General features: G+C 45.5%; 1 protein-coding gene across 11 annotated transcripts; it reads right to left on the bottom strand.

Annotated features, from left to right (window-relative positions):
* Positions 1-18185: 18185 nt before the first annotated feature.
* Positions 18186-87555, bottom strand: ST8SIA3 (ST8 alpha-N-acetyl-neuraminide alpha-2,8-sialyltransferase 3). 11 transcript variants are annotated; one of them, XM_053301423.1, is made up of 7 exons: positions 87474-87529; positions 74781-74873; positions 46477-46557; positions 45185-45365; positions 40957-41079; positions 23188-23745; positions 18186-20295 (listed from the first exon to the last, which is right to left on the bottom strand). In XM_053301423.1, the coding sequence occupies exons 4-7, from the start codon at positions 45361-45363 to the stop codon at positions 20013-20015; spliced, it is 1143 nt and encodes a 380-aa protein (XP_053157398.1). In that variant the 5' UTR covers positions 45364-45365; positions 46477-46557; positions 74781-74873; positions 87474-87529; the 3' UTR covers positions 18186-20012. The 11 variants fall into 11 exon arrangements, with proteins under 11 accessions (XP_053157398.1, XP_053157394.1, XP_053157397.1 ...); XM_053301419.1 differs by having other exon boundaries at positions 46481-46557; positions 87474-87528; XM_053301422.1 differs by lacking the exon at positions 74781-74873 and having other exon boundaries at positions 46481-46557; positions 87474-87545.
* Positions 87556-139439: the final 51884 nt, after the last annotated feature.

The raw sequence follows: 139439 nt of genomic DNA, 5'->3' as shown, positions 1-139439 counted from the left end.
AGGCCCAAGATTTAACTATCCCAGGAATGTTATAATAGGTATTTGTTCATCTTAGTTTTAATTTTTTAAAATCCAACTATATAATTCCAAGAATTTTCAAGGTGACTTGCAACCAAGAAACAACACAAAATAAAACCACAATTGAAAAGGACTCTCAAATCAAACTCAAAGCAATAAAAGCAATATCTAAGAAGTGAATGCAACGATAAAAGAACTAAACATAATGGCTGTTTCATAAGACTATTAACTAAAAGCCTGATATTTTATGGTTTTAAAAAGTCTTTGTTTGGCTCCTAATGGTGATCAGGCTAGATGCTGAGTGATCCTTCCTGGGCAAATTGTTCTAAAGCTGGGGTGCCATGACAGAAAAGGCCCTCCCCTCTCCAGCTGCTCCCCTCCTAATTCTTGATAGGGGAGGGACCAGAAAAGGAATTCTGATAACGATCTTAACAAACTGAGCATGTTCATGTGGTACCCATGAAATGGGTGTGGGGCTCACTCCTTCTGTTGATGCCAGAAGCTGGCAAGGTTAAGCAGCTGTTTGGGGCCCAGGGATGTTTAAAAGGCTTACTAAGTGGATCACTGGGCCAGCACAAAGCTTGGGGTTCTCAAGCTTGACCCCCCAGGAGTTGTTGACTATAGCTCCCAACATCCCCAGCCACAATGATTGAAGGGGAGGATCAGAGGTGTATCTAGGGAAAATAGCGCCTAGGGCAAGCACTGAAATTGTGCCCCCTGTCCAAACATCTGACACCCATCTTTCAGATAACTTTACCATAATATCAACTGAAAAATACAAGTCAAGCTCGTTAATCTTTTAATATTTCAAAAACTATTTAGCAGTGGACGTAGCCAGACCAAAAAATGCTAGAAAACTACAAATTTCAGTATGCTGGGGCTCATGAAATACCCCAATACTATGTGGAGGTGTACTTGGAAAATTAAACAGAAGTGCCTGTCTAATTCTCTACTATGCATTGTAGCATCACTATTATATAAGTTTTAAAAATAAACTGAGAATTTTACTTTTCCCAGATACTCTGAAAATAATTAAAAGATATGCAGAGTAAACTGTGTCACTGCTCAGAATATATTCTAGTATTTCAGAAAGACAGTTAAAATGAGAGAAAGAGAGCAAGAAACTCCAGGGCCTTCATACTAAGGATTTCACACTGATTCAAAGACAAACTTATCATTTAGCTCAGTATTCACAAGCCCTGATTCTCTGTACATAGTGCCAAACTGAATATGTGTACAGTGACTTATATTATATTATATTTGTTTTAAACATTTTTTACCTGTAGCCCCTTTGGGGGGCTTCCTAGAGACCATTGGGAGGGGGTCTGCAAAGTTCCCCCTCCCCCTGCCAGCCTCTTAATTCACTGCCACAGCCCATCCCGAGCTGATTTTCGGGCCTGTTCAGGCCTGCAAAGATCGGTGTGGTGGCCATTTTGGAGGCCGCCATGCATGCTCAAATGGCCTCTGTGAAGCCTGGCATGGCCTAGGGCCTCACAGAAGCCATTTGAGCATGTGTGGTGGCCATTTTGTTTTTGGCAACCATTTTTAATATTTTTTTTAAATTTTGAAAAGTGGTGCCCCTATTCAAGTGGCACCCAGGGCACGTGCCCTGCCTGCCCCACCCTAGATACGCCCCTGGGGAGGAGAGCTGGTTTTATGGCAGCAAGCATGAGTTGTCTCCTTTGCTAAGCGGAGTCCACCTTTGTTTGCATTTGGATGGGTGACTACCTGTGAGTGCTGTAAGATATCCCCCTTAGGGGATGGGCCATAGTTCAATGGTAGAGTATCTGCTTGCATGCAGAAGGTCCCGGGTTCAATCTCTGGCATCTCCAGGTAGGGATGGGAGAGACTCCTGCCTGCAACCTTGGAGAGCTGCTGCCAGTCAGTGTAGACAATACTAAGTTAGAGGGACCAATGACCTGATTCAGTATAAAGCAGCTTGCTAGGTTCTTGTCTGGAGACTCAAGTTAGAGAACCCCTGCCGTAATCTACCATCTCAGTACCTCTGAGATGCGAAGGGAGGATCGATGAAGAAAATAACATGCCACTGGGGCCAAGATCCGCTCCTTACGAGGAGATGGCTAGTGCAGGGAGAGGCCATAGCTACCTGGCAGAATAAATAAGGGAGCCTTCACCAATATGAGCCCCGCTGCCTACTGAGATCATCTAGGGAAGTCCATCAGCAGCCACTACCAGCTCCTCTGGTGACAACTCAGGGACAGGCCTTCTCCATTGCCACCCTGGGGCTTTGGAATGCCCTCCCTGCTGAAACAAGAGCCTCCCCATCTCTGACAGTTTTTAAAAGGGCTGTTAGGACACATTTACACATTTACATCAAGCTTTTAATTAGACTTGTAGAATCTATTGTTGCTTCACATTACATTTCATAGAGGAGAGGTCTGTCCATGGCTACTAGTCGGAGGGCTATCGGCCACCTCCAGCCTCAGAGGCAAGATGCCTCTGAATACCAGTTTCAGGGGAGCAACAGCATGAGAGAGGGCATGCCCTCAACTCCTGCCTGTGGCTTCCAGCAGAATCTGGTGGGCCACTGTGTGAAACAGGATGCTGGACTAGATCAGCCTTGGGCCTGATCCAGCAGGGCTGTTCTTATGTTTTTATTGTTCTCATGTTTTAATGTGTTTACTTTGTTTTTAATCGGTGTTGTTTTTTTGCAAACTGCCCAGAGATATGAGTTGTGGGTAGCATACTAATATGCCAAGTAAGTAAGTAAGTAAGTAAGTAAGTAAGTAAGTAAGTAAGTAGTGTACGGAAACCTGTATACACTTGTGTGCACTTAAACTTGTGTACAAGTTTTAAGCCCCATCCCCTCCCATTAAAAGGACCTTGGTTGGGTAGGGGGCAAAGAGAGAGTCTTGCCTGAGACCTCAGAGAGCTGCTGCCAGCCAGAGTTGAAAATGTTTGATAAGAAGGTCCACTGGACCACTCAGTCTAAGGTAGCATCTTATGATCATATGCAGATATTTTGCCTGGGCAGGGGAGTCTCTGAAAATCTGGAGCCCTCTCTGCTTGTCTTCTTGCTTTTCCTGCCCTAGCAGCTTATGAGTTGCCTACACTCGTGCAAGGCCGTTGCCCTAGCTAGTTGTGCTAATTCTGGAGCTTACGTTCCAGGGCAGTGTTGTGCTAGTGCAAATGTGTTTGTGCATGTGCAACAAGTTGTGGGACCCATGGCATACCTTATACGTAACGTTTGCACAGGAGTACAGAAATGTGATTTCCTTGTGATTCCTTCTTGCACTAGAACAACGTTTTTGTTGTTGCACAAGGGCAGTGTTAGGTCGTCAGTCTGTGACGTGTGGGTGTGCCAGTGTGAGCATCCTTCAGTGAGCAAACAAGGATTGGGCTGATTCTGTTTGCTTTCCAAACGGTGGCTTTCCATGAAGATTGCAGGGACAGCAAAGCAGTGTGGCAGGCAGCTGAGCACAATGGCCATTGAAGGGAGAGGAATGGGCAAGCATTAGTGGGTATTTCCAAGGGTAACAGAATCAGACATGTTAGCACATTGCCAATGACTGAAGCCATATGCAGATTTTCAAGCTGATATTATATATAACCACTGTCAAGATAACATCTCCTGGTATCAGGCCATATTTTTACAGAACCCTTAGCTATTATAGATAGTGCCTGAAATGGTAATGGAATCACATAAAAATTCCAGTAAAAGATTCCGGTATTATTATTATTATTTTTACATTTATATCCCACTCTTCCTACAAGGAGCCCAGAGGAAGTACTACATACTTGAGTTTCTCTTCCACAACAACCCTGTGAAGTAGGTTAGGCTGAGAGAGAAGTGACTGGCCCAGAGTCACCCAGCTAGTTTCATGGCTGAATGGGGATTTGAACTCGGGTCTCCCTGGTCCTAGTCCAGCACTCTAACCACTACACCACGCTGGCTCTGGTTAGCTGGTAATGGTACATTACGCTGGTAATGGAATCAGCACATGCAAAATAGGTTGGCAATGGAATGCAAGTTTTTCAAGGAGCTCAGGGAGAAGAGAGAAGGCTGGCCTCCTCACCCCACACTCCTTGCAAAGCTTGCAAAAAGCTCAAGGAAAGAAGAGGAGGCTGCTGGCAACCTTCCCTGGACAGCATCCTGACCAGTAGTGGCTCAAGAGTTTTGAGCACCTGAGGCAGGGTGCCACATGCTGCCCTCTTGCATGCACCTTCTTCACCCTCTTTCCCTTTAAAAAATAAATCCAGGGGCAGGAGAGCATCCTGCTGGTAGCCCAGTAACCTTGCTTCATGGAAGGGCTGCCCTGATCCTGACTTGTAGTTCCATGAAGAGAAGATGTTCTGCTCACACAAGTGGCAATTTTCACTGACTCCCATTTCCTTCTACAGCCCCCTGAAAATATGTCCCCGAGGGCAGAGGAGGCCTCAATAGCAGACTGGGTGGGTAGGTGGGCTCCAAGGGGCAGAACTGGAGAGACGGGATTGGTGAGAATCTGTCCTCTCCCCTTGCGTGAGTGGAACATCTTCCACTCTAGTGAGCGGAACTACTAGTGAGGATAGTGTGCAATGTACTGTGATGGAGTGGGTGTGGCTCATGAAGGGATCCTTAGTATACTAACAGAGACAAGAAAAAAACATAGGAGCATAGGAAGCTGCCTAATATTGGGTCAAATCATTGGTCCATCTAGCTCAGTATTGTCTACACTGACTGGCAGTGGCTCTTCAAGTGCTCACATGTAGTCACCCATCCAAATGAAAACCAGGATGATCCCTGCTCAGCAAAGGGGACAATTCAAGCTCGCAGCCACATGGCCAGCTCTCCTCAGATGTTGCATGCAGCGCCTTAATTCCATCACTGAAATGTTGGGGGATATGCATTAAAGGCCTGCTCAAGCATATTAAAATAAAAGTCAATGTGGAGATGAGAGGAATGCCTGTGTTGTGTGCCCTGCCAGATGAGGACAGTCAGTCTAGCTATGCTGGAGCAAGCTGTGGTGTTTTTGGTTAATCCATTCCTTGATCCAGGCCAGCTTTTGAATGGGGCTTTAGGTACTTTTAGTCCAGTCCGGGAGTAGAGGCGGGGCTAACAAACAGCCAGCAGCAAGAGCACTGAAGCCAAGGTAAAGTGTGCCATCAAGTCAGTATTGACTCCTGGCAACCACAGAGCCCTGTGGTTTTTCTTTGGTAAAATATCGGAGGGGTTTACCATTGCCATCTCCCGCGCAGTATGAGATGATACCTTTCAGCATCTTCTTATATCACTGCTGCCCGATATAGGTGTTTCCTGTAGTCTGGGAAACGTACTAGCAGGGATTCAAACTGGCAACCTCTTGCTCCCTAGGCAAGTTACTTTCCCACTGCGCCATTAGGTGGCTTCAGTCTGCACTTGCCTCTCTGTAAATAATACCTATTTCATCAAAGCATGAATATTCTTGATACTACTCCACTGCCTTGTCCTTGTGTGTCACAACTCTTTCCTCTGGATTCTGCATAAGCAAATTTAGAACACCCAGTATTAGCAGCTAATAGATCTTAAAAGGATGGAAAGAAGGAAAGCAAAGAAAAGACAGATTTCCAGTGCACAATAAAACATTTTATTTAAAAACAATGCATTCAATATCGTGTTTTGGCACATGGGTCAATGTGGCAGGCACATCCACACCCAACAAGAACATTGTTGAAAGATTCAAAAGGAATCATTGCAATTCCCACCACCCCACCTCTACAAACGTCAATCACAACAAGAAGTATGTGGAATTCCTCTAGAAGAAAACAAAAAGAAAGTTCTTAAAAAAACAAACAAACCCAAATCCTGGGCCACGATCCAGCCAAAGTTAAGCCTTCTTTAGCCCACTTGGCATCAGTGGGAGAGATGTGAGCGAGCTCTTAATGCCCCCATTGGAATCAATGAGACTTCACGGTGCTGGCTTTGGCCAGATTGTGCTCCTGGTTTGGTATTAACAAGTCAGACAAAATATTTACACATACATTACATTGTACAGGTCACAGTTCAACGTCAGAGCAGTGACCGCGTCTCATTCGTCTTTTACACATAATGTTTTGGAGCCAAACTGAGTTCTGAAGAAGCCAGAGGCACATTCTGCAAAGATCTTTTCAACCGAAGGCTCCACTGAAATGAATGGGAGCTGTGTATTAAAGCAACTCTGATTCCTCTCCATGGAGCCTGATGATGGATTGGTCCACCAGAGCAAAATTCCCACGGATGTCTCTGGTATAGCCCCTCGTTCCTCATGCCACATGTTTCGAAACGTTGTGCAGCTTTCTAAGCCGTTCACCTGAGATTATATCCGGACTCTTTTAAATGCACATTTGCTACTTGAAAAATAAATACTTTCTAATATGGCTATTTAAGAATGAATGTTTGGTTGATGACAATGGCAGATTGAGTTATTTAGAGTTAAAAAAAAAAAATTCACGATGGCAGATCTTTTTGAAAATAATGGTTTCTGGTGTGAAGACAATGCCACAAGGCTTGGGACAGCGAGATCCTTACTTCACATTTATTTACAGGATTGTGTTCTCCGTTGGCATACTCTATTTGTGGTTCACGTTCTCAGCTTTTTGGTATTTTTAAGGGGGTGGGGGAAGAAGAAGCAATGCAAGTATCAGACTTGCACAACTCGACCCACCAGCCATAGATTGTGGGTTGATGGGTACAGGTCAGCTGCCTTGGTTGTGTAGTCCCAGGCAGGCAGTTTGAATATACACACACACACACACACACACACACACACACACACACACACGAAGCTGTCTTATACTGAGTCAGAGCATTGGTCCATCTACAGTAGTTCATTGATGTCTACACTGACTGGCAGCAGCTCCCCAGATTTCAGACAGGGTGTCAAGGATTGAACATGGGAGCTTTTGCATACAAAGCAGATAGGAACATAGGAAGCTGCCACATACTGAGTCAGACCACAGGACCATCTTGCTCAGCATTGTCTACACAGATTGGCAGCAACTTCTCCAAGGTTGCAGGCAGGAGTCTCTCTCAGTCGTATCTTGGAGATGCCAAGGAGGGAACTTTGAACCTTCTGCTCTTTCCAGAGCGGCTCCATCCCCTGGGGGGAATATCTTACAGTGCTCACATGTGGTCTCCCATTCAAATGCAACCAGGGTGGACCCTGCTTAGCTAAGGGGACAAGTCATGCTTGCTACCAAAAGACCATCTCAACTCTCCACTGAGGAGAGGAGATGATGCCCTACCACTGAGCTCTGGGCATGCCCAGAAGGTGTACCGAGCTTCAAGTGACTCGCCATATATGCTTGGAGGGCTCTTCTTGGCCTGCAGGCTTACAAGTCATACAGATCAGCATTAAATGGATAAATGATAAGGGATTTTAAAATTGATTTTTTAAAAGTTAAAAATTTTTTTTGGGGGGCGTGTTGTGATGTGTTTTATGTATTTTGATTTGATGTTTTTAAGTTGTTTGTGAGCCTTCCAGAGAACAATTTGTTATGGGATAGCTAACAACTAAAGTTTATTATTTTTATTATTATTAATACAAAGTTACACAAATTTATGCAATGGAATTCATTGAGATGCATCCTAGGAAATTCAAATAGATAATTATGCATACCTCTCTGACCTTCCCCACATTTTGTGTTCGATATGTGGTTGATCGATCAACCAGCCAATCAGTAAACCAAAATAAATGGATTTGAGTTGTCTCCATTGAGGCCAACGGTACTAAAAAAGAATGTGCTGCATCCAAATTTTGAAATAATGTATGTGCTGCACCCTGAAGACCAGTTCAGCACTCAGACCCACACATGCAGTTTTGACTGTGTGATTGCTGTTTCTGCACTGGCATATTTATCAGTGTCTAATGAAATCAAGAGTATAGTGCATGATAGCATAGATGAGCATAGCTTCTGTACAGCATCTGGCTATTCTGTGAGTTTGCACATGCATCTCTTAGTAATGCTTTTTTAGTCAGCTGGGGAAGAGTGAAGGCAAGTCACAGATATGGAAAATGGAATATGCATGCACTTTGACCAGGCATGAGCTTCCTTCTACCACAGACCCTTAAAATTTCTTATTTGACTTCAGTGAACGCAGACAGGTCTTTACGCATGATGGTGCGAAGAACAGCAAAGGTCAGGTTCTCATGGGAACATAGGAAGCTGCCTTAGACTGAGTTAGACCATTGGCCCATCTTGCTCAGTACTGTCTACACTGGCTGGCAGTGGCTCTCTGAGATTTCAAGCAAGAGTCTTTCCCAGCCCTACCTGGAGATAGCAAGGATTGAACCTGGGACCTTGTGCATGCAAAGCAGATGCTCAACCACTGAGCTATGGCCCCGTCCTCATAGATGCATAGCTAGACATTCAAGTCTCAAGAGCCATGTAAACTAAGATGTGCACATGGAATTCTTATGGTGGGATCTCCATTAATTTCAGTGGAGGTTGTTGAGCTGCATGTATGGATTCCTTCCTTCCACTGAAATGAATCAGGAAGCCATGCTTGGGAGGAGGGTTCTGTGCACACAGAAATAACCTGTCCTAGAGATCTGTGTTAAACTTGGTGCAAGAGTTCCAGAGATTCCAGAATCACTGGATAAATTACTCTGATATGACAGTCTATGGAAACTCTGTACTCCATTACTTAGGCCGAATTCAGATGTAACACGAAACCAGAGTTAAAAGGGGCAGAGGTTGGAACCCCATTACATCCAAATTAGTGCAACTGCAGTTTTGAGTTGAAAGTGACCTGCGGTTTGCTTCGCCAAACTTCAATCCGAACTTTTGGTTTGCACAAAGGTTCACTGCTGAGACCTCTGGTTTAGACACCAAAGTGTTACATCTGATTCCAGATGCCACCATAACCACAGTTTTGTGCCAATTTTTAAATTGCAATCATAGAGACTGTGGCACAAACCCACCCAGGAATGCGGCCACTCCATGGCTGCAGCGCTTCTTGTTGGCCACTTCTCTGAGCAGCAGCCCTGGCTCTCCTGTCACTTATCCATCTATGGAGTTGCCAGGCAACAGGGATGTCACCACATCCCATCCCAAGCTTGTCAACCTGTTGAGTGGCACAGTCACACAGGGGCATTCCCTCTTCCCACTCTGGAAGGAGGAGGGAAAGAGGATGGGATTACAGGACGGGCACTACATGCTTTGCTCTGTGCTTTGTGATGTATGTTCACAAGCACAAACACTGCAGGTGGAGACATAAGCAGGGCACCCCATCACAGTGCTGGGATGGGAACAAATGGCCGGGGCGGGGATGCCTGGGGTCAGATTTAATAGGCAGTCCCAACCAGGAATTCTCGAGTAGCCAAGTTCTATTTCTTTTTCACATAAAGGTTGGGGAAGCAGGACCAAGCCCCTTCCCCTCGGGGTTTGCACTCCCTAGACTTACTCATGAGCAGGTTAAGTAGTGTTCCAGTCACAAGAGTGATTCGCCATGTGATGATGATGGATGCCGACTCAGGGCAGACCGTGCTCGCACAAGAGAGTGCCAGGTCATGGGGACACTCCCTCACAACTCATGAGAAGAACCATCAGAGGGGAGAGGGAGATAATTGCAGAGCAAGATCTTTAATAATGTGTGATGACAAAACAACCCCTTCTCCCATGGAATTCTCTTTCATGAGTGTGTCAGGTCATTGGGGCTCTATATTGAGCCAGGTTGCTGTATGGAGGAAAGCCACAAGTCAGGTACCCCAGTGACTGCTCTCCCTATCTTGGTGACTGCCACCAAGTAGCTGTCAAAGCCAGCCCCCTGCCAGCCTGTCTGCCCATGTGGGCATATGTACCCTTGATTGTGCCCTGAAACAATGGCCCCCACTCTCCCAGCGTCCCTGGAGATTGGGGCTCCCCTCTCCCATGCTTCCGCTCACCAACAGATCTGCAAATGGTGCAACGCCAGACAGAACCCGGGAATTTTAAATGGGTTTAAAGATCTGTCCATGCACCCAGTGTCCACCCCCCCCGCCCCGCATACACGCATGTGGCCAGGCTGTGACACATGGAGTGTTTAAATCTCCTTTGGGTGCGTGCAAGGCGTGCAAGAAAAGGGTTGGGGTTTTTTTTACCATGGAGAGTTGGGATTTCTTTAAGTGGGACCCTTGTTGTTCGGTTAGTTCAACTCATGAGCATTCAGTCAGATGGGAGACCTGGGGGATACAACTGCTGCCACATGGTCCTCCTCAGTAGACTGGCCATCTCATGAGAGGCATAGCCCACCGGCAGCAAGCTGCCAGCAGAGCAGGAGTGTAATTTGGTCTGCATGGACTGCTTTGATGGGGTGATCCCTCGCAACAGCATCCTAGGTCATGGTGGGACAGACCCCCCCAGGATCTTTTGCCTTCCCTCATATATATATATCCCCTCCTAGGAAGTCTTCATTTCCCCTTCCCTATCCTGAGTAACATGGAAATAGTGCCCCCCCCCAATATCCACACACCCACCACAAAATTGTGCTTGTGTGGGACTATCTAGGTGCAGGGCTCTTTGGAGGGCAGTGGTGCCATTGCTCCCTGAAGAAGCATGGCATTTAAAGGGATTTAAATGTCCACCACACCAAGGGTGGGTGGATGGCTCTGAAAAGGCATGCCCCCTTCAAGATTGTGGCCAGTTGCGGCTGCTCCACTGACATGCTGACACTTTGCCCACAGTCTGGCCATGAAGCTTGATGAGATTGGCATCGGCAGTCGAGCAGCAGTGAGGGGCTCCCCTCCCCTGGAACCGGAGGTTGGCAAACCATGGTTGGAAGACGGTCTGTGGTATGAGTTAAAGTGTCAGATTGAAACCACTGGTTTGCCAACCTCTGGTTTCGTGTTGCGTCTGATCTTGGCCTTAATGCTGTCTCTGTTGTTACATTAGAACACCTTCTTCTCTCTTGGACCTATTAGTCAAGCACCATGCTGTTCTAGAATCTACGCTACTCAAATTTGTGCCATTCTAGAATCCATGTTACTCAGCTGCTTGTGTCATTCTAGAACCTGGAACTCTATGTTGCATGAGTGTTCAGTGTCTGTCTAAGATATATGATGCTCAAGGATTTAGGGTATTGCTAAGCAGCCTTTATTGAGCTCTACGTGGAACTGCTTTTGAATAATAAATCAATAGTCTAATGACATCCAGCTCTTTTCATCTTGACTTTTCAACAGGTTTAGGTGAGGTGGTGGAGGCACCAAAGCATTAACTAGGATCAGTAGTGAACTGGAAGATGGCCAATGAACTGAAGTTAACCTGATGGAGTTTTTGTTGGCAGATGGTTCATCTGACCAGGGTGGTGAAGTTCAGCTGGTTTTGGATAGGGTCACATGCCCTTTGAAGGAACAGTTCTTTAGCTTGGTGGTGGTGCTAGATCCAGCATTCCTACCAGAGACTCAGTGGTTTCTGTGTTTTGCAGTGCCCTCCATGAGATTAGGATGCTGTGCCAGCTATGACTTCTCCTGGACAAAGAGAGCCCACCACTGTTATCTATGCAGCAATTAACCTCTGCGTCAGACCACTGCAAGACCATGTATGAAGACTCCTTAGAAACTTCAGCTGGTACAAAATGTTGCAGCTTGGTTACTATCTGGGATCAGTTATACAGAACATATCTTGTCAGTTCTTACACAGTGGCTACTGTTGTAGTTCTGGGCACAATGCAAAGTGCTGGTGCTTACTTATGAATCCCTAAATGGACTTTGTTGCAGGATTGGCCCTAGAGTTTTTGGCACTCTAGGGAAAGTTTGGTGCCCTAGTAGCTGAGAAGTATGAAGCCCCGACTTTAACTTTAGCCATGCAGGCGGCTCATTTGCCGGGTTAATGACCAGCCCATACAGATGATCAGCGAATGACTAGCCCGTGCTGGTTTGGGGAAACAGTGGGAGAGAGTTCCCAGTCTATTATGGAGGCAGCACACACACCTCCCAAGAATTGTTGCCTTAGGCAACTGCCTAGGCCTGTATAGTGGACGGGCCAGCCCTGAAACTCTGGGTCTCTAAAGCACCACAGGAACCTGCCCAGACTCTGTGCTCATTGGTGAAGGCCCTTCTCTGGATCCCGCCCCATCTGAAATTAAGTGGGCATTGACTGGGGGAGGGCCTTTTTGGATGTGGAATGCCCTTCCAAGGTGGTTTGCCTGATACCAACAGTGAACCGCCAGAGTGCACTCTGCACAACAAACAATGCAGACAAACAAATGCAACAAACAAACTAAGTCATTTTAGCACCAGGCAAAGAAGCTTCTATTGGCCAAAGCATTTTAGCACATAGTGCACGCTGGTCTTAGTTAACAATTACATCGCGCCCACCACCACTTGCTGATTTTTTTTCTGCCTCATTTTTTGGTCTATGTCTATTTTAATTGTGATTTTACATAAGTCTGTATTATAATTTTTATTTTTGTTGTATGCTTCCCGGACAATTTTACTAAGGGGCAGCCTATAAATTCTTTGAATAAAGAAAAATAAAATAAATAAAGAACACAGTGCAAGTGATTTCAGTGATCTCATCAGGAAACGGAGGACAAGTTGCTTTATGTTCACTTCTGTCTAACAAATGATCAGGCTGGCTTTGCTTTGAGGAACAACTTCTACACTGAAAGAGAGAGAGTATTGATACTTTCTTTAAAAAAGTAATTTACTTTGGATGATATCGGTCTATTGATTTTGAAGTAGGACTCCCTGATGAAATCTATGGGTCTAAAATATTCAATGAGGTTATGAAATATCAATGGCAAATTCTACGTGAAAATCAATTGCTATGATATGACCTTTTGTCAATACTTTTCTGAATTCTCATTTCTAAGGTTTGAATTATTTGTCTTGCACTCTTGGATCTCTCTCTCCTTTTACAGAGCCATAAACTGTAATCGTCACACTACCTTCCTAGCTGGATTTGTACTCAAGTCAGTGAGATTACTCAGAGTAAGGGTCTGAGAATGGGAGGCCAATGTTAATCAGCCTGGCAACTGGCCACAAATGCTAGTTGTACAATACAGAGGCTGCAGTCACACAATCACAGTAATCCTGGTTAAAGAATTAATCAGAAACACTGAGCCCTGCAGAGCTGATTGTGAGAACCCAGAACTTCTGGGCAATCCTGATCAAACTGCTGTGGTTAACCTGTATTTAACTGGTTATCTGTCCTAGTTAAAAGTGAGTTAATCACAGTGGTTAAACGAGGATTGCCTGGAAATTCCAGGTGAATGCAGCCATAGAGCTAAATACATCATAAATGGCAATGCAATTTCTTATCATCATTAATTCGGAACCTGATACACACACACATACACACACACCCCACATTGGCCTCTAAGTAACACAAACCCAATGTTTACTGTGTTCGTATTGAGCGATGTATTAAAAGCCAGAGGTTCATGTTGCCAAATCTGTCGATAAAACCCTTCTCTTTGCCACTGATAAGGATGACAATTATAATTCAAACAGAATAGAACAGAATCGCCGAAGCCTTAACCTGGGCTTAAAAAATGCCTGGATTGCTACCTGTACCTTTACTTGAATGTGGTCAAAAACGTCTTAAAAATGCAGCTGTTAATATGATGAGAAAGACCTGATTTAGGAGACTATCACCACCAAAGTCCCAGCTTCAAAAACTGTAGTCAGTGGCTGACATTTTGACAAATAAAGTGGTTGTGTAATGGGCAAGGTTTGCACCAAAACGATCACATAGTTGCATTAGAAAACAGGGATTTGTACGATTGTGCTATATTGCAGAAAGGTTCTCCACGAAAACAAATAAGGTGTGCTGCAATTGTGCACGGTTGTGCAAGTGTGAGCAAGCTTGCAGTAGCACTCAAGTAGCCTGGAGAGTCCGTGTTCCCTGCAACAGGAATGCCCAGATATTATTGACTACAACTCTCATCTTCTCCAGCCTTTGACTGGGGATGATGGGAACATAGAAAGCTGCTTTCTACTGAGTCAGACCATTGGTTCATCTACCTCAGTATTGTCTACTCAGACTGGCCGCGGCTTCTCCAATGTTACAGGCAGGAGTTTCTCCCAGTCCTATCTGAAGATGTCAGGGAGGGAACTTGGAACTTTCCTCAGGTATAAATGGACAGTTCTCTAAATAGAGGGAAGTAAGAACTGGGGTTCCCCAGGGATCTTGACTGGGACCAGTGCTTTTTAATTCATTCATAAATGATCTAGAAGTCATTTCTAAGCAGCGAGGTGGCCAAATTTGCAGATGACACTAAACTATTTAGGGTGTGAAATCCAGAACAGATTGCGAGGAGCTCCAAAAGGATCTCTCCAAAATGGGGGAGTGGGCAACAAAATGGCAGATGGGGTTCAATGTCAGCAAGTGTAAAGTGATGTATATGGGGGTAGCCCCCCCCTCACATATATAGGTGGCCCTTGTTATCCATGGTTCCAGCGATTGTGGTTTTGCATATCCGCGATTGGGCAATATATACCCAATCTTGTTATCCATGGTTTTCGGCAGCACAGTTCTGCCCTTATATGGTCGTGCTCTTGCTGCATGTGCTCATGAGCTTTGAGCAGAGTTTGGAGGAGGACGGTGGAGTTTTTTGGCCTTCATGTTTAGAGCTTTTTGTGCTTCCAAAAGCCATTTTGGTAGCACTTGGCAGCCTTGGGTGGGCTTAGGAAGCCCTTGGGAGCCTTTTCTGAGCCATTCCTGTGAAGCTTCTTGGAGCCATTTTCTGGAGCCTCTTGCAGCATTGTGCTGCCCTCCTAAGATGCTAGTTATCACTTTTATAAACTTAATTTTAATTTTGATGAAATCTTATTTTTAAATTAAAAATTCAAATTCAATTTTTTAAAATTTTGATACAGTACTGTATTTAATCTAAATTGCACATAAAATCTCAATTTAAATTAAAAATTGATTTTAACTATCCATTGAAAATAAATTCTCCTCTCACTCCTTGATTCTCACACACTTCTCTGTGTGTGTTTACTTGAATTGGATTTAATGTTGTGCTGCATCTTTGGCCAGCTTACCAACCAAACAGGCCAGGGGCTTGTGCTGCTAAGTGCTGAACTTCAATAGTGGGATGAGGAAACATCATGATTACAAATGACTGGAGGAGCTGGAGAGTGGGAGAGTTCAGGTAGCCAAGGTACAATGCTGTGCTCCATCCTCCCCCCCTCCTTTACCCTGCCTTTGTGGTGATCTTTTGATCATTTTCATGGGCTCCAGTACCTAACCTTCAAATTTCGATTAACTTATGGTTTCATTATTCATGGTTCCATTATCTACGTTTCTGGGCCAGAACGGAACCCCTGCAAATAATGAGGGACACCTTTATGCTGGTGGGGTCTGAGCAGTCGGTGACTGACCAGGAGAGAAATCTTGGGGTCATGGTGGACAGCTCATTGAATGTGTCGACACAATGTGTGGCAGCTGTGAAAAAGGCCAAATCCATGCTTGGAATCATTAGGAAGCAGATTAAAAACAAAACTGCCAATATCATAACGCCCTTATACAAATCTATGGTGTGGCCACCGTTAGAGTACTATGTGCAGTTCTGGTCACCATATTTGAAGGCATTGTAGAACTGGAAAAGGTGCCAAAGAGGGCAACCAAGATGATCAGGGGCCTAGAGCACCTTCCTTATGAGGTAAGGCTACCACAACTGGGGCTTTTTAGTTTAGAAAAAAGACGACTGCGGGGAGACATGATAGAGGTCTATAAAATCCTGCATGGTGTGGAGAAAGTGGATAGATTTTCTTCCCTCTCATATAACACCAGAACAGGGCTGCTTAACGTTGGCCCTCCTGCAGATGTTGGCCTACAGTTCCGATAATCCCTGGCTATTGGCCACGGTGGCTGGGTGATTATGGGAATTGTAGTTCAAAAACAGCTGGGGAGGCCTAAGTTGAGCAGGCCTGCACTAGAAGCAGGGGTCATCCCATGAAACTGATTGCCAAGAAATTTAGGACTGACGAAAGGAAGTACTTTTTCATACAGTGCATAACTAATCTATTCTATGGAATTCTTTGCCACAAGATGTGGTGACAGCCACCAGCCTGGATGGCTTTGAGGGCTTGGATAAATTCATGGAGGACAAATCTATCAATGGCTGCTAGTCTGGTGGCTATAGGCCACCTCCAGCCTCAGAGGCAGGCGTGGCTTGTAAACTGTCCTCCGGGGGGGGCGGGGCAGTGGGCAGCTTCTTTAAGGTAAACTGAGCCGGTGCTCCATGCCGCCCAGCAGCCCCCGCGGCGGGGAATCGCCTCCGCCACTCACCTGGCCCCTGGCGGGGGCTCGCCTCCATGGGAGCCAGGTGAGTGGCGGAGGTGACTCCCCGCCACAGGGGCTGCTGGGTGGCACAGAGCACTGGCTCAGTTTACCTTAAAGAAGCCATCCGCCGCCCTCCCGGAGGCACGTTCACAAGCCGTGCCTGCTCAGAGGCGAGATGCCTCTAAATGCCAGTTGCAGGGGAGCAACAGCAGGAGAGAGGGCATGCCCTCAGCTCTCATCTGTGGGCTTCCCAGCGGCATCTGGTGGGCCACTGTGTGAAACAGGATGCTGGACTAGATAGGCCTTGGGCCTGATCCAGCCGGGCTGTTCTTAGATGCTTTTCCCAGAGTGGCCCCATCCCCTAAGAGGAATATCTTTCGGTGCTCACATATAGTCTCCCATTCAAATGCATGCCTGCTTAGCAAAGGGGACAATGCATGCTTGTTACCACAAGATCAGCTCTCCTCCCAACATATGGGAATCCCTGTTACAGGAACCTTGAACTTAATCTCCAGTCCAAGCACAGGTAGCCAGAGCAACAGCTTTGTGCTAGTGCTATGTCCTTCCACAATCTTCATTAGACAAAATGTCAGCCAGCAGCCACATTTCATCTGCCACATTCATTACTTCTATCTGCACCTACCAAAGCAAAGATATATGTAGTATATTATCTAACTCTTTTACTAACTGTACTTTCACTATTAGTCTCCAATACAGCATGTAGTGGGCAAATGGTAATTAATGTGAATGAGATCACCAGTAAGAAAACACATTAAGAGTTGGATGTTCCATGGAATGGGATGGTGGCAAAATGGAACTGAGAAACTTACAAGACATAATGGTGGGTTAGAGAAAAGCATTAGGAATGGGATATGTCTACCCAGCCAACACTGATGAAGCTTTTGGATAATACGTCCATAATATAAAATCCTGAAATAAAAATAATAATATTGAAATGCAGGATGAATAGCTTTGATCCTCAATGTGCTACAGTGCTCCAAGACCATTAATGTCAATGGGAGGTATTTCAGTAGAGGGCCTTCAGACAGGGCTTCTCAAACTTGTGTTCCCAGATGTTGATGGACTACAACTCCCAGTGGCCTTTGGCCATTATGGTTGGGGATGATGGGAGCTGTAGTCCAACAACATCTGAGGACCTAAGTTTGAGAATCTCTGTCTTAAGGAATAAATCCTTTTAAGTAGTATGGCAGAACTTGTGGCAAACTCTCTCTTTTTTAACTCTTCCAAACCCCGCCCCCAAAGAAAACACAAAAAACAAACAGAAAAACACAACCCTGGATTAAACTGGGTAGTAAGTTGAATAGTTTCTGAAGCAGAAGTTTCTGAAAGTGGAAGTATGTTAGAATAAACAAAATTAAGGGTTTAACTCCAACGAACACAGCAATTTACAATGGGCGGGTTCTTATGATCAATCAAATGTTAGTTTATTGGGAATTTGAGATTCTTGCAGCATTCACAGTCCCATGGAGCATGTTGTGAGAATGCAGACATTTCCAGGAATCTCAGACTAACCAATTTGAAACTAAAATAGTCAGGCTAACTTCAGATCTAAGATTTCGGCTTCATGTTGGTTTGGTGCAGTGCCAACCTGAGATTCTCTAAAAAGCCTGAGATTTCCTGACACACTCTGTGGGAGTATCTGTGATGGGAATAGAGATGTGACGGCCTGTAAGAAAACTGGGGGGTAGGGGGTGGTATCTGGTTTTATTTTTGGGTGTTTTTTTCCAGGCCTCCACATCTCTAGGTGGGAATCAGATTCCCAGGAAACTAACATTTGATTGATTGTGAGAACTAGCCCACTGAGGATGAAATTTAGAAGTGAAATGGTTTTCCCGAAAAAAATATATGTAAAAGCTATTCCCAGTCTTGATTTGAAAACACAATTATTTCTCAAGTTATACCATAGCAAACATTTGTGTGATGTTTGATAGGGAGAGACGGAGCCCTCAGGGCTGTTTTGTCACACAACAGACGTCTTGAAAAACCGTAACACTTTATTGCTTCTCTTCATATAAGAACTTCAACTAAACTGGAACAATTACTGTAAGTAAGCTAAGTTACTCTCCTCTTCATATATGAGCTTCAAGTGGCATACATGGAATTCCCAGACAGTCACCAACTGACCACATCTAGATCTTTTAGCTTCATAAGTCTGTATCATGTGCTATGCCCTAGGACTGTTTTACCATGATACTCATTTCAAAACCATGGAGAAGTGATGGACTTCTTCAGTTTAGGAGACTAGATTGTCCCTGGCCTGGATAAGGATTTTACTCTCCCCTAGCTATGATATCATTGCTGGCCCTAGGAATTTGGCTGGGGAAAGTATTGTCCCTCTAAATTAAAGGGATTATCAAATGTTAAAATAAACGAGGTGCCACTCCTAATCTTGCAGATTCCCTGTGCAAAACAAGAAGTTCAGGGGTTCCCAAGATTGGGTCCCCAGATATTGCTGGACTACAACCTTTGGCAATTGTGGTTGGGGATGATGGGAGTTGTAGTCCAACAACATCAGTGGAACTAAGCTTGGGAACTAGACAACCCAGAAGCCTCTGCATCATCCCAAAGGCCTGTAGGGCATCCTCTCATTTTCCACAGGGTACTTGCCAAGTTGGGAAGAGTGCTGTCTCTAACTTAGTAGGTGTGAGCTCCCATTTAGCACTGGGAGTGTCACAGGTCGAACTGGAGGTTCACGGTGGGTTTGAATGATTGCCAGGAAGTCTGGTTCACAGAAACCTCTGGTTCCTGAGGCGTGCATGCTCTCGGTGGGTGAGTTGTCCGAATCAGGTTCCTGAGCTTTCTGCCCAACATTCGTCCAACATTCTCCACCCAACTTCAAAGGTAGGTTGCAAATGGCAGGAGAATGGTGGATAATGTTGCATGAATGTTGGGCAGAAGGCTTGGGGACTGCACTTTGGTAGGTTTGGGTGATATGCCGACCAGGAGCACGTGCTCCCTGGGAACTAGATCATCCCAACACGCCCTCAGTCCGCTTAGCACCACGCTGTGTGCAAGGTTGTTCCAGGAGTGATGTCAGTCAGGCGTTGAATGGAAAGGGGAGAAGAGGGAAACCACAAACAATTGGGGCAAGAGCTAGATGCATCCCATGGGCATCCTATGGGCCATAATTTGATCGTCCCTGCCATAGCCCTATGCATGCCTGGAAAACAGTCTTTCACTCTCCATTTTGAAAAGAGCTGAATCTCAACTTCTGGACATTGAGAATAATCCAACAGCCACCTACACTGACAAATTCCCAATAAAGGGGTCACATTGGTGTAAGTGTAAGATATTCAGCCAGAATATCAGGAAGATTTCTCAAACTGACCATGGAATGACACAAATGTATCCATCACTGATAATGGGAGTGCAAGTTAGCAGAGAGAAGAAGCTAATCTTAATAAGCAAATGCAAAAATTTGAAAATTTGACATGTTGAGACATATTGCACAATGTGAAAAAATATGCATATGAAAATACTTTAAACTGAGAACATTCTTGGCAGCCTACAAATACCAATGCAAAACTTTCTGCCATAAACAGCTCTGAGTTTCCTACTGTATGAACAGAAGAAACTGTTCATTATGAAATCCGCTGAAGCCACCCTGCTATCTCTTAAAAAATGGTGATAAAAGGGTGATTTCATAGCATCTCTGAATCAAGGAAAATATTTTCACAAATGCTTTATCCCCTCCCCCCCCTTAGAATTCTCTTTTGAAGAATGCTGAATTTGTTTTTGGGCACTTTTTTTTCTTTTTCTTTACAAAAAAACACAATCATATGGCACTTCAAGTGTTTAAATCCTTAGGCACAGTGGGACAAAGCCAGTTTCGTCAGACCTTCGCCATGCATTCGATAGAGTTGCTGGAATTCGGCAGGGAGCTGATGGGACTCTTGCCACTTGGTAGTAAACTTGGATCCTTTTTTATCAAAGTAATGGTATGGAAGGTCTTCTCGGGTGTTTGGATTAAATGCAAATGGCCAGAATCCATACAGGTGTATTTCATCACAAATTGCTGATGCAATTGTATACATGAGAATACCTGTGCTGAGTCGCTTGGGGGCCAGGTGCTTGTTTTTCCAATACCTGCAAAATAATAAGATAGCATGAAGTGGGAAAAAGATTACATATGAATGGAAATGTTATGGAAATGCATAGAATTACAATGACTATATGGATGGGTTCATATGTAGCGCCCTACCGGAGGTTCAGTGGAGTGGCCGGCATCCTGGAAATGCCCATTCACCTTAATTCTGGTCTCAGGAAGGATATATCAAGATTAGGCACGGTGAGCAAACCCACCAATCCCAGCATATTTTGCCCTACTTGTGGTACGGAACCTGGCATCTATCCCTGATTTCAGATCTTAGTTACGAATGTTGGGTTCCGTACTAGATGTAGGGCAAAATATGCCAAGATGGGTTGGTTTGCATGATATGCTCAATTTTGACATATCCTTTCTGAGACTGGAAGGAAAAGACATGCCCAATCTCAACATGACCTTCGTGAGACCAGAAGTAGGACTCATGCACATTCCTGGGGCTCTGGCCACTCCACTGAACCTCAGATTGGGTGCTATGTGTGAACCCAGTCTGTGTCCCTTGAAGATCCTGCTCTGCATGACCACATCATCTGAAGTTTATCTGGTGGCTGCACGGAGCAGGGCCTTTTCAGTGATGGTCCCAACCTCTTAGAATCCCTCCCCAGACATGTATGATTTGCTCCTTCCCTTGCAATTTTTGAGCTGGTTGGTCATATACTATTCTGGTGAGCATTTGTCTTAGCACGATATCTGGATCTGGTACAAGCTGGAAATTGGGTTGCTGTTATATATACATGGTTGATGTTCTTAGTTTATTTTTATATTTCCAAGGAATAATTTTTCTTGAAAATATAAAAATAAATTTGTATTTTGAAGGAAAATCAAGATACAGTGGCTGATATGCAGACCAAGGAAGCCCCAGAACGTCTCACAAAGCATTGCTGCTGTTGTACTTCAGACTAGCGCAGCTCTGTTGTTCACATATGGGGGGAAGGGTTTTTGCTGATCTCCTCAGGCCCTGGAAGCACTCCCTGCGACCCAGAAGTACATCCTTGATTGCTGTGCAACCTTCCAGAACCTACTTCCAGATCTCAAGGAGCTTTTCCTGGGAGAGGGAAAATGGATGGAAATGAGCCCCAAATTAGCACACTGCATTGATCTGGAACACCGCAGCAGTGCCTCTGCAGCACCAGCACTTTGTTGGAAGCGCTCATGCTTCCTTAGTCTCCATATTGGTCAGTATATCCTCGTTCCCTGTTGGACACTGCTGATAGTTCCTCCCTGGAGATAAACGCTTCCAGCCAGATTAAGAAGGCTAGTTCAGAGGATGTTCACCTGGATAGAAGGACCACCCAAGCCAGGGTACGAGAGATGGATTCATGGTTGCGCCTGATTCATGATTGTATGAACTCAAAAAGCAAGGTAGAAGGAAGGGAGAGTGATTGTGTAGGATCTGGATTTTTCCTCCACCCTTGGTAAAATGATGGGGAGATAATCTGGGCAGGGCACACATGCAGTGGCATAGTCAGGATGCCGGCAGCCCCTGTCCAGCCTGCTGCCGCCCACCCCTGCCACCCCAGCCATGCTCCCTGCATCTGACATCAGGTGCCCCTGTGTCTGACATCAGATGCATGGAGCATGGCCACATTAGCAAATGGGGCCGCGCCCCTTTTGGAACGAAAATTCGGCCAGCATCGTGTAGGCAGCGTGGCCGGGATGTCTTCTTCTTGCTTGCAAAAGCAGGGAGTGGTGTTCCTGGCCAGGTTGGGAGCTCAGCGCTGGCTGAAACTTCTCAAAAATGGAGTCACATGGCAGGGAGAAACCTTCCCAGCCATGCTGCAAATGCGGTGCTGGGTGAATTTTACTTCCAAATAGGGTGCGTGACCCCATTTGCTAATTTGGCCACGCCCCCTGTGCCTGACATCAGGTGCAGGGCTGTGGCTGCGGTACAAGGCGTGGCCCCTGGGGCATGGTGATTAAGGTTCTTTGAACCCATTTGCTCAATGGCCGCTATGCCCCTGCACACCTGTATGACTCAGCTCCCAGTCCCACACAATCACTCTCCTCTTCTCCTCCCTTCCTTTTTGATTTCACATGACCACAGATCAGGAGTGCACCCAGCTCTCCTACCCTATCTGGGCACTGCTCCTACCCAGAGGTGGATTGTGGGAACTAGCAAAATGAAAGAGAGGATCAATGTCAGCTGAGACGGTTCCAACAATACAAGAGCTGCTGATGAAAAAAGATTTATTCCAATGCATTTCGATAATCTCTTTTCTGAGGAATATTTTCACTTGACTGCCTGAGAGAGATGTATGTTCTTGCCAGAGCTTGGGTCTTACTTTTAACAAGCTGCCTTCTGGCAGTGGCAGAGATTCAAAATGCCATCTTTCCTTTCTTGGTGCAACTCTCTAATGCACCAGGGAAGGAAGAAACATTATGACGTTGCATCCCTTTTCTGGTGTATTACATGATTGGAAATGGCCATGGCCTATGGTCATGACATTGCTTTCTTTCATGGTGCATTATAGGGTGGCACCAGGAAAAGAAAGGCAGCATGTTGAAACTCCAGCACTGTTGGAGGGCAGCTGATTTCTTCAAAGGTAAGCCCTCGATCCCCTCCTCCTGATGTATCGAGCTGATAATAACTACTATCAGCGCAATGTGATCCTGACCATCCTTTGCATCATTAGCATGATGTGAGAATGGCCATTATTGGGATTGGACAGATAAATTCCTGGGGCCCTGAGGAAGAGGGGTCCACTAGTTGGGCAACAGCTTGCTCTTTGCTCACCCCCTCCCACCCTTTGAATAAGAATGCAGGGAATTGGGAGGTGGGGCAGGGTCCCGTTTTGTCTTTTTTCCCTGGGGCCCACTCCGACTGTGCTATGCCCCTGATCATCACCAAGTGAGTGAAATGGAAGAACAAGATGCACCTGTTGACATGTTGCATTATATTTCCTGGCCAAGCCAGCTGGACTTTTAACTGTCCTCGATGCTCAAGAAAGAAGTCAACCAATGTTCTTGTAACGGTTGCAGAAGTATGGAAGAAAAAGGCGGGGATCCACAGAATGACTCCGTCAAGCTTTTTTAAGCTTAGAAAAAAGTTATTGCGGTCTTGAATGGTCAAGAGATTGTTGTAGTACTTCTCCAGAATACTGGGATTGAAAGTGGTAAGGTTGGTTTTTCTTCCTACGTCTTTCTGGAAAGCCTCAGTTGGAGCAAAATTGCAACGGAAAACAAAATCATATTTATCTATTTCTTGCCCGCACTGGCTTCCCACGAGAATCCCACTATTTCCGACGACGGCACAGATGTTGTAGTGTTTATTCTGGATAGGAGAGACATCTGGAAGCAGTGACCGCAAACTATTGCTAATGGAGAAAACATACTTATGGCTGGAATAATCATAATGCATCAGCTGTCCGATCCGAACCATATTCTTGGTTAAAGAAAAATTTTTGATCACATCAACATGCTGGAGAATGTCTCGCCTAAAAACAAAGTAAAAATATTTCATTAACACCACGGCTGTTGCATTGTTGGCTATCGTTTGAGAAAATTCTGAACCAGAATTTATTTATTATTTATAATTATTAAAACATTTTTATACTGCCCAAAACTTACGTCTCTGGGTGGTTTACAAGATCCAGATCCAGTCAATTTAGATACTCCCCTTAAGGGATAGGGCCATGGCTGAGGGGTAGAGCATCTGGCTAGCATGCAGAAGGTGCCAGGTTCAAACCCTAGCATCTCCAGGGAGGGCTGGGCAAGGGCCCTGTCTGAAATTCTAGAGAGTTACTGCCAGTCAGTGTAGATCAGGGTTTCTCAACGTGTGGGTCCCCAGATGTTATTGGACTTCAACTCCTATAATCCCCAGCCCCAGTGGCCTTTGGCTGGGAATTATGGGAGTTGAAGTCCAATTACATCTGGGGACCCAACGTTGAGAATCCCTGGTGTAGATAATACTGAGCTAGTTGGATCAAGGATCTAAGGTAGCTTCCTATGTTCCTGTCGTAGAATCCCCTCCATCTCCTCTGGGACTTTTACAAGTAGCAGTGATGCTCTGCCTGCCAGGGCCAAACCCAAACGCCAGAGGCCAAGTACTCACCTGGCTGCTTGGGGTCACTTCCTTGGGAGGAAGGGGAGGCCAGTTTAGGCACCTGTTTGGATCAGGATCAGCTTGAACTCCTGGCTCCTATAGAACATGTCCATTTGCAGACAGCCTTATTGGTCCAACGGCTCCTTCTTTGAGCTCTTGCCTTCAGCTGCTGCCTTACTGGGCCCAGGTATGGACAACAGCAGATCCAGTCATGGTACTCCTGTTGTCTTATCTACTTGTACCCTTATTCCTACTACATGACATGCTTGATCAGCCAAGTACATTAGCCTAAGATGTACATTATATCCTTAACATTTCGAATATGATTGAACTTATAAAGCTATTAAACATACTAAAGAAGTAAACTATTGATTTTACATTACTTATTGGTCTTCCAACTACCACCTAAAATATCATATCATATCTAATATCCAGATATAGCTGAAACATCTCATGTCATCATGGAAGGAGATTCAATACTGGATTATTGATTAATCTGCTGTATCCTAAGAAGCCATCAGTGTACTAATGTAAGACACACTAGTAATAGTATCAGTGCCGTAGCTTGATGTGGAACCTAAGCATTAGTCACACATTCATTATACACATGTAATATCCCTATAGTGCAGTATAGTGTACACAGCATATATTTGAATTATACAGTGTACACACTGAACTGTATGGATGGACGGTTATTTACGCATTATGTTCAATGCACACAGGAACATAGGAAGCCACCTTATACCAAGTCAGACCATTGGTCCATCCAGCTCTTTGTCTACACTTAGGGATGTGCAAACAGATTTGACATTGAACCGAACCATCCCCTGCGCAGGCACAGTGGCCTCCAAAATGGCCACCACACCAGAGAGGGAAGGCCCGAATGGGGAGGCCGGCGGGGGGAGGGGGAACCTCCGCGGACCCCTCATGCTTGCAACAACTCCCTCGAAGGGGGTAAGTAAATTTTTTATTTTTATTTATAAAACATTGTTTGCGAATCCTCCGGACTGAACCAGGGGGTGGGGGTTCGAGGAAGTGCTGGACCGAACTGGCCCGGTCTGGTTCGGGTCCAGTCTCAAACTGAACCAGATCAGCTGGTTCTGTGCACACCCCTATCTACACTGACTAGTAGCAGCTTCTCAAGGTTTTAGGCAGGAGTATTTCCCAGCCTTACCTGGTGATGCTGCCAGGGATATGACCTGGGACCTTCTGCATGCAAAGCAGATGCTCTACCACTGAGCTGTGGCCTAATCTCCTAAGGGGAATATCTATAGCAGACAGCGCTCAAATGTAGCCACCCATCCAAATGTAAACCAAGGCCAACCCTGCTTAGCAAAGGGGACAAGTCATGCTTGCTACCACAAGACCGGCTTCATCCCATAACGTATGTATGGCACAATCTGTGTCTTACATTTGTGAGCTGCAGTCCGCAGATTAACTTTTAAAATGAATGCATGTACAGCGATTCATGCGAAAACATGTAAGTGTGTACAGACACCTGTATGCACATAAAATGTAAGACTCTTCTGCGTGCAAAGCAGCTGCTTTATCACTGAACTATGCCCCCTTTCCTAAATGTAGCACAGCCACACAGCATATCCCCCAGAAGGTCCAACTTCTCTGTTGGAACCTTATGGTAAAGCTCATAAAGCAAAAACGTGATGTAGTCACGTGTCCGCTTGTCGGCCTGTCTTGTAAGGTCCAAAGTTTCTCCAGATGATGAAGAACTGAGCTCAAGGGATGCTGTCAGACAGACGTGCCTTTTGAGTGAGTGGGACGTGAAAGAGAGGGAAGGAAGGAACAAGACAGAACCATTGTCTGACTTAGAGTAGGCAGCCACATAAGCACAGTAGCTCTTGTATCAACATTATCCAGTATGGTGGATTAAACTGTGAATTCCATGCTGCGCTTGGTTTCTATTGTGAAAACTACCCGCTTCAAAGTCAGAGCTGAGATACTGGTATGCATGGGAGAAACCAGTTCCTCAGCTAACAAAAAGCCAAGCCGAGAAAACAAAGTGGTGTTATAGACGGACTTGACTTGAACTGATAGAGAAGACTGCAGTGTTTCACTAGTGCTCCCGACAAAGAGTCTTTCCTCAAAATGGTCTGGGCATTCCAGAACATAGGTCTAGTGCATCTTAATGGTTGCTGCTTTCGCATCTGTGCCTCCCCTTCTTCTTTCCTCAGGCGTTTCTTTTACTGCACAGGAGGTGACAAATGTCCAAGCCTTTGGTCAGGATCAGAATAGGTTCGTCTGGCTGCCATCCAGACTAACAAAGCAGTGGTGCAAACATGTTCCACTAGTGCAGGACTGTTGTGCTAGCAAGTTGTGCTAAGTCAGGCACTTGCAATCCAGACTAGTGTTGTGCTAGCATGAACGTCTGTGGGCTTGTGCAGCAAGGCTCACAACCTATGGCGCACCTCCTGCTGGAAACAGCTTCTTCCATCCACTTACATTGCGGGGACAGGAAGCTGCCTTTTACCAAGTCAGACCACTGGTCTACCTAGCTCAGTATTCTCTACACAGACTGGCAGCAGCTTCTCCAAGGTTGCAGGCAGGAGTCTCTCTCAGCCCTGTCTTGGAGATGCTGCCAGGGAGGGAAGTTGGAACCTAGATGCTCTTCCCAGAGTGGCTCCATCCCCGAAGGGGAATGTCTTACAGTGCTCACACTTGTAGCCTCCCATTCACATGTAAACCATGATGGACCTTGCTTAGCAAAGGGGACAATTCATCCTTGCTACCATAAGACCAGCTTTCCTCCTGTAAAACCAGCCCTCCTCCTGTGATCATTTGCACAAGAGCACATCTTTGGGATTGTACACAGCTCAGTGGTTTTTAAAATCGCAGTTGCACAACTTTGTTCACTGTGGAAGCGCTTTGTTAGCTTGGATGTTGGCCTCTCTCTGTATACCTTGCAAGATGGTGCTACAGAGACCAGGCTTGTTCACATGACCATTGGCAGGAAAGGGAAGAACCCAGCTTGGTAGGTGAGCCAGGCACACTCCCAATTTTAGGCTGTGGGCTTAAGAACATAAGAACAGCCCTGCTGGATCAGGCCCAAGGCCCATCTAGTCCAGCATCCTGTTTTGCACAGTGGCCCACCAGATGCTTGCACAGGCTTGCAAACGTTAAGGTAGAAGGTGGGTGGGAATGATCATGTGCAAGGTGGTGTCTGGGTAGGACAGCTTTTCCTCCTACCTCAGTAAAATGCTGGGGACGGAAGCTGGGCAGGGTATGCGTGTCCTCCCCAGCTGCCACCTCACATGGATCATTCTCCCCACCTGCTACCTTAAGGTTTTCAAGCACATGAATAAAAAATCAGGAGTGCCCCTGCTGGCTGCTTCTCTACCCTGCCAGTGGTCATGTGAACAAGCCCACCCTCTTTCATTGGCTCTTCAAATATAATTGTCACTAGAACTCTAAAACTTCTTCTTTCAATGTTAAGAAATGTATTTTCACTTCTCAAAGAAAGATTGCATTTTTTTAATTTTTTTTTGCTGAGTAATAATGAAACTGATGCAATCCAGGTTCTGGTCCCTGATGCTTATTGGACAAACTTTGTTAGATTTTAAACAGGATGGATTTTGTTTAGGATTGCGACTTGACTGTAAAGTGAATCATAGGGACTTTTCAAGTCAATTAAACTGGAAAGGTATTATATATTTTACAACGCAGAGGATTGGAAAGAGCTTTGCAAACAAATGCTGGTGCCTTGTAGGACCGATGCAGAACTAGCCAGTGGATCTTAAATGACATTAACGATAATGTGTTTGGAGTTTTGAAGCAAGTGCTTCCAGTATCCTCATTTGGCATCTCGGAGCGACATTCATCTGTCTCTCCTTTGCAGACACATAACTTCTTAATATCCTATTTGGGGAAGCATAAGGTCGATTACAAATGTTAAGAATGCTTAAAGGTTCTCCTCTAAAGTGAATAAGGCCAGTAAAAAGAACATTACAGTTTCCATTTGCTCATCATCTAGAGAAAGCGAAACAACCTGGTCTATTTCATGACTTGTTACATTTGTATGCTCTGCTCTCCTTCCAAAGAGCTCAGGTTTGCTGCTTCAGATGTCATGAGGAGCCTCAGTTAGAGCTGGGCTCTGTGTGGCATCCCTGAGCCTTGGGAATGTGTCCCCCCTGCTCCTATCCCCACACAAGCATCTACTTCCTGTCTAGGTTAAAATAAACAGAGATTGGTTGTGTTGTTTGAACCCTCCATTCCAAACCATCCAATCTAACATCCCTGCTTCAAATGACTCGAGATCTGTACCCAAGCTTTGAAGTGATCTTAGATTATGTGGAGCAAGAAGATTAGAATAAACTGAGATTGGGGTGTGTGTGTTTTCAGATGACATGACTAATATCTGCTTATTGTAACCTAGATAGGAAGCAGATGCTCGTGTGGGGATAGAAGGGGGAGCATGGGTTCCAGAGGCTCAGGGATATTGTTTGGAGGCCAGATCTAATCAAGGTTCCATGTGACATCTGCCCCAGCCTATTATGTGTGATAAAACAGCATTCGTCATAGCACTCACTGCCACTCCTTTGTAATGCTTAGGATTCTTTAACTCACGTTTTGATGTCAATATGTTACAAATTGCGCCACCTCTGCCAGTAATAGTGGGAGAGGGAAAACTCACAAAATGGTGATATAACAACATGGGTAAGTAATGCAAGTCATTATGGAGAAGACAGGACAAAACTAAACAGAGAGGTCCTATTTTTGGTGGCATCTCCATTTTGCACATTTCAGCCTCAAAGCACCTTTACTTGATAAGGTCATTCACACAATCAAAAACTGTGTTCTACCCGGGTTTGGGAGCTGTGTGTGCTCCCAGTTTTCCGTTGTGTGGAAGCAAGGTAAGAGGACAACCTGGGTAGAAGTGATTGCGTGGAAGCAAGATAGGAGGAAAAGCTACTCAGGTTTCCCTCCTACCTTGCTTTCACCCAATTGAAAACTGGGAGCACACACAGATCCCAAACCCAGGTAGAACGCAGTTTTTGATTGTGTGAATGACCTTATTATCTACTTGTATATCCTGCACTTCTTCCTAGGAGCTCAGAGCGGCATTCATGGGACACCCTCCTTTTGACCTCACAACGATACTATGAGGTAGTTAGGCTCAAAGAGAGTGATCAGCATTCATGGAGCTTTATGGCTAAGTGGAGATTTGAACCCAGGTCTTCCTGCTCCTAGTCCAGCAGTCTAACCACTATGCTGTACTGGCTCAACAGTGTACCATATCTAGAAAAGTATAGTTCCTAGAAGGCAGGATAGATTAAAATGGATGTCTTTAAAAATAAAAAAATCATATTTTTAACTAACCAGTTAAAAACAGTTAAAATTATTAAAACAATTAAAACAACCCAACACCAAACACTTGACTCAAAAGAGATGCCTTTAAGGCCCTCTTAAAAAGTGGCAGAGAGGTCAAACCACACATCTGTGCGTGGAGTGCATTCCAAAGCTCAGGGGCAGCAACTGAGAAGGTCTCACCCTGAGTCATTGCCAGACAAGCCGGCGGCAAATGCAGGCAGACTTCCCCAGATGATCTTAATGAGCAGTGGTTTTCATGCAGAAGGAGGTGCTTTCTTAATGCAAAAGTTCTACTTTGATTTCTTAGTTTATATGTTGAGTGTTTGAAGAAGAACATTTGTCTTTGAAACACTTAGGAAAATTTGGAAAGCAGCTTGGGTTTGCTTGTTTTTTTTAAAAAGGAAACGATGAAAAATGATATAATACAAAACAAGATATATAAAGACTTACTGACTTACATAATAGACCTATTCAAGAGAAAACTGTACGTGGAGGAACATCTCTGAGCAATATTGTATTTCAATGGCAAATAAATAAAACTAAATTTTCAATAAATCTGGTTGCTTGTAGTCTTTCTTTGGCTCTTTTGCAACTGAAGTTACCAGAGCTACTGGCTGATGTCCTAACATTGCACATGCAGTCAGAAGAAGCTTGTGCACAGTGGATGTGCTTCTGCTTTTGGTGCACAGCTGCCCACACATGGGTATGGGGGTGTCTATGTGTGCTGACCTCCCATTTCCCTGGAAGTGCTTTGTGTAAGATACAGTTTATTTTTACATTTTATATCCCGCTCTTCTTCCAAGGAGCCCACAGTGGTGTATACATACTTAGATTTCTCCTTACAAGAGCCCTGTGAAGTAGGTTAGGCTGAGAGAGAAGTGACTGGCCCAGAGTCACCCAGCTAGTTTCATGGCTGAATGGGGATTTGAACTTGGGTCTCCCCGGTCTTAGTCCAGCACTCTAGCCACTACACCACACTGGCTCTCTGTTAGGTCTCTGAGGGCTGCATGACCCTCAGGGACAAATTTGTGAGTTACACAGAACATTTCTGGGGAAACTAGAGATCGGCAAAAATGCACACACATGTGTGAACACCTATGCACCAGAACCAGAAGCGCATCCACTGTACACAAGCTTCTTTTGGCTGCATGTGCAGTGTTGGGAAATAATAGCATAAATGATCTAGAAGTTGGGGTGACCAGCCAAGTGGCCAAATTTGCAGATGACACTAAACTATTTAGAGTAGTGAAATCCACAATGGATTGTGAGGAACTCCAAAAAGATCTTTCCAAACTGGGGGAGTGGGCGACAGAATGGCAAATGCAGTTCAATGTAAGCAAGTGTAAAGTGATGAACATGGGAGCAAAAAGCACCAACTTCACATATACGCTGATGGGATCTGAGCTGGCAGTGACTGACCAGGAGAGAGATCTTGGGGTCATGGTGGACAGCTCATTGAAAGTGTCGTTTCAGTGTGCGGCAGCTGTGAAAAAGGCTAATTCTATGCTAGGAATCATTAGGAAGGGGACTGAAAATAAAAATGCTAATATTATAATGCCCTTATAAAAATCTATGGTGTGGCCACATCTGGAGTACTGCGTGCAGCTTTGGTCACTGTATCTTAAGAAGGATATTGTAGAACTGGAAAAGGTGCAGAAGAGGGCAACCAAGATGATCAAGGGGCTGAAGCACCTTCCTTATGAGGCTAGGCTACAGCATCCGGGGCTCTTTACCTTGGAAAAGAGGCAACAAAGGGGAGACATGATCGAGGTGTATAAAATTATCCATGGAGTGGAGAGGGTGGGAAGAGAGAAATTTTTCTCCCTCTCTCACAACACATGGGGTGAACCAGTGGTCACCCCATGAAACTGAAGGTTGGGAAATTTAGGACCAACAAGACGAAGTACTTTTTCACACATGGCATAATTAATCTATGGAATTCCTTGCCATGCGATGTGGTGATGGCCACCAGCTTGGATGGCTTTAAAAGGGGCTTAGACAGATTCAAAGTGGACTGGTCTATCAATGGCTGCTAGTCTGGTGGCTGTGGGTCACCTCCATCCTCAGAGGCACGATGCCTCTCAGTACCAGTAGCAGGGGAGCAACAGCAGGAGAGAGGGCATGCACATACCTCTTGCCTGTGGGCTCCCCAGAGGCATCTGGTGGGCCACTGTGTGAATCAGGATGCTGGAATAGATGGGCCTTGTGCCTGATCCATCAGGGCTGTTTCTTATGTTCTGTATGTTCTTAATGGCCATCAATTGTACAACTGCTTTTGAACAATTCTTGCATATAGCATAACAGTGCTCTTTGCAAATGCTCCATTGCAATGCGCACGTAATGCTGTCTAGTATGTCAGCCACTAAGATCTAGATTGATTAGGGTCTGCTACTGAGAGCCTCATGCCCAAGTATAATCCAGAGCCTTACGAGAAAACAGTTATAGAAATACAGCTGCGACAGTCATCCAGTGTTACGACTAAACCGATGTCAAATTGATATGTTGGTGTGGCCTGACATGGCTCCTCTATATCTTGCCCGAGGCTGCATGGTTGCTCAAACATTGTTCCAGAAATGGCTGCAATCAGTATTCCCTGTAACAGGGATCCCTAGATCTTGTTGACTACAACTCCCATAATCCCCAGCTGCATTGTCTTTTGGCCATTAGGGGATTATGCGAATTGTAGTCAGCAACATCTGGGAATCCCTGTTATAGAGAAGACTGGCTGCAGTTTCCATTTCAGTGGATTATGTGGTCACCTTCCATTCTAGGGATGCCTGTCCATTCAGAGGTGTGTTGCTAGCATGGCATGTGACTAGGCAGTCTGGCCTAATCACACAGGTGGGAGTTGCAAATTTGACTGGGAGGGGTGTGGCGATCATGGAAGAGTGGCAACCAACTGCTCCCAGGAACGTATACACAGGGCTAAATGACTTGGGACCTGGCTGCTTGAATGACTGCCGTCTCCCACAAAAGCCTCTTCTGGATTCCCCTGCTAGCAATGTTTTGTGGGATTATTTTCCTGAGTTTATAAATGCACCCAAAGTGGCAGAGAAATTTTCAAGGACATATGCTGATTTGTGCAAGTGCTATTTTTAAATGCAAAGCAGCCTTGGAGGCAGTGAGTAGACCGAAGAAGAGCAGTGGCAGGGAAAGGTGTGCTTCACCCTTTCCATTGCTGCCATTTATCTGCTATCTATCTTTTCCCCATGGGCAGAAAAGCAGTTTGGGTGGGGTGGCAGACCAATGCCACGAAGGGAAAGGGTTGAAAAGTCCCTCCCCTGTCCACTCTTCCTGGTCTTGGTTGCTGTCTCCAAGAACGCTTTTCAATTTAAACAAAAACAAAACAAACCCACAACCCTACAACTTTTGGAGGAAAGAATCGACTATAGGCTCATTCACACGGCCATTTGGGGTGGATTGGAGGGCAGGCAAGTTCCCACCCCATCAGCAGCAAACCAGCAGGACCTCTATTTCGGTCTACAAACCCAGGAAACATAAACTCAAGGCGGCTGCTGGGTCTGTTACCAAACTCAGCAGCGGCGAGCCCTGCCTCTCTATGGAAGGTCCTCCAGGGGCACCTCTGCCTTCCCAGTATGCTTTGTGCTGCCAGCAGACTGGGAAAACCTCATGACGTCAACAGCTGCCCTCCCATTGTCTATGAAGCAGCAGGCGGCGGATGCAGCCCTACCAAAGCTGCTCCAGCTTCAGGATCATAAAGTGTGCTTGGCATCCATTGATGGCCGCCACTCTAGCCACAGCTCTCTATGACTGCCGTGCACGGGAGGGTGGGCAGGGTGCTATTCAACGAATAGAAGAGGCATGTGAGTTCTCACAAGCAGAGAATCAAGATAGGAGGGCTCTCCTCCACCCTCAGTTAAAAGCTGGGCAAAAATTGGGTAGCCTTGCTGGAAGCAACCTGAGCTGGAGGGATTTGTGTGGGTTCTGGCAATCATGCAAATGTGAGCAGCTTACCTCCAACCTGATTTATTGATTGTGTGAACCAGCCTTAAGTGTACTTTGGGGCTCTTCTGCACCTGGAAGAAGGGCTCAAAAAAATTCAGGGGCGTAGCAAGACTGCTGGGGGCCAGGGGACAAAATCTTGTAAGGGGTCCCCCTATGGTGTGCGCGAAGTGCATGCTCCAGCACCCCACCTCTGCATCAGACACAAGGGGCGGGGACAACCAACATCTCCCCGCCCCTGCTCCTACCTCCTGTTGGTTGCCGCCACTGCAGCTCCTGCCCTGCTGCCACTTCTTATCTTGGCCCCCGTGGCAGTGGAGGTGGGCGCTGTGGCTGTCAGGCCTCTCCAGCTGAACTGCGTGCCTGAGCAGTTCGACTATGGATGTCACATGCCCAGGCATACAACATCCATGGTGTTGTATGCTATAACATCCAGCCACAGTGCCCCCCACCACCCACGGGGTGGTGGTGGCCTGCCCCGCTTGGCTCACCCCCCACCCCCAGAGGCCAAGACAAGAATTGGTGGTGGGGCGGGGGGGGGGCAGGGCAGGGGTGGCGGGGCTGGGTGGGTGGTCTGCTTTGGGGCCCCTTGGGGGCCCAGTGACATTTGTCCCTGCTTGCCCAATGGATGCTGCACTCATGCTCAAAATATGTGTGCACTGGCTGGGAATATTTCAAATATTTTACAAGCAGATAAGCATGCAGGGCTAATGATAACTGGTAATATATCTGAAGTACCCTGAGCACTCAAATGTGCTATTCACATGCAAAATGTTATTTACATTATTGAATAAACTTAGTACTTGAGTTCCAAAAGCTGATTTTTTTGGAGAGTAAAAACACTGATCTGGTCATGGAAATATGAGCCTCTACAAGCTTCTCCAAAGCCAAAACCTCCGTCCCTCCACCCCGCCCAAATTTTTCACTCAGAATCTAGATTTTAATACCCTTCTGTTTTTAGAGATATCTGAGGATGTTGACCAGAACCTCCACATGCAGATTTGAATTCTAGATTATACTACTCATCCATCTGAGTGCACAGTTTCTACCTATGTGGGCACCACAAGTTTAGAAATCAAGACTCAGAGCATGAAATAAGAACTATTTGTCACACCACATCTTACCATACTAACTCACACATGTGTACATTATACCTTTGGATCAACTTAGGGGGATTTTGCTCAAAACCAAATCTGCAAGTGTGCATAACAAATGGACCACAGTCTCCAATGTTAGAGTTCCCCAGTGGAGCAACAGATTCAGAGACAAGGCATTTGAAACAAAGAAATAAGGTTTATTGATAAAACAGAGGCACAAAAGTAATGGTGGTATTTGGCCACCTTGATACTGTCACCGTTGTGCCGGAAATAAAGGCAGTTCTCAGGGACTAGATAAGGAGGGATGGGGAGTAAGGGAGTGAAGGCTGTAATAACCTAGTGGCTGATGGTGGGTGTTGGTACATGGACAGAGAAAGGGGCAGAAGTGGGGGAAGGAGAAGAAAGAGAGAGAGAGGGAGGGAGGGAGGGAGAGAATTAAGAGCCATCTAATACTAATATTCCCACTGGGGGAATATTTGGGACCTCTCACAAAGTTTTTGCCAAAATGGAGGGCCAGTGAGGTGTCAAAGCGGCACCAAGGTCTGTGGCACTATCTGTGCTCACAGCTAACGATAGGGAGTACAGGGGTCCCCAGGCAATCAGGCACAGGGGTTAGCCCACGGCAAGCCCACAGAGAGGATGGCTCTGCCTCAGAGGCTCTCGGATTTCTCTGAGGAGTCTAGAGCAGGGATTCTCAACGTTGGGTCCCCAGATGTTATTGGCCTTCAACTCCCATAATTCCCAGCCAAAGGCCACTGGGGCAGGGGATTATGAGAGTTGAAGTCCAATAACATCTGGAGACCCAATGTTGGGAAACCCTGGTCTAGAGAGGCAGGCAGGCACAAGGAAGGTTCCATAGTAAGCCTAAGCAGAGAATAACTCAAAGGCTCTGGGTTTCAAGACCTGCCCAGTGCAGGTCTTCCTAGCACAGTCCTATGCAAAGAATGCTCAAGGATGATGATTTCAGCCAAGCCATTCTGGATGCCATAGTTCAGTGTGTCAACTTGGGGCTCAGCAGCCCAGTGATTCTCCTCAGGGGGGAAAGGGGCTGAGTACACAGTGGATCCTCAGCGGAATAGGCTCTGGTGCAGTAGCCAGCAGCTATTGCCACAAGACTCCCACGACAATTCCCCCTCCCACTGCATGCCTTTGCTTCCGAAGCAGAAATGCACCCACTGCACATGCGCTTCTTCTGGTGCTTTGGTCACATGTGTGCTGCTTAGTCAGGAAGTCAGCCTGTGATTTTGAGCAGAAGAGCAGAGCAGGAGAAGAGCATGCTGAATCCTTTCCCAATTGGCTTTCTGCTCAAAATCACCTTCAGAACTAAGCTGTTTCCCCCGCATATGGTTCTAATCATGCTTTTTGCATGGGCATAACTCGACTACATGCTGAAGCTGGTTTTAATAGCTATCCCCTCTGCCTGGAATCTAAGGAGGTGTAGTTCTGAGCAGGGGCTAAAGGGTCTCTAACACAGAACTCTAAGCACTTTCAGTAAACTACAATTTCCAGGATTTCTTAGGGGAAACTATGACAGTTAACCTGGTATAAAATTTATTATCAATATTTATTTATTTAAAATATTTATACCCCGCCCCTCCAGTACACTACTGCTCGGGGTGGCTCACAACATTAATAAAATAGATACAATGTAAAATAAAAGATTAGTAAAGTTAAAGAAATGAAAAGAGCAGGCTTAAAATAAATTTTAAAACTGTAAATGTTTTAAAAGTTGCAAATTAAAAGTTATTAATAAAAAGCTAAAAACTGGGAACTATAAAAGCTAAAGAGCCTACCAGATATAAGCAGCAGATAAAACATTAGCCTCTGTTAGAAATGTGTTTTTAATTGTTTTTTAAAAACACTGGGGGAGGGAGCATGGCAAAGCTCTTTGAGAAGGGCGTTCCAAAGCCGAGGGGCCACAATAGAAAAGGCCCTGTCTCTAGTTCCCGCCAACTGGATTTCTGTTACTGGCGGGGGCATCAGTGCACAAGGGCCCTGGCAGGTTCATATGGGTGAATGCAGTCCAACAGTTACCCCAGCTTCAAGCCATGCAGAGCTTTAAAAGTCAAGACCAGCACCTTGAATCTAGCCCAGAAGCAGTCTGGTAACCAATGAAGCTGCTGCAGGACTTGTCCCCATGAGCATCCTTGCAGCAGCGTTCTGGACCAGCTAATGATAGGAATGCCTAACCCCTGCTAATTGAGCAAAGAGACACCTTTTCAAGTGGTGATTATCTTATATTTAGCAGGGGGAGAGCAACTGGCCCTATCCAGCCCTAGCAAAACATCCCTCCAGTGGCTGTTGCTGGTATTTGCCTTATGTTTCTTTTTAGATTTTGAGCCCTTTGGGGACAGGAGAACATCTTATTTATGTATTATTTATTTTTCTGTGTAAACCACTGTGTGAACTTTGGTTGAAGAGCAGTAAATAACTATCCATAGTAGTTGTAGTAGTAGTTCAAGGGCAGCCCCATGTAGAATGCATTGCAGTAGTCCAATACAGTAGTCCAATGCAACAGACATACAAGTAGATCTTTTCTTTACTACCTCATCCACAGTATGAGGTACTCCCATTTGAACCAGCTAGAGCCCTTTTATGAGCTTCAGAAGCCCAGCTCTTGGGCCTGCCTCTAGCCGCATTCATTTGGTGGATTCCAAAGGCAGGGCCTCCTCCATGGTAGCACCACAACCTCTGAAATGCCTTTCCCAAAAAGATACAAAAGACTCCCTCCTGATCATTCTTAAGCAAGTGGTTTCTGATTTGCAAGGCTTTCATCAAAACAGCTTGACTGCTGTGTTATAAGTTGGACTGCGGTTGTTGGATCTAAATGCTTTTAATTCATTTGCTGTTAATTGTTCTACCGCGAAATGATTGCTTGCTAGCTAGCTAAATAAATAAATAAGAAAGACTCTCCAAACAAATAGGATTGTTGAAAAGACGATATATTTGATGTGCTCTATCAGGAGTTCCCAACCTGTGTTCCTCCAGATGTTGATGAACTACAGTTCCCATCATCCCCAGCCACAAGAAATTGTGGCTATGGATGCTGGGAGTTGTAATTCAGCAACATCAGAAGGACTACCGGTTGGGAACCCCTTTGCTATATCAATATTAAACCTTATAATTCTGATTGATGTATGTTTTCCTCTCTACTAGACATTAAGTATAATGGATAAAACAAAGTTCCAGTTTACTCAGTCAACATCTCTAACAGCTACTTCGTAGGAGTTTTGTTACATGACAGTTCTCAGACTTGGATTTGCCAGCATAAGGGTGTACAGGAAATTGTAGAAAGACTCCATGGAAACAACTGAACATCATGACCCTCTGAAGACTAGACGATATAGCAAATTGAAACAGAATGGACCTTTGCCTGGGGCACTTCTACAGTTTAATTGCTTGTTTATGCTTATTGCAGTGATATTTCATATTGTGCCTTGTGTGTGTCTGCCTTACAAAGGAACCAAGACAACAAAATGGAACCCAGACAGGTGACATACCTAAGCCAAATGCTGTTGTGTTTTTCCGTTCCAGTGCTAAAAGCCATGGAATCCATACTCTAGCCTCTTTTCTGTGCAGGCCCAAATAAAGTATAACCAAATCAACAGCCGAGATACTGACTTTGATCTTGTAGCACTATTATGTGTTACTTGACTCGGGACCTCATTTCCAAAAACGAAATGCCTTGCATTTGAAAACATACTAGACACTGGAGTAGCTAATTCCTTTTAAAGATATGCAATTTGTAATTACACCATGGGTTCAATGAGAGCCATAGGGACTTAGGAAGCTGCCTTATACTGAGCCATACCATTGGTCCATGTAGCTCAGTACTGACCTACTGAGTACTGAGCCATACCATTGGTCCATGTAGCTCAGTACTCAGTGCTAACCTCTCCTAGGTTTCAGGCAGGAGTTTCATCCCAGACGTACCTGGAAATGCTAGGGATTGACATTTAGACTTTCTGCATGCAAGCAGATGCTCTACCACTGAGCTACGGTCCCATCCCCTAAGGCAGGGATTCTCAATCGGTGGTAGTTCAGATGTTCCTGAACTACAACTCCCATCACCTCCTGATACAGTTTATTGTTGCTGGGGATGATGGGAGTTGTAGTTCAGCAACATCTGGAGTTCCACCGGCTGAGAAACCCTGCCCTAAGGGGAACATCTTAAAGCACTGACATGTAGCCACCCATCCAAATGCAAACCAAGGTACATCCTATTTAGCAAAAGGGACAATTCATGCTCACTTCCACAAGACCAGCTCTCTTCCCCAGAGAGAGAAACATAATGCTGAATCTCTCTTTCCCACAGCTCAGATATCAGTAGCAGGCCACAATATGGTGGCACCTTCCCACTCTAGAGTGAATTAAGAGTGGTTAAGAGATGTGTGCACTCAGCTTAATCATGATTAAACCTAGCTGGGTTCCTCATTAAGCAGAGTTTGTTACCAACTCTAAATGTTGGGAGGGGACAATTTGCTTGAGGAAAGAGAGGGGCTGTGTGGGAGTGAGCATACAATCTCATGGCTGACTCTCAATCTGTGGCTATGCCAATGCCAGCTTTATGCCTGTGCTAGGCCACGATCTAGTATGGTTATAGTTCTTAACAGTGGCTCCACATGCTCTGCAGCACTAGAACGGTGGGAGGTACATACTTGCAAGAGGCTGCATTGGAGCTCAGCCAGAGCATTGCCAAGCAGCTGAATGGGCGTGGAGGGGGAGCAATATTTGCTGATCTCCCCTCCCTCCAAAAGAGCTACTTGGCTGTCAGGAATATTTATTTATTTAGAATATGTATACTATGCCTCACCAGCACACTACTGCTCAGGGCAACTAAGCAAGTCATTGAAACTAATACACTATACAAACAATACAAACTAATAAAATAAAAGCTAACTTCTATTTTATGTCCTTAAGGATCACTCAGCCCTCAGGGACATATTCCTGGCATCCAAATAGCACATTTAGAGGGAAGAGAGACCAGCATTGTTCCTCTTCCCCTCCATGCATATTCAGCTGCTGGGCAATGCTCTGGCTGAACTCTAAAGCAGGCTTTTGTGAGGACACAGCTTCTCTTCCATCCTTCTAACGATGTGGAACATGTAAGCCACTGCAGCACGGTTGTATCACCTCAGTCCATAACTTGGACAAAATAGGCATCTATCAGATAAGTGTCTAATGACACTTAGAGCTTTGGTATAACTTAACCCAGTCCTTTTGTTTCCACTTCTCTCCATCCAAATTTGTTGAGAACAAAGCAATATAAACAGAAAGTAAAAACAGCTTTAGCAGTTATTTATTTTCCATACAGATCTTGGGATCGAGAGTTCTGTACTCTTGGCAGGAAGAGAATGGCTGGCTATGCATTACATCAGCCAGTTAAATTCTGGCTATGCACTACAACCACCATGTGAGAGCAGTTCTATAATGCCAGATCAACAGGAGGTTCTGAAGGCTCCTCCACTAAGAGGCCGAGAAAGTTGGAGGTGATAGAAACCCCACACAAGGGAAGGAGAAGCCTCTGACCACCTTTCTCAGTTCTTTATTATCTTCTCGTATCTTCCTCCTTAGTGGCTAATTTTCCCTGCTCCTCCCCTTGCCAGTTCCTGGGAAATATTAGCCCCAAAGAGAGAGATAAGGCGAGCTAGAGAGAAAAAGATAGCCAGAGGCTTTTCATTCCCTGTGTGTGGGATTTCTATCACCTTCAAATTTCTCTGCCTCTTGGTGGGGGGCCTTCAGCATTCTTAGCAAGCAGTGGTCTCGCATGTTAAGTCTAACATGTAGCTAGGCTCCTTTTGCCTAAGGGACTAGAAGCAGGCAGAATTAAGGCTGCTAGGAAGTCACTGAGGTGGAAAGGAGTGGAGTGAACTTCACTTACTGATTGAAAACTAGCCCAGTCTTTTGGATGTGGGTCCATTGTAAAATACACATTCTCTCAAAATAGTCATGCCTATGGATTTTGCCCTGGTACAATTTGCTTTCCCCTGGTTTTGAGTGGCTTGGGGAGCAATTAAAATATTTGGAAGAATTTGGAACTTCTGAATTAAAACACAGAATTCATCTGAAAGCTTTGATAAATTATTCATAGTTCAATTTTACAGTTCAATTTAAAATACATGATCTGTTGCCAAATAATTAGTCAAAGGCCTAATAACTGCTGCAGTCACTGCATTTAAAAAACGATAGCTTCAGTTTGCTTGTCTGAGTTTCTCACTCACCGTTGCTGCAGGAATGCTGTCCTGTTGAATGTCCACTTGGGAGTTTTATCCTGCAACTCTTGATTCAAGGAGTTTGTATTGCGGACAAATGATGGGTCAAGGAACTTCAGTGCAAATTGGGACCTAAAAAGGATCACATAGCCACACCATCAACAAATGCCTCCCAGAATTTAAGGGCCAATTCTAAAATAGAATAGGGACCTATTCTATTTTTAGCTTAGAATGACGTAGTCATATTCATCTTTATCATCAGACAAAAAAGTGTTGTGGTATGTTACACCTGGAATATTGAAATATCAACATGCTTACCTAGATGGATCTATCAACAGTTTAAATTCTAGATAAGTAGTTTTGTTAGAAACAGTATATATGTTATCTTTGACATGCTATTCTTCTACTGTATATGCATGGAGAACACTCAATTGTACTATTGCTCCACTTGCAAACCAAAGTAGTACAGCCCAGTCAAAGCTTTATCATTGGATTCTTCTCACGGTATAATCTGGTTCTTAATTTGTTGTAGCAACAAGTGCTGTGGTATGTCTCAGACTAAACAGAAGCCTCAGGCCATACTTATAGCCAGTTGTAACCACCTCCTTCTGGCCTTCTCCTTGTTCCTTCATTACTGTGCTTTGTACTCTTCAATGTCTTCATGGCTTCCTCTGTTATTCTTACACTCATCCTTCTTGCTTTCTCTTTTTCCTGTCATTCCTATGAAGGGCTCCCTTCACCAGTCTATCTTTTGTAGGAAAGTCAGCTAATTTTATCCCACAGCCTTTTCCTTTCCTAGGACCAAAGCTGCTTCTTCTCCTTCCATGAATGATCCCTCCCTAAATGCATGCCACTTTTTTTTAAGTTTCCTTCTCCACCTACCCTTTATTCTCATTTCTTATTCAACTGCCTACTCTTTTCCCATTCTTGAATACAAACTCTAAGCACACTTCCCTCCCCTCTGCGGCTACATGGTTGTTTTAACGTGCATACACTGGATTATTTTATTCATGTTGGACTGTTTTTAATCTTATGTTGATAGCCACCTTGGGACCTTTTTGACAAAAGGTGGGATAAACATTGAATGATATAATCTCTGTCAGCCTCTGTGACATTGGCACGACCCAACCAAATGGTGGCAGAGGTTTCATTGCCAACACAAGCTTCTTCAGCGCAGAGAGCCAGCGTGGTGTAGTGGCTAGAGTGCTGGACTAGGAACAGGGAGACCTGAGTTCAAATCCCCATTCAGCCATGATACTTGCTGGGTGACTCTGGGGCAGTCACTTCTCTCTCAGCCTAACCTACTTCACAGGGTTGTTGTGAGGAGAAACCAAAGTACGTAGTACACCGCTCTGGGCTCCTTGGAGGAAGAGCGGGATATAAAATGTTAAAAAATATATATATTTCCCTATACAGGTGGGTTTATTGTTATTCAGAAGAGTCTAGAAGGAGGCTTGTCTATAAAACTCATCTCACAAGAAACCAGTTAGTTTCTAAGGGTGCCAAAGGATTCTGTGATAATGGAATCAACTTCTAACTACATTTAGATACTACATAGAGAATGAACTTTTATAAGCAACATCCTACTCTGTCTATTAATCGTATTTTTATCCAACCATGGCAACATACGTAGTTCCCCTCCATTTTATTCTCACAGCAACCCTATGAGGTAGGTTGGTCTGATACAAAGTAACTGGCTCAAGGTCACCCCATGAACTTCACAGCAGAGTGTTTATTATGTACTATAGATAATGGAACTGAGAAGATGGTGGGTTTTCCAATATATATCATGCCTTTCTTTCTTAAATCAAGGTGAATGACAATAGCAACAACAAAAAACAAAAAGATCTCAGTTTGAAAATTAACTCATTAAACAAATAATCAGTTTCAACTCTCTCTTGCATCTTTAAAATGAAGTCCAGTTTCACTCAAATAAACCAAATTTTATTAAAAACATTTTAACATGATCTCTAAACACAGGGTTGGACTCTGGGAAGCTGACCAGTGGAGGGATTCACAAGCAAGGTGCCATAATATCTGATAGTTGCATTTATCTACCTCTATTTAGGAGGAAAAGGTATCCATCATCTTCCCAGTTTGTTTCATTCATCCTGTGGAGTTGGCTGTGGTATATGTACACTCATGCAACAATAAATCAAGTAGACTGCTTCACGTGGAAGCCCTTCCAAGTAGAAAAAAGCATGAAACCCTTGTGCAGATCAGAATGACTGCACATGTTCATACTCTGCTGGATGTGCACATTTTCAAACACCTGATGTTATGATTTGCAAGCAATTTCACACAAAAAGCATTTCCATCTAGGAAGAAGTATGAAACCCATGTGTAGATCATAACATGTGATGGTCTCAACTGTATTTTGGTGCATGCACATACATGTACAATTAGCATATGTGATGAGCTACATGCCAGTTTAGCACATTTACCTGCATGATAGGGATTCCTGATATAAGAAAAGTGTAACACATAAGGTGTCCCTTAGTCTCTTTGTTGCTGAAACACTTTTAATTTTTGTGTGTGTGTGGAATGATTGGGAACCAGTCCACATATTTGTTTAGCAGCTGGATGCCACCTGAAACACCCTCTGTATGGTGTGGTCTCTGTGATGATGCCATATCATGTTACACGACTCATCATATTTTTGTGGCAAGTCTCCATGCCAACCACCACCAGGAATATGTGGAAATGCTCCATGTGAGGAGGAAGAATGATGCACAGCATATCTGAGGTGCTTTTACAAATAATGAGGATGATGTTGAAGAATCATGTTATGGCTTGCAGATTAACTCTCCACACAGTATGCTGAGAATGCATGGCACCATTCACTTTTTGAAATGTTAGGCTCTATTCTGTTGCAGTTTAGGAATCTTAAAACGAGGGCCTTTGGCACTCTTGTCAGTCATAAACGACCCTCTGTAAGTACACCAGGTTCAAATTGCAGAGACACAGAGGAAGCGATAAGAATATATAACATCAGCACCACGGACAGCGACCGAACAGGCGATGTAAAATCAGCACCATGGACAGCAAAGCTCAGCCGCCCCTGGGAGCGATCTGGCCTCTCCTTCCAGCTCCAATACGTCCTGCACTAAGCCTCCAATGTAGGAAGGAGAGGGGGCGTGGGTGGTGGAGGTTTCCAGCAACATTCACCCACAGTGCGCATGTGTATAGGCGAGGAAGAGGGGCATCTTTTGCTGAAGAGCCAATTCAGGCCTTTATTGTTTCCCTGGAGGCCCTGGGCTATTTCCCCCACCCTGCCTCGGGGATTCACTAAAGGAAGAGGAATTGGAGGAGGAAGAGGAGAAGCATGAACCATGCTCATGGCTTTGGCCTCCCGCCTGGCTGGGACATCCCGCCCCCCCCCTCCTCCCATCACAATTGCGGGGCAGAGCTCTGGGCGGACATCAGCTTCCTCCCTGATTCCCCCGCGTTAAGTTGGGAAACTTGCATTGGCGAGGAGAACTCGGCCATTCCACAGCAGGATGGGAACCGCCGCCGCCGCCGCCACCACACAAAAAGCAGCCTCTGCTCTCATCCTCATCAGAGACACGGTGCAGCACAACCGGGCAGGGAATGGGAAGGATGAGGATGATCAGGGTGTGTGTGGGGGGGGGGGGCGGGGGAGCAAGAAGGGTGGTGTAGGTTGGAAGGACCGGGCAGGGGTGGGGGTTGTCAGAAATCCTCCTCAGGTTGTTTTTTTCCTGTGCTCCTGAGGTCATTGGGCATACTGGGAGCATCAATTTCCGAAAGCTTGGCCAGACGCGCCCAAGAGTCTTCCCCCATCTCCAGCCAAGGAAACAGGACGCCTGCGCCATGAGCTCGCCCATGGAATAGACATGAACCGAGCAAATAGACACCATCACCAGCTACAGCGCGCGCACACACACAGAGAGAATATATATGGAATATAGCAAACTGCCATCGTCACCATCATCAGCTAGCTCTCTCTCTCTCTCTCTATGGATGGCAGCGTGATCTGATCGATTTCCACACAAACCATTTTAAAGGGGAGGGGGCTGTGGAGCAAACGCCAGGAGTGGCAAGGGGGGGGGAGGTGTCCCGGAGCGTGGATTCAATAATAATAATATTCACCTTTTTCCCTCTGCTCCCTCCTCCGGAGGATGCATATCCTTTATCCAGCTGACCACCCCTCCCTCTCTCCCTCCCTGAAAGCGGGCAAAAAAGAGAGAAATAAATTTTAAAAACCACGAGCACTCACCTAAATCCAGTGTGGAACATGTACATTCTGGGCACCCCCGTGTTGGCGTATTTGGGAGTGGAGAAGATATTGTCTTTTTTCAGGGACACGTAGCTGATGAAGGACAAAATCAGCAGAGCAACGCTGAGCATCACCAGCCCCAGAACACTCACCATCCGGACCATCTTGCAGTTTCTCATGCCTGGGGGAAGGGGGGGGGGAGAGAGAGAAAGAGAGAGAGAGAGAGAGAGAGAAATCCCAGGGCGGTAAGAGCTACATTGGAGTTAACACACCCAGAAAGCAGGGATGTAGCTCTGTGTGCGTATGTGCTTGTGCTTGTGTGTGTGTGTGGCGGTGTGGCTAAGGAGGGGGAGGGAAAAACCTCAAAGGATTAATTCAAAGCACCAAAAAAAAAAAAAAAAGGGAAAAAAAGAAAAAAAAGAAAAAAAAGAGGCTAAGCACTGGGACAATGAAGAATTAAAACCAAACCAAACAAAAAATGGAGGCATGAGCTGCAATGTTGAAATGGCAGCTGGTGAGAGTGGGTAAGAAAAGGTGGATCCTGCCAGAAATTACTGGAGGCTGCCAGATCCTGCATGGTCTCCTCTGTGTAGGGACCCCTCCCCCCATCCAGTCCTACTGCTTTGTACAGGTGCCCTATTCAAAACCACCCAGGGGACCACAAAAACCTGGCTCTGCCTGCCACTGGGGCTAGTGAGGCAGAGGTGACAATTGCAGGCTGGTCCATGAGCAATAAATAAATAACTTCTCAGGCACCCCAAAAATCCCCAAACATGTGAAAATAATTACTAGCACTTTACACTCTAAACTGATCAGTATCCCAAAGAAAGAAGGAACCTTTTAGTTTCACTATAAGGAACCTTGATCATTTTATATGTGTATTTCAGGAACGGGCCATAGCTTAGTGGCTGAGCACACACTTCACATGCCAAATTCCAATTCCTGCCATCTCTAAGAAGGGCTGGGTGAGAACCCCAGTCTGAAACCCAGAAGAGCTGCTGTCAGTCAGTGAAGACAATTCTGAGAATGGACCAGTGGTCTGACTCAGTCTAAAGCAATTGTGTGTGTTCATATAGACGTTGGGAAATTGTGCATTGTTGGTTTTGTAACTAAATTTAAAAGACAACCACTAAGATGTTTTTTATATTCTCCAACACACACACGTACAGGCAAATCCCACTTTATCTTGCATCATTTTTCTGATTTATATTTTTAGGAGAATAATCTGCTTTGCTGCTGCAGAGCCGGCTTGTGGAGCAAACACACACACACACACACACACACACACTTACTTACTTATGTTCAGGCAGTGCTTCTTGCAACAGGTAACCCAGTCAAGCCTCCTGCATGCCTTTGCCCAGCGAGGGGCCTCCCTGGAGACAGATGTACTTTTGTCAACATTTTTTGAACATCTGAAACACTTTTATAGTGCAAGACCAGGGAGGAGGAGAGCTGGTCTTGTGGTAGCCAGCATTCATTTTCCCAATTTGCTAAACAGGGTCTGTCCTGGTTGCATTTGAATGCAAGACTACCTGTGAACATATTCCCCTTAGGAGATGGGGCCGGTCTGGGAAGAGCACCTGCATGTTTGCATGCAAGTTCCCTCTCTGGCATCTACAGATAGGCCTGAGAGAGACTCCTGCCTGTGACCTTGGAGAAGCCGCTGCCAGTCAGTGTAGACCAGGCCTGCTCAACCTAGGCCCCCCCAGCTGTTTCTGAACTACAACTCCCATAATCCCTAGCCACAGTGGCCAATAGCCAGGGATTATGGGACTTGTAGGCCAACATCTGCAGGAGGGCCGAAGTTCAGCAGCCCTGGTGTAGACAACACTGAGCTAGTCCAGATGGACCAATGGTCTGACTCAGTAGAAGGCAGCTTCCTATCCTCCTATAACCACCCAGTCACATTCAAGGTTAATTTCTTGCATTAATCAAAGGTCAACAAAACACTTTCCAGTAAAAAGTAATGACGATACGAAATAAAAAAATGTCAATAGAATACCAATGCCATTTCATCAAGTGGCCTCTAGGATATGGAAGAGGGAGTCCACCAACTGCTGTCTACTCCAACAGGCAGTTCTCTGAGATCTCAGATAGGGAGGGTGGGAAAGACCCCTGCCTTAAAATGCTCCCTTTTCAGTTGGAGATGCCGAGATTTGAACCTGAGACTGTCTCCCAGCAAAGATTGCTTCTGCTGCTGAGCAATTATTATTATTATTATTATTATTATTATTATTATTATTATTAGCATTTATATCCCGCTCTTCCTCCAAGGAGCCCAGAGCGGTGTACTACATACTTAGGTTTCTCATCATAACAATCCTGTGAAGTAGGTTAGGCTGAGAGAGAAGTGACTGGACCAGAGTCACCCAGCTAGTATCATGGCTGAATGGGGATTTGAACTCAGGTCTCCCCGGTCCTAGTCCAATGGGCCCTTGCCATGCTTCTTTTCTTGAAAGAGCTTCCCTGCAGACTAAAGCAGTGAGTGATCCCAGAGAGGTCCCCCAACTGTAGCCAACCATTGCTTGCCACTTCGGAGAGGAGGGTGAGATGCAACTCTTAGATTGCCATCAACTAAGAGGCCATGGGGGTGCCCTCTTCTTCACTCTTGCATCACCCCCCTGAATAGCTCCACACATCTGGAATAGGGCTTGGGTTTCCAAAGCACAAGGCCTTTCTCCCCAAACCAGCTTGAATTCTGGAGATGTCCATGCCTTCTATGGCTAAACTATGCATATCACTTACATTAAGCTCCATGCACTTTTTAAAAAAGGGAATGATCCCAGAAACATTAAAACCCCCGGACATCCCCTTGCTCACAGGGGTATGGGCTGTGTTGTGGTTTTAAATGACAAGCAAACTTAGCAGAGGGCTAAGTTCATTTACAGCCCAACTGCCAGGCATGGGGAGACTGACAGCTTGTTGAAGTCCTAGACGAAAATGAGGAGGGCTTTGGAAATATCCCCCTTGACCTCTGGTGTTAGAGGCACGTTCCCCCAAATTATTGTTGCTACAGTCCTATGCATGCTTATTATCCAGATGAAGTAGCACAGGGCGGGGGGAGAAAATCCTCGAGAATCCCCGATGCCCCTTCCCTGATGCAGGAAAAGCACGCTGAACTTCAGTGTCGAAATGGCCACTGGTGAGAGTGGTGAGAGCTGGTGGGAGAAATCCCAAGGGGTTCTGCCTGCTTGACAAGATCAATGGAGGGGGCTCTGATCTGTGTGCTGATGGTGAGAGAGACCCAGCTGTCAAGCATGTGGGACAGGACCTTCTCAGTAATTGCCCCCAGGCTTTGGAATGCTCTCCTGGCGGGCATCTGTTCCTCAGCCGCAATCACAGCTTTTAGAAAACAAGAAAGAACATGGATCTCCACCCAGGCTTTTAAGAGAGTGCTGCTGCTTTGTGTTTTCTGTGTTACTGTTTACTATAGGTTTTTAAACTTTTACATTGAGAGATAATATTTTTATATTTAATATTGTTTACTTTTAATTTGTAATTTAATTGTGCATTGTTTTTATTATATTGCAAACTACTTTGGGTTTATTTTAATCAAGAGCGGTATATAAATGGAACAACAAAACAATAAGAAAAGGTGGACCCGATGAGAAATTATTGGAGGCTGCCAGATCCTGTCTGGTCTCCTTTCTGTAGGAGCCCTCCCCACCGCCAATCCCACCACTTTGTACAGGTGTCCTATTCAAAAACTCCCAGGGGGTCACAGAAGCCTAACCCTGCCTGCATCTGCAGCTGCCCTGGCCATCCTCAGGGGCTCCCTGGTGCCTGGTGGGCTTACATTTGTGGGTGGAAGGAGGGGTCCAGGTTCTCACTGCAGCCAGTTTACAGGTCAGAGCAACAGAGCCCTGCTAACTGGGTAAAGAGGCACCTTTTACCATGGTGATTCTCTTTATTTAGAAGGGGGAGAGTAACTGGCCCTATCCACCCCCAGCACAGTACTTCCAGTGACTGTTGTTGGTGTCTGTCTTATGTTTCTTTTAGATTGTGAGCCCTTTGGGGACAGGGAGCCATCTTATTTATTTATTATTTCTCTATGTAAACCGCCCTGAGCCATTTTTGGAAGGGCGGTATAGAAATCAAATTATTATTATTATTATTATTAGCCTTATACTGAGTCAGATCAATGGTCCAATTAGCTCAGTATTGCCTGCACTGACAGGCAGTAGCTCTCCTAGGTTTCAGGCAGGGGTCTTTTCCAGCCCTACCTGGAGATGACGCCAGGGATTGAACTTGGGACTGTAGGCATGCAAAACAAATGCTCTCCCACTGAACTGCAATACTCAAACCCTGTCCTGGGACACAGTTTGAAGGCACCTTTTGGAACACTGTGCCAAAGCTAAGCAGGGGTGAGTCTGGGCAGTGCCTGAATGGCAGACTCCTGCAAACCCCATTCAAAGCTGTTTTCAGTTCCATGGAAGAAAGCCAGACAGTCAACATAACAAGAATCACACCGGACTCTGTGGAGTTATTGCTCTCAAGGGGTGAGGCCTACACCTTGAGGAGACAAGCATTGCTGCTTCGGGACCTTCTGTCCTCCGTCTTGTCCAGTTTTATGTGTGCTTTGATTCAGGGGCGTAGCAAGGTTGGAGTGGGCTGGGAGGCGAGATTTTAAAATGGGCCCCTCACTGCCTTCCTCTCCTACCATTAAAAATAAATAAATAAATGTCATCATTGCAAAGTGTACCCCTCTTGCCACTGAACACAACACTCACAATAAACACTGTAATACTAATAGGCATAATCATTGTTAAGTGTACAATGCCCTTTCCCCCTTCTCCCATAAACAATCACTCCTACTAGTTTTAACTGGGAAATCTGCCTAACTCATGCAGACCAAAGTAATTGTATAAGCGTTGATCAGGGAACCAGTATAGCTGGTCTGACAGACACAAATTCTTGCTGGATCATCATCTATCACAATAATGGGAAACCAGCGGCCATTAAGTATGTGTTGAAAATTGGGAGTGGAGAAAAGCTCCCCCTTTTAAAACCAGTATCAACCACCCCTGTCTCCTGACCTATTGGCTCTGTTCTGCAGGGGCACATAAGTCATGTAGGCTACTTCCTCCGCCTTGCCAAAAATGCCATGCAGAGTTGCAAGTCTGCTATTTAAGTTAATCTGACCCTAGGGAGATGGGCATTGTGGCATCATACTTTGTCTCCTGGACACCACTGTCACCTCAGTCTTCATTTCCTTGATATCAACCAGGAAGCCAGACACCCAGGCATCTTGTCCAGCAACAGAAAAGGACTCACAAAGTCCTTTTGTTAGGGAAATTGCGACAACCCAACAAAGGACTAACCCAACCCAGAAGGTGTGTTCTTTGGTGTGGGAACCCAGTGCCCATTGGGTTCATCCTACGGGCCAGGATGAAGGAGGCTTCTGGGGATGTCATCGAGGGGCGGCTGGTGTCAGGGGGGCCGTCAGGAGAAGGCGGGGAAACCGTTTGAGCAGGCAGCGGGGGATGGGAAGGGAAGCTCTGAGACTTGGCCAGCAGCAGGGTGTGTTGGACCCCCACCGACGGGGGACCTGCTGATAAAGAAAGCAGCCATGCCACACGATCGCAAGGTGGGGCGGGGGGATATCATCCGGGGCCTGCGCCCAGACTTTGATCTTTCTGGTTTCTCTTCCTTGCATTCAAATCTACAATTTCTTGGCTAGCAGCCTCTCCTCCTCCCCCCTCGCCCCAGCACTCCCTCCCAGCCTCGGCGGGGGCCTCTCTTCACCCAAGAGCAGCGTTGGTGCTCACCTGACAGTATTTATCAGAAGGCAAAGCAGGAAATGGGGGAGGGGGGAGGGGTGATAGAGAGAACAGCTGTTAGCAGCACCCAGCCATAGAAAAGCGCGGCCAGGAAGAAGTTGCCGGCGCCACAATAAAAGAAGTCAGGACCTGAATCAAGATCCTCACCCGTCTTCCCCAGAGCCTGGCCCCTTCCGCCACTCGTGCACAGCCGGCGGCTTTATTATAAGCATTTTCCCCCACCCAGTGACTCGTCTTTAAAAAACAACAACACAGATGTGTGTAAAAATCATGGAATCACGATAGCAAAGAGCTTATTGTTTTCTCAATAACGCCGAGAAGGGACACACGATTTAATTTACCAATTTACCCTGAGAGTCAGATGGGCACGGGATCTTGGCCAGAGAGAGGGCAGCTACAGATCCCGAGACAAAGCGGGAGAAGAAGGTCAGTGGCGCACCACGTTCCCTCAGGAACCTCTTGCAGCCCAAGGATACTAGCCCTACTCAGAGTTGTCGGGATTACCTGAGGGCTCCATGTCTCTCCTCACAAACACAGAGCTGCAGCCACTGCCTTCCCTAAGGCGTGTCAGTAACCAGCACAGCAAGGCGGGAACAGCAGCCAAACTGGGCGTTCACAGGCTGCCGCTGCGATCTCTTGCTCACCTGCCGGCATGTTCCAGGAACTTCCAGCTGATCATGCATGTGTGGTGCTGACGCATGTGTCCACCCGCCAGCCAATGAGAGCTGGACGGTGCCAGGACGGGGAAGGAGGAGCCGAGGCAAAGGGTGGAGATGGGGAAAGGAGGGAGGGAGGGACTGGAGGCACACACAGAGAGAAGGAATACGGCAAGGGAACGGATTCGGAATACCAAAGGAACTGGGCACTGGGGAGTCATGTCACATGACTTGCCACTGGGGGACCCCTTGAGGCAGCGGGCCGGGAGACAACTGTCTCCCCTTGCCCAATAGAACTTATGCCCCTGCTTTGATTTTTGTGGTGCGTGTTCTAAAGCAGGCTGGTTTATTTGTGTGGGAAGAGTTTTTAGATACAAATCAAAATAGTCCCTATCAATCAATCAAGAAACGTTATTGCTATAAGCAGTGACCATAGCCAAGGAGTTATGAACCAAGAAGATAAAGATAGCCAAAAGCCAAGCCGAAACTCAAAGAGTGGACCTACGCTTTTGACTCTTAAGCTGGTTTAAGTTGAACTGTAGAAATGATAAGATTCCAGAGGAGTAGCCCGCTAGTTTATTGCAGCCAAAACAACATAGTGGTTGCGGCACCGGAAACTTCCTTTCCGTTTTCCTTTTAAGTGAGCAAAGAGACACCATTTAATGTGGCAATTCTCTTATATTTAGAAGGGGAGAGTAGGGACATTGTGGATCCCTGACAATGTCCTTCCAGTCAGGGATCCACAAATCCAGGCTTAGCTCATTAGCCAGCCATTATTTATTCATTTTTATTTAATTAACATTTTTATACCACCCAAAACTTACCTCTCTTGGTAGTTTACAAACAAGTAAAATAAATGACAACAGAAAAGGTTAAAACATTAGTTAAAACAAAATAAATAACAGGAAAAGTTAAAACACTACAATTAATTTTTAAAAATAATATTTTAAAACAATGTTAAAACTATCAAAACAATATTTAATTAAAAGCCTGGGTGAACAGCTGGGTCTTTAAAGACTTTTTTTTTAGCTGTGAGAGATGGGGAGGATCTTATTTCAGTAGGGAGCGCATTCCAATGCTTCAGGGCAGCAGTAGAGAAGGCCCGTCCCTGAGTAGCCGGAGGCAACTGCAGACGGACCTCTCCTGATGACCCAGAGACCAACATGGCTGCCATATTCTGGACCCACTGTAGTTTCTGGACTACATACAAGGACAGTACCACATAGAGTGCATTACAGTAATCCAGTCTGGAGGTTACCAGCAGATGTACCACTGTTCTGAAATTGTTTATTGCAATTTGTGGTCACCACCAATCCCCTCTCTCCCCTCAGAGCCTTTTCTGTCACAGAGGCAGAGGGCTTAGGAGAGAAGCGGCTCTTCTGTCTTTTGCCCTGGGATATGGAGATGGTAAGAAACAGTGAGAGCCAATGCTCCCTATAACAGGGATTCCCAGATGTTGTTGACTACAACTCCCATAATCTCCAGCTTGTGATCATGGGAGTTGTAGTCAACAGCATCTGCGAATCCATGTTACAGGTGACATTGGTGGGAGCCCTCATCTACTGCTCAGAAAGGATTCCTGCTCTTTCTCAAAAATGGCAGTGGAAACAAGACTTCTTGTGAGGAAACTGTGTGGTGCTGGGTATCCTGCTCACCGGAGGGCTGGGTGCACTCACTACTGGCAAGCGGATTTGTAGATACCTGTCTCCAGTGGTTGTTGCCTTGTGTTTCTTTTTAGGTGGCGGCAGGGAACTTATTAATTTCTTTCATTCATTCATTCATTCATTCATGCATGCATTCATCCATACATCCATTATGTTTCTATGTAAACAGCCAGCCAGTTGGAGCGAGGGTGTATGTGTTGCCCACCAACCACGGGAACTTCCCTGCAGCAGAAGCAAGACAGTTGACTGCTGAACAGAGGGGACTTCTAGATCAGTCTTGGATGCAAATCCTGACATGAGCCAACCAACTGGACACACAGACAATAGAAATAATAGTTGTAAAAGGCAGGCATAGGGATGCCAGAATGGGAGGAAGGCTGCGTTATGTACTGGAAATGACGTATTGGGGCTGTTGGCCTATTATTCTCCTTTATCAGGGGGTGGCCCATGGGGCACAGGCCCCCCATGAATGGTTCAGAGCCCCAAATCTGATCAGCCTCCCTCCCTCCTCCAGGACCTCTTCCAGAAAAAAAGTGCAGCAGTGGAGTCACATGCATAGAGCATGGGAGAGAGCTCCTAGCCGCACTTAGCTTTTGGCTGCTTCCACCTTCACAGGTTATAATATTAAAGACTAAAGTTTGTTTCTAATCCAGATTTTCTTACTGGGTGACATATCGAAACATAGAGACATAGGAAGCTGTCTTATACCAAGTCTGACCCTTGGTCCATCTAGCTCCAAATTGTCTACAGTAGATCACACACAACGCAGCACTCCATGGGGTTTTGCACACTGCAGGCACTGCTGTGCCTTCCAAGTGCAAATGGCACTACAGCACACATGCACAGATGTCAAAATTGTGCAAGGGAGTCGCACAATTGCACAGCCATTGGAAACAATGGCCATGCAATCGGGCAACTCCCATTCACGATATCAGCATTGGTGCAAGTGAATTTCAGTGCAACTTGCATTTGGAAGACACAGTGGTGCCCACGGTGTGCAATTTGCCCGTGGAACACGGTGCAGAATGTGAGCCACTGACTGGCAGCAGCTCTCCAAGGTTACAGGCAGGGGTCCCTTCCAACCCTTCCTGCAGATGCTGCCAGGGATTGAACCTGGGACTTTCTGCATGCCAAGCAGATGCTCTGTCACTGAGCTGCCCCATTCCCAAAAGTATGAATGCTTGCTGAATGGAAAAGAGCTTGGACTTAAACATAAGCCTGCCTTGGTGGTGGTGGTGGTGGTGGTGAAAAAGTTAGTTAGAACCAAAGTTGTGGGCTGTTATGTGGACTCTTACATGTAATATCACTATTTTATTATCCCTATGTATTGTTTATAGGTATTGATGTGTGTGATTGATTGTTATGGCCTTTGACTAAGACAATAAAGTTTTTCAGTGGTTTGACTTATGGGGGCTACTTGGATTTTTATATGAAAACTGCTTTCCCTGTGAGTAGAAGCAACAAAGAGTCTGGTTTACAACCACCACAATTTCCCCCCCAGTGAGCTCTATAAGGGATTCTCCCCACCTCACATCACCCTTTAATATGTACAGTTGTTGGAGTTCAAGTGAAAGTTATGAATGAATCAGATGTGGTTTATCACAACTCAAGGAGAAAACATGAGAAGACTTGACATAGTATTTGTGGTTCAGCCAAAGTGGTTTTAATTGATCTGGGCCCATGTCTCTTGTACACCACGACCCACACCTGCCTGGACTTTTCTCCCTCAAATAAAGACCCAATGAGAGAATGGCAGATAAAACACGGATGGTGCATGTTTTGTCCTATGTTCAAATTATATGGCAAGGAAGAAGACTGTGGACCAAGCCAAGGTATTAGCAAAACTGTCCATTTCACTGCAATCATATTACTCTCACACTTCCTTTCATGACAAACTGTAAACCAGCTTCCCAGACAAGATTTACTGTAAGTGGCTTCTGATGTTATCTGAATTGCTTTGTTGTAGAGCCACCAAGAGCAGGACAGCACCACAATGTTCAAAGACGCTGTGACTGTCTGAACATTGGAGGACAATCTTTTCAAGGACATACAACAGCAGACACAATTCGTTCTAGTCCTGGAGAGTAGGGATGGCTGGCTGCTGGCACAGGGAGTGGATTACGCCCTGGAGCCAATCTTATCTGACCTAAGCAGCCCTTCCCATTTTAAAGTGCAATAAAACATTTTACCCACGGTTTCACTAATATGAAAAAGAAAAACCATGCATTTATTTATTAATTTAGAATCTGCTTTCCAGTCTAATTTTTTTTCAAAGCAGAGAAAACCTGAGCAGAATACCTTTCAGATAGTAACATCCTTCTAAGTGGAACTGATGGAGTCTACTTTCTGCTTGTTTTAACATGGTGACTCTTACCTAGGACCGCCTCCCTTGTGCTATGGGTGTGTATCTGTCAGCACATGAGTTACAAAAGGGTGTTGCCTACATTTTGAGTGGCTGCCATCTTGAGTATACTTGGTGGATCAGCAACAAATTCTGCTTTCAAGGTCCCACAGGAGCTTTTCCCATGTTCTGTGAATTTGGTTTGTAAAGGTAAAATTGTGCCGTCAGGTCGGTGTTGATCCCTGGAGACCACAGAGCCATGTGGTTGTCTTTGATAGAAAACAGGAGGGGTTTCCCATCGCCATCTCCTGTGCAGTATGAAATGATGCCTTTCAGCATTTTCCTATATCACTGCTGCCGATACAGGTGTTTCCCATAGTCTGGTTATAAAGATAAAGTGTGCTGTCGAGTCGATGTTGACTCCTGGCGACCATACCAGTGGGGATTCGAATAGGCAATCTCTGGTTTGCTAGTCAAGTCATTTCTCCGCTGCACCATTAGGTGGCATAGACTGGTTGTAAGGTAAAGTGTGCTGTCAAGTCGATTTTGACTCCTGGTGCCCAGAGCCCTGTGGTTTTCTTTGGTAGAATATAGGAGGGGTTTACCATTGCCTCCTCCCATTCAGTTTGAGGTGATGCCTTTCAGCATCTTCCTATATCACTGCTGCTCAATATTGTACCAGTGGGGATTCAAACCGGCAAGCTTCTGCTTGTTAGTCAGGTATTTTCCCACTGCATGTAAATGCAAAAGTTCTTAGAGGGAGACACATGGGCATACAAACGGATATGGTGGTCTCATAAGCCTTCCCTCTAGAGCAGGGTTTCTCAACGTGTGGGTCCCCAGATGTTATTGGACTTCAATTCCCATAATCCCCAGCCCCAGTGGCCTTTGGTTGGGAATTATGGGAGTTGAAGTCCAATTACATCTGGGGACCCACACGTTGAGAAACCCTGCTCTAGAGAGTAGGCTAAAAAGCAGAAATATCCCACATTTTACGGCTACATATCTATTTTTGTAGGTGACTTGTAAAAGTATATATGTGCATGTCATGCTACGCCTGAACACCTGGGCTCCATAACTGGGGAGACTTTATTGCCTAATGGCACCACTGTATTCTAGAGCCTGACCACTTGTATGAAGGTCAGTTTGTATACTGAAATACATACTTCCACTTACTAGAACACTGTTCAGGGAATTCAGAAGCTGGCCATCCCTAATTTGCTCTAAACCAGGACTGTACAAATTTGGTCCTCCAGCTGTTGTTGGACTACAGCTCTCATCATCCCTAGCCACAGTGGCCAGTAGTCAGAGATGATGGGAGTTGTAGCTCAACGTCTGCAGGAGGGCTGAAGTTGTGCAGCCTGTGTCTAAACCAGGGGTTCCCAACCTGTGGTACTCCAGATGTTGCTGAACTATAACTCCCACCATACTCAGCTACAATTTATTCTGGCTGGGGATGATGGGAGTTGTAATTCAGCAATACCTGGAGGACCACAGGTTGAGAACCCCTGGTCTAAACCAAGGTTTGGCAAATTTTCTTTGGATCTAGAAGCCAGCCCAAACATTTAGGAGCCAGAGTCTGATAAAATTACTAGATGTAGTGACAGACATTGTGGAGGGGGAGGATAAATGGGCTTCTCTTTACATACTTAGAACAGAAACAGAGTTGCCTGGAGCAAATAAAGGTTTTATTAAATAACTCACCTTCTGAATATCCTGGTATAGGTGCCATAGATAATTTCTAAGTGCCATGGCTCCCTGGAATCAGTCACGCCCTGCTCTAAACAAAAACCAGTTAATGGTTTTTGATTTGGCTGCTTCTTTACACAACAAATAATTAATTGTGGAATTCTTCCCATACGAGGTGGCATAAGACTGAAGCAAATGACACACAGGGGTTCCTGTGAACTCTGCGATTTAGTGATTTACTAAACAGTTTACTTCCCCAGACCATGCTACGTGTTACACACATTACAGAGCGTTACAGATTACAGAGTGGTTCAGGGGGCACTGCCCACCTTGCCCCTGGCCCCAGGCAAGGGGACAAGATCCACGACAGGAGTAAAGGAAGAGAAAGGAAGGTGGAGGAAGGACAGGAAGCACACCGGAAAGGAAGCAGCACTCGACTGCCTAAGATGGCCGCTTGTCTTTAGCTTGAGGGAAGATTCCTCATGAAAAATAGCCTGCTCAGGAATAAAGGCCTATTCATGGAGATGGGGATGCAGCTCAGGAGCAGAGCATTTGCTCTGCATGCAGAAGGTCCCAGGTTCAATCCCTGACATCTCCAGGTTGGGCTCAGAAGGCCCCCTCCTGAAACCTTCTCCTATGTTCCAAAAGAGAAGAGAAGGAGAGAGCAGGTGTGGCTAGAAAGCTGAATACGGCAGGCTGAAAAAGAAACTCCAGCCCACTTCCTCACACGTAGCAGCAAACCTGGGTTAACCTCTGAAGTGTATGTTCTAAGGGGAGCTGCCACCAATCCTGCATGAAGGTACTTGTATGATACACATGTAGGTTTGTCTTAGGCCTCGTCCAGCCTGATTGAGAGGCAGTGAAGCTCTTTCTGGACCGTATCACCCCAGACTACAGGTAGGGGCTGAAAGGCAGGATGCCTCTGAGTACTACAAGTTGCAGGGGAGTAATGTCAGGAGAGAGGGCATGCCCTCAACTTCTGTCTGTGGCTTCCAGCGGCATCTGGTGGGCCACTGTGCGAAACAGGATGCTGGACTAGATGGGCTTTGGGCCTGATCCAGCAGGGCTGTTCTTATGTTCTTAAGCTACCCATGGGAAAATAATCTCTGCACAAAAAAAACCCCTAGCATTGAAGGATAAACTGTATGTTAGAGCTCTTCTCTACACTCAAAACACAATAGGCCAGTTCACATGAATATAATAGGTTAGTTCACAAGTGTCCTACCCAAGTTCGGGAGCTATGCGAGCTCCCATTTTGCAATTGTGTGCAAGAAGAGAGCTGGTCTTGTGGTAGCAAGCAAAAATTGTCCCCTTTGCCAAGCAGGGTCTGCCCTGGTTTGCATTTGAATGGGAGACTGCATGTGTGAGCACTGCAAGATATTCCCCTTAGCGGATGGGGCTGCTCTGGGAAAAGCATCTGCTTGCTTGCAGGCAGAAGGTTCCAAGTTCCCTCCCTGGCTTCTCCAAGATAGGACTGAGAGAGATTCCGGCCTGCAACCTTGGAGAAGCCGCTGCCAGTCTGTGTAGACAATACTGAGCTAGAAGGACCAATGATCTGACTCGGCATATGGCAGCTTCCTATGTTCCTACTTCCAGTCTCTTGTGTGTAGGGAATTTTTCTTGAATATGGAGGAAAATGTAACTTGCCATCTCCCACTTGCTTTCTGAGGTGGGAACTAGGCCATAGTTGTGTGTTACATTTTTAGAGGTATGCTCAAAACACAATAGGCTAGTTCACATGATCATTAACTGGGTAGGACAAGTGTAGGGAGCTATGTGTACTCCCAATTTGCAATTGTGTGAGAGTAAAAAGCAAGGGGAGGAAAGCTGGTCTTGGGACAGCAAGCATGAATTGTTCTCTTTGCTAAGCAGGGTCCACCCTGGTTTGCATTTGAATGGGAGGCTATATGTGTGAGCACTGTAAAATATCCCCCTTAGGGGATGAAGCCACTCTGGGAAGAGCATCTGCATACTTGCATGCAGAAGGTTCCAAATTCCTTGACTGGCATCTCCAGGAAAGAGAGACTCTTGCCTGTAACCCTGGAGGGGCCTCCCCCATTCTGGATAGGTGAGCTAGGTAGACCCCGGGTCTGGTATAAGGCAGCTTCCTATGTTCCTAAGGAAGTGGGTGGGGGAAGTGATTGTGTGCAAGGCTTGTGCTGCTTAGGACATCTTTCCCTCCTACTTCTTTAAACAGCTGGATACAGCTCCTGGGTAGAAAAGCGCCAGCCTACCCAGCATGAACCTCATACACAGTCTTTTTCCCTGTCTCCTACCTTGCTTTTACTTACACACAATTGTAAAACAGGAGCGTGCCCAGTTCCTGAACTTGGGTAGGGCACTCGTTACCCAATTAACAAAGCCTAATGTGTAAAGTGTCCAAAGTAACAGATAAACTTCTGGTGAATATCTTGCGCATTAGAACATGTTGCAGAAGGGGAACAAACGGGCAGGGATTTTTTTGCTTCACAGTCTTTAGAGATAGCAGGACGCCAAGAGGCCCCTCAAGAGAGGGTGAGAGTAAATGAATCATTACTAGAAATGGAAGGATATCATCTGCACTGGATGGTGAAAAGGAGTCCCGAACAGTATCGCCATTGATTTTTCTATAATTGACACAGAAGCCTGGCTTGCCTTAGGGCTCTTCAACTAAAGATGTGGGGAGGCCCTGTATACAAGAAGTTGCTTTTTGCTACAACCTCTGCAAAAGTGAACCTCAGTAAGCTTTTTCCCCCCCCTTTAAATTTAAATGTAGTCAAGGTCCAGATGAATGGGTTGATCAACTTGCCATTTTCAGGGTTCATTCAAGAAAATTAAGCAGTCCGCACGAAGCAGCTGTGCTGATGAATTCACAGCCAGTGGAAGGAGCATCCCAGGATCTGTGAGTTAATGCCTGTCTCCCTCCTGTTCAAAGCACCAGGGACTCCATCGCACCCAGGAGTGAGCTCTGGCCCCATCCAGCCCAGTCCATTTGGCAGGATCTTTTCCAACAGTGGGGCTATTCTGACGATCAGCAAAAATCGGGCTAGCCTCCGCTAGCCTGATTTTTGCCGATTGTCAGAACCACCGGGCTTGGCTGCGAGCCCAGTGGTTCTCGAGCGGTTAACCCGCTCCTGTAGCCCTCCCCATAGCCCGGGTTTGCGGAGCGAGCGCTCCGCAAACCCAGGCTATCTGGTCGTGAGTAGCCATGTCGCGGCTCCGTGCCGCGGCTACTCGTGAGTAGACCTCCGGAGGGGAGGCAAAAAGCTGCCTCCCGGCCCTGGGGGTCTCCCCAGTATGCCCTGCGCACTCGCGCAGGGCATACTGGGGCTTCCGGGGGCCGCGTGGCTCCCGCTCCCCCCAGCCCCCGCCGGCTCCCTCTCGGGGCCGACAATCGTGTGGCCGGCCGATCTGGCCACTCAGGGCTCCCTGCCCGATCGTCTGTGAGGAGAGCGGGCTTAGCCTGCTCTTCCCGCAGTTTTGCAAAAAACGGACCGTGAGACCCGTCTCATTAGCTACTGCAGAAGGAGTATCCCAGGACCTGTGAGTTAACATTTACTCCCTCCTGGGCAGAGCACCAAAGACACTGCCAGCACCACACTCATTTATTTATTTATTTATTTATTTATTTGATTTGATTTCTATACCGCCCTTCCAAAAATGGCTCAGGGTGGTTCACACAGAGAAATAACAAATAAATAAGATAAACAAAATGGATCCCTGTCCCCAAAGGGCTCACAGTCTAAAAAGAAAAATAAGATAGACCCCAGCAACAGTCATGGGAGGTACTGTGCCGGGGGTGGATAGGGCCAGTTACTCTCCCCTGCTAAATAAAGAGAATCACCACGTTAAAAGGTGCCTCTTTGCCAAGTTCGCACTTGGGACTGGGCTCTTTATTTTCTTCTCTTCCCCGCCTTCTTCTAAATTGATTTTATGTTTACAATACCTTTTTGATTTCATTTGGCCTCCTTTATTCCCCAAGCCATTAATTTTCTAGCTTGTGACCCCCTGGGGACAGGAGTATTAACATTTAAGAAAAAGAGCTGTACAGTGCTGTCAGGGAGCCATGTGCATGTTGGGGAGTTAAGCTTCCATCATTTTGAACCGAGAGCATCACCTCCACAGCATCTGCCGGACCTGCTATTCACCAGTCTCCTAATCTTGTCTAGCACAGGAGATATGGACACTTTGCACCCCACCTATCCTGTAGAGACGGTAACTGAAAACTCTTTGGACTATGGACAGGTGTCAGCCCCACGGTCGCCTCTACTGTAAACCTCCCAGAGATGCAAGTTTTGGGCAGTATAGAAATATTTTAAACAAACAAACAAATAAAATACTCACTGGGGCATCTCCCCTCCTCATTGGCTGGGGAGCTGTCAACCTGAGCCCTCATGGCATACCTCTGATTGGTGGAAGAGGTTCTCCGCCCTTCCAGGGTGTTTTGCCTAAGAAACTCTTTAAAACTTCTGTGTCGCTATTGCCACGTGCCATCTATTTTCCATCTAATTGCTGGACTATCCTTACAAGATATGCAAGTGCTGTGCTTTAGATTTCAGAATGTGTTAGGAGTTAGAAATGACCTTTGCTTTATTTCCTTAATGCCCACCTGCTCCCCTGCTCCCCTTGATTCCTGTAGATGAATAAAGGAATCTTTTAGAGAGAACAATCTTGCCTCCTGTGTGTGTTGCTCAGAGACTCCGGAGTTGTGGCTTCCCACGAGCTGACTGCTTGGTTGAGCAACTTAAAGGGAAACTTAACTGAAGGGGTGAACTAAACCCGGCTTTCACTCTGCGGAGACAGAGGGGGCCTTCCAAAGGTTGGTTCAGATCCAAACTTGAGTTCTCCCTGGAAGCAGGAAGTGGTGGCAGTGACTACTGGACACCGCACTGGAGCAGGGGTGAGTGAGTAAAACTGTCCAAACTCCAGCGGGTTCCTTTACAGCTGTTCTGAGCTCATGGGATAGAGTGGGATATACATTAAATAAGATCCATCTTATTTATTTATTTACTATTTCTCTATGTAAACCACTTTGGAAACTTTTGTTGAAAAGCAGTATATAAATATTTGTTGTTGTTGTTGCAACCAAGTCAAGTGAAATGGAGGGCACTGCCATGCTTACAGAAGATGAGTAGTGGCTTCATAGAAAAATTGTCCAAATAGTCCTACTAGGAGCAATGACAGAAATGACTGCTTTCATTAAAAACTATCTATATGCATACCTGCTCTCTATATGATATTATTTATATGGTTGTTTATTTATTATATTTGTACACTGCCTAATGGCGCAGCGGGGAAGTAACTTGCCTAGAGAGCAAGAGGTTGCCGGTTCGAATCCCCACTGGTATGTTTCCCAGACCATGGGAAACACCTATATCGGGCAGCAGCAATACAGGAAGATGCTGAAAGGCATATCTCATACTGCGCAGGAGATGGCAATGGTAAACCCCTCCTGTATTCTACCAAAGAAAGCCAAATGACCCTGTGGTTGCCAGGCGTCAACACTGACTCGTTGGCACAACTTTACCTTTACACGGCTCAAACTTGCATTTCTGGGCATTTTACATCATAAAACACATTAAAATAATTTAGAATCACAATTCTGGTTAAAACACTTGGGTGAACAAATGCATCTTAAGGGGTTTTTTTTAAAGCTGTCAGAGATGGAGAGGCTCTTATTTCAGCAGGGAGTGCATTCCAAAGTCTCGGAACAACAGAGAAGGCACATCCTTGAGTAGCCACCAGATGAGACTGGTGGTGGCAACTGCAGATGGACCACTTCAGATGATCCCAATGGGCAGTGGGGCTCATAACTAAGAAGACGGTGAGATCATTCATGCAATCAAAAACTGTGTTCAACCTAGGTTTGGCAGCTGTATGTGCTCCCAGTTTTTGGTTGTGTGGAAGCAAGGTTGGAGGAAAACCTGGGTAGAAGTGATTGTGGGTAGCTTTTCATCCTACCTTGCTTCCACAAAATCACTTCTACCCAGATTTTCCTCTTACCTTTCTTCACACAACCAAAAACTGGGAGCACACACAGCTCCCAAACCTGGGTAGAACAAAGTTTTTGATTGTGTGAATGACCTCCTTCTCTTAAATACCCTGGGCTGGGCCTAAGCTGTTTAGGGCTTTATAGGTTATAACCAGCACCTTGTATTTTGCCTGGAAACTTGTTGGTAGCTGGTGTAGTTCTTTTAATATAGGAGTATTATGGTCTTTTTGAGATGACCCGGAGACCAATGGTGGATTAGACAGGACATCATCATCATCATTTCTTGTTTACACAGTCAGACAGGTGTTATTGACTGGTTTGTTTTATCCAGACATCGAGTCCTTCCCAAGGACCTGGGATGGCTGGATTTTATCATCAACACTGTTGGTTATTATAGATATCGTCGCAAAATATAGGCTGTTCCCAGTAAAGCTGCTTTTTGTAAATTGACTGATGGTCAATTTTGTTTATTAATATTTCTTGTTTACACAGTCAGACAGGTGTTATTGACTGGTTTGTTTTATCCAGATATCGAGTCCTTCCCAAGGACCTGGGATGCCAGAATTTTATTGTCAATTGTTATAGATATCAACGCAGAATATAGGCTGTTCCCAGTAAAGCTGCTTTTTGTGATTGGCTGATGGTGATTTCTGTGGCCCCGATGGTGTTGAGGTGCTCTTCAAGGTCTTTTGGAACTGCACACAGGGCGCCAATTACCACGGGGATTATTTTGGTCTTTTTCTGTCACAGCCTTTCAATTTCAATTTGTAGATCTTTGTATTTGGTGATTTTTTCTATTTCTTTTTCTTCTATTCTGCTATCCCCTGGTATTGCTATGTCGATTATTTTCACTTGTTTTTCTTTCTTCTCAACTACAGTTATATCTGGTGTATTGTGTGGCAGATGTTTGTCTGTTTGTAGTCGGAAGTCCCATAATATTTTTACATCTTCATTTTCTTCAACTTTTTCAATTTTATGGTCCCACCAATTTTTGGCTACAGGTAGCTTGTATTTTTTGCAGATGTTCCAGTATATCATCCCTGCTACTTTGTCATGCCTTTGTTTGTAGTCAGTCTGTGCAATCTTTTTACAACAGCTGATTAGGTGGTCCACGGTTTCATCTGCTTCTTTACAAAGGCGGCACTTGCTGCTTGTGGTGGATTTTTTGACTTTTGCTCTTATTGCATTTGTTCTTAGTGCCTGTTCTTGTGCAGCCAGTATTAAACCCTCTGTTACTTTCTTCAAGTTGCCATTCTTAAGCCATTGCCAGGTCTTGGTGATGTCTGATTTTCCACTTATATTGTGCAAATATTGACCATGCAGGGGCTTCTTTTTCCATTTTTCTGCTCGGTTCTTGACTTGTTCTTTCTTGTAGGCCTGCTTTGTTTCATTGGTATTGAATAGTTTTGCATTATTGACCATTTGAAGTGCATCTTCTTCACTGTCCTTGATATATTCTTCAAGGCCTCTTTTCTCCTCCTCAACTGTTTGATGGACTTGCAGCATTCCTCTTCCACCTGAGCTGCGAGGGAGGTAGAGCCTATCTACATCATTGCGGGGGTGCAGAGCATGATTAATGGTCATGATTTTCCTGGTCTTACAATCTAGCATCCCTAGCTCTGCCTGGGTCCAGTCTATTATTCCTGCAGTGTATCTGATAACAGGTATAGCCCAGGTGTTTATGGCTTGTATGGTGTTCCCGCCATTGAGTTTGGACTTGAGGATTTTTCTAACTCTCCTGATGTATTCACTTCCAATTTTTCTTTTAACTTCACTGTGTGCAATGTTATCAGCCTGGAGAATGCCCAAGTATTTGTAAGGTTCTTTCTCTTCCAGGTTCTTGATGTTGCTTCCATTGGGCAGTTCTATTCCTTCAGTTTTTATTTTCCCTCTGTTCATTATTAATGCAGCACACTTGTCTAGTCCAAACTCCATTGCTATATTGCTACTGAATATAGGGACAGTGTTTAGCAGTGATTCGATTTCTGACTGGGACTTTCCATACAACTTCAGATCGTCCATGTACAGCAGATGGTTGATTTTACTGGATGTTTTAGATGTTTGGTATCCGAGGCCTGTTTTGTTTAGTATTTGTGAAAGTGGGGTCATGGGGATTACAAACAACAGAGGGGATAGTGAGTCCCCTTGGAAAATACCTCTTCTAATGCTAACCTGTCCAAGTGTCTCGCCATTGATTATTAACTGTGTACTCCACATGCTCATTGCTTTTTAAAATAAATATCTGAATGTTTTTGCTGACACCAGTTGTTTCTAAACATTTTAGTATCCACATGTGAGGCAATGAGTCGAAGGCTTTCTTGTAGTCAATCCATGCAACACTTAGATTAGTTTTTCTTCTTTTGCAATTTTCTAAAATCATTTTGTCAATCAGCAGCTGGTCTTTTGTGGTGTTCAGGCAATTTCTGGTGTTCAGGCAATTTCCTTTCTGTTCAACTGGAAGCTGTTTCTTAGTTAATAAGTGTTGCATCACTTCATCTGCTATTATTCCAGTTAATAATTTGGTTGGCAGACAGGTTATCGGTCTATAATTACTTGGAACTGCACCTTTTGCTGGGTCTTTCATGATGAGATGAGTTTTCCCAGTTGTTAGCCATTGTTCAATATCACCTCCTTGCAAAATGTGATTGAACTGTTTTGATAGTTGTTTATGAAGGCTTGTTAGGTGTTTAAGCCAAAAGCCATGCAGTTCATCGTCACCTGGAGCAGTCCAATTTTAAATTTTCTTTGCTCTTTCATTTATTAATTCTGGTGTTATTATTAGATCTTGCATTTGTTGGTTACATTTTTTGACCTCTTTCATCCAGCCTGCTTTTTTATTATAATCTATTGGATTGTCCCATAATTTCCCCCAGAATTGCACTGTTTCTTCTTTATTTGGTGTTTCTATGTTTCTTGCAGTTTCTCCTTCTATGCTTTGGTAGAAACGTCTCTGATTCGACTGGAATTGGAGATTCTGCCTGTGTTGTGTAGTTCTGGCTTCATATCTGCTAATCTTCTTTGACACTGCTGTTATTTGCTGCTTTATTATTTCCAGGACTTCTCTAATTTTTCTTGAATCTAGGTGGTATTTTTGGATCAGATACTGTTTGGTGTTTTCATTCTTCAGCTTCTTGTCTTTCATATCTTTCAATTTACTAGCATCTGATCTAAGCCTGGAGATTTTATTTTCTAATCGAATCTTCCATTTAGGTGATGTACTACTTTCTTTTTTTACAGGTCCATTGATCTTAAATCCGAGCTCTTGTGTTGTTATTGTTGCTGCACTGTACATTAGTTGGTTTGTTTCTTGCAGATTATTGGTTGTTATTTCTGCAAGTGCAGCATTGACATCTTTTAATACCTGAGCAAGTTGTTTTTTGGCAACTGTTTTTAGAGCTGGAAGTCGAACCCTGGTGGTTGTTTGGTTCATGTGCTCAGTTATTTTTTGCTTTAGTTCTTGTTGCTTTTCTGTTAAATGGCATTTGGGTTTTTGAGGTGAAGACAAAGGGGAGGTTGCCTGGTTTTGATTTTGAAACAGTTCAGCAACAGTGGCATCCTCTATTTCCAACACCTCCTCCACCTATTTCCAACACCTCCTCCAACCATCATCATCATCATCATCATCATCATCATCATCATTTTTACATTTATATCCCGCTCTTCCTACAAGGAGCCCAGAGCAGTGTACTACACACTTGAGTTTCTCTTTCACAACAACCCTGTGAAGTAGGTTAGGCTGAGAGAGAAGTGACTGGCCCAGAGTCACCCAGCTAGTTTTATGGCTGAATGGGGATTTAAACTCGGGTCTCCCCGGTCCTAGTCCAGCACTCTAACCACTACACCACGCTGGCTCTCATACAAATCCTGTGCAGCATGACCCTATGCATGTTTTCTTGGAAGCATATACTACTGAATTTACTGGGACTTACTCCTACCATAAAACTTGCTTTCAGCTTTGAAAGAAAAGGGCAAGCAAGTTTCTAGTCCTCTAGAGGATAATGACTACTGTGATCTCAGAAGCCAGAGGGGCGGCTGGATTGATCCATCTAGTTGAGTTGACTACACTGATTGGCAGCAGTTGTCCAAGGTCTTAGGCAGGAGGCTTTCCATCCCTACCTGGAGATGCCAGGGACTGAACCTGGGACCTTCTGCATGCATGCAAGAAGATGTTCTACCACTGAGCTATGGCACCAACCCCTAAAGGAATTATCTTACAGCAGATAGCGCTCAACCAAATGCAAACCAAGGTGAACCCTGCTTAGCAAAGGGGACAATTCATGCTTGCTACCACTAGACCAGCTCTCCACCTGCAAATGGTGGGATAAAATGCCAAGTGGCCAGGCTTCAGCAGCCTGGTTTAAAGCTATTTATGGTTTGGAACTTGGGAACTGAAGTAATGCCTATTCTCACATTCAAGTGGGACCAGAGGGATGTGTGTGTATGCATGCAAGCACCCCTCCTCCTGACAAATAGGCTGTCCCTCTTCTGACCCACCCCACCCCGATTGTTGAACCTCTTGCTAAATCACATACTGGACACAAAAATAAATGAAATACACTATATTTCTTTCAGAAATTTAACACATGGAACAGAGCTTCCCTCTCCAGAAATGCAATTGGCTCTTCTCTACTTTCCTCCCCATATCTTTTTCTGGTACCATCACTGCTCCCCAAAAAGCCTTCCTGAGTATTGTGGTGGTTTTGGTTCATCCACTTCTTGATCCAGGCCAGCTTTTGAAATGCGCTTTAGTTACTTGTATTCCAGTCCTGGGGTAGTGGCGGGGCTAACAAACAGCCAGCAGCAAGAGCACGGAAAAGCAGTCTACACTTGCCTCTTTGTACATAATGAGGAGATTCTCACGATCGGCCAAAAGCGGGCTAAGGGAACCTAGCCTGCTTTCGGGCGAGCGTGAGAACCACCGGGCTCACAGGCAAGCCCGGTTTCTTCAAAGCGGGTAACCCGCTTAAGTAGCCCTCACCTAAAACGAGCATGAACGGAATGAGCACTCCATTAACTGCGGTTTTTTGATCGTGTATTGCCATGGCACGGCTCCGCATGGCGGCAACACACGAGGAGACCCCAGCCGGGAGGCTTGAAGCAACATCTCGGGCTCGGGGGTCTCTCCAGCCTGCCCTGCGCACTCAGGCGGGACATCCTGGAACTTCCGGGGGCCACGCCGCCCCCAATCCCTGCAGCCCCGTTGGCTCCGTGACGGAGCCAGCAGTCGTGTGGGCGGCCGATCTGGCCGCCCAGGGCTGCTACCTTGATCGTCTGCAGGGAGAGCAGGCTAAGCCCGCTCTCCCCGCAAACCTCCTCTCAGCGCTTCCCACTGATCGTGGGAACTGCCTCAATATCTATTTTAATAAACTATTAATATGCCTGATTCCACTTCACTGCCTTGTCCTTGCAGACCACAACTCTTTCCCTTGGATTCTACAGGTTTTAAGATCTTGATCTGAGATCTTTCATGAGTGCCTCTGCCTTCAGAAGAAAGGGTGGTGATAACTGGGGAGCAGGGCATTTTTTGTGGTGGAGTCTTATTTATATATAACATCTGTATCTCACCTTTCTTTCATGCTGGAACTTAAGCCAACATACATGGGGTTCCCAGGAAGTCTCCAAATGCCAGATGGAGATCTGCTAAAAATTTGCCTAAGCTTTGTACAGAATAGTAATTTTGTTTTTATTCTTTGTGGTGGCTGGTTTTTCCTTGGCTATCTTACCTGCTGATTTTACACTATTTTTAAAATCTAGTCTTAAATCGTTGTTTTGTGCTGTTTCTATATTTTTTATTTTTAGTGGGTTTTTTTGCTGCTCTTAGGAACTTGCTTATGATGAAAATATAAGTTCTGAAAATAGAGAAATAAAATAGCATGTGTTGGAATATTATTTGCAATTTGCTTTAGTAGCCAAACACACACACAATTAGTTTGAATAGCACCTAGACCTAGCTAACTAGGATATATGCCCTATAAAATGGCACTTGCAGTTGTTAGTAGATACCCCCACGCTTTGAAGGTATTTTATAAAGGCAATGGCCAAAGGAATGTCCCAGAGGGGAGGGGGGGAAACCAAGGCCACAATCCAGTTGTAAATGTGAAGTGTGGCGCTTGGAAGCAAATTGGAACCTTTAGGGTTAAAGTAACACGTTGACTTGTATACAATGCACAGGTGCAAAAGCTATTTATCGCTGACTATATAAAGATGGATGGGCTGCCAGAGCAGGCAGGCGCTGCATCCAGAGCTTTTGCAAGCAATAAATAAAGCTTTGTTGAAACTCTGATTTTGGTGGGGAAAATACCTAACCAAGAGACAAACGTCAGGGAGAATCCCTCCCTTCTAACAATGTATATAGCTTCTTGCCCTTTGAATTCTAGGAAAACTAGAAGGAATTATGCCTAAGAGGTGGTTGTTGTTTTTAAACCCTCTGAGGTATTTCATGAGCACCTTTGCCTTCAAAAGAAAGAATGGTGTTAACTGGGGAGCAGGACATTTTTGGTGGTGGCCTTAGGCCACTACTTACATCTATATCTCACCCACGAGCCAGCATGATGTGGTGGTTAGAGTTCTGGATTAGGACCAGGAAGACCTGAGTTCAAATCCCCATTCAGCCATGATACTTGCTGGGTGACTCTGGGCCAGTCACTTCCCTCTCAACCTAACCTACTTCACAGGGCTGTTGTGAGGAGAAACTTAAGTACGTAGTACACCGCTCTGGGCTCCTTGGAAGAAGAGTGGGATATAAAACGTGTTAAAAAACCCCAAAAATCTTTTGTGCAGTAACTCAAGCTAGCATACATGGGGTTTCACTTCCTAGGTGTCTGTCATCCATGTATCAACCAGCCCCAGACCTGCTTAGCTTCAGCAAAGTAGCTGTCACATGCATTATTGTGAGATTGTGGTATGCATTATTGTGGTATTATTGTGGTATGCATTATGGTGAGACTGTCGGACACCACCCAGAGCCTTTGGATGGAGAGAGCGGTATAGAAATGTAAACAACAACGATAAAGACTAGAGCCTAGTTTATGGAACACCCTCCCAGCAAAAGTTCTGCTTGCCTCTGGTAGTTAAGCTTTAGGTGACAGATGGAGACCTTTTTAAAATTTGCCTTTAAACCACAAGCCATCTCTTCTTTGCTATACTGTTCTGTTCTTATGTTTCAGTGAATTGTTTTTATCTCGATGTTAACTGCCCAGGGGTCTTAGGACGAAGCGTGGTATATAAATATAAATAAATATTATCTTCAGAGCAAAAAGGGGATAATTTTTGGCATTCTTTAAAAAAAAATGCTTCGAGACCCGCATCCTCTGTGGGATGCTGTGGATTACATCAGAGTTATAGGAATACAGTGTGTCTACTGAGCAGAGGGAGTGGACGAGGTTCCCCCCTCTTTTTACAGTGGACTGTTCCATTATTTGCTTTTCCCATTTTCAGAAATGATCTTGCCATTCTTCCCCCCCTCCATGTCTTTTAAAAAGATCTTTCTATTATTTTTCTTTTTCTCCATTTTGAATAGGGATCTTTCCATTGCCCCCCACCCCCCATTTGAACAGGAATTGTTCCATTATCTCTCCCCCACCCCCGTCCCCGCTTTTTAACAATGTTTTGCCTTTATTCTTCCAGCTCTTACATGGTTCTTTCTCTTACTGCCCTCCATCCCCCCACCCCCCGCATTAAATGTAGGACTTTCTCTAGAGTGAGCATGCAAAGGACAGTCCTGCTAGGTTCCTGCTGCAGAAACAAAGGAGGTCCAATAAAGCAGCCATCTCTGCTCTCAGCAAGGGTCAAATTAGAAAGCCCGGTCAACTTGCTATGGTGGCTCAGTTGGGCCACACTGCTAAGGAGAAAGGAAGGCAGCAGCCATCTTTGTTGAGGGAAAAGTTGATTCTCAGCATTAATCAGGCCATTGGGCATGTGCTCCAATGTGCACTCCCTGTGCTTGTAGAAAACACCACACTGGGAGGCCTTATGAGCCCTGGCTCAGAATAAACTCTGTAAAACCAGGGACAATTCTAATCTGCCAAGATGCCTCTAAATACCAGTTATAGGGGAGCAACAGCAGGAGAGAGGGCATGCCCTCACCTCTTGCCTGTGGGCTTCCCAGGATCACCTGGTGGGCCACTGTGTGAAATAGGATGCTGGACTGGATGGGCTTTGGGCCTGATCCAGCAGGGCTATTCTTATGTTCTTATTTTGGGGATATTCATGATCCAGACTCAAAGACAGAATAATACAGCATTTTGAGACGTCTCCCACATGTACAAGAGCAAGTTGAAAATCCATATTTCAACAATGACTATGTGGTTAGAAGGTTTGGCAAAGCACTTGATGGGTTAATTAATCAGCACAAAACCTTAAGAAGATTTAAGATATTGTAGACTCACACAAAAACACCCCATACTTTTCACCCCAGATTTATCAGCCTGGAATAATTACTACGTCTAGTTCTGAAATCCATCGCTGATGGGTATAAGCTGCATCTGTAAGCGTGCATTGAAAGTGTGTGCGTGTGTAGGAAAATCTACCTTTCCCCTATTCTTTATCTAACCTGACTGCGAGTTCAAAAGGGTGGCTAAGAAGTGTTAAGCAGTAACTAATCTCCACTCCGTGATTCTGAGTACATGGTACACACTCCCTAGAGTGTGAAGCTGTAACTCCAATTTGTTTTAATGATTGTAAGGAAAGAAAGGGGGCAAAGGGGATTTAATATAAAATACAAGGGTGATGTTCTGAACATCCCCCTAAGAATTAGGGTCTGCCTGGCTGGGGATAGATGAGTCTGAGGGCATATACTCAAAATCATTTGACCTGGATTGTTACCCTTTCAAATTACTTTGAATCCCTAGTTATACTCACAATCAGGTTGGGTAAAGAGAGATAAAAAGTGGATTTTTCCACACTCTTTCAATAATTGCTTGGAAGTTAGAAGGAAGATTCTAACTCAGATGTGAAATTCCGACTACAGAACTCTGGAGTAGTATTTATTCCAAATTAATGGAACACAAAAGGTGAGTTTACTTATTCAATTTACGGAGATTTCTCTGACCATTTGGAGTTTGGCTGGGGACAGAGGTAGGGAGAAACTCTTTATCACCTTGGAAATAAATGTGTTATCCTGGACGAGTGCTACCCAGAATAAAGACCCAAGAACCAGTTTCAGGCCCAAGGCCTGTTCTTCAGGTTGCATATACATGCTCACTCTTTGTGTTCTGTGATAATCTGGAAGAGTCAATATTTTGCTTAGCAATCCCTCCGGGAAAATTTACACATTTATTTTCAAGGTGATAAGAGTCATATGGACTGAGTTTATCACCTCACATTCATTTTGGACAAGGGTGTAATGAAATACTCCTCAGATGGAAAAAAAAAATCTCCAAAGGTACATCTGAGAAAATCTTTCACAACTAGTATTTTCTTGTAAGAACCCCAGAAGAGCTCTGAAAAAGGGTCCACATAGCTTGTATAAACAGCCGTCACCTTTTATATCTACCCAGTGAGTGTTACAGAAATTGATTCCTCAATGTTACACATGAGTAGTACTTAAACACACATAGCCCAGCATCATGTTTCCTACAGTGGCAAGGCAGAAGCCTCTGGGAAACAGCACTCCTTGCAGGGGCGTATCTAGGGGTAGGGCAGGCAGGCGCCACTTGAAGGGCGGCGCCATTTTGTAAAATTAATTTAAAAAAAAAATGGCTGCCAAAAACAAAATGCCCACCGTGCATGCTCAAATGGCCTCTGTGAGGCTATAGGTCATGCCAGGCTTTGCAGAGGCCATTTGAGCATGCGCGGTGGCCATTTTGTTTTCAGTGGCCTTAAAAAAAAAAGATTCTTTTTAAAAATGGCCACTGCACATGCTCAAATGGTCCCTGCGAGGCCCTAGAGGCCAGCGGGGTGAGGGGGAATCTTTGCAAACCCCCCCAGCCTTTAGGAAGCCCCCCAAAGGGGCTACGGGTAAAAATAATAATAATAAAAATATAATATAAGACACTGTACACATATTCAGATTGGCACTATGTACAGAGAATCAGGGCTTGTGACTACTGAGCTGACGCTTAAGAGCTAGGATTGTATTCATTTGCTCTTACTTTGCTTCTTGTGATAAGTGAGTTAAATGTGATGTCTTGCTAATATGGCTATTAATGGTGAGTTTGTCTTTGAATCAGTGTGAAACCCTTAATATTAAGGCCCACTGGGAGTTTCTTGCTCTCTTTCTCTCATTTTAACTGTCTTTCTGAAAGACTAGAATATATTCCAATCAGTGACACAGTTTACTCTGCATAGCCTTTAATTATTTACAGAGTATCTGGGAAAAGTCAAATTCTCCATTGATTTTTAAAATTTATGTAATGGTGATGCTACAGTGCATAGTAGAGAATTAGACAGGCACTTTTGTTTAGTTTTCCAAGTACATCTCCACATAGTATTTGGGTATTTCATGAGCCCCCACATACTGAAATTTGTAGTTTTCCAGCATTTTTTGGTCTGGCTAAGTCCACTGCTAAATAGTTTTTGAAATATTAAAGGATTAACGAGCTTGACTTGTATTTTTCAGCTGATATTATGGTAAAGTTATCTGAAAGATGGGTGTCAGATGCCTGGACAGGGGGCGCAATTTCAGTGTTTGCCCTAGGCGCTATTTTCCCTAGATACGCCTCTGACTCCTTGTTATATGTCCACTGCATACAGTATTTGGAGGTACACTGTCTCTGAACATGGAGGCTCTATCCAGCTCTTACGGCTAATAATTCTCCAAATTCATTGATATGTACTATTGAAATGTGGCAGCCATTTCAAACACCCCCATGGGATATTTTGAGAGTATAAAAAATACAAAATACAATAAAACTCACATAAGATTAGTAGCATAAAACAAATAATAGTTGTTATCACCAGTCTGATAATTTTATCAGTCTGACAATTCAAAGGCCTGATGGAAAAAGAAAGTTTTCAGCTGCTGATCTTTAAACAAGAAAGAGAACTTGATTATTTTCTCTGGGGGGTGGGGGGGGGAGAGAATAACACGGAGATGGTGGTTGTTGGGGTGTGTGTGTGTCTGTGTGTGTACTTTTTAGTGCTGCCCAGGGTGCAGCTATAATTGAACAAGGTGGGACACGTGTGCCTAGGCCTCAGAGGGAAGCGAGGTGGGTAGGACAGCTCCATCTTTACTCTCCTGCATGGAGAGTGTGTGTGATCCTATTTGCAGAAATGCATGCAGTGGGGCTGGAGGTGGGGGGCAAGAAGAAGGCAGAGGGTCTGGTGGGGGTGTGCACTTGCAGGGGCCCATCCTCACTTCTTGTCCCAGGGCCAGCTTCGGCCTTGGTACACCCTTGATACTTCTGCCCTATTCCTCAAAAATGCCTCTGTCTCTGGTCAGCTCACAAGAAAATGCACTGGAGGCTTATGTATCCAAAACAAAATCAAACCAAATCAATCCCTTTGTTAAACGAGGAGCTTGTTTGACATGCGCCGATCGTGTTGGCTATACTTACTGTGAGAAGCGGAAGCAGAGCAGGAGGGCTGTAGCCACAGATGGGCCTGTAGGCGCCTATCTCCTTCAGACACTGTCTTCACTGAATTTCCCACTTTCAAATAAGAACAAGAATAATGGAGGAGGTCTCTGTCCCTTTTGTTTGAGACGATAGAAGGAAAAGCAGGCAGGCTGCCACACAGAGGTACTGTCTCTTTAAGAATGTATAGACTCCGGCTGGGTTCCCTCCAGAACTGTTTGGGTGGAGTTTGCCCAGGATTCTGTCTTGGGACTGTGAATCTCTACAGGAGTGTTCTTTAGGGCAAGGCCTAGGAGTTAATGGCACCCTTCACTAGCCTTAACTGCAGCTCCCTCTAATTATTGATTCAGCTTGTGCAAAGTCTTGTGGGAGCAAGCAGGACTTGTCCCCTTAGCTAAGCAGGGTCCACCCTGGTTGCATCTGAATGGGAGACTTGATGTGTGAGCACTGCAAGATATTCCCCTCAGGGGATGGAGCTGCTCTGGGAAGAGCAGAAGGTTTTAAGTCCCCTCTCTGGCAACTCCAAGATAGGGCTGAGAGAGACTCCTGCCTGTAACCTGGGAGAAGCCGCTGCCAGTCTGGGTAGACAATACTGAGCTAGATGGACCAATGGTCTGACTCAGTATATGGCAGCTTCCTATGTTCCTAAAGCTTTGGCCAAAGCCGAATACTCTGTTCAGCCCCCTGGCACCACAAAGAGGTGACTGCCCACCACAATGCATCTAAACATGCGTGGGTGTACCCATGAAAAGATGTTTCATGGGTGCGCCATAATGGAAAGTGTGAATGTAGCAAATGCATGTTTTCAGATGTGTGCTGCTTGTCAGGGAGCTGGCATGATCTGTGGCTCCCTGTTCAGTGAATACTCAGTGCCAAACATGGATTTGGTATCATGTAATGTGTGAATTGGCTCTCAGAGATTCACTACCCGTACAGCACTACTAGAATGTTGCAGTGCAAAAACTGATTAGAGAGCCAGTTCTATTTTTGTTCATCTAGAAAAGATCTTTGCCCATGTACTCTGGATGCGAGAGTGAAAACAGTGACAGATGCAAAAAATGATTTTACAGGGATTTTATATTTTATTCCATGTACCCTCCCCAATAGTCTTTACTATCCGCTGCTGACATAAAGAATTTCGATCTGTTTGTCCTAACCAACTTTAAGCTCAGTGCCCCCAAAGCATGTAGCAGCCTTCCCCTTCAAACCAATTCTCAACTAATGAAAAATTCAAAAATCACCCAAGCCAAAGAAAAGAGAATGAAATTCAGACATGACTTTGCTTTGCTCTTCATTAACTTGGTGAGGCGGACAATATTTGGGCCACCTGAGGCCTTCCTTGGTACAAAGCTCTGATATGACCTGTGCAGTCACTGAGATGCTTGTGCAATTTATTTTAATGAAAAAAATGGAGCTCTAGGAAGCAGCTTCAAAATGGGACCCACATTGGGGAAGTCAACTTGAATTTTAGAATTTACATCAGAGGGAATAGAGTATGGTCTGATAGCAATTGCCACATTCTTGGATAACTGAGTTTCTTCGCCAATGAAGGTTATAAATAGATCTGTCACTGAAACAATGGGGGGAAGTACAGTGACTCAAATGCTGGTAGTTCCATCAGTTTCAGAACCTCATCCAGAAATTGCAGTGGTCATTCCAGAATCTGCTGTGTTTTGTCAAATCCACCAGTGATTAAACCAGTGATTTGTTCACAATATATTTTTAAGGGCTTCATAAATATTTATTTTAATTCATTTATTAGAGCTCTTTTCTGTTTCATCCATCAGCTTTCTTAAAGCACTTTTACCTCATATAAAAACCACAAAACCAGACTTTAGAGTGCAACATTAAATGTATAAAAACAACAAAATTGACAGTGAAAACCAGACATCTTGGAGATGCCAGGGAGGGAATCTGGGACTGCTCTTCCCGGAGCAGCCTCATCCCCTAAGGGGAATATTTTACAGTGCTCACATGTAGTCTCCCATTTAAATGCAAACCAGGGCAGACCTGCTTAACAAAGAGGACAATTCATGCTTCCTACCACAAGACCAGCTCTCCTCCTTCATAGATAGGAGACAGCCAAGTGGAGACCCATCAGCTGGATCCAGCAGCAATGCAATTTTATTTCATCTCTTGTGGCCCTTTCATAGAAATTTGTTTTTTAAAGTTGTGATATCTATTAAATTTAAATCCTACTTTTCTTCCATGATGGAAGAAGGAGAAGGGTTCCTAGTAGTTTCCCACCCAAAGGCTGATACAGACCGGCTTAGCTTTAGCAAGGTTGCTGCATTTTCTGCCTTCAGACCACACCCTGAGAGATGTTACAGTCGCCTCTCTCTTTGGGTCTGGTATGCAATTTCCTGCCAAAGCAGATCTGCTCCATAACTTTGATGCTCTTATTGCCATATGACAGGGTGCGCTTAGACCATACACAATACCACTGTCTGGGGAACAGAGTAGACAGAATTTGGCCATGAGATCTACACATGACCAAGCACACATTCCTGCAATATGGTCATTCATGCAGAGAAGGTATCTGCTGTTTTTGATGCTGCATTTTAAAGTCCACTTTCATTCATTCATTTAACATATTTATATAGCACCCCAAACCTAAGCGTCTGAGTGGTTTAAAATAATACAGTACAAATTAAAACAAAATCAAAATGTTAAAAGATTAAAATAATTTAAAATTTAACACAATGAGCCCTTTCTCACGATTCCATGAGTGGGCCTGTGGACGGGTGGCAGGGAAGGCTGCAGCAACTTACCTTCCCTGCAGATGATCCAGAAGAGTTTGCTGGGCGTGCAGATCACATGCCCAGATGAGCTGCTGCTGCCCCAGGCAGCATAGAGTTTCGGGGGCTGGGGCGCATTGTTCCGTCCCTCAGAAACCCCGCAATGCACCATGCAAGTGTGCGGTGAATTGTGGCGATCCCCCTGGCGATGACCAGGAGCCTGCTCTTGTGTCAGTGGGAGCAGCCAGCACTGACACACGAGCAGTGAGCCTGGGCTAAGGGTGCACCCGCACCCCTAACCTCGGCTAACCAGCAAGTTCTCACGGGCAGCTCTTGGCGGTTCTCACGGGCAGCCAAGCCCAGGCTTAGCTGCTTTAGCCCAGTCTTGGCGGCTGGTGAGAACAGCCTCGATGTTAAAAACGAAACCTAATTCAAAGCCTGGGTGGACAAATGCGTCTTAACTGCCTTCTTAAAAGTTAGCTGAGATGGGGAGGCACTTCTTTCAGCAGGGAGCACATTCCAAAGCCTCGGAGCAGCAACGGAGAAGGCCTGTCCCTGAGTAGCCACCAGATGAGCCAGTGGCAACTGCAGATGAACCTCTCTAGAAGATTTCAGTGGGCAGTGGGGCTCATGGCAAAGAAGACATTCTCTTACCCAGGTCCTAATCCGTTTAGGGTCACCTTAAGTGGTGCAGCAGGGAAATGCTTGACTAACAAGCAGAAGGCTGCCAGTTCGAATCCCTGCTGGTATGTTTCCCAGGCTATGGGAAACACCTATATTGGGTGGCAGCGATATAGGAAGAGGTTGAAAGGCATCATCTCATACTGTGCGGGAGGAGGCAATGGCAAACCTCTCCTGTATTCTGCCAAAAGAAAACCACAGGGCTCTGTGGACACCTGGAGTCAAAATTGACTCGATGGCACACTTTACCTTTTAAGATGTTTAGGGCTTTATAGATTATAACCAGCACTTTGTATTTTGCCTGGAAACCTATCGGTAGCCAGTGCAGCTCTTTTAGTATGGTCACTCCGAGATGACCCAGAGACCACGGTTCTATATAGTGTTCTATATTTGGTAAGACCGCTTTGCAAATGTTGGTGGCTGAAGCAAGATATAACTATAATAAATGAATTCAGCAAATATGACATGTTTGTAACAAAGCCTTAGTTTTCTCCAGCATGTCAGAAACTGACTGAACTGTTGTGACACAGGATGCATTTAAATCTGGGGTGGGGCTGCTCTCATGATGCCTACTTGGGGACTTCGTGAACGTTCTGTACACAGCAAGACTACTGGTGAGCTGTGGGCAGCTGGTGAAGTACAGTTTTGAAGAAATCTGTATTATTGAGTTTCATCACTCCTTCACTGTGTCTGGTAGTATAAATGTACATTAAGGGGATGGGGCTGTAGCTCAGTGGAAGAGCATCTGCTTTGCGTTCAGAAGATTCCAGGTACAATCCCTGGCTTCTCCAGGTAGGGCTGGGAAAGACACCTTCATGCAACCCTGGGGAGCTGCTGCTCATCCGTGCAGACCAGGGCTGCACAACTTTGGCCCTCCAGCTGTTGTTGAACTACAACTCCCATCAGCCCTAGCCACAGTGGCCAATAGTCAATAGTCAGGGATGATAAGGGTTGTAGTCCCGCATCTGCAGGAGGGCCGAAGTTGTGCAGCCCTGTAGACCATACTGAGCTAGATGGACCAATAGCCTGACTTGGTATAAAGCAGCTTCTTATGTTCCTATGAAATTACCTCTCGTTCAGGGCTGTTCAACTTCGGCCCTCCTGCAGATGTTGGCCTACAACTCCCATAATCCCTGGCTATTGGCCACTGTGGCTGGGGATTGTGGGAATTGTAGTCCAAAAACAGCTGGAGGGCCTATGCTGAACAGGCCTGCGAGTAGCCACATCAGACCTTCTCCATCGATAGCCCCTTATCAGGACTATAACAACAACAACAACTTTCTTTATTAGCCACCCCATAACAAATTGTTCTCTTACAACACCATGTTAAAAACTTAAGATAAAAAACACACAACACATTAAATCATAACAAACCAAGAAGGGGTGGGGGAGGGGAAGAAAATACAATACAAAACAATTTAAAAGACATTTAAAAACAAAACAAAACAGTTAAAAAGCCTGAGTGGGGGGGGGGGGGAAGGACTTCACCTGGCATCTAAAAGAACAAAGTGATGAAGCCAGACAAACCTTGCTGGGGAGGCCGATCAATGATTTTCATAATTCTAAGCTCGGTATGCTTTATTGTTTGTTTATACTGCTCCTTGGGTGTCCACGGTACCTTACAGAGTTACACAGGCAATGTAGACAGGTCCCTGCTCCCAGGGAGCTTGCAAAGTAAAATAGATAGTGGGAACCCACTGAGAGACCAAAAGAGGTACTGAGCCCTTTCTCACGATCGGAGAAAGGGCAAAAAAATAGGGCGAGGGAAGGAGGCCTTCAAAAGTTTACTTCCCCCACAGACGATTGGCTTGCAGAGTCTGGGCGCGGAGATCGTGCACCCAGACATGCAGCTGCCTCCTTAGGCAGTGTGGAGGGTCGGGGAGCTGGGAGCGTTTCCTCACCTCCGGAACTCCCATAATGCCCTGCACGAGTGCACCGGGGCTGGCAGATGACCCAAAAAATGAGGTTAAGAGAGCAAGTGAGAGCCTTCCTTTTGAAGGAGGGCTCTGCACACGGGTATGTTGTGGTGGTGGCAGCAGCCGCTGGTCTCCTGCTGCTTCTCACGAGCAGCCAAGGGCAGGCTCAGCTGCCTCAGCCCGCTCTTGGCTGCTTGTGAGAACAGCCTCATTGCATTCTGTTTGCGAGCATTACCTTTTTTGAAGGTAGTAGAAAGGAAGAAGGTGGACAAATGCAATTACGTAGGGGGTCTCAAGCTTGGGTCCCCAGACGTTGTATGACTCTAACTCCCATCATCCACAGTCACAATGGCCTCTGGTGATGGGAGTTGTAGTCCAGCAACATGGGGGACCCAAGCCTGCGGACCTCTGCAGCAGTGTTCCCTCTAACAGGATTCCCAGATGGTGTTGACTACAGTTCCCAGCATCCCCATCTGCAATAGCCTTTGCTTGGGGATTATGGGAGTTGTAGTCAACAGCACCTGGGAATCCCTGTTAGAGGGAACACTGCTCTGCCGTAAAACATACTTAAAGCTTGTTTTCATTGGGGAATGAGGATTAAGAGGATAAACTGAAGTCATTCAGAAAAGGTTGATGAGGGATTTGAAGGAAGAGGGGCAGGTGGCCCCATGTATAGGTTACATAGGAAGCTGCATTCTACTGAGTCAGACCTTTGGTCCAATGGGCTCAGTATTGCCTACACTGGCTGGCAGCGGTTCTCCAAGGTTTCATGTAGGAATCGCACCCAGCCCTGCCTGAGAAGCCAGAGACTGAACCAGAGCCTTTCTGCATGCAAAGCAGATGCTTTATTACGAAGCCATGTCTCAGTTTCACCCACAGGAGTCAGTCGGGAGAATGGGCAGGGTAGTTTAAGGGAGTGGGAGACTTTGGGGTGGCTGAGTGGTGGAGCACTCAGGGAGGGAACAGCTGCTCCTGGCCACGCCGCAAACGCCGCGCTGGCCATTTAACTCCCGTACGGGGCTGCACAGCCCTGCTCGGGAGCTAAACCAGCACCCCCTGCATCTGACGTCAGACACGGAGGGTGTGTCGGGTCCGCGAGGTGCAGCCTCTGAGGGGCAGCGGCCCAGGTTCTTTGAACCCGTTCGCCCAATGGTGGCTCTGCCCCTGGTGGTGATTCTCTTTATTTAGTGGGTGGGGGGAGTACCTGGCCCTATCCACCCCCAGCACAGTACTTCCAGTGACTGTTGCTGGTGTCTGTCTTATGTTTCTTTTTGGATTGTGAGCCCTTTGGGGACAGGGAGCCATCTTATTTATTTATTATTTATCTATGTAAACGGCTTTGAAAACTTTTGTTGAAAAGTGGTATATAAATGTTGTTGTGGTTGTTGTTGTTGCATGTGGAAGGTCCCAGGTTCAATTCCTGACACCCCCTGGTAAGGTAGGGAAAGATGCTTGTCGGGAGCCCTGGAGAGCTGCTGCTACCGGTCATTGTAGACGACAGTGGGCAAGATGGGCCAAGGGTCTGACTCAGTATAAAGCAGCTTCCTACAAGCACCAGCTTTGTCAGTGGCCGAAGAGATGCATAATTTTGCAGTGGAATTTCGAATAGAACTTGCTTGAGATGTAGAAATGAGAAGCCTAGACAAAAGAGATTCTAGCTTGTGTATAACAAGATTTGACAGGAGGTCAGAACAAAAGTTCTCTAGTGCATACCAATACAGGGCAAGATTTTAGGTCATTGGAAAGGAAAGGCAGAAAGCTTTCCATGGAGAAGAAAATGTAGGCACACTACATAAAAGAAGTCAACTGCATTTATTTGCTTTGAAGCGGACCAGAATTTTTTAAAAAATCCATGGAGGCCAGTGTGCACTTAAGAAAAGTTCTTGTATTTTGACTTATTCATAAAAAAAACCAGGACAGCGCTTTTAACTCTAGAGGAAAATTATGCTTTGAAGATTTGCACCTTCGAAAGTGAACCCTTTTAGGTCTAGATTTCTCTTTGATGCTGGTGATACAGCCTCAAAGCAACAATGCTTAAAATAGGGATTTTTTTTTTTTAAAGATCTCTTTAAAAGAACGGATGGTCAATTTCTGCTGGGGTGTGAATTCATTATCAGAAGCAGTTTTATTAATCTGACTTCTACTGTTGTGACTGGTAGTTTGCCACTTTTGTACACTCAGCAAATGAGCTTTCCCTTGGGAAAAATGCAATAAAGGACCAGCTTGTACACTAATAATTGTCTTCTCTTAAGAATCTCAAATTGATGTGGTCAGGAGTCTGGTACAGTAAATCTTCAGTTTGTCTCCTGATATATGGGTCAGCCTCCCTACCATTAGCGGAGAGACCTAAAAACATAGTGGATGGGGAACGCTGGATGTAGAAAAAATAGCCCATTAACTACCATGAACATGAGGAGAACTGGTCTTATGGTAGCAAGCATGAATTGTCTCCTTTGCTAACAAGGGTCCATCCTGGCTTGCATTTGAATGGGAGACTACATGTGGGCACAGTAAAATATTCCCCTTAGGGGATGGGGCCATAGCACAGTGGAAAAGCAGAAGGTTCCAAGTTCTTTCCTGGCATCTCCACGACAGGGCTGAAAGAGATTCCTGCCAGCAACCTCGGAGAAGCTGCTGCCAGTCTGTGTAGATAATACTGAGCTAGATGGACCAATGGTCTGACTCAGTCTAGGGCAGCTTCCTGTGTAACCAGGCCTGCACATTTTGGCCACTGTTACCATCGCAGGCGACAAATGCTCATAGTGATTTTAGGCAGTGTCTACCCCCTTAGAGATGGAAAATAGGTGTCGTACTTGTAGCTTTTTGTGTGTTGTCACCCCTTCCTTATCCCCACCCACAAATGATTATGCTAAAATTGCAATCATTTTTGCACAGAGAAGAGCATTAGGGTCAGGGTAAGGATGACATTGAACAAACTGTTGTACTCGCTCCATGGAGTAATCTTTGGAAAACATCCCTGCCAATTTTCATTTCCATTCCTCTGACATTGATAAAATTTTATAATAGTTTTTGAAGCTCTTCTCGAGAGCCATGAGAAATGCTTCGTTCGGGTCTGTTGGATTAGATTGCAGACGATCAAGGCTACAGTCCTGGGTGGCCAGATTGGCTGCCCACACGACCGCTGGCTCCGTCATGGAGCCGGTGGGGGCTGTGGGGATCGGGGGCTGTGCAGCCCTCGGAGGTCCCAGGATGCCATCCTGGAGAGACCTCTGCGCCCAGGAGACTGGCTGCACCCTCCCGGTCGGGGGTCTACTCATGTGTCGCTGCGTGCCGCAGTGACACACAAGCAAAAAATTGAGGTTAATGGAGCGCTCGCCCTGTTAACCTCATTTAAGGGGAGGGGGCATTAGGTGGGCTAGCAGCCTTGGTTCCCACGATCGCTGGAAAGCGGACTAAGCTCCCTTAGCCTGCTTTTAGTGATTGTGGGAATAGCCTCTTTGTGTTTTTAAAACCTTTTAAAACACCATTGCAAATTTGGCCATTGCATCTGGCCATTGCATCATTGCACTATGTGAAACAGGATGCTGGACTAGATGGGCCTTGGGCCTGATCCAGCTGGGCTGTTCTTATGTGCTTATGTTCACACTAAAAGCTGGAAACATACAAGGCTATCCCCTATTTTCCATGTCTAGGGGTGTAGAACTTTTGTCAAAAATCACAATAAGCATTCATCCTCCCGGATGGTACAAACCAGCCCAACTGGCTCAGGTACGAGAAGCATCCTAAAAAAGAGCCTTAGAAGCTCTTTTAAGTTCCTCTGAGACTGGCCAGGAGTCTCCAGAAATCAGCATCAATTTCCAGGTGACTACTTCTACCAAAGACAACCACAGGGCTCTGTGGTCGCCAGGAGTTGACATTGAGTCGACGACACACTTCACCTTTACTCAAAACATTCCTGAGGATTTTAATGTCTGGGTATTGTGAAAAGCATTGGAAAAAATACTGGGAGACAAAATGTATTGAAGGATAGGAATATAGGAAGGTGACTCATATTGAGTCAGTTCATTAGTCCAACTAGCTCAGTATTGTCTGCCCAGATTGGCAGCGGCTTCTTCAAGGTTGCAGGCAAGAGTCTCTTGAAGATGCCAGGGAGGGAACTCGGAATCCCAGGATCTCTTGGAGATGCCAGGGAGGGAACTTGGAACCTTCTGCATGCAAGCATGCACGGGCTCTTCCCAGAGTGTCCTCATCCCCTAAGGGGAATATCTTACAGTGCTCACACATTTAGTCTCCCATTCAAATGCAAACCAGGGTGGACCCTGCTTAGGAAAGGGGGAAATTCATGTTTGCTACCACAAGACCAGTTGTCTGACTGAATAGCTTCAGTCAGAGTTGCCAACCCTACGAGGAAGGAAGAGCGGAAAGCTAAAGATTCTTCACTGGCATATCTTGTGGAGGTAGTCTTGTCATCTCCTACGGATTCACAGATTTTTCCTCAGAGCTTCTGGAAACACAGAGATCTCCCCAGCTCTGTCAGAGCCACTGCCTGTGAAATAGGGCACAGCCCCTTTAAGCACCAAACATTTCTTCAGAGTAGGTGGAGTGGAAAACACCAACCTGACACTAGGACTATTTAACCCAGATCATCTGCTGACTCTAGATCATTGTTGGAGCAACACCCTAGCTTGCTGCTCTTGGGGTGTCTTATATCTAGCCTGAATCTGGCTCTATACTGAGCAGTTTGTGGTCCTGATCCCCTGTTGAACCTCACTGGTTCCCTGCATGGACCTAGCCTGAGAAAGGATAGCTTGAAGTTCTAAACCCTGCTCAGATATTCCATTTCATATGTATACAAGTGTCTGCACTCTTGTACATGTTTTTGTGTGAATGAATGTATGGAGCTATTCACATGACCCTAAACTTGGTCAGAGAAGTGCTCAGCCAGGGGAGGAGAACTATGCGTGCTCCTGATCCAAAGGAGAGTGATTGTGTGGGAGCTAGATAGGATGGGCTTGCCCAACCCTCATTCCATTCCTAGCATTTTATTGAGGGGGGAAGAAATAATGTCCTATCTTGCTTAGGGTCTTGTGAAGGATCCCGTTATGTGTTCATTTTAACAGTTAACCTGGGTGCAGGCCCCCTCAAAGGTGGGTATAGATAGAAAGTATACTACTGCACATGCATTGAAAGTAATGTGTGAATAACTACATGCATACAGATCTGTATGTGCATACGCTGTTCACCGATTGTCTCCGTGCTGAACATACCATGTGAATAGGGCTCAAGAACGCGGGTTGTGCATGGTTCAGAGAAGTGAAGAGAGGAGAGCTGGTCTTGTGGTAGCAAGCATGACTTGTCCTCTTAGCTAAGCAAGGTCTGCCCTGGTTGCATTTGAATGGGAGACTCAGGGGCATAGCAAGGTTGGAGTGGGCCCAGAGACAAGATTTTAAAATGCCCCCCCCCCACTGAAGCTCAGCTCATGAAATAAAGAAATCTTAAAAGAGGCTGAATAGTGGTAACAAAAAGCACAGTAAAATTTATATATATATAACACCTATGTGCCACAATAGAACATAATCCTAAATTATGTTTTAAAAAGTTTTGTGAATTGTGGATGGTGCAAGTCAGTTAATGGTACTAGAGAAAGACATGCTGTTCTGGTAGTTCTGGGTCTTAACATTCACATCAATTTTGGAGGATGAATACAACTGAAGGAAGCCCGGGCAGGTGCGCAGCTGGGGGAATCAGTCATGTGACTTGCCTCTGGGGGCCCCCCAAGGCAGTGGGCCCCCAGACAACTGTCTCCCCTTGCCCTATTATAGTTACGCCCCTGAGGAGACTACATGTGAGCACTGTAAGAGATTGCCCTTAGGGGATGGAGCTGCTCTGGGAAGAGCATCTAAGTTCCAAGTTCCCTCTGGCATCTCCAAGATAGGGCTGAGAGAGATTCCTGCCTGCAACCTTGGAGAAGCTGTGTAGACAATATTGAGCTAGATAGATCAATGGCCTGACTTGCTATATGGCAGCTTCCTATGTTCCTATGATCCTGAAGTGGGTGGGAGAAAAGTTGGTGGGACTTCATCCATCTTTGTACAATGTCATAGAGCATGGGTGGCCAGAAAGTAGGCTGCCATCCACTGGTGGACCGCTGGCCAATTTCTAGTGGGCTACATACTTCTGCTGATTGCTGGGATTCTTACAGAGAATGGTAGACTCCGGTGGATTTTGTTTTGATCTAGCAAAGCACATATTATGTTTGTAATTATTGTAATGCACCGCACTTTGGGCTGTCATCGCAGTAGCATGGATACTTAATCTAAATAAATGAAATCCGATATTCATTTCCTTAAACCCAGAGATGGCCAGCTTCTGTGTTCCTGGGAAGCCATTATTTTCTTGCACAATGGTTTTGGGAAGTGTCTTTTGCCTCAGGACACGGAGCTCTTGTGAATGGTCTGACTCCTCAATGGCTGGTGCTGTCTAATAGCAGGAGCTTCCCAGTTATAGAACACATGTGCATAGCATTTTACATCTTGTGTTTAGGCACAGTGAATTAATTGTGCATTATCTCTTCAAGAAAGTAAAAGCTTCAGACTTCCCCTCCCTTCCCCCCCCCTTGGTCTAGGAGAAACCGTGCTGCAAGCTTGGGCTAAGAGGTCCGACAAGGCAGCTGTATACATTCTTGTTACTGGACCAGTGTTACCAACACCTCAGTTTTGTAGTCAAGGTTCAACAGACCACACACACACACACACACACACACACACACACACACTGCCAAATCCAGAAAAATGGCCTCTACACACGATCATCTACTGCTAACCCAGGTTTGTGTGCACTTGTGAACCAGGACAAAATCCCCAAGCCCAGGCTCTCCAAATCTAGGTAACCCTGCTTCTGACTCTGGGTCTTAAACCAGTTTAGTGCAGAGCAGGGGCCCTGGTACCTGGGTTTGTGGATAGTGCGTTTGCTTTCCATTCCATTTGTGGATCCCGACAGCCAACTCTTTTTTTTTTTTTTTTAAAGAAAGTGCTGCGGCCAGAGGGGCTGTGCTCTGTGAAGGTGCCGCTTTGCACAGCCCATTCCATGATCACTTGCTTGAAATAGCTTGAATGGGGCTCATCCGGGAGCTCATCCAGCCCAATGGAGGTTCTGCGCGTCTGATTCCAAGCCCACAAACCACATCCTTCTGATCGTGTGCAAGCATCCTATGGCCCCATTCACATGTAAAGAGAAACCAGAGTGGAAGGGGCCTGAGGTTGATTTTTTAGTACTTCTGAACGTGTGCAACCTCAGTTCAGACACAAAAGTGACCCAAGGTTTCCCTCCCGAAACCCCAGTTCAAACCTTCGACTTGTAGTGAGTTTTGCCGCTCCTACCTGAGGTTTCAAGGTTCCAGTGTTACATATGAATGCTGAACTACAGCCCCACTGAGCTCTAACCAGAGTTGAGGGAGGAAGCTCCTCCCTTGCTCTGGCTGTGATTGGATGCTGGGGCTGCCCTTCATTCCAGAAGGAAGCCCACACAGCCAATTCCCCCTCCTCTCTGCAGTCCTCCTGACTGCAGAGAAGCTCCTGCTGGTTACGTCTGAATGTGGACAGGTAACCTGAATGTGGACAGGAGGGAGGGCAGACTATGATTTACATGCAGCCTATGAGGCGGGTCTCACAATTGGTGAGACCCGCTTTTTCCAAAACTGCGGGGAGAGCGGGCTAAGCCCTCTCTCCCCGCAGACGATCGGGCAGGGAGCCCCAGGGGCTTGGGGGAGCGGGGGCCAATTGGCCCCTGCAAGCTCCAGCATGCCCTGCACGAGTGCGCAGGGCATGCTGGCAAGATCCCCGGAGCCAGGAGGTGGCTTTTCGCCTCCCCTCCGGGGGTCTCCTTGTGAGTAGCCATGGCGTGGAGCCGCACCGCGGCTACTCACGATCCAATAGCCCGGGTTTGCGGAGTGCTCGCTCCGCAAACCCGGGCTAAGGGGCAGGCTACTTGAGCAGGTTAGCCGCTCAAGGACCACCGGGCTCGCAGCCGAGCCCGGTGGTTCTTACATTTAGCAAAAATCGGGCTAGGATCTCCTAGCCCGATTTTTGCTAATCGTGTGAATAGCCCCTATGTCTACCAAAGAAAAAACACAGGGCTCTGTGGTCACCAGGAGTTGACACTGACTCAATGGCACACTTTACCTTTATGCTTTACAACCAGGGCTGGATTAAGGTTAAGAGGAACCTAAAGTTAATCGGAGAGAAGGGCTGGAATGTAGGGCCTAAAAATCTGGGGGGCCAGGAGTGTTGCAAGGTAATTAAAAGATCTTGGGCCCAGGCCCACAGTCTCACCCCCTGCCCCTGAATTTTGATAGTTAAATGTTTTCATGCTCTCTAAAGGAATCCAGTGCTCTCTTCCAGCTTTTGAGGGCATTCATCACCAGTGCAACCATCAGTGTCAAGCAGTGTGGAAGTCTGGGGCACTAAAGAATTGATCTGGGCACATATGCGCAGGTGGTACAATGCTGTCAGCACCCCTGCTGAGGATTTAAGATTACAGCATTATTAGCCTATGGGTTAATCCAGCCCTGCTTTCAACTTGCATCTCTTAAGAGTTAAATTGTGGGCCAGCATTTTGCCATACCTTGATTAAAATCCTATGGCATGTGGGCCACATAAATTGAATTTAGGACTAGATTTGTCTGGGGACTGCCCCTTTGGGCTTCCCTGATTTAACTGAACAATTGGGGTGTGATTATGATAAAACAAAGATTAGCTCTTTAATGAAGACTTTGGTATGTGTGTGTAACTGTTCCTTTGTTCTGCTTTATTTTGTTTTGCTAATGGTCTAATAGCTTTATAATTTACCATATTGCCACAAAATAGCCTAATTAAGGGCAATCCTATAACACTCACTGTGTTTTCAGATGGGTAGATTACACCATGTAGATGCAATTTGAGATGTGTGATGTCCACCCAAAAAATGTGTTAGAAAGAATTACCAATTTAGTTAGACTAGTAACAATGCCATCGGTATATGCACAGTTATCTGCTTTTCTTGCATTTGACATAAAATCACAACAAAGGTTAATTAAATAGAACCATGGAAGCAATGTGGCAGGACTTGTATGGAAAAGCAAGAATTCTCTTATAAATATGTGGATGTGCAAGAAAATACTTGGCGCAATGCAGTATAATGGATTCACTTGGAAGCAGAGAGCTATAGGCTTACAAAAAATACAAAAGAGGCTCAAATAAAATGTATATTGCAGACTGGAGAAGATGCAAGCAAATGGAAAAGGATGCCAGTATGGTTAAATAACCAAATCAAGGGGACTACAAAAGAAATATTAAAAGTTGTGTTTGTGCAAGAAGATAGCATACAATCCACTTACTTGTTATGTTCGATGTTCGTGCAACGGGTGTACAGTGTACACAGGTACACTCATTTTCATGTTATGTTCAATGCAGGTACAGAAGTACACTTCCTATCTGTACCATGCATTTGAAGGGCCTGTATCCAGGTTCACTTTTAAAAACAAATCACGGTACCGTCATTCATACAAACACATGTACGAGTGTACAGACATCTGTACACTTGAACAGCATAATTTCTGAATCGGGCTATAGTTGTGCTAAAAAGGGGGATTTGTGGAACTGTGTTCATGGACAGAAGTTCCCTTTAAAACCAATGGCGTATGCTGCAGTCTGTGTAACTGTTGCTACTGCAATCATGCTTGCAGTCGCGCAACACTAGTCTGGGATGCAAGCTCCAGACTTCTGTGCAAGAGCCTTGTGCTAGCGCAACGTCCTTCTGCAAGCACTTTGTCATAACTGCAAGAAGGGATTGGAGGGAGAAAGTGCTGGAAATATAAAAACCTTATGACATGTGTTTAATGTATTTAAACAAAGGAATCAGAAAAACAGCCTGTGGGGTAATGGGACTGCGAGATAATAAATTCATAAATGGGAGAAAAGAGAGAAATTGCAAAGAATTGCAATTGAAATGTATCTGGATTTTAGAACACTCAATCTGGTTTTATTGATGCAGTTTAGATAGTAAGAAACTCTTGGTAAGTGCTGGGGAGGCTAAATCTATCTTTCACATTTTCCAAATGTTGGCCACTATGCTGCACGATAAGCAACGTGCAGTCACTATATGTTGCACAAGTGCCGGGTGCTGTCATTTCCTAGTTTGCCTAGGGCAGCAAAATCCCCAGAGCTGTGGTGCTGTCAAAGAGGGTCCTCTTGGGATAGAGTGAATGCAGAGGAAAGCTTTTCTGACTCTTCTGTTCGAAGAAAATGAAAATGAAAAGCCTAGCTATGAATGTTAGATGATTGGTCAATCCAGTGGTATTTTTAGGCTCTGCTCAGCTGCACACAGTTCTGGTCCCTTATGGGGGCATATTCCACCCTACAGAATGAATACTTCCCACCCTCTCTGATTCAGAACCGGAGTTAGAGAAGAGGCAGAAAAGGGCAACTTGGGAGGATGTAGCCACATGTTCATCTAGATGCGGTTAGAGATTTGGCTGTCTAGCTTGGGAGATGGGAAGGATGAATGAGTGGGAATTGATAGGAAACATCTATCTATATAATTAATTCAAATTCTATTCCACCCCACCAACTTTGAGTGGGCAATAATAGGTTACTTATTGACCCTACTCCTGGTCACTACAAACCAGAATAATAGAACATCTCAAATCTCTTCTGGGATCTGGACAGCCTTGAGCTTTGGGGAGTATCTAATGGAAAATAATTCCAAAGCTTTGGAGCAGCCACCAAGGACACCTTTCTGTGGATTGTTACAGATATGCCTTGCTGTGTAGTCATTCTCCTCCTCCAAACTAAGCTGGAGTCTCTATGAGTGCACCAGGCCACAGACAGCTGCCAGAGCCGGACAGGCGGGTAGCGTTACAGGAATGTGCAGGGATGATGCAGTCCCTGTATGGTTTTTTCCCTCCAGGGTCTCAGCAGGGATGCAAAGCAGCCCAGCCGACAGAGAGGGGAGCAATTCTCTCTCTCTTGCTGCTTGTCCTGCCTTTTTAATAGTAGCTCCTACCTCCATGATCCTTTCTCCCTCTGCCTGTTGCTTGGCTGAGCAAGCAATTATCTTCCCTCTGCAATGGTCAGCCTTTTGCTTTCTAAAAGGAAATAACGTACTGCTCTTGCTATTTCAACAGTTTGTTACAGAACCATTTTTCCTGTCTTCTGGTACAAGGAGTATCCTCCACTCTTTGTGGATGGCAGTCTAGACTGCTCTCCTAGGTGAATAACCACATGAGGTTCAAGCTTTGTAAGATTAGGAAACTACCCTTGATGTCTTGTAACAGGACTCCCGCGGGCCCCCCCCCCGCCAAATTAGTGTATCAGTCAGGGGCGTGGCTGTCAGGGTGGGTGTGGCTATGGGGGTGTCATGGAGAGCATGCCTTGGCAGGGTGAGTTCACCCCGCCCCTTTCCTAGGAAAAGCTCTGTTCTTTAAAGGGGCCTAGACCTCAAGTGCTGGCTTCACTCAGTCAGGAACTTGTGTTCCAGACTAGCATTGTGCAGATGCAATGATAGATGTGCTGTGAAATCTCTTTCTCAGTCCATATATGTTACAGGGAGTGTTGCAGAAACAGAACAAGAGCACAAGAGATTTTGCAGCTTTGAGCATCCTCTCAGCTACGTGACCTTCTTACGTGGGTACATCCCTGCCCATGGCACTAGTGCAGTGTTAGTCTGGATGTCAGCCAGTGTGTGATGCAGTCCCGTACAGAGCATAAATGAGTATGGAATCCAATCAAACAAAAATAAGATCCACTCTGCATGGGTGTGATCTATGCCTGATGAAAGAGCATAGCATACACACCTAAAAAGGGATTACTTCCTGTAATAAGCTGGCCACTTCTGGGATTTGTTGAGATCGTGGGCCAAATGGGATTCCACACAGGAACTCCATGATTGGATTTTTTTTTTAATATCACAAAAAGCCGCTCCAATCTGGATCGGTGTCATGGCACAGGAGAGGATTTAAATCATTGCCCCCATGATCCATTCCTGGTACAAATCCCCTTCCCAAAATGGCTATGAGTATGAACTGTGAAGGGGAAAAGAAGAAGTTGGTGGAGCAAAGGACAAGCTCCCTTCCCCCCACATCATGCCCCAGTCCAAATTGGGTGGGTAGGGGGCAGCTGTAGTTGTTTTTTTTGAGAACGCAAAATATGTCTGGTGTGTTCCAACTGTGGAATTCCCACATCAAATCTGGTTTGATTCCAAGTTCAACAGTGTTGAATTTGGTAGTGACAGTCAAGGATGCTTGAGGTACAAGCCCTATTCAGATATTATTTTGTTGCACGTGCATATAGATGTCTGTGCACATGCATACTTTCTTTGGGTGTAAAGTGAATCTGCATTTGCTTTAAAAATGAACCTGGATACAGGACCCTTCAGCTGCAGGGTACAGCTCAGAAGTGTATTACTGCGGGGGTCCCCAAACTTTAAAATAACAAGTGTACTAGGGCATAGTACACTACATAGATGCGGAACATTCCAACTCAAAACAGACCTTTTCGAGTGCTCCAAGCTTGGAACAGAACACCTCTAAAATAGGGAGCCTCTTCCGAGCTCGGAATGGAACAGAACCGTTCCGCTTGGAACTTTCCAAGTGTTCAGTGTGTGTTTTTAAAAAAACTTGTAACAAAAATCTTAAAATAGTGAGGGTGGCACTGCGGGCGGTGGGGGGGGGGGAGGGCAAGGTTACTTTAACATTAAATTAAACATAGCTTCTTACCAGCAGTACCGTCAGCACTGAAAGCTGCTGCAGTGTTCCTGCCCGCATCCCATGCAGTGGTACATCTCTGCATCTCACCTGACCTCCGCACATGTGCAGGGGCCAGTGAGATGTGCACAGGCCAGGTGACATCCAGAGATGCAAGTTTATTTTCCCTATTAATTTCAGTGGGAGTATTCATGAGTACTCAAAACCCCTGCTAACTGGGCAAAGAGGCTCCTTTTAAATGTGGTGATTCTCTTTATTTAGCAGGGGGAGAGTAACTGGCCCCATTCACTCCCAGCACAGGACCTCCAGTGACTGTTGCTGGTGCATCTACTGATCTCACCTGTGCAGAGGCCAGGTGAGATCTTGTCCCATTAATTGCAATGGGAGTACTCAATACTAACTTTCTGAAGCCTCAGTACTAACCTTCTGAAGTCAGTCAGGCTGAGGCAGGGGTGTAACTATAATAGGGCAAGGGGAGACAGTTGTCTGGGGGCCCACTGCCTTGGGGGGGGTGCCCAGAGGCAAGTCACATGATTGACTCCCCCAGCAGCGAACCCGCCTGGGCTTCCTTCAGTTGTATTCATCCTCCGAAATTGATGTGAGTGTTTAAGACCTGGAGCTACCAAAACAAAACCTTAAAAAAAATAATTTAGGATTATGTTCTATTGTGGCACATAGGATATTGTGGCACATAGGATATATATATATATATATATATCCTATGTGCCACAATATCCTATGTGCCACAATAGAACATAATCCTAAATTATTTTTTTAAGGTTTTGTTAACCTTGCTACGCCCCTGGGCTGAGGGGTGGGGTACACTGAGCTTAAGCAACTAGCCAGCCAATCAGGATCAGAGGAGGAGAGTCTTCACTCTCCTCCCTCCCATTCTGCAGCAGACACATTGCTGAGGATGAATTGGCTTCAAGCTGGCTATCCTCAGATGGGGGACAAATAGTGTAGATGCAGCGTGCAGGGGCATAACTATAATAGGGCAAGGGGAGACAGTTGTCTGGGGGCCCACCACCTTGGGGGCCCCCCAGAGGCAAGTCACATGACTGACTCCCCCAGCCATGCATCCATCAGGGCTTCCTTCAGTTTTATTCATCCTCTGAAATTGATGTGAGTGACCTGGAGCTACCAGAACAGCATGTCTTTCTCTAGCACCATTAAATGACTTGCATCGTCCACAGTTTACAAAACCTTTAAAGCTGGTTTTTAAGGGGGGGGGGCATTTTAAAATATTGTCTCTGGGCCCACTCCAACCTTGTTATGCCCCTGGCAGCATGAGGCGACAGGAGGGCTCCTGGGAGCCCTTCTACTAGTACCCCCTCTTGAGGACCCCTGTACTATCATGTTACATTGAGCAGAACATGTGAATAACTGTACATGTTTAAAGATCTATACACAGGTACTTTATACATGGATTGTACATGCGTTGAACATAATGTGTGAATAAGGCTATAGAGGCTCTGTGACGAGTACATCTCCACATTTCCCCCCCTAGTTATGAGTTTTAGGGCCAAAGAATAGAAGAAAGTTGTCTTTGAGAATCAAGGAGGAGGAGAAACCTCTGCTGTGCAGTTTGGGCCATGCAAATAGCATTGCTCCCGGCTTTCATCCCTGCCTCCTAATCAGATGGATGAAGGGTGAGAGGATACCCAGGGGACCATTTTGTATGCTCACTTCTGGCTTCATTTTGTCCAAGAAATGGCCTCTGGTATACAGAAAGGAGAACACACAAAGCGGGTTATCGGGTCTGATGCTTCTGTTTCTGGTTCCAGCAAAAGTGGCCTGTGGCTGTTTTGGGGGTTTTGTCCTGATTTTTGCTATTGCTATAAGTGAAAACATGTTTGAAAAATTAAAAAAATAAATAAATAAAGAAGTGTAGATGTTTGACCTTCCAGCATGGTGAAGAAAACAGGGCCTGGTCTGAAGGTACATGTTGTAGCAACCTTGCTGAAGCTAGGCAGGCCTGGGTCTGGTCAGTGCTTGAGTGGAGGACAGTTCAGGAGCCACTTCTAGGTCACTTGAGCTATCCTCACACATTGAGCGATTGTGGAGAAAGGGCTCCACGCTGCAAGGGAGGCAACAGTCAAATGCTTACCTCCCCCGCAGACGATCCCAGCCTTCTTGCTGGGCAAGCGGATTGCTCGCCCAGACGTTTGCTGGCTGCTACCTGGAGGTTTGGGGGCCAGGAGGGAGCTGGGAGGTTTAGGGGCCAGGAGGCCTCCGGAATCCCCATAATGCAGCACGCAAGTGTGCGCTGCATTATGGGCAGCCTCCCAGTAGTGGCTGGGAGGTTTCTCATGTATAGGTGCTGTGCAGAGGCAGCACGAGCACTAAGCCTGGCTTCAGGGCACCCTCGTGCCCCAAACCCGGGCTAAGCAGTGGGCTCCCTAATAGGGATGTGCACGGACCCATCTAGCCCTGTTTGGTTCGAAGCTGGATTGGCCTTGAACGGAACCTGGCCAATTCGGTCCGGCACCCCTTGATCCCCCCCACCAAGTCTGGTCCGGTCTGGGAGGAGTTCGCGAATTCTAAACACTTTTTAAAAAATTACCTTTAAAATGATCGTCGAGGCAGCGGGGGGGGGTGTGTTGCACGGAGGATCCCCCCCCCCTTGCTGGCCTTCATAATGCACCCCTTGGGCCTTTTGGCCTGTTTTTTGGCCCGTTCCCACCTTGCTAAAAATGGTGCGGCGGCCAAAATGGTGGCCGCCACATATGCACAAAAGGCCTATGTGAAGCTTGACATGACCCACAGACTCACAGATGCCATTTGTGCATGCGTGGCAGCCATTTTTGTTTGGGCGGCCATTTAAAACAAAAAAACAAAAATGGCCGCTTTGCATGTGCAAATTGCCTCTGCAAGGCTGTGAGTCATGCCAGGCCTCACAGAGGCCTTTTGAGCATGCTCGGCGGCTGCCATTTTGGCCACTGCGCTATTTTTAGCAAGGCCCGTAAAATGGGCCTAAAAGGCCCGAGGGGTGCGTTTTGAAGGCTGGCGGGTGAAGGGGGAACCTCTGCGTACCTCCCCCCGCCACCTCAACAATCATTTTAAAGGTAATAAAAAAATTTAAGTGCTTAAAATCGTGAACCCCCAAAATGATCGGAGTGGTTTTGGTTCTGAGGGCTATCGAGCTGGATGGTATTAGGTCCGGGTGTCGAACCATCAAACCAAAACCACGAACCTCGAACCCCCCAAATCTGTCTGCACATCCCTACTCCCTAAGTGGGTTTGCCGCCCCACTGCGGCCAGGAGCCAACATTCCATTGCTTGAATATGGGACACAAGTGGGGGGTGGATGTCTTGGGGGCAAGGTCATCAAACCCTTTAAAGCCCTGAACGGCTTGGGTCTGGGCTACCTTAGAGAGAGCCTTCTTCTCTATGTCCCTATCGCATGTTGAGGTCATCTGGAGAGGTCTGTCTCCAGTTACCACCAGTACGTCTGGTGGAGACTTGGAATCGGACCTTTTCTGTAGCTGCTCCTGGCCTATAGAATGCACTCTGGGCAGATATCCACGGTTCAGGCTCACTGTCAGCCTTTAAGAGAGCCCTAAAAACTTACTTGTTTGGCTGGCCTTCCAAGGTTTTTAAATTCTCTTTTAAAGTATTTTAATGGGTTTGTAATGGTTTTGAATTGTTTTTAAACTATTTTTACAGTGAGGGAAATAAGTACTTGATCCCCTGCTGATTTTGTCCATTTGCCCTCTGACACAGAAATGACCAGGCTATAATTGGAATGGTAGGTTTATTGTAGCTGTGAGAGACAGAATAACAACAAACAAACCCTCAAAAGCCCAGTGCCCAAAAGTCAGCGATGGATTTGCATTGTAGTGAGGGAAATAAGTATTCGATCCCTTCACAAAAGATGTCTTAGTACTTGGTGGCAAAACCCTTGTTGGCAATCACAGAGGTCAGACGTTTCTTGTAGTTGGCCACCAGGTTTGCACACAACCCAGGAGGGATGTTGTCCCACTCCTCTTTGCAGATCCTCTCCAAGTCAGAAAGGTTTCGAGGCTGATGTTTGGCAACCCGAACCTTCAGATCCCTCCACAGATTTTCTATGGGATTAAGGTCTGGAGACTGGCTGGGCCACTCCAGGACCTTCATGTGCTTCTTCTTGAGCCACTCCTTTGTTGCCTTGGCTGTGTGTTTTGGGTCATTGTCATGCTGGAATACCCATCCACAACCCATTCTCAATGCCCTGGCTGAGGGAAGGAGGTGCTCACCCAAGATCTGATGGTACATGGTCCCGTCCATCGTTTCTTCGATGCGGTGAAGGTGTCCTGTCCCCTTAGCAGAAAAACAACCCCAAAGCATAATGTGTCCACCTCCATGTTTGACGGTGGGGATGGTGTTCTTGGGCTCATAGGCAGCATTCCTCCTCCTCCACACACGGCGAGTTGAGTTGATGCCAAAGAGCTCGATTTTGGTCTCATCTGACCACAACACTTTCACCCAGTTCTCCTCTGGATCATTCAGATGTGCATTGGCAAACTGTAGACGGGCCTGTACATGTGCTGCCTTGAGCAGGGGGACCTTGCGGGCACTGCAAGATTTCAGTCCTTCATGGCGTAGTGTGTTACCAATTGTTTTCTTGGTGACTATGGTTCCAGCTGCCCTGAGATCATTGACAAGTTCCCCCCGTGTAGTTCTGGGCTGCTTTGTCACCGTTCTCATGATCATTGCGACTCCACGAAGTGAGATCTTGCATGGAGCCCCAGACCGAGGGAGATTGACAGTTATTTTGTGTTTCTTCCATTTGCGAGTTATCATGCCAACTGTAGTCACCTTCTCACCAAGCTGCTTGGCGATAGTCTTGTAACCCAGTCCAGCCTTGTGCAGGTCTACAACCTTGTCGCTGACATCCTTCGACAGCTCTTTGGTCTTGGGCATGGTGGTGAATTTGAAGGTTAGTGATTGCTTGCTTCTATGGACAGGTGTCTTTTATACAGGTACTGTAACAAGCTGGGATTAGGAGCACTTCCTTACAGAGGGTGTTCCTCATCTCAGCTCATTACCTGCATATAGTGAAAAGACACCTGGGAGCCTGAAATCTTGCTGGTTGATAGGGGATCGAATACTTATTTCCCTCACTACAATGCAAATCCATCACTGACTTTTGGGCACTGGGCTTTTGAGGGTTTGTTTGTTGTTATTCTGTCACTCACAGCTACAATAAACCTACCATTCCAATTATAGCCTGGTCGTTTCTGTGTCAGAGGGCAAACGGACAAAATCAGCAGGGGATCAAATACTTATTTCCCTCACTATATATTGTTTTGAGCATTGTGTTTTAAATGGTGTTTGTTTTTGTGTTTTTAAAAACTTGTTGTAGACCGCCCAGAGCCTTCGGATGGGGCGGTTTATAATCGTAATAAATAAAATAATAAATAAAATAGTAAAGAAAACAAGCCCCATGATTTCAAAAAGTTTCTTGTTCACACAGACTATCCCACGTAGACATGGAGCAAGTGTCAGGTGAAAAATTAAGAGAATCCCCCAGGTTTACACACACATTCACACACACAGACACAAACAGACACACAACATCCCCCCCTTCCCCGCTGAAATCCTCACTGAAAGGCTTTTTTATCTGCCAGAAGTGGTCTGTTTACATTTGTTAAGTAAGCAATTAGCAACTTGCAAGATGTAAATAAAACCAGGCAATTGCTCCTGCAAGTTTGCACTGAGCAACTGGGACTTCGTTTGTGAACTTTGTTGTTTCTTTTACATTATAATATGGACTTCACCCAGACTTCAAAGGGCTCAATGCAAATGCATTGAGGGATGTGGGAGAGCCCCAGGCTCTGCCAATAATATAGGGAAAACAGCATCCCATTTGGGACAAGAGATTTTTGCCTCAGATACGGGACTTCCCGTATCATACGGGACTGTTGGGAACGCTACTCCTAGAGGTTCACATGTGCTGGCAAAACCAGGCTGGCTTCCTTAGCCCGGTTTTGCCTGCACGTGCGAATAGCTCCATTATGTCTAACACTCATACAATGTGTGTACAGTGCACACAGGTTCAGATCTGTATGCAGGGGCAGTTATTCACAAATGTGGTGTGCAAGGGCAGCAGTTTACTTCTTCTCTGTATCAGTGTTCCCTCTAACAGGGATTAGCAGAGGCTGTTGACGACAACTCCCAGAATTCCCAGCTGCAATGGCTTTTGCGTGGGGATTATGGGAGTTGTAGTCAACAGCCTCTGGGAATCCCTGTTAGAGGAAACACTGTTCTGTAGTCTGCATTTTAGGGAGCCGGTGCCCAGGTTCACTTTTAAAATGAATGCAGGAACAGTCATTCACATGAAACCATGTATGAGCATACAGACCTCTGTACACAAGTTCCGTATAAGTCAAGATATAAATATGCACTGAGGCAGAGACAGCCCCAGAATGAAGATGCAAAGCCAGCCAGGGAGTGCCTGGTTTGTCAGAATGAGCTTGCAAAATGTCTTGTATTCTGTGTAGTACAGGCCCAGCTCCCTTGTAGATACAGACATCTTACTAGCTGGCCCCAGGAGAGTCATTATTCTCTCAGCTCAACACCCCATCTGTGATATGGGTTGGCAATATGGGGGCGACAGTACTGGTCTCCTATTGCAAGGATTCATGGGAAAATGTATGTGCAGTACTTTGAAATACTGTACCTAAAACGTATTATCTTAAAAGTTTAGTATTTATAAGGATCCTGTGTGGCTATGCAAATAACCTGATAACAAGGCTTCAGCATAGTTTGCCAGTCTGCTCAATGCCTGTTGAATGAGTGCTTCTAGGTTTTGATGGCTGATGGCTACCAGCTGCTAAATGCGCTCATAGGAACATAGAACGCTGCCTTCTACCAAGTCTCAGACCATTGGTCCATTCCAGCTCAGTATTCTATACTCTATACAGACTGGTGGCTGCTTCTCAACATTTGCAGGCAGGAGACTCTCCCAGCCCTGTCCTGGAGATGCCAGGGAGGGAACTTGGAACTTTCTGCATGCAAACAGACAGATGCTCTTCCCAGAATGGCTCCATCCCCTCAGGGGAATATCTTACAGTGCTCATATATAGTCTCCTGTTCAAATGCAAACCAGGGCAGACCCAGCTTAGCAAAGGGGACAATTCATGCTTGCTACCCCAAGACCAGCTCTCCTCCCGACTCCATGTAGTCAGGCGGGACTTGAAGGAAGCAATTTAGCAATTTAGAAGAGAAACAGCGCTGAATTCTGTAGATGGCTGCCAAGAAGTAGCCAAGGGAAAGGGGTGCCTTTTAAGGGGATTCTGTCGCTTGTGGTGAAAGTGGATGCTGTTGAGCAGACTCACACTGCTAACTTACAGTATCTCTCCACGCTGATTATGTGTATGTAAATATACAGGCTGACATCTTGACTAATGCTGGGTTCGTACTTCTAAGAACTGTGCACATGTAGCACTAGCCCTACACCCCTTGTGGTGTAGTGGTTAGAGTGCTACACTAGGACCAGGGAGACCCGAGTTCAAATCCCCATTCAGCCATGATACTTGCTGGGTGACTCTGGGCCAGTCACTTCTCTCTCAGCCTAACCTACTTTACAGGGTGGTTGTGAGGAGAAACCTAAGTATGTACTGCACTACTCTGGGCTCATTGAAGGAAGAGTGGAGTATAAAATGTAATAAATCAGCACTCTCCCTGTGCCCCGGAAGTGCTCTATTAGAGCGGAAACATGACCCTCAGGGACATGTTTCCGCTGTAACAGAGCTCTTCCGGAGTGCGGGGAGAGCAAGGAAAATAGTTACGCTCTTGCACAAGAGCACTCACACTTTGGAAGTGTGGGGACAGTTCATGTCTGCACACAGTGTTAGTCAGGATGTCAACTGCATTTTTCAAAAGCTTCATGCATCTGTGGTATACCTTCTGTACAAGAAAACAGATTCTGTAAAAGGCCAACCCTGCAACTTCCTATGGCTTGCAGAAACAGAGTGCTTGAAACGCTGTTATCTTCATGGCAGCAGGTGGTTGAGGAGAGCTGGTCTTGGGGTAGCAAGCATGAATTGTCCCCTTTGCTAAGCATGGTCTGCCCTGGTATGCATTTGAAAGGGAGACTACATGTGTGAGCACCGTAAGATAGTTCCCTAATGGGCTCATGGGCTGCTCTGAGAAGATCACTTGCATGCTTGCATGCAGAAGGCTCCAAGTCCCCTCCCTGGCATCTCCAAGATAGGGCTGAGAGATATTCCTGCCTGCAACCTTGGAGAAGCCACTGCCAGTTGGTACAGACAATACTGAGCTAGATGGACAAATGGTCTGACTCAGTATAAGGCAGCTTCCTATGTTCCTGTGGCTGTGACTCAGCCTCCAGGTGCAGCTCCTCAATAATAATAATAATAATAATAATAATAATAATAATAATAATAATAATAAAATAAATAAATCCTCAAGTCCAAACTCAATGGCGGGAACACCATACAAGCCATAAACACCTGGGCTATACCTCTTATCAGATACACTGCAGGAATAATAGACTGGACCCAGGCAGAGCTAGAGACGCTAGATCGTAAGACCAGGAAAATCATGACCATCCATCATTCTCTGCACCCCCGCAGTGATGTAGATAGGCTATACCTCCCTCGCAGTTCAGGTGGAAGAGGATTGCTGCAAGTCCATCAAACAGTAGAGGAGGAGAAAAGAGGCCTTGAAGAATATATAAGGGACAGTGAAGAAGATGCACTTCAAATAGTCAATAACGAGAAACTATTCAACACCAATCAAACAAAGCAGGCCTACAAAAAAGAACAAGTCAAGAACCGAGCAGAAAAATGGAATAAGAAGCCCCTGCATGGTCAATATTTGCACAATATAAGTGGAAAATCAGATATCACCAACACCTGGCAATGGCTTAAGAATGGCAACTTGAAGAAAGTAACAGAGGGTTTAATACTGGCTGCACAAGAAGTGGCACTAAGAACAAATGCAGTAAAAGCAAAAGTAGAAAAGTCAACAACAAACAGCAAGTGCCGCCTTTGTAAAGAAGCAGATGAAACCGTGGACCACCTAATCAGCTGTTGTAAAAAGATCGCACAGACTGACTACAAACAAAGCCATGACAAGGTAGCAGGGATGATACACTGGAACATCTGCAAAAAAATACAAGCTACCTGTAGCCAAAAATTGGTGGGACCATAAAACTGAAAAAGTTGAAGAAAATGAAGATGTAAAAATATTATGGGACTTCCGACTACAAACAAACATCTGCCACACAATACACCAGATATAACTGTAGTCGAGAAGAAAGAAAAACAAGTTAAAATAATCGACATAGCAATACCAGGGGATAGCAGAATAGAAGAAAAAGAAATAGAAAAAATCACAAAATACAAAGATCTACAGATTGAAATTGAAAGGCTGTGGTAGAAAAAGACCAAAATAATCCCAGTGGTAATTGGGTGCAGTTCCAAAAGACCTTGAAGAGCACCTCAACACCATAGGGGCCACAGAAATCACCATCAGCCAATTACAAAAAGCAGCTTTACTAGGAACAGCCTATATTCTGCGACGATATCTATAATAATAACAGCAACAATATTGATAATAAATTTCAGCCATCCCAGGGCCTTGGGAAGGACTCGATGTCTGGATAAAACAAACCAGTCAATAACACCTGTCTGACTGTGTAAACAAGAAATAATAATAATAATAATAATAATAATAATAATAATAATAATAATAATAATAATAATTTGATTTCTATACCGCCCTTCCAAAAATGGCTCAGGGCGGTTTACACAGAGAAATAACAAACAAATAAGATGGAATCCTGTCCCCAAAGGGCTCACATTCTAAAAAGAAACATCAGATAAACACAAGCAACAGTCACCGGAAGTACTGTGCTGGGGGTGGATAGGGCCAGTTACTCTCCCCCTGCTAAATAAAGAGAATCACCACGTTAAAAGGTGCCTCTTTGCCCAGTTTAGCAGGTACGGCTGCTATAGCGGCATTAGGTTGAAAGTGTTCTGCATTTGTGTTTGACCTGTCACCCTAAATCTCTGTCACCTGATAGCTGGTATGCATTTTCTGTTATTGAAAAAAATAATGTATATATTGATGAAGAGTGGAAGCTGGAACCAGTGCAAAAGTGATTAGTGGCATATATGCAGCCAAGCCTCCTACAGATTACTTGTATTAAAGCCTAATCCTTAGCATTCAAAACCCCCAATCTCTTCATTTTTTTATGGAGCGATTATCACAGACTCTAGGATAATTGTGTAAAAATTAATCTCTGGGGGATGAGATCAATTTGGGGAGAGGAGCTGCTAGGCAGGGATTTCAAATCCTGGTAAAATCAGCTCTTTCAGAGCCACGTTGTTAAGGCTTCTGTCTGGCTGTCCTTGTGATTTTGTCCTGCTGCCGTAGCTGTGCTGTGTGCTGCAGCTGAAGGGAGGAAAGAGGCTTGCTGGGCAGGAGGAGACGGAACATTCTAGAATGTAGACATTCTGACCTCCCTTGCTAGGTCAACCCCAAGCAAGAGTTCTGAACTAGAGCCCTATTCACGTGTTATGGTCAACTCTCGTACCTCTAAAATAAGGCCGTTTCAAGATTCAGGCAGAATGTTCATTTGAGCCTACCACCCCCTTCTCTGTGGCAGGCATACTGTGGAACATTACGCATACAGAGGAACTTACACTTGCGCAGTTGTGCAAGAGTGATATTGCGGAAGTGCGACAATCGCACAAACATATAATGGCTGCACTGTTGTTGCACTAGTCCCACTTGCACAACTTTTGCACGTGTGAAACAGTGCTCATGTGCAATAGTGCAAACTTTACATTCCACCTCATGCATAACATTGTACAGTACAGCCATTGCATCCTGTGTCAATGCAACAATAACCCAAGATACTGAACTAACTCTTGATCCTGGGGCCATATTTTAACGGATTAGTTTTACTGCTTAGTTTTAGATTTCAACCTACCTTCCCGCAGGCGATCGATGTTTGTGTCTTTGGCACTCAATTTGCGCACCCACACAATCCTAGCTGCTGGGATCAACAGAGGCTGGGACTCGTTTTCCCAGCCTCTGGATATCCCAGAAGGCACTATGCAATCAGCACACTGCCTTGGGGGAGTCCCTCATCAGTCAGGCACTCTAGGCACCTGTCTCTATGTCTCCTCGGGCTGCACACAGCCCGGCGAGTGTGTTGCCTTGGGGGATTTCCTCTCCACTATACTCCCGAGTGTGGTGCCTAGAGTTGGGTTAGGCTCGGCCAGGAGTGCTGGGATCTGTGAGGATCCTGGTGCTCCACACAAGCAGCCTAGCCTGGGCTAGGCTGCTCATGAGAACAGCCTCATTGTATTTATACTCTGTCTTCCTTTCAGTGGAACCCAAGGCAGCATATATGGGGATTCCAGATGACCTCCCATCTGGGCACTGACCAGACCTTGCTTAGCTTCAGCAAGATCATGTGTCTGCACTGTGTAATATGAAGCTGTTCTCACGAGCAGCCCAGCCTGGGCTAGGCTGCCTGTGAGAACCACTCGGATCAGCACGAATTCTGGCAGTGCTGTGGCACTGAAGCCAGAGCCACAGCTTGGCTCTAAGCCAAGGTTATGGGCCTGGGATCACGTGTCAGCATGAGCTGCCATCCCCTGGGGGGATGCTCGGTGCACAGTGCACTGTGGGATTCATGGAGGCCGGGACAATAAGTCCTGGCCTCTGTTTACCAAGACTGCCAGGAGCAGCACAGAGAGTCATCTGCGCTGCTCCTGGCAGCCCTGGTCATGTAGGCATGCAGCTTGCGCACCATGGGGCTGCAAGGGATCGTCTGGGGGAAGGTAGGTTGAACCCTGCCTTCCGCCCACCTGCACAATCTTGCTCCTTCTCAGGTTGCATAAACTAGCCTTCCTGTGGAGATATGGGCAGCTTTCTTGGCAATGTAATCTATTTGGAACACACTGAGTATTCCTCCCTAAACTCTCTGGTAACTATAGAGAATTCCTGGGTGCTTTCCAGACTGCACGGGAGGAAGTGGTGTAAAATCCTATGGCAAAGCCTAACGTCTTGAAGCCGGTTAGAGTTAGCCATGTCACCACTTCCTCCTGCAGTTTTGAGGGGAGAGGAGGGGGCAGGTGACATGATGGCTTTCTCTTCCCCCACCCCAGTGAATTTGTGCAAGAGCACCATGCTCTTGCCAAAAAAAAAAAAAATTCGCAATTTTTCCTGGTACCACTGGTACTGCTGCTACCTTGTGCAAGAGAATGAAAGGGGACATCAAATCAAAACACATACACAAGCTGTCTCCCTGTGGCCCTCCCGCTGTTTTTGGACTACAACTCCCATAATCCCCAGCCACAGTGGCCAATAGCCAGGGATGATGGGAGTTGTAGGCCAACATCTGCAGAAAGGCCACAGTTTGACATCCCTGCCCTAGACCAAGAGGCAGATGACTAAATTGTTTACTTCTGAGTAAACCCAGCAATCCTGCAAACTGTTCTAAAAACTTTTTAAAAAATAAAAAATCAGCTACTATTTTATCACACACACACAACGCTTTTATACCTGAAACATCAAGATAAGATCCGAATACAGGCTGTGAATGGCACCTTGCTGTTTCCGTATGCAAGATGATGTCAAAACACAGGTTGTACGAATGAACACACCAAGGCTTTATGTAGCGAAGCAATTTTAAGTCCCCATCTGGAAAACCCTGGATATGACGGATTCGGGAGAAAGGTTTCCAGATGAGAAGGTGATGTTAACAGAGAGAACTGAGTCTGGTATCTCCTTTTCATGGCATTAAGCACTGCTACCATCTCACATGGCAGCAGCCATGCTTTGTTATGTTTTTAGTCAGTCTGTGCTGACTTGTAGTTGTGCAGTCATGGGGTGAGGTGGTCTTGGGGAAGCTGTCGACTTTATATGCCAAACTTTGTGTAGTTCAGATTGTAAAATCTGGTGTGCACAGAGTCCTATATGCCAGAGGCTGCAAACTGACTAAAACTTATGGCTCCTGTAGTGTCAAGCAATCTTGTGAACAAGACATTGGGGCTATTCCCACAATCAGGCGAAATCAGGCTAGGGGAGCCTAGCCCGATTTTGCCTGATCGTGGGAGCCACCAGGCTCGCGGGCGGGCCCTGTGGCTTCCTGGCGGTTAACCTGCCAAACTAGCCCTCCCCTTAAACCGGGTTTGCAAAGCGAGCACTCCGCAAACCTGGCTTTTAAAATCGTGAGTAGCCGTGGCGCGGCTCTGCGCCGTGGCTACTAATGAGTAGACCCTCAGCCGGGAGGCTTAAAAGCAGCCTCCTGGCTCGGGGGTCCCTCCAATATGCCCTGCGTGCTCACACAGAGCATACTGGAGCTTCCAGGGGCCACGCAGCCCCCAATCCTCCCAGCCCCCAGTGGCTCCATCATGGAGCCGGCAGTTGGGTGGCCAGTCTGGCCAGTGTGGGTGGCCAATCTGGCCACCCAGGGCTGCCGCCCTGTTCAGGTTCAGGGAGAGCGGGCTAAGCCCACTCTCCCCGCTCACCCTCCCCAGGCGGGTCTCGTGGTTGTGAGACCCGCCTCAATGTTTAACCACATCCTTCCCTGATAGTACAGTCTGTTTTGCTTCTCACCTGCAGACTGTCACTTAAAGTTATGTAATTTTGTGCAGCATTTCTATGGCAGCACAAAAATATATATTGAGTAAACATATATATGTTTCAAAACATATATTGAAACCCAGAAAGGACAAAATACATTTGTGGGGATCATGACAGTGTGAGCTTTCTCCCACATGTCAGATTTCTGGAAGAGAAATTTTTGCATTAATGCTCCCTTAAACATTCCCCAAACCTTAAACAAGAAATCTCTTGTGCTCTTGTTCTACTTGTGTGTGCGCATCATTCCCTGAAACATATAGAGACTGAATATATGTTTCATACACACACACATACACATTTCATGACAGGAGGTATGGCACAGCTTGGGCAAGCTCATCTTGCTGCACTAGCATAAAACTCTTCCGGAATGCAAGTTCCAAATTTAGTGGAACTATCTAGAGCACCATCCTTGCACTAGTGCAACTTTACTGGATGTCAGCCACTAGAGCTGTTCTCACGATTCTCAACAGGATAGGACAAGTGTCCTACCCAAGTTTCGAAGCTGTTCACGATCTTGTTTCTGCTCATGAGTGCAAAGCAAGTTAGGAAGGAGAGGAGATGATTGTGAGGCTTGCACAGGGTAGGAGGGCTTTTCCTTCTACCTCATTCAACAGCTGGGTGGGATGCAGGACTAGTTCTAGAAACTTTGTGGCCTACTGAAAAATAGGCTTGGGAGTGCCTTTGTACCGCTAATTTCCTTTGGGCTAAAGTGTGGGGAGGTTGTCGGCACCTTGGTCCCTCAGCTGTTCCTCTGCCTCAGCTAAGTTGGCAACAATCAAGAACAAAGGAAAAAGAACTAACAACAGCCTCCAAGCAACATCTCCTTTCCTTATTTTTATTTGCTTCATTTTCATTGCATCATCCAATGAAGCTGATTGGTAGGACATTTGGGATGGAGAAAAGGAAGGACTTCTTCACACTAAGCCCATGTTCAATACTCGTACAATGAGTGTACAGTGTACACAAGTACAGATCTGTACGCAGGTACAGTCATTCACATGTTATGCTGAACGCAGGTACAGAAGCACACTTCCTACCTGTGCCATGGGCCTGTACCCAGGTTCACTTTTAAAATGAATGCAGGTACAGCTATTCACACAAAAGCATGTATGGGTATACAGACATCTGTACACTTGTACAGCATAATGTCTGGATTTGGCTACTATGTTATCATTAATCTAAGGAATTCAGTGTGCAGAATATACACTTTGCATTTTGAAGATTCTAGGTTCAATTTCTAGCTGCAAGGTTCTCGAGTAGCAGCACTGGGGAGGAGCATTGGGAGCTGCTGCCAGTCAGGGTAGATAGTACTGGGCTAGGTGGAACAAAGTCCTGACTCAGTGCAAGGCATCTTCCTGTATCTAAGGAAAACCTATGGGATTGAGCGCACACAGAAAGTGCCAGGTCCTTCAGCTCTTCAAAGCTGGCATCACCTAGGCTGCCCCGTGGCTTCTGCCTCTCCTCTCTCAGTTTTGGCGGCGGGCCAGCCTGTCTGAAATCCAATCTTGCAAGAGCACAACTTCTAAGACTCCCAGAGGTGCTTTTACCCCTGGACTTCGGGACCCAAGTCCAGGGCCTCCACAATCCCTGGGGGCCACCAAATCCTCTCTAGTCTCTCCCGGGTGGTGTGGTCGCCTGGCAGAGCATGATGATGCTTAATTTGCAGGGGAGGGGGGCCTCCAAAGGCCTTTAGGTCCAGGCTCCAAAATTACCTAGGTGCACTTCTGAAGACTCCCCCTCTCCCTGGTTGCTGTTCTTCTGCACAGACCCCAGCCCAGCATGAGCCCCCGCAAATGCTGTGGCCCCCGGCAGTCACAGTAGTTACAGTATGCTTAATCCAGCCCTGGTTGGATGGAGCTTTCTTACCCAGTGCGAGCTTTTCACACAATCACTTCCTCCCCCTCCTACCTTGCTTCCCCCGCCGCAGACGATCAAAAACCGGGAACTCACACAGCTCCCAAGCTTGGGTAGACACTTGTCCTACCCTGTGTATCATCGTGTGAGCTCCCGTACTCTCTGTGAACTGTCCTATTAGCGCTGGTGACATTCACTTCCAAATATTATTATTATTATTATTATTACATTTATATTCCGCTCTTCCTCCAAAGAGCCCAGAGTGGTGTACTACATACTTAAGTTTCTCTTCACAACAACCCTGTGAGGTAGGTTAGGCTGAGAGAGAAGTGACTGGCCCAGAGTCACTCAGCAAGACTCATGGCTGAATGGGGATTTGAACTTGGGTCTCCCTGGTCCTAGTCCAGCACTCTAACCACTACACCACGCTGGCTCTTAAGCCAGCCTTCCTTTAATTTCGGGCCACCTAATGGTGCAGCGGGAAATGACTTGACTAGCAAGCCAGAGGCTGCTGGTTCGAATCCCCGCTGGTCTGTTTCCCAGACTATGGGAAACGCATATATTGGGCAGCTGCGATATCGGAAGATGCTGAAAGGCTTCATCTCATACTGTGAAGGAGGAGGCAATGGTAACCCCCTCCTGTATTCTACTCAAGACAACCACAGGGCTCTGTGGTCGCCAGGAGTCGACACCGACTCGATGGCACCCTTTACCTTTACTTTAATTTCCAGTTTTAGGAGCAAGGGGTCCAGCAATGGGGCGGGGGTGGGGAGTGGGCTTAAGAAGGACAGGCTACTTATCCAGTGCCACGCTCGCCCCCCTCTGGTGCTGCCTAGGTAGCATTTTAGCCATACAGCACTTCTACTGATGGTTCTCACCAGGGTATCACTCTTTCTGGAGGATGTGCATGTGGCTGTGGGTGGGTGGGTGGAGGCAGGTCTCCTTAGGAAACAGCAGCTTCGCAACTGTCTGTTTTGCCTTTGCCTGAAGTGGGAAGGAAATGCAGGGGCTCCCACACTGTGAAGCATTTACCACTGCAATCCATTCCGTGGCGGAGGCTCTTTGCTGCTATTGGGACAACGCCTGTGTCTTCTGCTGGCTGAATTTCAGTCAATTTCATTCACCAAGCCTCTAATTGGGCTAGGAGCGCTTTGACCTCCATCCCCTCTGCCAATAAAATCACTGTCCTTCATGGCAGGGAACAGATATACTAGGAAGGCAGTGGATTATTCCTGTGGTGGCACATTACCAGCCCTCCAGTACAAATTGCTTTCCCCCCTTCACATCCTGATAATTACCAAAGGGCCAAACACAAAACTTCCAAGGCTGAGGGGGCTTGAGAAGTCAGGCCAAGCAGTTAATTTTGAGGGTGGGGGGGGGGGTGGTATTTTAAAGGGCTCAAAAGAGCTTCCTTCCTCGTGTGTGTGTGTGTGTGTGTGTGTGGTGTAGAACAAAAGAGGCAACCTTCTTGACAAAGGCATTTCTCTAAATGCAGGATTTAATAATACATTTTTAAAAGCTCCTTCTGTGGTGTTTTTCCCCCTTCCTTCACTTCACACAAAAGAGCTACATGAGGGAGAGAGTGGGGCGGAGGGGGGGGGTCAGTGTGTTGGGTGGGGGGGAGACGTACAAAAGAAAAGCCCAAGGGATTTGAGTTGTCAATCACACCCAGCGCAGGGGCAAAAGCATTTAGAACTTAAGATTGCTTTAGTAAAGGGCCATTATCGCTTTCATACAGTGGGTATTTACAAGAGGATAAATATTCTGGTATATATTATAGATGGAGTGGAAAAGTCAGCTGCTAGAAAGATAGCAGGGGCCTATGTCAGTCGAAAGACAGCACCGGCAAGGACTGTGGTTGCCTAGCAACAAGTCAGCTGGAGAATTCTCTCTTACTCTCTTTTGCTTTCTGTTTTCACATGGCTGGAACCCTGATCAATTTTTCTCCCTCCCATCCTCACACAAAATATTTGCTAGGCTCTCAAAAAGAGGGCGGCCTGGTAACCGTCAGGTTAGGCCACTAGGTTGCTCTTGAGGCATCTAAGTTGGCCATTGTCTTCCTCTAGCCTTATCCTGAACCACAGCCCCCTTTAAATGAGAATGATTTTATGAGGCTTTTGCAATATGAAAAGATTATTGCTTTTGTTTTTCAGGGAAGTGAGCAGGGGAGGACAGGGAGAGCTTTAAATGTGTCGGCTTGAGGCAGCCTGACACAATGCAATTGCGCCCATGATAGTCTGGTTGTCTGAAATGCCCATCATGTGTCAATCATGATGTGTAAAGGCCTTTCACTACATAGACGCAATGTTCCAAAATGGGACTGAACTTGGAGTGCGTGTGTTAAACGCTTGTATCATGATAATCATCACATCAACCGGTGAATCCTGATTCCTGTGGGTGTATTTATTGTGCCACAACTGCAATCATCAGATGATTGTATGGAACACCCATAGAAAATTGGCTTTCATACTTTTCTGATCATGTGGATACATGATGGCCTGACCACAGAGACGCACCACCTATATGTCCTTGACCCCCTCACTGCTACTCAAATGCAGATAGTGGCATTTCTGCAACAACGGTTGCCCAGTGTGACTGAAACTATTCCAGGAGCCTACCCCATGTTTTGCAATATTGTTCCACAATACAACAACAAATATTTATATACCACTTTTCAACAAAAGTTTCCAAAGCGGTTTACACAGAGAAATAATAAATAAATAAGATGGACCCCTGTCCCCAAAGGGCTCACAATCTAAAAATAAACATAAGATAGACACCAGCAACTGTCACTGGAGGTACTGTACTGGGGGTGGAGAGGAGACAGCGTGGTATAGTGGTTAGAGTGCTGGACTAGGACCGGGGAGACCCGAGTTCAAATCCCCATTCAGCCATGATACTTGCTGGGTGACTCTGGGCCAGTCACATCTCTCTCAGCCTAACCTACTTCACAGGGTTGTTGTGAGGAGGAACTTAAATATGTAGTACACCGCTCTGGACTCTTTGGAGGAAGAGCGGGATATATATGTAAATAATAATGATAATAATAATCCCCCCCGGTAAATATAAGAGATTCACCACTTTAAAATGGTGCCTCTTTGCCCAGTTAGCAGGGGATAGGAACCAATATTCCTTGGAACCAATATAGGAACCAATATTTCTTGTTCAATTGGAGCTGATACTACACACATCTCTGTTTCCTTTGGTACTTGGAAATGGTTATAAGCAGTGACATAGTCACAAATTCAGAAATGCAGGCGCTCTGCATGACAGCCCTCATAGACACGCCCACCCTGACAGCCATGCCCCATGCCCACGCCCATCCCAATGGCCACACACCCCACTTAGATCGAAACAATAATTTGGGGTGGGGGTTCTGTTACAAGAAGTCCAGTATCATATAGACTCTAGGGCAGGGATGGGGAACCTTGGCACTCCAGCTGTTTTTGGACTACAACTCCCATAATCCCCAGCCACAGAGGCCAATAGCTAGGGATTATGGGAATTGTAGGCCAACATCTGCAGGAGTGCAAAGGTTCCCCATCCCTGCTCTAGGGAGTGTACTAGAATCAATGACAGGGAATGCCCACTGAAATGCCCACTTCCAAATGGCCATAGGGATGCATGCAATTTTAAAATGGCAAATTCAATGCATTCCATGGCCATTTGGAAGGAACCAGTGCATTTCAGCGGGCGTTTCCTGGCATTCATTTTAGAATGTCCTGACACTCGTCCACCATAGGACTTGCATGCTGACAGTCCCAGGTTCAATCCCTGGCAGCATCTCCAGGTAGGGCTGGGAAAGACTCCTGCCTGAAATCATGGAGAGCTGCTGCCAGTCAGTGTAGACAATACTGAGCTAGATGGATCAAGGGTCTGACTCCTTGATAAGGCAGCTTCCTATGTTCCTAAGATAGGCAGAATGGTAATATACAATTGGAATAGCAAGACCAGAACATTATTTCCCTGTAGAAAGCCAAGGATTTTGTGTCCCTGCTGAGACCCTGGAGGAAAAAAAGTACCGGGACTGTGTCCCTGCCCGTCCCTGCAGCACTACACCACTGGCTGTGTGTATTCACAATCCCAAGTACTTCATTGTTGACTGACTGTTTGGTTATTACATTTATATGCCACCTTTCATAAAAAATTCTCAAGGTGGTTCATTAGACCAGAGGTTCCCAACATTGGATCCCCAGATAGCCTTTGCCCATTGTGGCTGGGGATGATGAGAGTTGTAGTCCAACAACATCTGGGAATACCTGCATTAGACTCAGCATCAACCTATTCTTTTGTGCCTCGGGAATCCATGACACACCTGAAGGGATGTACTTTAAGGAAGTTCTGAGTGTCATAGGCCTCTGAGAACAGTCAATAGAAAACTACAAATTGTAGAGGTGTCCAAGGACCAGTCAAAGATCTGTGAGTGGACTGGGGAAAACAAAGCATGGAATCATAACAAATCACTGACTTACAGACCTGTCTTATGCATGCTTATCAGAAGGAAACCCCACTGTGTTCAATGGTGCTTACTCTCAAGTAAGTGTGCATAGAACTGCAGCCCAAGATTGCCAGACAAATGTCAAAAGTTAAGCAATTTGCCAGCCTCTTGTTCACAGTTCTGGCCAAAGGATGGTGTGTTTTGTAAGCTTCCTTATACTGAGCTCAGTATTGTGTCTGCACTGACTGGCAGCGGCCCTCCAAGGTTTCAGGCAGGAGTCATTCCTGTACCTGGAGATGCCAGGGATTGAACCTGGCACTTTCTGCAGGTAAATCAGGTGCTCTACTACTGAGCTACAGCCCCATCTAACCATGTTTTCTGGGGTTGTTGCAGGTTTGCTACACAAACAGCAGGTCTTCCCAGATTATGCCACTTTTGGTGCTGTCTGTGCATGTGTGTGTATAGGAATCACGTTCCAGTGCTTCCCCACAGAAAAGTAGCCCTACAAATCAATTTACCCCTCTCCAACATGTGTGTTGGAATAAGGATTTGGGGGGCCCTGGGGCACGTAAGACAGTGGGGCACTTGTCTTCTTGTCCACCTGGCCAACACATAAGAGATGCATTCCAGGTGAGAGAGGCCAGTGCACCCTAGTGAGGGGGCAGCAGCAGGCTATCGCGACAGACACCCCATTCAGGGAGGAGGCGGGGTCCTATATGAATAGGGAGCCCAGAGCACATGCCACCCTTAATCTGACTTTGCCTGACACACAAACTAGCATGTTGTTAGGAAGGCTAGACTAGAACCCTTCTTGACATCTAGTTTTCTGCATGCAGGGAGAATTTCACAGGGGAGTGATGGTTTCTGAGTTGTGTGATCCCCCTCTGCTCTCCAGTCTAAAGTGGTACAGTCCAGGCAGGGGTGGCTTTTTCATAACACCTCCCCCCCCAGCTAACTGAGCAAAGAGGCACCTTCCTAAAGTGGTGATTCTCTTTATTGAGCAGGGGGAGAGCAACTGGCCCTCTCCATCCCCAGAACAGCATCCCTCCAGTGGCTGTGGCTGGTGTCTCTCTTATGTTACTCTTATATTGTCTCGTATGTTGAGAGAGGAGAGGTAGTCTTGTGGAAGCAAGCATGACTTGCTTATGGCTAAGCAGGGTCTGCCCTGGTTACATTTGAATGGGAGACTTGATGTGTGAGCACTGTAATATATTCCCTTCAGGGGATAGAGCCACTCTGGGAAGAGCAGAAGGTTCCAAGTTCCCTCCCTGGCAACATCTCCAAGATAGGGCTGAGAGAGATTCCTGCCTGCAACCTTGGAGAAGCCGCTGCCAGTCTGTGAAGACAATGCTGAGCTAGATGGACCAAGGGTCTGACTCAGTATATGGCAGCTTCCTATGTTCCTATGTACTTTTTTAGACTATGAGGCCTTTGGGGACAGGGAGCCATTTTATTTATTTATTTATTTGTTTATATCTATTTCAACTGCTTTGGGAACTTTAGTTGAAAAGCGGTATATAAATATCGTTGTATGTTTGTATTCGTATTCAGGCTGCATATTATTGGGGGGGTCAGCAAGCCGGCAAGATGCCTCCCTCCCTAGACATTGGAGCAGCTTTTTGGGACTAATCTGACCCCTGCAACTTTGCAAGGAATGTCTGTCTCCTGATCCTTGCAAAGCCTGCAAGAAGCACGAGAAGAGAAGACGAGACTGCTGGCAAGCGTTCCCTCCTGCCTGCTCGGCTTGCCCACTCAAAACTTGCAGTGGTTGGTTTTGAAAGGGACTTGCCCCCGACCAGGGGCGTGGTGGGGGCAAGGCAGCATTTTGTGCCTCCCCTCAGGCACTGCAATACCCTGGGCTGCCTTTGGCTCCATGAGCATTTTTACCATGAGACCTGCTGTTCAATGATAGGCCTCAAGTTGCATATCAGCAAAAGCTGGCGCTTGGTGCGATAAGACTTTCCAAAATCTGCTCCCAAATTATTTTAAGCCACATGATGTTATCGCCCTGTGGGTGTTTTTGGCCTAGTATGGCACAGGACAAACTTTTGCCCTTTCTGACCTTGTCTTCCCACATCGAATGCTGACAGTTGTTCCTGCCGTCGACTACCTCAGTGCAAATAGATTTAGCGACACATCTTTAAAAACTGAACCAGAGTTTGGCTCTGCCAGCAGTTTGTCTTTCCAGTGCAAGGCTGAAGTCAAAGGTGAGGTATTTTGGAGAGATTGTTGCTGTACAAGCTCCTCCAGAGTCCTAGCTAGTAAGCAACGCTGCCTGACAATGTATATTTTGCAAGGGCTGCTTTTTCAGAAATGGTTGAGACTGAGAGCAGGCAGATAGTAGACCTCTGTGCATGCGAAGCGGAAAGAGAGAGGAGAGACACAAAGGGAAGGGTGAGGAATAAAAGAGGTGGGAAGCTATGGAGAGAGTGATTTCCTTTTTGGGAGCCTTTCCAACTAGTTAAATAGCAGCTGCACAGGGTCCCCAATCCAGATCGGGAACTTGGCAGTGGTGAGGATAGAGTTGAAGCCTCCTACCTATCCCAATCCACAGGGATGTCCAATTTGGCTGCTACTCATTGAGTTAAAAACAAATCCAACAGCCCTAATAATGGACTTAACGTCATGGTAATTTGGCTCTAATGTGACTACTAGACTGGATGCGTAGTATCTTCTTCTTCTTCTAAGGAACCACCTGCTTTCCTACCAACCTACCCTACTTTCTGATAGCAGGAAAAATGACTAAGCCCTCTTCAGAAATTCCTTCTAAGGTGAGGCAGTGTTGGTGGAGTTAGGGGCTTTTCTGTGGTTGTGCCTGGCTGTGGAATTTCCTTGCCAGGGAGGTTTGCATACCCACCAGCCTTTCGCCAATGAACATAGGGGTATGCCTGTGAATGTGTAAGGGACGTTGTCAAACAAGCTGGGAGGCATGATATGCAATGGGGGGGGGTGGCCAAGCCATCTGGGGAAACCTACCATCCAGCCCACGCCTGGGGAGGGAGCTGAATAATGAAGGATGACATCTCTAGCATGCTGTGCCGTGCACAGTGCCTTAGAGTTGTGCACCCGCTGACCTACAGGCGCACTACAGACATGATGCATCCACCCACCCACCCACTTGGAGATTGTACAGTTCTGACTGCAAGCAGAACTGCCTTAAATGGAAAGCTAGTAATAAAGTGCATGCAGGGCACATTGTTTCAGATCATCAAGCAGATGAGCGAAGCCCATACTCTCCAATATTTTGCAGATAGAAAGAGGGATTCACTTTTAACAATCCATTCTCACACCAGGGATTACTGTCCAAGGCACCCCCCCCCACTGCCACACACACACACACACTATGACACACACATTGCCGAATACTAGATCCCCACTTTCTGCATGCTGTGCAATACATGGTGCCTTGGAGTTGTGCACCTGCTGACATGCAGGTGCACTAGAGACATAATGCACCCACGCACCCACCCACCCATTTGGGAGATTGAATTGCTAGAAAGTTGGGGGAGGGAGCTGAATCATGAAGAATGACAACTAGAGCAATTCACATTAAAATAAAAAACCTAAACCAGGTATCACCAAGAGGCAAAACTGGGAACAAAACAGGGACAGTGGTTTACCAGGGACAGATCCCAGAAAACAGAGAGCCTGCCCAGCACCTGCCTGCTGCTGCTGCTGCTCTGCATGGCTGAGCACTAACATGGTCGCTGCTGCCAGGCAGGTAGGAAGAAATGCTGCTAGCTCTTCCTGCCCTGCCCAGCCCTGCCAATCTCACCGCCAAAATAAAACCCTGCTGGGTTTCTTGGCATTGGCCGCACCCCTTGCATCTGACATCAGACACAGAGACAGGACCAATGTCCGGAAGACGGTCCCGCCCTCTTCCAGAGAGCTGGAGAGGAGAGGAGAGGAGAGGAGAGAGGGGCGTGCTTCGAGCTCCCAGCCAATGAGCACTTTGCTTGCCGACTGGGTGTGGGAAGGGGCAAAGTAGCACCCTGAGCGAGGGAGAGCCTTGTGAGGCCCACTGACCTTCCGGGCCTGTGGACAATTGTCCCCCCTTGTACAATGGACGCTACACCCTTGGATTTGCTCAGAGTTCATAAGAAGAGCCTTGCTGGATCAAGCCTATCTACTAGGCCTGTGTACAAATGTAAAAGTCAGGATTGGGTCCAATCTGATCTGATCCAACCCTGCACATGTCAGTTTGGGGTCCTTTTGACCCTTCTGAATGTTGGGGAGTCAGGATTGTGGTCAGGATTGGGGTTGGAGTCGGACAAACCTGAATTTGTTTTTACAGTAATCATGGATACTCACTGTGAGCCCAGAACAAAATTAACATAATACCAAAGAGTTGTAGGGCAAGTGATGTAACATCAGAGAATCACAGGAGAAACCTGAAAATTGGCTGCTTGTGAGTCACAATAAGGAAACCCCCCCTTTTTAAACTGTTGTGGGGGGGGCAGGATTTGCACAGGCAGGTGGGCAGATAGAGGGCAGGAGATGTGTTCTCCCCCCACCTCACATTTTATTTATTATTATTTTAGTTAAAATATTTCTATACCACCCAAACTTGTGTCTGTCTCTTTTTAAAAGTTCAAAACTTCAAATAATGATGATGAAAAACGCATCTTCTACAATTCACCAGCTTTTTTTGAGACCTCTGTAATGCACAAATTATTTGTTAAAACAGGTGTTCAAGATAGCAGACGTTTTGATGTAAAACATCAGCTTCACTGCTAGCAAATATTTGTGCATTAAAGAGTTCTTGAAAAAAGCCACTTTAAAACAAAACAAAAAAAAGCTCAGCACCACTTTGAGCTCTGGAAAGTTCAGATTTTTCCAGAAGGGGGTTGGAAAAGTCTGATCCAAATTTGGCTATGCAGGTTTGGGTTCAGACTCTCTCTGAACCCTGCCAATTTCAGTAAAATTGAAGTATGTCCATTTTACTGATCCGACTTTGTACAGGCCTCCTATCTACTCCAGCATCCTGTTTCAGTAGCCCACCAGTTGTTCTGGGAAGTCACACAATCGAGAGGTGAAAGCATGCCCCCTCTCCTGCTGTTGCTCCTCTGCAACTGGCATTTAGAGGCATCCTGCCTCTGAACATGGAGGTTGTCTATAGCCATCCGGATTAGTAGCCACCGATAGGCTTGTCCATGAATTTGTCTAAGCCCCACTTAAAGCCATTCAAGCTGATGGCCATCACCGCATCCCGTTCCAAAGAATTCCATAAATTAATTATGTGCTGTGTGAAAAAGTACTTCCTTTTGTCTGTCCTAAATTTCCTGGCTCCAGTTATGGGAGAAAAGGGAGGGGAATCTTAATGAGATACCGCACTTACACCCCTAACTGCCACCAGCTTTACTCAAGCTATGACTCCTCTGCAGTCTTCTGAAAATATTATCATTGGGGGCTACCACAAAAGGGAAGAGGGTCAGGTCCCCCAACTGTAATTTGAACTCTGGCTTTGCTTGCTGCCTACAGTGCTGAGCTTTAGCTACCAGTTCAAGACCGTTTCATTCACAGGCTTTTAGTGAACAATAATCTTCTTGTTTGAGCTGCTGGGGTTTTAGTTTGTTTTAATCTGATATTTTACGACTACTTTATTTACTGCTTCATTGATTAGGTTTTATTAGGGCGTATTGTGTTTTTATGTGTTTATTGTTATGTGATTTATTATTTTGGAAGCTACCTTGTAAGCTCATTGAGTTAAAAGGTGGGATATAAATACTTATAATAAATAAATAAATAAATAAATAAATAAATAAATAAATAAATAAATAAATAAATAAATAAATGTGTTATGTTTCATGCACCTTGGGCTGCAACCATTATTTCTCACACTTCTAGGTTTCTCACCTTTTTTATTTTAATAGCCAAATGTAGTGATCAGCCACCCCTTCTCCTAAAGAGTTAACCAGAAATGAACCCTGTCCTGACTGACAAGCTGGTTAACTCCAGGACTTAGCCAATCAGCACACCAGGTGTGTGGGATTTAGAGAGCTGTTGGGAGGAAGAAGGCAGTTCTTTGTTAGAGAAGGACAAGTGGCCAGGAAGAATGGCTGCAGGAAAATGACTGTGTGGATCCTTGAAAGATAGGAGGGCAGGAAGCTTGAATTCTCCTCTGGAGTTTGGTGAGTTCAAGAAAAGGAAGCCGGAGCTTTGGCTTCAGGAAGTTTAGTCTAGAGAAACATTTTAGTCAGAATTTGCGTTAGAAGCTATATTCCTTGTGTGTGTGTATTTTGCATATTCCTGATACTGATCTATTATAATTTTCCTACAATGTAATTGAAATAGGAAACACTAGCCTGCTCTCCATACATCTAGGGCATAGCAAAATACTCTGTATGCATTTAAGTGTGCTTTTGCATTTTCCTACATACCTGTTCTTTGCAACTGGGTAACCAAGATTTTTAAAGTGTGCCACCCCAACATCAATCAGGGTGATTTTGAAGTATTCTTCTAAGCTACTGAGTATTTTTATCTGTAACTAAAAGCTGAGTAAGCCTCAGACAGAAGCAGTCTGTAGTAACTGAATAAAACTGTTTTTCATTTTGTTTCATTTCTTTTACAAGCCACTCCGAGTTGGTTTTTAACTCAGGAAAGGAGCAGGGGCTAAAGGGGGATTTCTGTGGTACAAACACATCTCCTCAGGCATTCAGCAGCTATCAATTTTCTCAGCACATGTAGGCTTGCATGTGGAAGATTTTTGTACTTGTCTAGTAGCAAATAAAGAGAGTTTTCCCTGGGATTCTACCCCAAGCCCAGGGAGGTTCAAGCTCTGTAATAAAGAGGGGATGGTGGTGGCAGCCATTTTTTAACCTACCAATAATACAGGAGTTTTAGGAAAAGCCTAATCATGCAGGTCAGCAGGGATGATTAAGCATTTATTTTCCTCACGTGAGCTTGCTTTGAGACAAAGGCTTTAATCCGCTACAACAAAATTTATTATTACAAATGAAAAAGATATGCCATCTCTTAGACATGAAATCCAAATTTGTAATCCATTAATAAAATAATAAATAAAATAATACATGTTTTTATGGCAACAGAGGACCAGGGTTAGCTTATACTATTTGACTAACTAGGGGAAAAAGAAAGGAGAGAAGAAAAAGAAATGGGGAAGGCCCAAACAGGCTAGAATGGGGTGGCCAATGGCACCTGGGAATGATGGGAACTGTAGTCCAACAACAGCTAGAGATCCTAAGGTTGACCACCCCTCAGCTAGAATTCATCAAAACAAACAAACAAATCCTGTTCACACAAGCAGCCTAACCCAGGCTAGGGCAGTCTAGCCTGGGTTAGGCTGCTTGGGTGCAGCACCAGGAGCTGTGCGGATCCTGGTGCTGCCTGCCTGCCTAACCCTATTTTTTACCCTGGCCTTTAGCCAAAGTTAAGGGAGTGAGCAAGCCGTGCTCCCAGCAGAATCCCTTTGCCTATCTTGGGGGAAGATGAGTTTGAACCTGCCTTCTTCCCCCACCCTCCTTCCCACCCTCCCACATGGTCGTGTGCATAACCATACAGATTTATATTACAGCATATATGTCATAACACAGTGACCTGGTTCACACAATTGTTTGAATCTACATAGGAACATAGGAAGCTGCCATATACTGAGTCAGACCATTGGTCTATCTAGCTCAGTATGGTCTTCACAGACTGGCAGCGGCTTCTCCAAGGTTGCAGGCAGGAATCTCTCTCAGCCCTATCTTGAAGAGGCCAGGGAGGGAACTTGGAACCTTCTGCTCTTCCCAGAGTGGCTCCGTCCCCTGAGGGGAATATCTTAAAGTGCTCACACTTCTAGTCTCCCTTTCATATGCAACCAGGGTGGACCCTGCTTAGCTAAGGGGAGTGGAGAGGAGAGCTGGTCTTGTTGTAGCAAGCATGACTTGTCCCCATAGCTAAGCAGGGTCTGCCCTGGTTGCATATGAATGGGAGACGATGTGTGAGCACTGCAAGATATTCCCCTCAGGGGATGAAGCTGCTCTGGGAAGAGCAGAAGGTTTCAAGTTCCCTCCCTGGCTTCTCCAAGGTAGGGCTGAGAGAGAGTCCTGCCTGCAACCTTGGAGAAGCCACTGCCAGTCTGTGAAGACAATACTGAGCTAGATAGACCAATGGTCTGACTCAGTATATGGCAGTTTCCTATGTTCCTATGTTCCTAAGGGGACAAGTCATGTTTGCTACCACAAGACCAGCTCTAGGTTAATCTAGGTTTAACATAGGTTACCAACACCAACATGATTGTGTGAACCCATGCCAAAGTGGTTCATTGCCTGTGATTTTCAACTTGGCATGGGTTCACACAGTCACAAAATGTAGGTAACCCACATTTAACCCAGATTCAAATGATTGTGAGAACCAGACCAATATCTTAAACTATTCAGAACCTCTTGCTTACATGTTCATATATTTTAGCCCATTCCAAAACTCAAATTACACCAGCATTCTATTGAATCCTTATTTGCACTAGTTCATAGGAGCATAGGAAGCTACGATATATTGAGGCAGACCATTGGTCCATCTAGCTTAGTACGGTCTACACAGATGGGCAGTAGTTTCTTCAAGGTTGCAGGCAGGTGTCTCTCTCAGCCCTATCTGGAGATGCCAAGGAGGAGCTGGGAACCTTCTGCCAGCAAACATACAGATGTTCTTTCCAGAGCAGCTCCTATCCCCTAATGGGAATATCTCACAGTGCTTACACATGTTGTTTCCCATTCAAAAGCAAACCAGGGCAGAACCTGCTTAGCAAAGGGGGCAATGCATGCTTGCTACCCCAAGACCAGCTCTCTTCCCATCTTCTCTTTGGGAAAGACCAGCTCTCTTTTCCAAATCTTTTCATAATAAGTCATGTTATATACTACTATCTTGTGCCATACAGATTGCCTCTGTCCAACCATTGCAGAAAGATAGCTGCACTTCCAGCTTGTTTGCTACCAAAATATGTGCATCAGCTAGCATCTTACCTATTACTCTATGCTTCTTCAAGTTAATCCCATGATGTTTGTCTAGTAGCATAACTTAAGGACTCATCCTTGTGATTTCCTTTTAAGAATGTATTAAGGTATGCCAAAAGGTATTTATTCTGCACATCCAATAACTACCAAATACTTTTAAAATCAGCTGCATTGTTGTTACATTCCAGCAGTCTTCAAATTTCCATTGCCATTGAGAAGTTTGGGCTGCTACCAGAGAAGTTCCACTAAATCGTCCTAAATCTTTGAAGGTGAGAATGGGGGTGTTCCCTGTTTTGCATAACTAAGCCCGGTATTAAGCAGGACACATCAGGGAAGACAGGGCATGTCAACCCTGCATTTCTACATGGACTGCAGGGCAACCCTTAGGAAATAGGGTTGCCAACTTTTTAATTGTCTCCTGCTCCTGTACTCTTTTTAGCAGCTTGTTATAAAGTAGGGGTGTGCAGAACCAGTTCGAATTGAACTAGGTTTGATTAGAACTGGCCCAGGTCGACTAGTTTAAACTCGAATGAAACCAGCCTCAAAAGAAGGCAGCCATTCCAAGTTTGAACTGAACTGGGCACGGTCTATTATGGACCGGTTCGACCTGGTTCGATGGTTCGAGGGGCTGTGCTTGTAAAGGGAAATCCAGTGAGGATTCCCCTTTATAAGCAAAGAGGAATCCTGCCTTTAAAAGGCTTCTAAGGGCACCTGGGGAGTGGTGAAATGGCACCTTCTAAAACTCAGTGCTCCCCTGTGGCAGAGTGTGGTGGCAGCAGAGTTCCAGCCTCCATGCATGTGTGGAAATCATGGAAGTCACGCAAATGACCTCTGTGTGCATGTGCAGAGGCCAGAACCATGCTATTGCAGCATGGGCTGCACTGATGGGAGGCGCTCCGGGGTTTAGAGGAACCTCTGGCACCAGTAAAGTGCCCTCTTGCCACCCACCCACCCACCTTTAGTAGCCTTTTAAAGGCAGGATTCCCCTTTGCTTGTAAAGAGGCATCCTCACCAGATTTCCCTTTACAAGCATAGCCCATTGAACCAAATTGAACCAGTTCTACCCTGTTCAATCAAACAGACCGAACCAGTCCGCAGACCATCAGTTCGGTTCGAATTCAGACCGAGCCACAAAAAATGGTTCTGTGCACACTCCTAATACATACCATAATAAGTTTTGCCTGCTGATCTCTGCAGCTCAAGCAGCTGCTAAATGTGCAGGAGCAGGCCAGAGTTTTTTTTCTGAACAGTTAGCAATCTCCGGGAGCACCCTTCATTCCTCAGAACCTAGTTTGGAAGAAAATCCATATCCCTACATCTTGATTAGTTCAGACATGTGGGTCCACAATCAAAGTGGAGTCAAACACATGGTCATAAAAAATTATAGCACTCCACATATTTTTCAAATAGTATTTCCAGCTAGTTTTTTTAATTGTACCACTTAGTGCTCTGGTGAGATTAAAGTGTTAATGGCAGCAAGTCAAAGCAAACATGATCATTCAAGGAACTTTGGAACTAAGCCTTCTTATTGTTTCAACTGTCATTGGTTTCTGAGTAATTATTATAAATTTCTTTTATATGTAATCTATTAAAAGTAGAGCCTATGTACTTGTCAGCCCACACGGAAAGAAAGCTACCTTTCCCCCGATGTTTAGATAATGCTTTAGATGCCTAGCAGAGATTAGGGATGAATAAGTCATTTTTTTACAACATGCTTGATAACATTCACAGCTTTATTAATGTGCTTTCACTTGATGTATGGTTCCATGCCTGTTTTTTTGCTGTGTGATTTAATTTACCCTGAAGGGCCTTATTCCCTCATATGAGCCTGCCCAAATTTTGAGATCAGCTACAGAACTTTGATATCCGGTCTGCCTTTAGCAGCTGTCCAATTGGCAGAAATCAAGGTCTTTTTGGTGGTGGTACCTGTGGTCAAACTTCCTCCCTCAGTGCCCGGTTCCTTCTCTATCCATTTTAAAAAGGCTGCTGAAGGCCTTTATGATCATAATCGAGAATGACGACGAATATTTATATACCACTTTTCAACAAAAGTTCCCAAAGCTGTTTACAGAGAAAAATAAAAATAAATAAAGATGGGTCGCTGTCCCCAAAGGGTTCACAATCTAAACCTACCCCCATAAGATTGACACCAGCAACAGCCACTGGAGAGATGCTGTGCAAGGGCTGGACAGGGCTAGTTGCTCTCCCCCTGCTTGCTCTCCTAACCTTGTTTTGGGGGGTGGCTGCCTAGGCAGGTTTGCCACCAAGGCATCTCCGGGCTAGGGCTTCCGACTGGACTTCCGTAGCCGGGTTTTGCCTGTGCGTGTGAATAGCTTCAATGACTCCATACTGACATAGAATATTTTTTTGCATTAAAATATTAAACTAATGAAGGCTTCCAGTTGGGGGGGTGGCAGAAAAAAGTGTAGGAAAATTACATTAACTGTTGCAATATGTTGGGAATTGTTGAATCATTGTGTTTAGTTTTATCATGAAATATTGAATGCTAACCCTACTGTATTTATTATTGCATTGTTTCCATAGGTTTGGTTCAGAGGGGTTGGTGCAACCATGAGTTCCACTGTCCAGTCAAGACTGAATCTCCCCACTCCTTAAGGTCAAGTGGGTTACACAGAGATGTGGCAGCATGTTCTGCCCTCAATGGAAGCTGATGGGAAGGAGTCCAGGCTAAAATATTATGTCATTTAGAGGCATGGTGGGCAGCCTTCTCAGCAAATGAGTGCTTTAATCCACTTATTGATTTCTTGCACCACTCTAGCAGTTTCCCCATGTTACACTCTTTGGGCATTAATGCTCTAGATCTTTTCTGAATTGAGTTCATTCAACCATATTTTTAAAACTGTTGCTAACAAAGGGAGTCGACGGGCAGTAAGTGTTTTAGGTCTCCTTGAATTCAAACACCGTTACGAGGAGCTTGGCTGGTTTGATTACTGTGGATGGGCCCATCACCAGACAACTGAAGAATAATAAGGGACCTGTCAAAAAAAGAGCATGAATGTTCCTTAATGACAGGACACCTCTCCTGTCATTGGAAGGTGACATCCTTCCGTTAGGGGGAGGGACAGATAAATTGTTTTGTGGCAGTTTTCAGTTTGAATTGGGAGACAGAGAACTGTGAGACAGAAAGCAGTTTTGAAAACCTGAAGCCAGAACAGTGGTTTTGCTGTCTGGTTTTAGGAGTACTGAATGCTTGCAATAGGCTCTGCTTGTATATTTGAAATTAACATAATATTACAAAGACACCATAATTCTCCAGTACTCTTGGGAAGCACAAAACAGTGCGTCTGTACTGTTCACTCCTGTGACATAATATAATTATCTCCATGTCTCTAATACTTAAATGTCACTGCATGACACTTAATAGGCTTGTTTACACAACTAGGGGGGTGGGGCGGGCAGGTAGAATGGCAGGATCACTTCAAACCAAACTGCCAGTTCATGGATCAGTTCGGGTTGAACCGGCTACCAGTTTGGTTTGACCAGTCAAACTGGTTTGGCCGTTCGAGGGGGCTATGTTTGTAAAGGGGAATCTGGTGAGGATTCCCCTTTACAACACAGCTGTGTGGGGATCCTTCTAAAGGCTTCTAAAGATCCTTACCAGCCTGGCGGTGGCCATACCACCACTCCTAGAAGGCCCCCGGCACTCCCCAGCAGCCTGCCTGGCTGTGCCACATGGCTCGGATACCAACATTGGCTGGCCTCTACGCATGTGTGGAAGCCAGTCAATGTTGGTATTGGAGCCGCAGGGCAGGCTGCTGGGGAGTGCTGGGGGCCTTCTAGGAGTAGCAGTATGGCCACTGCCAGACCAGAAAGGGCCTTTAGAAGCCCTAAGAAAGGTTAGGGCACTTAAAACCATTTCAACCTGGTTCGTCTCAGACTAGGCCTGGTTTGGTTCAATCATGGACCGAACCACCTCCAGTTCAATTCACGGCTGAACTGTCGAACCAGCCCGTTTTGAGTCAAACTGGTTCACCTCAAACCAGTTCAATCACATCCCTACCAAGCAGCAGCAGCCGTCATAGCAGAAATTGGGAGCTGGGTCCTCCAAGGAGCAAGAGAGCTATCCCATCATGCACTATGCCACCAGTAGACTGGCTGCCTCATTACATCACCAGCTCTCCTCTGATTGGCCATGAAGGGTAAGAAGTGGGCTCAGCCCTATTGAAGCCATTTCTAGCAAAGGAGCATAAAGTGTGCTATGCAGATCGGCACATTCACAGATGGAAACCCCTGTAGCCACAGCTCTCTGTTGTTGAAATGACCTCTGGGTTGCAGGAACTGCTTGAAACAGTGAATGCACCCATATGACTGAAACAAAAAAGCAGTAGGAGGGCTCTCTTTTTCTGTTGCTTTGGTTTAGACCAAGGTAGAGAGTCAGAGTTTCCATTTTGGGTTTGCAGGATCCCCTCAGAATTGACAGTGAAGACATGGAAGTGGTGGATAGCTTCTGCCTTTAAGAATCGACCGTCAGCAGTAAAGGATCCAGCAGTCAAGAAATACACCGCAGCACTAGCACTTGGTAGGGTTGCAATGAAGGCCTTGGAAAGGATATTTAGATGCGGTGATGTGTCTACACTTACAAAGATTAGAATCATGTGGACAATGGTTTTTCCCGTGACACTCTATGGATGCGAAAGCTGGACTTTGAAGAAGCGAGATAGAAAAAGCATTGACAATTTGGAACTTTGGTGCTGGAGAAGACTTTTGAGGATACCATGGACAGCCAGGAAAACAAACAAATGGATCATAGAACAAATCAGTCCAGAATTTTCACTCAAGGCGCAAATGACCAGGCTCAAACTATCATACTTTGGACACATTATGTGGAGACCCAGCTCCCTTGAGAAGTCCATAATGCTGGGGAAAGTTGAAGGAAAGAGAAGACGATGACCAGCAGCAAGGTGATGGAATCGATTACGACAGCAATTAAAGCACCACTGAAAGACCTTAAAGGCCAAGTTGAAGACAGATAATCCTGGAGAGAATCTATCTATGTGGTTGCTAAGAGTCGACACCCACTTGACTGCGCTTAATCAGTCAGTCAATCAATCAATCAATCAGAGAGTCAAAGTTTCCCTGTTGTGAACATTTGGGGTTTGCAGGATTCACATGGGTCCACATGATGACAATGGATCTTGGAGCATATTGCCTCCTACCCTCATAGGAACATAGGAAGCTCCCATATACTGAGTCAGACGATTGGTCTATCTAGCTCAGTATTGCCTTCACAGACTGGCAGCGGCTTCTCCAAGGTGGCAGGCAGCAATCTCTCTCAGCCCTATCTTGGAGAAGCCAGGGAGGGAACTTGAAGCCTTCTGCTCTTCCCAGAGCAGCTCCATCCTCTGAGGGGAATATCTTACAGCGCTCACACATCAAGTCTCCCATTCATAAGCAACCAGGGCAGACCCTGCTGAGCTAAGGGGACAAGTCATGCTTGCTACCACAAGACCAGCTCTCCTCCTTTTGCTTGTCATGAGAACACAGCCTTAATGTCATATTAGTTCTGAGGCATGACACTCTCTGCAATAGTGATGTCTTCTCGCTTTGGTTTCAATGCAAGAGGCGCCTTGCTATAATGGTCTGGAATATTACTCTAGCCATCCATTTTCTTTCCACTTTGTGAAGTGTCTCCTGCATGTACGTCATGCAATATGCCAAGGCAAACAATGACTAGATTATTAAGGGACCACTTTGCAGTAAAGCTGTAACAAGAAGTTAAAATCAAATGCAATTAATTGAAGATGTTGCCTGCTTCCATACTTCTCTTAACAGATTTAATACATTTACTAAATCCTTCCCCTAATTCTATTGTGTTGCAGAATGCAAAAATCCATTATTGTAATCACTTTAAAGTACCGCTGTTCCAAGAGTTCTTAGAGGAGCTTCAGCAGTGAATCTAAATAAAAGAAGCAGGCTTACTATGCTTTTTGCAATTCTATTTCAGTCTTCTCTTGTGGGAGAATTGGATTTTTCTCCTCTGCATTCAGTATCATCTCCTTCTCTTCAGTCCTTGACCATCCACTACTTCCCTTTGAGAATGTCTTCTCTCCTTTCCCCTTCCCTGCTAAAAGGGGACTTGCTATTGCTGGTTAGTGTTTGAGCACATTGTTGCATGTTCCCCATTTTCCCAAGAGGTGAGAAATCCCAGGGGAAGGCTACGAGGATGAAAGAGAGCCCTGGAGGTGTTTTGGTAATCTTTGCTTTATAAGTACTTATATAATTAAAATGTGATGGGATCTGGCCCCCAGGAAAATTGTAGAGGTTAGGAACATAGGAAGCTGCTATATACTGAGTCAGACCATTGGTTCATCAGGCTCAGTATTGTCTACACAGACTGGCAGCGGCTTCTTCAAGGTTGCAGGCAGGAATCTCTCTCAGCCCTATCTTGGAGATGCTGCCAGGGAGGGAACTTGGAACCTTCTGCATCCAAGCTGGCAGATGCTCTTCTCAGAGCGGTTCCATCTCCGGCTGGGAATGTCTAACAGTGCTTATCTTACAGCACTGAAAGTGGACATCCTCAAGGAAAACATGAACAACCAGTCTAGTTCAATGCTTTGTAGTCATGGCAGGTTGCAGTGTTATCCTGCCTCTGAACTGACAGCACAAGCTGAAGCGAGGAAGATTAGGACGACCCATTACATAGGAAGCTGCCTTATACCAAGTCAGCCCATTGGCCCATCCAGCTCATTGTCTATACTGAGTGGCTGCGGCTGGCTAGGGTTTCAGGCAGGACTTCCTCCCAGCCCTACCTGGAGATGCCAGGGAGTGAACCTGGGAGCTTCTGCATGCCAAGCGGTTTCTCGAACATTGAGCTACTGTCCCATCCTCTTAGGGGAATATCTTACAGAAGACAGCACTTGTATGTCGTTCACTGTCTCACAGCCCTGAAGGACCAGAAGGAAGAGGTGTTCCAGTCACAGTTAAGCACTTTTAAGACCTGTTGACCTCAGTGAGGAAGTTTAGGAACACAGGAAGCTGCCTTATACCAAGTTAGACCATATTTACTCCATCTAGTTCCGTATTGCTTCACTGACTGGCAGCGGTTCTCCAAGGTTTCAGGCAGGAATCTTTCCTCGCCCTGCCCGAAGATGCTAGGGATTGAAACTGGGACCTTCTGCTTTCAAAGCAGATGTTCTACCACTAGCTTCAGTCCTTCTCCATTGAACGTAGTAAGCTGCTTCGCACAGAGTCAGACCCTGGGTGCATCTAGCTCAATGTTGTCTGTGGTGACTTGCAGCAGGGCTCCAGAAAGGGGTTTTTCCCAGTTTGAACCTGGGACCTTCTGTATCCAAAGGAGGTGCTCTCCCCCATTTCTGAATCATTTCTAGAGTTAGTGCTGTCTGCTGAAGGCAGCTATAGGGCAGCAGCGGGGCTGGATGTTCCAAGTCCAAATTTATTTAAAGAATGGTCATTTATTTTTTATTTTAAAAAGAATTTTTTTTAAACATACACTACAGAGTAGATCCAACTTAATCCCAATTTTAATTACATAGATCAATTGAAAAATAAATGTTGGATTAATACCCCATCCAACCAAAATTATAACCGAAAAAGCTCCACAATGATATATTCACATTTCATATTAGAGAAAACAATGAATAGGGATGTGGATCATCACTAAATTTATCATTCCGAAAGGATACAAAAAGTGACAATTTCTTAATAAAGTGAGTCATATATCTGATTGATTCTAGCTCTTCTATAATAAGTAAGTTTTGTCATCAGAGCTATATCCTATATCCTAAAAAACCAATCAGACCACGGAGGATTTATATTCTTTTTCCAATATACTGCTGTGGAAACCTTCACAGCAGTTAATAAGTTAATAATCATTTTGGCATAATCTTCATCTGCAATATCTTTCAGATAATTCAGTAAAATTCTTAAAAGGATCTTTATGTAAACTGATAAAGAATGCTGATTTTATAAACTGTTATTAAACAAAGTAAACACACAATACAGGTGTCTTTCATTTTCCACATGCACTTGTGTTACTGCCATATTTTTCTGATATTTGATTGTGCTTACTGATGCTCCTAACCTTCCTAACCCTCTCCTGTGCAAGAACACTATAGGGAGAAATGCATGAAGCAGATACAAAACCCAACTGTTGAGCTCTCTTTCCAATCCTGGTCCAAAAAGTAGGGTTTTAACATTTGCATCTGCACTTCTGATGATTCTGTCCAAGAATCCTCTCTGACAAATCTGACAACCCTAGTCACAGCGAACTTCATCGGGATTGTGCCTGCCATGGCTTGTTACCATCTGTTTATTTACAAATGTACAAGTTGTGCAGGAATTATTGGGGCACAGAAGCAACTACAGAATCAGGCAGTTCTAGCCCCAAAGCAACATCAGCATTTCAAATAGGGGTGTGCATGGAACCGGGCCAGTTCAGTCCGGCCCCCCATCGAACCCCGCCCCCCGGTCCGATTCCGGACCGGTCTGCAATTTTTTAAAATTTAAGTAGATTCTAAGTACCTTTAGCCCCTTTGAGGGGCTTGCTGAAGCTGCAGGGGGGGGGGTCGGGTCCGCGTGGGTTCCCTCCCCCCCCGCCAGCCTTCCTCATCACTGCCGCGGCCGAGTAACTGAGCATTTTCGGCCTTGCAGAGGGCATTGGCACATGCATTGTGGCTGCCAAAATGGCGGCTACGCGCTTGTCAAAATGGCGGCTGCGAGCTCATATGGAGACCCCAAAGGGACCAGACCAGGGGGGGTCGATGGGCCAAACTTTAAATTAAAACAAACAAAATCGTAGACCGGCCGGACCCGGCAGTTCGGTTCCGGTCCGATGGAAACGGAGGGTGGTTAGGTTCGACCCTGAACCCCCGGACCGGACTGCCGGACCAGTCTGCATATCCCTCCAGAAATGACCTTTCTCTTTAGGCCCATTCACACATTAAGTTCAACATTCATACGACGCGTGTACAGTGTACAAAGGTACAGTCATTCATATGTTATGTTGAATGCAGCTATAGAAGTACACTTCCTATCTGTATCATGCCGTTGAAGGACCTGTATCTAGGTTCACCTTTAAAATGAACACAGGTACAGTCATTCCCACAAACATGTATATGAGTGTACCGACATCTGTACACTTGTACAGCATAATGTCTGAATTGGGCTTTTGTCCCTCTCCCATTCAGAACTAGATATCTTTCAGCAGCTTTCCCAATATCGGGCCAAACTTGTTCCATTTTCTGCTCCAACAAGGTTGAGATGTGGTTTTCTTGTAAGGAGCTGTAGTCTGATCAAGCAGCTTGGTTCTTGCAAAGCTTATTATGCCTTTTCCCAGGAAATCCACATTCACTGCACATGCAGAGCTGGGAATGTGATTGTGATGGTTGACAGGAGAGGAGAGTTGGTCTTGGGGTAGCAAACATGACTTGTCCCCTTAGCTAAGCAGGGTCTGCCCTGGTTGCATCTGAATGGGAGACTACATTTATTTATTTATTACACTTTTATACTGCCCCAAACTCGTGTCTCTGGGCGGTTCACAATGATAAAACCATTAAAAACACATAAAAACAATTAAAAACAATTAAAAACTAACAATTTAAAAAACAATCACAGAATTAAAAACCTATACATTATCAAGAAGCTGAAAAGGCCTGAGTAAAAAGATGGTTGCCCAGAAACCTATAGGCAGCCAGTGTAACTCCATCAGCAGAGGTGTAATGTGGTCTCTCTGAGGTGACCCAGAGACCAACCTGTCTGCCGCATTCTGAACCAACTGAAGTTTCCGGACTACGTACAAAGGCAGCCCCACATAAAACACATTACAGAAGTAAAGTCTGGAGGTTACCAACAAATGTGCCACTGTTTTGAGGTCATTGATTTCGAGAAATGGGCGCAGCTGGTGTATCAGCTGAAGCTGATAGAAAGCACCCCTGGCCACTGCCTTAACCTGAGAAATCAGGGAGAGGTGTGAATCCAGGATTACTCCCAGACTGCAAACCTGTTCCTTTTGGGGAAGTGTGACCCCATCTAGAACAGGTAGATCAAAATTGTCTCTGGAGTTCTGACCCCGCACAATAAGTACCTCCGTCTTATGTGGATTCAGCTTCAGTTTATTCTCCTTCATCCAGCCCATTACTGCTTCCAGGCAGGCATTTAGGGAGGATATGCCAGTTCCTGAAGAAGCTGACATGGAGAAATAGATCTGGCTGTCAGACGAGCAGTGCTGTGTGCCTCTGGAGGCCAGGACGGCATATCCCGGCCTCTGGGAATCCCACAATGCACTGTGTGACATGTGCAGTGCATTAGGGGATTCCCCCAGATGATGGGCACTCTAGGCACTCATCTCTGTGCCTGCTGAGGTGAAACAGAGCCCCAGAGAATACACAGTCTGGTAGCCTGGGTTAAGAGAGCGCTCACTCCCTTAACCTCGGGTAACAACTGGGCTCCAAAGCGGGGCTAGGTGGCGCTGACCCATTGGGATTGGGCCTGATCCCAGCAGTTCTCACATGCAGCCTAACCCAGGCTGTACATCCCTAGCCTGGGTTAGGTTGCATGTGAGAACAGCTTCACAGTAACTCAAATCTAGATTTAATGTGGGCTACCAACATTAGTGTGATTATGTGAACCCACACCAAGGTAGTTTTTGCCCTGATTTGAAGCTGAGATACCCATCTTGGTGTGGATTCACACAATCATGCTGATGTCGATAAACCACATCAAACCTAGATTTGAACCATTGTGTGAACCAGGCCCTTAAGTGCTGTTTCTCGTAACTTGGAGCTTCGTGAGTTGAGGACTTCCTGCATGTGGATTTGTCATCTGAAGAGAGATAAAGAAGGAGAATAAATGGTGCAAGGACCAACCAGAAGGCTTCTAAGGGTAGGCAATAATTTTCATTTGGAAACCTTGGGGAAGAAATTACACACTAGACAATCTTGTTTAGAAAACCTTAGGAAAAGGTCCAGACAAGGAGGACAGGAACCTACAATGAAGGAGAGAAAATGCAATAGCTGAATGGAATTACAGGTCATGGTTTTCCTCCTCTGAAAACCGAGTGAGTAGTAGCTTTCAGGAGGAGAAATTGCATTTCTCTGGCTTTGCCCTTCCTTTCTTTTTTCTGGGAAAAAATAAATAAACCATGTGTGTGTATGTGTGTGTGTATGTGTTGTGCACCTACTTTGGAAGGGTAAGCTGAAGGTCAAAGTGTAAACTCTGTTAGCTACACTGTGAGTTTGTGAAAGGAATCAACACTTCTATGACGAGCAGCATTCACACTCCCCTAACAGGGAAAGAACTCGCTTGAGTGACAGCGAGACACTAGAGAGAGATGCTGAAAGGAATGTGCTAGAAGCAATAGAGATTTATTCCTTCCAATTTCAGGGCAGCCTTTTCTTCTCCTGGGTCTTTAAATTGGAAAGGGAACGATCAAATTCCTCTTCTCCTTTTAGAAGGCATTTTGCTTCCTAGTATTGAATTAAGGAGATGACGGTTGAGTGGTTGGGATTCATTGGCTAGGAGTAACTACAGCACATCTCTGTTGGTGAATGCTACATGGAGCAGTGATATTTGAGCCATCAGGAAGGGCCTATAATTAATCAGGGTGAAACATCTTGCCACAGGTAAGATTTCGGGTACCAGTCAAGGTTGCAGTTCACGGAATTACAGTGCCTCCCCCTTCAGACAAACAGTGCCATAAGCATGTTTGTCAGGCACGAGGGGGTGGTTGACATCATGGGGCAGGTCTTCCCACTTTTGCCCTGATGGGTGGCTTTCCTGCAGCAGGAAGTGCCTAAAGTTAAGCCATTTTGAGCTTTGTACCAAAGTGCTACTTTTAAAAGAACACATATAATGCGCAGTAACTGTGAATCATCAGAAACAAAGAGGAAAATTGCCATTGGCTGTATGATCATTGTTGCCATCCTGTTGTCACTGTAAATGGTTCCCGAGTATGAACTTCCCCCAGCCTTACATGTTGCGAAGCTGCGTCCAATCTCCTGGTAAGCATGAGTGGTCACAGCGCTCATAATGTCTGAAGAGGGCTAATGTCTGAATAGGGCTCAAGAGGAAACTTTGGTGCTTGAATACAGGAAGCTGAGGTCTCCTGTCCACTGGGCTGGGGCATTAGCCACAAGAGAGGAAACTCTGTAGAATTATCCTGGTAGCATGCTTATGCATTGTATGTGGGAGAAAGTATGGAATTGGTTGTGACATCATCATCATGGTGCTCTTGCCTTCTCCATAGGCTGATTGGCTTCCATGTCTGAGCAAGGTGAAAGTATCACCATGGAAAGCTGACACAGGACAAGAAGTGACTGGGGAGAAGAACCAGCCTTATGGTCATAAGCATGAATTCTCTCTTTGCTAAGCAGGGTTTGCTTTTGGATGGGTGACTACATGTGAGAGTTGTCTGCCATGATATTCCCCATAGGGAATGTGGCCATAGCTCAGTGGGGGAGCATCTGCTTTGCATGCAGAAAGTTCCATGTTCAATCCCTGGCATATCCAGGTAGGGCTGGGAAAGACGTCTGTCTTAAACCTTCGACTTCCACTGCCAGTCAGTATAGACAATCCTGAACTATATAGACCAGGGCTTCTCAACGTGTGGGTCCCCAGATGTTATTGGACTTCAGCTCCCATAATCCCCAGCCCCAGTGGCCTTTGGTTGGGAATCATGGGAGTTGAAGTCTAATTACATCTGGGGACCCACAGGTTGAGAAGCCCTGATATAGACCAATGATCTGACTCTGTATAAGGCAGATGTCCCTATGTCATCTATTCTCCCTCACCAGCCTTACTCTTTGTTTCCTGCTTTTATTATTTTTCAACATCACAATAGAAACAAAATAGACAATACAACTCTTAGCACCAAAATAATTTCATCTTTGACAGAAATACCACAATAAAGACATCCCACAATGAAAACAGTGGTGGCCATCCAGACTAAATGACTATTAAAATTCAATAGTACTTCTTTACAGTAAGTCCTCAGTAGTACTGTTGAATAACTCAGTCTGGATGTTAGCCAATAATATAACGAATTTTAAAAGCATTAAAAAGAAAGTTAAACTTCCAACAGGTTTTAACATATTACATTATATTTAATATAAACATATTGGTATTTGACACCATTGAAATTGTCCCATATTAATTCATCATGCTCAGCAGAATGTTCGAACATATGGGTTGGGAATGTCTGCATATTTTGTCTTTCTTGAACAGAGCTTTGCAAAATGTTAAAGATAAAACAGAAGTGATAGTTCCCTGAACTATGAACCAGGATACCCCAGTTTTCAAATTTGTCTTGGCCATGAACTCCCCAGGTGGTCTGATACAAGTTGCTATTTTCTCAGCATTAGCTTGCTATCTGCAAAATGGGCACAATAATCCACACCTACCTTACAGGGTTGTGTTACAGATATGTGTTAACGTGAGATAAGTGATTGGAACTCTTTAAATCACTGTAAAAATGTAGTGTAAACAGAAAATCACCAGTGAGCCTTGTTCGTAGATGGTAGGTACAGCTTTCTAGACCATATCCCTCTAAGATTATGGATGTTGTCAAGCTACCATCAAATATTTCTCTGTGTTGCTAATTGTTAGGATGGTGACCCTTTCTTTTGGCAGGGAATTCATGATCTGTAATGTTCAAGGTCACCATAAGTAGGAAGCGGGAAATTCTTTATTGCTTTCCTCCATTAATCTTGCTCTCTTTTTTTGTCGATGTAGAGATTCTGCTCTAGACTTACCTGCAACTTAAATTACAAATTTGCTAGGTATGCCCATTGACTCTGGCTCTTTGAACTTAGAGATGCACAGTGTTCTCCAGATGTGGAATGGATAGATCTGAAACTCCCTTACATTGACCCCTACCCTTCATCCAGGAGGCTTCTCTCTCAAGGCCAGCTGCGTAATTCATTTCTACTCTCTCTTTCCTTGATTTGAGTCTCTCCAGCTCTTGCTGACAGGACCTGAAACAAGAGACAACCTTTTTCCTTCTCAGAGCAGTTATAAATTCACAGCTTAGCAGATTTCGAGCTGATTGCCTTTTCTCATGTTGTCTCTCTGTAAATGAGGCTTTTCACAGATGACAGATAGAGCTGCTCTCTCAAAACATAAATCTTCAGCTAACTCCCGAGTACCTGCCGCAAACTATTTAACAATTTTGCTTCCCAGCCAAGCAAAAGTTCAACTCCTTTGGATGACATTGTCCCCTCACGGATCATTTTTAATGAATTAGGATCGGTGCTAGGCCTGAAATCTTCAAGGATTATGTTTTGCAGCAAAAGCGATGAGCTAAAGTCTCTGGGCCAATTCACACAACTTTTCTTTTTAGCGTGTTGGTTTATGTGGTGAAGTTATCTTATGCGGTTATCATAAGACAACTTTTTCAGGGGATTTTTCGTATCATGAACAGATCTTGTGAATTTGCCAACATGTTGCGAGGTAAAAATCCATGCCTTTCTGATTTGATTTATTTTTCTGAACACAATAACTCGTATCTCAAGATGTGTTGGGACACTCACAAGCACGGCCCATCACATTGGACACCAGCTTGCAATATCTTTGCTGTTTAGCCACCCAATTCAACCTGGAACAGCATCTCTTCAGTAACTGTTTGATGTTGTCTTCTTTGTGTCTCTTTTTAGACTGTGAACCTCTTTGGGACAGGGAACCATATTTTCATTTTTCATTCTTATTTAACTTGTTTTGCTACATAAACCACTCTTTGTTCTTATTGTTCAACAGTGGTATATAAATATTTGTAAAATAACTACTATGCAAATATAAAAATGGATGTGGATAGGTTGCTTGGTTGACTTTAAGACATTTAATTTATATAATAAAAAGCATATATTCGACCTTTCCATTACAAATTAATTAGGGGACTTATAACAGATACAGACAAAATTACATCAAATTAGGGCAGTGAGACAATTTTTTAAAATGTTGGTTAGTCATCAGTCTTTTAGTCAGTGTCTCCTGCTAATTGAGCAGAATGGCATTTTTCAAAAGTGGTGATTTTCTTTATTTAGCAGGGGGAGAGCAACTGGCACTATCCATCCCCAGCACAGCATCCCTCCAGTGGCTGTTGCTGGTGTCTCCCTTACATTTCTTTTTTTAGATTGTGAGCCCTTTGGGGACAGGAATCTATCTATCTATCTATCATCTATCTATCTATCCAGAGCTTTGACACACGCTCCTTGATGAAGTAAGAACATCTCCTTCTCTGTTTGCTTTTAGGAGGGCCCTGAAGATATACTTGTTTTCCCAGGCCTTCAACTGAGATTTGATTTTTAAATTTTAATTTTAATGTGTTTTTAATGTGTTTTATCTATAATTTTTATCTTTTTATGAATTTTAAATGTGTTGTACCGTATGGCGTATAAATAAAATAAAATAAAATAAATAAATAAATAAATAAATATTGCTTTGGGAGCTTTTAGCAATAGCAATAGCAATAGCACTTACATTTATATACCGCTTTATAGCCGGAGCTCTCTAAGCAGTTTACAATGATTTAGCATATTGCCCCCAACATTCTGGGTACTCATTTTACCGACCTCAGAAGGATGGAAGGCTGAGTCAACCTTGAGCCCCTGGTCAGGATCAAACTTGTGACCTTCTGGTTACAGGGCGGCAGTTTTACCACTGCGCCACCAGGGGCTCTTTTGTTGAAAGGGGGTATATAAATATTCATCAAATTCATATTAGTATTAATTGATGAACTGATTACATTTACATTATGCCAAACCTTCAGTACATCGCCTAGAGATTTACATATCAGGTGGTATAAAAATATGATAGATAGATAGATAGATAGATAGATGCCTTTTTTGAAGTGAGGTAAGTGAAGTAAGTGTCCTTATGAAACCATAGACTAGTTCACACGATGATGGAGCTGTTCTGGGAAGAGCAGAATGTTCCAAGTTCCCTCCCTGGCATCTCCAGAATAGGGCTGAGAGAGATACCTGCCTGCAGCCTTGGAGAAGCCGCTGCTACCAGTCTGTATTGTAGACAATACTGAGCTAGAGGGACCAATAGTCTTACTATTGTCCTTCAATTGTCCTTCAAGCTATTGTCCTTCAAGCTTCCTATGTCCTACCCCCAAGTTTGGGGGCTGTGTGCGAGTAAAAAACAAGGTAGGAGGCATGAGAAGTGATCATTTGTGAGACTCACTCTGAGTAGGAGAGCTCTGTCCTACCCAGTAGCTGTATCCAACTGCTTAATGAGGAGGAAAAGCCCCCCAGCTCATCTGGAGCATCGCAGGCAATCATTTCCCGTACCACCCCCTCCCTTGTTCTTTACTTGCACATGATCACAAAACAGGCATGCACACAGTTCCCGACTTTGTTCTACTCTGTTGCTGGTCGTGAGAACCGGCCTAATGTTCTGAACAGGTCAAAAATCCAAAAACCGGTAGAATCTCCTGCTAGGCCACAAACCAGTTTGTGCCTGGGTGGGGGACTGTCTAGGTGTGAATTCCATCATGAAAGAAAGGTGGAGTATACATTCAATAGAGTAATTAAAAACAGAAATGAAGCAACAGGACATAATTGTGAAACCTACTCGTGAGCATGCACAGAGAGCCTTTCCCCATTCTGAGACCATCCACCTTGAATGGTCCAGCACAATTCTCCACCATACCAGCAAGGCTGGGGTGCTGTCCAGCACAGAAAAGCAGCAGGAGGAGTTCCTAGGCATGGTGTGCTGAATCCGCAGAGGAGCTGTCCAGCCGAGGAGTACAAGGTAGATTGCTGGGCATAACGGTGCAACTGCAACAGCTAAGTGGCAGCAAAGCAGTTTGTGGTCCTGCTACAAAAGAATCTGCCCTATACTGTGTCAGACCATTGGCCCATCTACTGTTGCTTAGTGCTGTCTACAGTTACTGACAGCAGCATCTTGGGGTTTCAGGCAGGATTCTTCCCCAACTTGGAGATGTCAGGGAGTGAGCCTGGGACCAGTCGGGTGCTCCTGGAAGCCAAATTTAGGCTTCTAGGTAGCTTACTGAGGTCCAGGACCCCCAGGGTAGCAGTCTCTGAAGTGCTACTTGTTCCACGCGCAGGGACAGCGAGACAGGCGGAGCTGAGGGGTCTCAATGCATGGATGAGACGGTGGTGCCGGGAGGAGGGGTTTAGTTTCATTAGGCACTGGGATACATCTTGGGGCAAGCAAAGTCTGTACAAAAGGGATGGGCTCCACTTGAACCAAGATGGAACCAGACTGCTGGCGCTAAAAATCAAGGTGGTCGCAGAGCAGCTTTTAAAATGATGCCTGGGGAGTTGCCAGAGAGAATTGGGTGGTATGTATGTATGTATGTATGTATGTATTAATTTAACTTGTATAATGCCCAAACTTTCGTATCTGGGCGGTTAACAATAACATAAAAACAATTAAAACAAATATAAAAGGTTAAAACCGTTTAACAATTTAAAAACAGAATAACACTGAAACAGTATAAAATTAAAACTACAAATTTAAAAAGCAGAAAAAGCTTGGGTGAAGAGATGGGTCTTCAGATGTTTTTTTAAAAATAGTCAGGGATCTGTTTCGGCCGGCAAAATCCCCTAACGTGTGAGGGTGAACATGTTTTGGACAAACCAGAAGAGGACAGAGTTGAGAAGAAGGAAACACAGACAGCTTGCCAAAAAGGTCAAATGATAGTAAGGGGGATAGCACAGGCAAACATCAGGTGAGGGACCCGACATATAGGTGTCTGTATATCAATGCCAGAAGCCTCCGAGCCTAGATAGGTGAGCTGGAGTACTTG

The sequence above is a fragment of the Hemicordylus capensis genome, chromosome 2 (assembly GCF_027244095.1).
Source record: "Hemicordylus capensis ecotype Gifberg chromosome 2, rHemCap1.1.pri, whole genome shotgun sequence".
Taxonomy (NCBI): Eukaryota; Metazoa; Chordata; class Lepidosauria; order Squamata; family Cordylidae; genus Hemicordylus; species Hemicordylus capensis.
This window is presented reverse-complemented; position numbering and strand designations above follow the sequence as displayed.

What these genes read in the sequence shown, in the direction of transcription:
- ST8SIA3 (XM_053301417.1), bottom strand. Translation starts at nt 50,255, where the DNA reads ATGACTTATGTGCCCCTGCAGAACAGAGCCAATAG. An exon ending in CTGCAGAACAGAGCCAATAG is followed by an intron (nt 46,558 to 50,220) that starts GTCAGGAGACAG and finishes ATCTGTCTCCAG; the next exon opens with GGAGGCCCCTCGCTGGGCAA. An exon ending in ATAATGCAACATGTCAACAG is followed by an intron (nt 20,296 to 23,187) that starts GTGCATCTTGTT and finishes ATTATTTTGCAG; the next exon opens with GTATTGGAAAAACAAGCACC.